Below are 144,179 nucleotides of genomic sequence, written 5' to 3'. Positions count from 1 at the left end.
CGCCATCCTTTTTTTTCACAAAAAAGAAACTCGAAGAGACGGGTGAAATGGATGGCTGAATGAACCCCTGATGCAGGGATTCAGAGACATATGTGTCCCTAGCCTCCGTCTCCGCTTGCGACAGGGGATACACGTGACTCTTGGGATATGCAGCGTCTACCAGGAGATCTATCGCACAATCCCCCCGTCGATGGGGTGGTAATTGAGTCGCCTTCTTTTTACAGAAGGCGAGAGCCAAATCGGCATATTCGGGGGGAATGCGCACGGTGGAGACCTGGTCTGGACTTTCCACCGTAGTAGCACCAACGGAAACCCCTAAACACCTACCTGAGCATTCTCGCGACCACCCCGTGAGAGCCCTCTGTGGCCAAGAAACAGTGGGGTTATGACAAACTAACCAGGGTAGGCCTAGCACCACAGAATACGCAGGAGAATCAATAAGGAAAAGACTAATCTTCTCCTTGTGAACCTCCTGCGTTATCATACACAACGGTGCCGTTACCTCCCTGATAAACCCTGACCCTAGTGGTCGACTATCTAAGGCAAGAATAGGGAAAGTCATATCCACAGGAACAATAGGGATCCCTAAACTATGAGCTAGACTTTTATTAATGAAATTCCCAGCCGCATCTGAATCTACTAGCGCCTTATACTGGGAATGCAGTGAAAAATCAGGAATAATATAATAATAATATATGCCATTTAGCAGACGCTTTTATCCAAAGCGACTTACAGTCATGTGTGCATACATTCTACGTATGGGTGGTCCCGGAATTGAACCCACTACCCTGGCGTTACAAGCGCCATGCTCTACCAACTGAGCTACAGAAGGACCACAAGGAAAAGAGACAGAGACAAACATTAGTGCAGCAGAGGGCTCTGGATGAGAATGGTGCCTACTCACCTGGGGTGACGCCAGAATGCCCTGCCTGCCCTCTCTATTCCCAGAGGAACCAACCCGGCACCGACCAGCAGTGTGCGGGGACCCCTCCGTTCTCCCTGCGCACCATCCCTCCCAATTCCATAGGTTCGGGAGAGAGGGTGCGGGAGGATGGAACAACCAGACCCCGATCTAGACGTCCACGAGTAGCCAGCATGTTGTCCAGCTTGATGGACATGTCCACCAGCTGGCCGAAGGTGAGGGTGGTGTCTCTACAGGCCAGCTCCCGACGGACGTCCTCGCGTAGACTACAACGTTAATGGTCGATCAGGGCCCTGTCGCTCCATCCAGCGCCGGCAGCCAAGGTCCTAAACTCCAAAGCAAAATCCTGTGCACTCCTCGTCTCCTGCCTCAGATGATAGAGAAGCTCACCCGCTGCTTTGCCTTCGGGTGGGTGATCGAATACTATCCGGAATTGGCGGGTGAACTCCTCAAAATGGTCCAGCGCCGCATCCTCCCTACTACACACAGCGCTGGCCCATTCCAGGGCTCTCCCGGTGAGGCATGAGACGAGGGCGTAACTCTTCTCACGGTCAGATGGTACTGGGGAGGCCGTGGCTAGATACAAGTTCAGTTTAAGGAGGAAACCCTGGCAGCCGGCAGTATCTCCGCTGTATCCCGTAGGTAGGAATAAATGGATCCTCGATTCCGGAGAGGAAAAAACGTTCACGGGAGATTCCGGTTGAGGTTGAGGTGGTGGTGGCGCTGGAGAAACTCCCCGTCTCTCCCAGTGATCCATTTTCATGATAATTTGATCCATGACGGAGCTGATAACGTCAAGCTCCCTCGCTTGTTCCTGAACGCGTTCCTCCAGCTCCATGGGCATAGTGTCCTCTCCTGCTGACTTCATATATAGGGTCAGAGATTCTGTCATGCATAGGTGTAATAGGTGGCAGGGAAGTCAGGCGCAGGAGAGTCAAATGGAGTGTAAAATGGAGTCTTTTAATAAAGTCCACGGAGTATGCTCCATAACACTAAACGTACATAAACAAACATGGGTACGAGGACCCGACGCTCACCTAATACAACAACCACACTACACTGACAATAAAACAATCTCTGACAAAGACATGAGGGGAAACAGAGGGTTAAATACACAACAGGTAATGAATGGGATAGAAAATGGTGGAACAAACTCCCTCACGACAACAGACAATCACCACCTTCCGAGGGGAAACAGGATAGGGTTAAATAATCCTTCTCACCCCCCTTCTCCCCCCACCCCAAAAAAAAAAAAAAAATTTAGATGCAGTGGCTGTTCCACTGGATGTCAATGCATGCACCAATTTGGATAGAAAACAAATGTAAAATGTAAATGTAAAACAGGTGTGTGGGAAAACAAGACAAAACCAATGGAAAATGAAAAAAAGGATCAATGATGGCTAGAAGACCGGTGACGTCGAACACCGAGCACTGCCCGAACAAGGAGAGGCAACAACTTCGGCAGAAGTCGTGACACTGTGTCTGTGTGTGCGGGTGTGTGCGTGTTCATGGGGATTTGAATTCCACCAGCACTGAACGGTATTTCCTCATTTGATGTAACTTCTCTGGATGCTGCGGACACCATAAAACAGGGTCTCTCTTGGGGCAGTTATAGGACTGTGTGAAGTCAGGCCAGGCTTTTGAAAGCTTTTGCGTGTGGTCAACACTAAATAAAGCTCTATAGAGGCCAGCCTTTCATGCTAACATCAGGGTCAGGTCTCAAAGCACCCTTTGATGTGGTACCCCCTCAGGTGAAGGGCATTTAAAGTGAGGCAGTGGCCCAGTACACACTCAATTTGTACAACTGATGTACAACTCATTTGACAAAACAGACAACGCACAATGATTGTGTAAAAAATATTTCTGAAGACAAACTCTGTTGCACCACCAAAATATCAGTTGTATCACAACCATTGTATAAAATGTGTTTACCTGTGCCAGTGTGGCTGGATACATTTTTTGTCAGTTTGTGTGGGTGTGCGGGAGAGCACTTTTGGAAATGTTTGTGTGTGTGTGCATAAATGCATGAGATTCCACTTGCTCATCCACACATTACTCTGATAATGGGAGTCTTCAAAAACCTGTTTCTCAAGCCTCAATGGACCCCATTTTGGTCAATGTTGGAAATATGTGTTGATTTTCTCTTTCTACTACGTTCTCTTACTCTTTCTCAACCATGACTGGGGAAAAGCTCAATGTTGAATGAAACAGGACTTTCAGATAGGTACAGTATAGGAAACAAAGGTATAACAAAACAAAAAAATGAGAAAAAAACCTAACCTTTTTAGAATGTATTGCCATAGTAACGTACTTTACTCAAAAAACTGGAGCAATACATTTCTAACAGTTATCTATCAAAGACACTGGTCCTGTCACAGTGAAAGCAATTTACAAGAGAGTTCAAGAGATGATATTGGGATGCAACTTGTCAAAACTTGTCTTTCAGCAGGTGTTTGAAATTGTGTTTTGTTATTTGAGCAGACTATGTTAACACTTCTTCAGGATTGGTGGGTCCCCTATGGGATGGTTGAGCTAACGAGGGGCTAATGTGATTAGCATGAGGTTGTAAGTAACAAGAACATTTTCCAGGACATAGACATATCTGACATTGTCAGAAAGCTGAAATTATTGTTAATATAACTGCACTGTCCAATTTACAGTAGCTATTACAGTGAAAGAATACCATGCTATTGTTTGAGGAGAGTGCACAGTTTTGAACATGAAAAGTTGTTAATAAATAAATTAGGCACATTTGGGCAGTCTTGATACAACATTTTGGTTCATGGGATCAGATTAAAACGTTGCACGTACACTGCTTCCATCTAGTGGCCAATGTCTAAATTGCACCTGGGCTGGAATAATACATTATGGCCATTCTTTTCAAATCAAATCAAATCAAATGTATTTATATAGCCCTTCGTACATCAGCTGATATCTCAAAGTGCTGTACAGAAACCTAGCCTAAAACCCCAAACTGCAAGCAATGCAGTTGTAGAAGCACGGTGGCTAGGAGAAATTCCCTAGAAAGGCCAAAACCTAGGAAGAAACCTAGAGAGGAACCAGGCTATGTGGGGTGGCCAGTCCTCTTCTGGCTGTGCCGGGTGGAGATTATAACAGAACATGGCCAAGATGTTCAAATGTTCATAAATGACCAGCATGGTCAAATAATAATAATCACAGGCAGAACAGTTGAAACTGGAGCAGCAGCACGGCCAGGTGGACTGGGGACAGCAAGGAGTCATCATGTCAGGTAGTCCTGAGGCATGGTACTAGGGCTCAGGTCCTCCGAGAGAGAGAAAGAAAGAGAGGGCATACTTAAATTCACACAGGACAATGGATAGGACAGGAGAAGTACTCCAGATATAACAAACTGACCCTAGCATAAACTACTGCAGCATAAATACTGGCGGCTGAGACAGATGATTGTACAATACTGGAGGCATTTCAAAGATGATTGTACAACAACAAAAAAAAAAATAATCTTTGTATTATCTTTTACCATATCTAATGTGTTATATTCTCCTACATTTATTTAACATTTACACAAACTGCAATGTGTTTCCTTTCAAATTGTACCAAGACAATGCATATCCTTGTTTCAAGGCCTGAGCTGCAGGCTGATATATTTGGGTATGTCATTTTATGCGAAAATTGGATAAAAGGGGCCGATCCTTAATAGGTTTAAGGTGATGATTTGTTTCTCCAACATAACATTTAAAGAATAAATACGTTCTGTCAGAGCACATGGCATCTTATCATTAGGTTTATATTTGCCATACTCTTACACCTGTCAAATCTTCCAGAGTAGATGCAGGGGTAATCCACATAAGGATTTCAATATCTACAGTATATATATAGCATGATGTCAAAAATGCAACATAGTCTTAAGTATGAACCTTTTTTCCCCATTACCATCCCCATTACCTTTACAAACAGTAAATAGTATGTATTTTTCTATAATGTTACACAAACAAAACACGTTTGGAATAGATGCATAGTGTCCATTAGTCTCCTGCCTCCATCCCCATGTGTTATGTCTGTGGGCCGCTCCAGGGTGCATTACTAACGTCAGATCCAGCACTCCAAGCAAATGGACTCTCACTCTCCCAATCAGCCTAACGAGACAGACATTTATCTCTCTCCTGGCCCTGATGCACTCTCAGGTGTACCCCACTCTCCTTTTCTATATAAATTGTTCTCTTCTCCCTTCTTCTCTCATTTCTGTAAATATTCCTACCTTTCTCTCTCTCTCTCTCTCTCTCTCTCTCTCTCTCTCTCTCTCGCTATCTCTTCTGTTTAGATGTCCTCCTCTCTCTCTCTCCTTCTCCCTCTCTTTTGCTGAAAATGTTTGTTCTTCTCTCTCCTTCTCCCTCTATCTTTCTAAGGGTCTTGATTCAATATGTATTGCTCAAGTTCAGCGCTATAGCGTGATATAATTTTGAAGGGAATGTTCCCGGGTTCGCAGAGGCTGATTGACGATAAATACTACATATGTCGGCTAAGACGGAATTTATCTTTAAATATAGTGCTGAACCTCAGCAAAACGAATTGAATTGAGCCCTTAATGTCCCCCACCTGCACCTCTCTCTCTCTCTCTCTACACTTGAATTTTTAAAAGCTGGATTTTATGGCAGTAATGTTGTGTAATAGTCGTAAAAGGCTGACGTGGACACACACTTTAACAATGTTCCAATTTGGAGAGACTGAAACACTTGACTATATTCATGCTTCAGGGAAATAAAAGTATGTTACACTAGGCTAATGGCTCATGGCTTGAACACACCTCTAGAGTTATGTAAAGTATATCTCAATATACACACCTGTCAGCTCGGTGAAGTGACGTGGTTTGGAGAAAAGGAAGCAGGAGAACAAGAGGTACTGTACATTAGATGCTAAAAAGGTTTGTTATCCTCTCTGGGATATGTGGACCTGGCCAAAAGCCAGTGAAAATGCAGAGCGCCAAATTCAAATAAATTACTATAAAAATCAAACTTTCATGAAATCACACATGCAAGATAGCAAATTAAAGCTACACTTGTTGTAAATCCAGCCAACATGTCAAATATCAACCAATTTCTAAAGACTGTTGACATCCAGTGGAAGTGGTGGGAACTGGAATAAGGTCCCTTAGAAATCTGGATACCCAATGAAAACTCATTAAAAAGAGAGTGACCTCAAAAGCAAAAATATGAATGGTTTGTCCTCTGGGTTTCGCCTGCCAAATAAGTTCTGTTATACTCATAGACATGATTCAAACCGTTTTAGAAACTTCAGAGTGTTTTCTATCCAAATATACTAATATGCATATCTTATCCTCTGGGGATGAGTAGCAGGCGGTTGATTTTGGACATGCTTTTCATCCAAAATTCCAAATGCTGCCCCCTATCCTAGAGAAGGATTACCAACATATTGCATCTGAAACAGTTTTCAAAGTTGGAAATAGGGCCAGGGGTGATAAGGGATGGAAGAACAACAACTGAGCTTAGGGACCTACATCAAAGGAAGGGACAGAAAATACACAATTATTTCAAACTGAGTGGTATCAACAGAATGACTGGCTCTTTATCTGCGGTGCTAGCAGCCGACTCTACTGCTTCCCCTGTCTGCTGTTCCCCACCAGCGACAATGTGTGGACAATAACCTGTTACTGCGATTTGAACAACTTGCTTATAGCACTCATGAAGCATGAGAAATCTATGTCTCACAGCCAAAGGCAGATAACGCTTAAGACATTTGGCAGCTCACAGATAGATCTGGCATTGAATGAACATCTTGCACAATGCAAAGTTGAAAGAGATCGAAGACATTTTAAAACACCTCGTTAATTAATGCTACCGAGGTAAACATGAGTTGGCATTTTGTGGCAACGATGAGATTGCCAGCTCATCAAACACGCCCAGGTGCAACTACAGTGAGTGAACAAAACATTATGAACACCTGCTCTTTCCATGACAACAGCTGACCAGGTGAATCCAGGTGAAAGATATGATCCCTTATTGATCATTGTAGATGAAGGGGATGAGACAGGTTAAAGAAGCATTTGTAAGATTTAAGACAATCGAGACATGAATTGTGTATGTCTGCCATTTCAAGGGTGAATGGGTAAGACAAAGTATTTAAGTACCATTGAACAAGGGTCTGGCAGTAGGTGCCAGGCGCAGCGGTTTGTGTCACGAACTGGAACGCTGGAAAGTTGTTCTTAATGTTTTGTACACTCAGTGTATGTGGAAGAATTACACACCTTTGCCGATAAAAAAATGAACAATTAGCAACCCATTTAGATAACGCCACCGTGTTTTCATTTTGCTCATGGCCTACGATGGAATGTTCAATGAAACTGATGAGCTTTTTTTGTGTTCTGCAGAACTAACTGATGTATATGGGTTTATGTTGTACTAGTATTATCGACACAAAGAAAGCACTGAAATGGCAGCAGCAGTACTTTTATAGTTTATATGAGCGATTTAAGCAGAAATACAATGAACTGGGCCTGGCAGAGAGCAAAGCTCGTAGTAAACAGATGATCAGAGTAGAGAGGGGGAGAATCTATTAAAGCATAATGGACAATATCAATGTTCAGATGAGAGCCAGGTTTGACTACATTGGTTAACTGAATGTCACAAAAGTTTGACTCCTGAAAACGAGAACCTGTCAAAATACACAGAGTACATCGATTTTGTTAGGTTTCAGGCTGATCTTGTCAGATTGTACAGTTCACAAATGGTACAAGAGTATCACCTGGACAGCTCCTCGGCTTTTTGATCCAGCATGACCTGACACACACTGTCCCCGAGGCTACAAAGTCACTGCAGTTGGTCCTCAGTATACCAGAGGTCATTTTCTGCGTTGAAACGAATATAAACTTATAGTCAAAACCGGACCTATCAAGGACGACTCTCATCCCATGCCATTCTCTCCATTGAGACCGAGAGAATTCTAAAATTGACAGACAACAAGGAGGAATTTTACAGCTCAGTAATTGATGTTTTTACCCCGAGGGATAAACGGATGGACTTCGTTTACAAGTAAACGTAAGTGCAAGCAAGTGTTCATCTGCGGTAGAGCAATCTACTATTATTACACAACAAATCTATTTTGTAAGTATACAGTATCAGTAAAAAGTTAGGACACACCCACTTATTACAGGGTTTTTCTTTATTTGTGGTATTCTCTACTTAGTAGAATAATAGTGAAGACACCAAAACTATGAAATAACACATATGGAGTCATGTAGTAACCAAAAAAGGGTTAAACAAATCAAAATATATTGTTTATTTGAGATTCGTCAATGTAGCCACCCTTTGCCTTGATGACAGCTTCGCACACTCTTGGCATTCTCTCAAAAAGCTTAATGAGGTAGTCACCTGGAATGCATGTCAATTAACCTCTAGCGACGAGCAATCCCGTATACAGGAGCGTAATCATAGCCTCAAGCGCATTACCTTAACGCAACTTTTCCTATTCATGAAAATCGCAAATGAAATGAAATAAATATATTCAAACACAAGCTTAGCCTTTTGCTAACAACACTGTCATCTCAGATTTTCAAAATATGTGTTACAGCCAACGCTAGACAAGCATTTGTGTAAGTTTATCATGGCATAATGCTATGCTAGGCTCTGCTGGCAGCAGGCAACATTTTCACAAAAATAAGAAAAGCAACCAAATTAAATCATTTACCTTTGAAGAACTTCAGATGCTTTCACTCAGGGACTCCCAGTTAGATAGCAAATGTTCCTTTTTTAATAATATTTTTGTAGGCGAAAAACATCTCGTTTGTTCATCAGTTTTGGCTGAGAAATCGACCGAAAAATACTTCAATAACGACAAACTCTTTTCAAAATTAACTCCATAATATCGGCAGAAACACGGCAAACGTTGTTTAGGATCCATCCTCAAGGTCTTTTTAACATATGTATTCGATAGTATATCCGTCGAGGTAGTTGGTTTCTCATAAGAAATCATTGGAAAAATGGCTACCTCAGTATTTTATGCAAGGTTTTCTCCGGGAGACACCATGCGACCACTAGCCCTATATGGTCTCTTACAGCCATTCTCCAATGGAAATGCCTAAAAAGACGTCACAATGCTGCAGACACCTTGGGGAAAACGTGGAAAACGTAAGCTGACTCCTAGCTCCTTCACAGCCATATAAGGAGTCATTGGCATGAGGCGGTTTCAAAAACTGCGGCACTTCCTGATTGGATTTTTATCTGGGTTTGCCTGTAACATCAGTTCTGTGGCACTCACAGACGATATCTTTGCAGTTTTGGAAACGTCAGAGTGTTTTCTTTCCAAAGCTGTCAATTATATGCATAGTCGAGCATCCTTTCGTGACAAAATATCTTGTTTAAAACGGGAACGTTTTTCATCCAAAAATTAAAAGAGCGCCCCCTATGTCCAACTAGTTGTGTCTTGTTAAAAGTTAAATGTTGTGATTTCTTTCCTTCTTAATGCGTTTGAGCCAATCAGTTGTATTGTGACAAGGTAGGGGTAGTATACAGAAGATGGCCTTATTTGGTAAAAAACTAAGTCCATATTTTGGCAAGAACAGCTTAAACTATCATTCGTTTTTCAACAGGACAATGGCCCAACACACTTCCAGGCTGTGTAAGGGCTATTTGACCAAGAAGGAGAGTGATGGAGTGCTGCATCAGATGACCTGGCCTCCACAATCACCTGATCTCAACCCAATTGATATGGTTTGGGATGGGTTTGATGGCAGAGTGAAGGAAAGCAGCCAACAATTGCTCAGCATATGTGGGAACTCTTACAAGACTTTTGGAAAAACATTCCAGGTGAAGCTGGTTGAGTGAATGCCAAGAGTGTCCAAACCTGTCATCAAGGCAAAGGGTGTGTGCTTTGAAGAATTTGTTTTACACTTTTCCGGTTACTATATGATTCCACATGTGTAATTTTATAGTTCTGATGTCTTCGCTATTATTCTACAATGTAGAAAATAGTAAAAAGAAAGAAGAACACTTGAATGAGTAGGTGTGTCCAAACATTTGAATGGTACTGTATATCAATCAGTAGCGCTGACTACTTGGCATTTTGTGTGTGTAGCGTTGTCTACAAGTAGGCCTAATCTCTGGCACTTTGGATGTTGTCTGTGGTGCTGAAAGTTGTCTGTTCATGCAGGGCAATTGCGTGGGGCACAGGCTATTATGGCCTGTGTGAATGTGTGTTTAAGTGCCAACCAACCTGCAAGTGTTTGATGTTTGGTTGTGGTTAGATCTCACCTCCCTCCCTGCATTCCCTCTGCAAGGTAAGGCTTTGGCGCTGAGATCATATCCTGTGTGACACATCTGGCCACCAGTGGCCTGTGTTAACGGCCATAGAATAATGGGACATGGGACAATAATGGGCCTTGTCTTGGCTGCGGGGGGATCGTGCCTGGGGACATCAGCATGAAATTTGGCAGAGTGATGGAACCTATTACCCAAACCATTACAAGTGTTTCTCTCACCCTAGGGATCATGGGACACAATTGATATTGTTAGAAGGTGTCTTCGAGTTTTGTATCTGCTCGTTAATCATTCATATTTGTCAGAGCCAAATGTACTGTAACTCCACATTAACATTTTGGTCAATTAGCAGCTTTCTTTTATACAGAGCAATTTACAGTCAGTGCAGGTAAGACATCCACATATCTCTCCCTCCTGACTTGTCACTTATCCATATACGTTACTGATGCATGCAGTATTACCTTCATGCTTTCGCAGTGTTTCTTTGTTCTCGTTGAACATGCCCTCAGGTTAGAACAATGCAGTTCCTTATGCTTTGGCTGTGTTCTGTTTTATGTTACCTCATGGTATAGCTCTGTATTCAAATATTGACACAGTACACTCGCCCAGCATTGTCCTCCACATAACTATAGGTTACATGAGCATCATTTGTGTATATAGTTCTGTTATAATATTTGAACACTGGAGAGGACTCTCTTTACATGTTACTGGCACTCCTGACGGCATAACATTTTCAGACATGTTTGCTAAGCTCTGAGACAATGTCAATATAAATTATGTGTTACCCTTGGTGTAATTTGATTGCAATGCCAACTCAAATTATAATGTTGAGCAACCTAATTTTGTTTTGTCAGGAGTACAACTTTGACCACGTTTAAAGCTTAGGATTCAAAACATTTTTCTAATTTTCTTACATTCATTCATTTTTAATGCTTTTCCATAACCTCGGTTAACACAGAAGTAAAGTCTTGCAATATTGGTCAGAGTTTCGATAAACTTCTGGGTCCATACAGTACGTGTTATGATAAGAAATAGAATGAGGCTCGGAACTAGAACAAAGAGCTCCGCCCTGTCTCTTTGCAAGGTTAGATTTGTCTGTGGGCCAAATGTTCCCTCCCCTTCTGAAATTCGAAAGATATTATGTGAAATATGTGATTTGTCCAAATAACCAGCACCAGAACTAATGCTGCTCAATTTAATGCATCCTGTTGTATCATGTCAGATCTACGGTACCATTTATGTCTACGTAGTCTGTGCATGAGAGATTATCTTTAACATAATGAGATAATGAAAACGTAATTTTATTATTCAAAATGGCTAATTGCCGTCTTCTGGCAAATTAATTTAGAGGATTAAAATAAAAATATTTCAGAAAGAATTAAGCCCAATATTTATTAATTTAGGGGTCGTTCTTGAATTGCGGTGGCATTTAAACTTGCATTTTACTTTCTTTCCCAAAATGTATTATACAGTGCCTTCAGAAAGCAGTCACACTCCGTAATCTTTTCCACATTTTGTTGTGTTACAAAGTGGGATTAAAATGTATTTAATTGTCATTGTTGGTCAACGATCTACACTAAATACTCTGTAATGTCAAACTGGAAGAAGAATTCTAGCATTTATTACAACTTTATGAAAACAAAACACTAATGTATCTTGATTCGATAAGTATTCACCACCCTGAGACAATACATGTTACAGTAGAACATTTTTACACAATTACAGTGTTTTGGATTAAGCTTTGCACACCTGGTTTGTGCAATATTTGCTGATTATTATTTTATTAAATTCTTCAAACTTTGTCAAGTTGGTTGTTAATCATTGCTAAAAAGCCATTTTCAAGTATTGCCAAAACTGTAACGAGGCCACTCATGAACATTCAATGTAGAAAATTGTGAAAATAAAGAACAACCCTTGAATGAGTAGGTGTGTCCAAACTTTTGAATGGTACTGTATATTATTATAATTGTTTATACACACTGCTCAAAAAAATAAAGGGAACACAAATAAAACATCCTAGTGTGTGAATGAATGAAATCTTATCTTAAACTATTTTGTTACAATATAATTTGTTTGGTTATATTGTACAACTTTTGGCATTCAAAATAATATATACAGTATATTTCTGTTGATCTACTCAAGACATCTCGACACATGACCATCGTGAAAAGCCAATTTGCTAGCCCTCAGTGTTTTCTGCAGTGCATACACATATATATGTTACAGTATGAATGACTGACAAGTGTTTTCTTATTAAATAATAGTTTAATAATATGAACTGTATTATTTGTATTTGTTATTTTTTGTGTGTTTTTACATGGTGCCAATGTCCAAGGACAGCATTACAGCACAATTCAAGAATAACCCAAAGATATATATATATTTAGACTTTGTCTTCTTTAGTTGCTAAGGAACTAAATTAAATGGACCTTTATTCGAAGAAAAAAGTATTAAATGGATTTAATCTAACCTCAGGAAAAGTTAATCTGTCAATCTTGTGGGTAAGCAACTCATCTTGACTCGACATGCTAATTACTTGGCCTCGGCTAAGTGTGGGAACTGAATGCAAGATTTTTGGCTTCATCTTCTGTGACAGCTTGTAGAAGATATCACATACAGTGCCTTGCGAAAGTATTCGGCCCCCTTGAACTTTGCGACCTTTTGCCACATTTCAGGCTTCAAACATAAAGATATAAAACTGTATTTTTTTGTGAAGAATCAACAACAAGTGGGACACAATCATGAAGTGGAACAACATTTTTGGATATTTCAAACTTTTTAACAAATCAAAAACTGAAAAATTGGGCGTGCAAAATTATTCAGCCCCTTAAGTTAATACTTTGTAGCGCCACCTTTTGCTGTGATTACAGCTGTAAGTCGCTTGGGGTATGTCTCTATCAGTTTTGCACATCGAGAGACTGAAATTTTTCCCATTCCTCCTTGCCAAACAGCTCGAGCTCAGTGAGGTTGGATGGAGAGCATTTGTGAACAGCAGTTTTCAGTTGTTTCCACAGATTCTCGATTGGATTTAGGTCTGGACTTTGACTTGGCCATTCTAACACCTGGATATGTTTATTTTTGAACCATTCCATTGTAGATTTTGCTTTATGTTTTGGATCATTGTCTTGTTGGAAGACAAATCTCCGTCCCAGTCTCAGGTCTTTTGCAGACTTCATCAGGTTTTCTTCCAGAATGGTCCTGTATTTGGCTCCATTCATCTTCCCATCAATTTTAACCATCTTCCCTATCCCTGCTGAAGAAAAGCAGGCCCAAACCATGATGCTGCCACCACCATGTTTGACAGTGGGGATGGTGTGTTCAGGGTGATGAGCTGTGTTGCTTTTATGCCAAACATAACGTTTTGCATTGTTGCCAAAAAGTTCAATTTTGGTTTCATCTGACCAGAGCACCTTCTTCCACATGTTTGGTGTGTCTCCCAGGTGGCTTGTGGCAAACTTAAACAACAATTTTTATGGATATCTTTAAGAAATGGCTTTCTTATTGCCACTCTTCAATAAAGGCCAGATTTGTGCAATATATGACTGATTGTTGTCCTATGGACAGAGTCTCCCACCTCAGCTGTAGATCTCTGCAGTTCATCCAGAGTGATCATGGGCCTCTTGGCTGCATCTCTGATCAGTCTTCTCCTTGTATGAGCTGAAAGTTTAGAGGGACGGCCCGGTCTTGGTAGATTTGCAGTGGTCTGATACTCCATCCATTTCAATATTCAATATTAGTGCTCGTTGGGATGTTTAAAGCTTGGGATTTTTTTTGTATCCAAACCAGGACCTGCCTGGTGTGTTCCTTGTTCTTCATGATGCTCTCTGCGCTTTTAACGGACCTCTGAGACTATCACAGTGCAGGTGCATTTATACGGATACTTGATTACATTTACATTTACATTTAAGTCATTTAGCAGACGCTCTTATCCAGAGCGACTTACAAATTGGTGCATACACCTTATGACATCCAGTGGAACAGCCACTTGCATCTAAATCTTTTTTTTTTTTTTTGGGGAAGGGGGTGAGAAGGATTACTTACCCTTACTTACCCTATCCTAGGTATTCCTTGAAGAGGTGGGGTTTCAGGTGTCTCCGGAAGGTGGTGATTGACTCCGCTGTCCTGGCGTCGTGAGGGAGTTTGTTCCACCATTGGGGGGCCAGAGCAGCGAACAGTTTTGACTGGGCTGAGCGGGAACTGTACTTCCTCAGTGGTAGGGAGGCGAGCAGGCCAGAGGTGGATGAACGCAGTGCCCTTGTTTGGGTGTAGGGCCTGATCAGAGCCTGGAGGTACTGAGGTGCCGTTCGCCTCACAGCTCCGTGGCAAGCACCATGGTCTTGTAGCGGATGCGAGCTTCAACTGGAAGCCAGTGGAGAGAGCGGAGGAGCGGGGTGACGTGAGAGAACTTGGGAAGGTTGAACACCAGACGGGCTGCGGCGTTCTGGATGAGTTGTAGGGGTTTAATGGCACAGGCAGGGAGCCCAGCCATCAGCGAGTTGCAGTAATCAAGACGGGAGATGACAAGTGCCTGGATTAGGACCTGCGCCGCTTCCTGTGTGAGGCAGGGTCGTACTCTGCGGATGTTGTAGAGCATGAACCTACAGGAACGGGACACCGCCTTGATGTTAGTTGAGAACGTCAGGGTGTTGTCCAGGATCACGCCAAGGTTCTTAGCGCTCTGGGAGGAGGACACAATGGAGTTGTCAACCGTGATGGCGAGATCATGGAACGGGCAGTCCTTCCCGGGAGGAAGAGGAGCTCCGTCTTGCTGAGGTTCAGCTTGAGGTGGTGATCCGTCATCCACACTGATATGTCTGCCAGACACACAGGTGGATTGTATTTATCATCATTAGTCAATTAGGTCAACATTGGATCATTCAGACATCCTCACTGAACTTCTGGAGAGAGTTTGCTGCACTGAAAGTACGGGCAGTTTTTGATTTGTTAAAAGTTTGAAATATCCAATAAATGTCCTTCCACTTCATGATTGTGTCCCACTTGTTGTTGATTCTTCACAAAAAAATAAAGTTTTATATCTTTATGTTTGAAGCCTGAAATGTGGCAAAAGTTCGCAATGTTCAAAGGGGCTGAATACTTTCGCAAGGCACCGTATTTGGCCAGTTTTGCAGGGTTCTTTTCCTGTCCCCAAAGTTACAGACCGGCAGTTTGCAAAGCATGTCAAATCGTGGGCCATTACCACAGTTTTGCTGGTTATTTTCCTTTTCCGAAGCATTAGTGCTTTTAAGGATCCCTCCAGCTTCTCCCACTCTGATTTAACACCAATTTGTCTTTACCCCCACTCATTTCCAGCTTTAGAATGTTTTACTTTAGGAGTGCCACATGGAAATAGCCAACAAGCAGAAGAGACTTGGGTGGCAGGGTAGCCTAGTGGTCAGAGCGTAGGACTAGTAACCAGAAGGTTGCAGGTTCAAATCCCCTGATAAGGTACACAGCTGTTGTTCTGCCCCTGTACAGGCAGTTAACCCACTGTTCCTAGGCTGTCATTAAAAATAAGAATTTGTTCTTAACTGACTTGCCTAGTTAAATAAAGGTAAAATAAATGAATAACAACAAGTGTTAAGATACCTTTAGTTGGTGTCATCCTTGGATCATGTTTATAGTGCCAGGCTCCATAGGAACAGATGGCACAAGGATACCCTGTATAGGGGAAATACTTTTTGGGGATCTAAAACAGATTTAGTTTGCCTAAAACGTGTATGTATGATATCTGCTAGACATCACCTTGTTAATGTACTTATTATTATCCTCCATCTTTTCTCTTGTTGTGTTTTAAGGAGAACACTGGGATCATTGGATCATCTTTACATCAAATCAAATCACATTTTATTGGTCACATACACATGGCTAGCAGATGTTAATGCGAGTGTAGTGAAATGCTTGTGCTTCTAGTTCCGACAGTGCAGTAATATCTTACAAGTAATCTTACAATTCCACAACAACCACCTAATACACATAAATCTGAAGGGATGGAATAAGAATATGTATATATGAATACATGGATGAGCAATGACCGAATGGCATATGCAAGATGCAATAATGGTATAAAAGTATATGAAAACGAGATGAGTATGAAAGATATGTAAACATTATTAAAGTGGCATTATTAAAGTGACTAGTGATCCATTTATTAAAGTGGCCAGTGATTCTGAGCCTGTATGTAGGCAGCAGCCTCTCTGTGTTAGTGATGGCTGTTAAACAGTCTGATGGCCTTGAGATAGAAGCTGTTTTTCAGTCTCTCGGTCCCAGCTTTGATGCACCTTTACTGACCTCGTATTCTGGATAGTAGCGGGGTGAATAAGCAGTGGCTCGGGTGGTTGTTGTCCTTGATGATCTTTTTGGCCTTGCTGTGACATCGGGTGCTGTAGGTGTCCTGGAGGACAGGTAGTTTGCCCCTGGTGATGCGTTTTGCAGACCGCACCACCCTCTGGAGAGCCCTGTCATTGTGGGCCGTGCATTTGCCATACCAGGCAGTGATACAACCTGACAACGATGCTCTCAATTGTGCATCTGTAAAATTTAGTGAGAGTTTTAGGTGACAAGCCAAATTTCTTCAGCCTCCTGAGTTTGAAGAGACGCTATTGCGTCTTCTTCACCACACTGTCTGTGTGGGTGGACCATTTCAGTTTGACCGTGATGTGTACACTAAGGACGTTGTTGATGTTGATTGAGAGGTTGTTTTCCTGACACCACACTCCAAGTGCCCTCACCCCCTCCCTGTAGGCTGTCTCGTCGTTGTTGGTAATCAATCCCACTACTGTTGTGTCATCTGCAAACTTGATGATTGAGTTGGAGGCGTGCATGCCACTCAGTCATGGGTGAACAGGGAGTACAGGAGGGGGCTGAGCATGCGCTCTTGTGGGGCCTCAGTGTTGAGGATCAGCAAAGTGGAGATTCCTACATTCCTACATCCTACATTCCTATAATTCCTACGTTGTTTTCTACATTCACCACGGCCTGTCAGAATGTCCAGGACCCAATTGCACAGGGCGGGTTTGAGAACCAGGGCCTCAAGCTTAAAGATGAGTTTGGAGGGTACTATGGTGTTGAATGCTGAGCTGTAGTCAAATAACAGCATTCTTACATAGGTATTCCTCTTGTCCAGATGGGAGAGGGCAGTGTGCAGTGTGATGGCATTTGCATCGTCTGTTGACCTTTTGAGGTGGTATGCAAATTAAAGTGGGTCTAGGGTGGCAGGTAAGGTGACAGAGTGAGTGCTACGGGGCAATAGTCATTTAGTTCAGTTGTCTTTGCCTTCTTGGGTACAGGGACAATGGTGGCCATCTTGAAGTATGTGGGGACAGCAGACTGGGATATGAAGAGATTCAATATGTCCGTAAACACACCAGCCAGCTGGTCTGCGCATGCTCTGAGGACGCGGCTAGGGATGCCGTCTGGGCCGATAGCCTTATTAGGATTAACACGTTTAAATGTCTTACTCACACTGGCCACGGAGAAGGATAGAGGGGACCCACAGTCCTTGGTAGGGGGCCGCATTGGTGGCACTGTATTATCCTCAAAGCGGGAAAATAATGTGTTGAGTTGGTCTGGAAGCAAGACGTCCCTGGTTTTCTTTTTGTAGTCCGTGATTGCCTTTAGACACTGCGACATACGTCTCGTGTCTAAGCCGTTGAATTGCAACTCCACTTGTTTGATTGCCTTGCTGAGGGAATAACTACACTGTTTGTATTCGGCCATATTCCCAGTCATCTTTCCATGGTTAAATGCGGTGGTTCGCTCTTTCAGTTTTGAGCGAATGCCGCCATCTATCCACGGTGTCACGCCCTCGCCTTAGTTATCTTTGTTTTCTTTACTATTTTGGTTAGGCCAGGGTGTGACATGGGTGATTTATTGTGTTTCGTCTTGGGGTTGTGTTCAGTTTAGTTGTCTAGGTAAGTCTATGGTTGCCTAGAGTGGGTCTCAATCAGAGGCAGGTGTTTATCGTTGTCTCTGATTGGGAACCATATTTAAGCAGCCGTATTCTTTGGGTATTTTGTGGGTGATTGTTTCCTGTGTCAGTTTTGTGTCACACGGGACTGTTTCGGGTTTTCACGTTTCTTGTTTTGTAGTTGTGTTCATGTCAAGATGTTCTTATTAAAAGAACCAAGGCCACTTACCATGCCGCATATTGGTCCTCCGATCCTTCTCGCCTCTCCTTTTCAGATGAAGAGGAGGAAAACCGTGACACACGGTTTCGTGTTAGGGTAGGTTTTAATAGTAACAGTGGGTACAACATCTCCAATGCACTTCCTTATAAACTCACCGAATCAGCGTATAAATAAATGTTATTCTCTGAGGCTGCCCGGAACACTTTCTAGTGTGCGTGATCAAATCAATCTTGAGGTGTTATAGGAGGTGTTATAGCAACTTATCATAAAAGGATACCTAAGGGGAAATTGTGATAATTGTGATAATTTTGAGTGTGGGTTCCATAGCAGCTAGACTTCAACCGTGTTAACATACCCCTGTTAAAAAAAAGTATGTTTTGTTTTAAAAAAGTACTGTCATTAGCCATAGAATTAGACAATACATGTTAAGTTGTGATAATGACAGATATCGTTTGGCGATGTGATAAAGTGCTGTATGTTGTACTCACTGATTGAATGATTGTCTTTTGAAATAATAATCTCAATTATCTTCCTGAAAATGTATTACTAACGTATTGCCAGGTGTATGGAGAAAAAACTGTTTGCAGAAAACGAACTCCGGTACACTGGCAATATTGATGTTCCACAGATTAACTTGATATTTGTTCACGTCTTTGTAAAACCCAGATGAAGGTCTAGCGACTGAAAATTTGATGAAAAAGAGCCATTTAATTTGTGGAGCTTTCAAACACCAGTGTGCAGGAGTGTTCTTTTCTATTCAATTATCTTCCAACAAGGAATAAAAAGGAGTAAAATGTGAAAATGTTACTGATCAGTATAGGCACCATGGCACTCACTTTAAAGCAATGTTTGTATTACTTCAAAACCTTTTTCAGTTACATTTACATTTACATTTAAGTCATTTAGCAGACGCTCTTATCCAGAGCGACTTACAAATTGGTGCATACACCTTATGACATCCAGTGGAACAGCCACTTGCATCTAAATCTTTTTTTTTTTTTTTTTTGGGGGTGAGAAGGATTACTTACCCTTACTTACCCTATCCTAGGTATTCCTTGAAGAGGTGGGGTTTCAGGTGTCTCCGGAAGGTGGTGATTGACTCCGCTGTCCTGGCGTCGTGAGGAGTTTGTTCCACCATTGGGGGCCAGAGCAGCGGACAGTTTTGACTGGGCTGAGCGGGAACTGTACTTCCTCAGTGGTTGGGAGGCGAGCAGGCCAGAGGTGGATGAACGCAGTGCCCTTGTTTGGGTGTAGGGCCTGATCAGAGCCTGGAGGTACTGAGGTGCCGTTCCCCTCACAGCTCCGTAGGCAAGCACCATGGTCTTGTAGCGGATGCGAGCTTCAACTGGAAGCCAGTGGAGAGAGCGGAGGAGCGGGGTGACGTGAGAGAACTTGGGAAGGTTGAACACCAGACGGGCTGCGGCGTTCTGGATGAGTTGTAGGGGTTTAATGGCACAGGCAGGGAGCCCAGCCATCAGCGAGTTGCAGTAATCAAGACGGGAGATGACAAGTGCCTGGATTAGGACCTGCGCCGCTTCCTGTGTGAGGCAGGGTCGTACTCTGCGGATGTTGTAGAGCATGAACCTACAGGAACGGGACACCGCCTTGATGTTAGTTGAGAACGTCAGGGTGTTGTCCAGGATCACGCCAAGGTTCTTAGCGCTCTGGGAGGAGGACACAATGGAGTTGTCAACCGTGATGGCGAGATCATGGAACGGGCAGTCCTTCCCGGGAGGAAGAGGAGCTCCGTCTTGCTGAGGTTCAGCTTGAGGTGGTGATCCGTCATCCACACTGATATGTCTGCCAGACATGCAGAGATGCGATTCGCCACCTGGTCATCAGAAGGGGAAAGGAGAAGATTAATTGTGTGTCGTCTGCATAGCAATGATAGGAGAGACCATGTGAGGTTATGACAGAACCAAGTGACTTGGTGTATAGCGAGAATAAGAGAGGGCCTAGAACAGAGCCCTGGGGACACCAGTGGTGAGAGCGCGTGGTGAGGAGACAGATTCTCGCCACGCCACCTGGTAGGAGCGACCTGTCAGGTAGGACGCAATCCAAGCGTGGGCCGCGCCGGAGATGCCCAACTCGGAGAGGGTGGAGAGGAGGATCTGATGGTTCACAGTATCGAAGGCAGCCGATAGGTCTAGAAGGATGAGAGCAGAGGAGAGAGAGTTAGCTTTAGCAGTGCGGAGCGCCTCCGTGATACAGAGAAGAGCAGTCTCAGTTGAATGACTAGTCTTGAAACCTGACTGATTTGGATCAAGAAGGTCATTCTGAGAGAGATAGCGGTAGAGCTGGCCAAGGACGGCACGCTCAAGAGTTTTGGAGAGAAAAGAGAGAAGGGATACTGGTCTGTAGTTGTTGACATCGGAGGGATCGAGTGTAGGTTTTTTCAGAAGGGGTGCAACTCTCGCTCTCTTGAAGACGGGAGGGACGTAGCCAGCGGTCAGGGATGAGTTGATGAGCGAGGTGAGGTAAGGGAGAAGGTCTCCGGAAATGGTCTGGAGAAGAGAGGAGGGGATAGGGTCAAGCGGGCAGGTTGTTGGGCGGCCGGCCGTCACAAGACGAGAGATTTCATCTGGAGAGAGAGGGAGAAAGAGGTCAGAGCATAGGGTAGGGCAGTGTGAGCAGAACCAGCGGTGTCGTTTGACTTAGCAAACGAGGATCGGATGTCGTCGACCTTCTTTTCAAAATGGTTGACGAAGTCATCTGCAGAGAGGGGAGGAGGGGGGAGGATTCAGGAGGGAGGAGAAGGTGGCAAAGAGCTTCCTAGGGTTAGAGGCAGATGCTTGGAATTTAGAATGGTAGAAAGTGGCTTTAGCAGCAGAGACAGAGGAGGAAAATGTAGAGAGGAGGGAGTGAAAGGATGCCAGGTCCGCAGGGAGGCGAGTTTTCCTCCATTTCCGCTCGGCTGCCCGGAGCCCTGTTCTGTGAGCTCGCAAGGAGTCGTCGAGCCACGGAGCGGGAGGGGAGGAGCGAGCCGGCCTGGAGGATAGGGGACATAGGGAGTCAAAGGATGCAGTAAGGGAGGAGAGGAGGGTTGAGGAGGCAGAATCAGGAGATAGGTTGGAGAAAGTTTGAGCAGAGGGAAGAGATGATAGGATGGAAGAGGAGAGAGTAGCGGGGGAGAGAGAGCGAAGGTTGGGACGGCGCGATACCATCCGAGTAGGGGCAGTGTGGGAATTGTTGGATGAGAGCGAGAGGGAAAAGGATACAAGGTAGTGGTCGGAGACTTGGAGGGGAGTTGCAATGAGGTTAGTGGAAGAACAGCATCTAGTAAAGATGAGGTCAAGCGTATTGCCTGCCTTGTGAGTAGGGGGGGAAGGTGAGAGGGTGAGGTCAAAAGAGGAGAGGAGTGGAAAGAAGGAGGCAGAGAGGAATGAGTCAAAGGTAGACGTGGGGAGGTTAAAGTCGCCCAGAACTGTGAGAGGTGAGCCGTCCTCAGGAAAGGAGCTTATCAAGGCATCAAGCTCATTGATGAACTCTCCGAGGGAACCTGGAGGGCGATAAATGATAAGGATGTTAAGCTTGAAAGGGCTGGTAACTGTGACAGCATGGAATTCAAAGGAGGCGATAGACAGATGGGTAAGGGAGAAAGAGAGAAAGACCACTTGGGAGAGATGAGGATCCCGGTGCCACCACCCCGCTGACCAGAAGCTCTCGGGGTGTGCGAGAACACGTGGGCGGACGAGGAGAGAGCAGTAGGAGTAGCAGTGTTATCTGTGGTGATCCATGTTTCCGTCAGTGCCAAGAAGTCAAGGGACTGGAGGGAGGCATAGGCTGAGATGAACTCTGCCTTGTTGGCCGCAGATCGGCAGTTCCAGAGGCTACCGGAGACCTGGAACTCCACGTGGGTCGTACGCGCTGGGACCACCAGATTAGGGTGGTCGCGGCCACGCGGTGTGGAGCGTTTGTATGGTCTGTGCAGAGAGGAGAGAACAGGGATAGACAGACACATAGTTGACAGGCTACAGAAAAGGCTACGCTAATGCAAGGAGATTGGAATGACAAGTGGACTACACGTCTCGAATGTTCAGAAAGTTAAGCTTACGTAGCAAGAGTCTTATTGACTAAAAAGTTCTCCAATAAACTGTGCAAAAATAAATACTGTATATATTTTTCCTGCAATCAGGAGAGATCACATTAAACCAACTTACTCTACAGAGATGACTAAATAAGTCCCAGACTGAATGAATTACCATGATTGTATCCCAAATGGCAGCCTATTCTTTGAGGTGTACTACTTTTGACAATGTTCATGAGGAGGGCACTACATAGGGTGATATTTCAGACGCACACCATGTCTTCTCAAACCCTGCAAATGTCCAAATGACCTTTGTCTTGTTGCCATTCGGTTCCATTCGTTTGAGTGTAAAGGTGCTTTTCTCTGGAAACATATTTTGTCATTGTCACTGTTTGACCTATACTGGCCATTGTGGCCAACAATAAAACAATCATTTATTATGCATCTTCTGCGTCACCTTCTGGAGAAATGACCCATTTGTTGTTATTTGTCCGTCCTCTGAATATGTAACAATTCAGGTGTCTCAACTCATTGTTTCACAATGGGATTTGAAAATGACAAATAAGGCATTCCATTTAAAGAGGCAATCTGGGGTTGGTACATTCTTCTATGGACCTTTAAGTTAATTGTGACAAGTGGCAACTTTGTATTTGTTTGAACACCAGATTGCTCTTTTAATAGCTTATATGGCATGAATCAAAGAAACCGCGTGAACAGGGCGAGCTTTGAGAAAAACAATGAGCACCTTGCTATGGCTCTGATCACAACATTCTGGTGTACAATTATTATTATACCAGTGTCCATTTGTGTCTGTATCCTTTTTGCCCCTGTGTATAATAATGCTTTGTTTATTTGTCACTCTAGGATGGCTAGTCAGTTACGATGGAAGAACATATCATTGAAAATAAGATGACAAGAACGTTTTGGCTTCTGATGTGAAATGAACAAGTTGTCATGCTGTCAAAAACCTAGTTTAGTAAAAGAAAATACGATAACTATTACAACAAGTCTTCAGTGTGTAAATTGTCATTTTAAGGCCGTTTTCTTCTGTTTCGTGCCTACTGAACATACTCATCTAAAGTGTGGGCTATTTATGCTTTGTATTTATACTTTGTAAATGTTTTGAGTGACCAGTGTAATTACTCACAAAAAAGGATGAACATGCCATTGGTAGACATTCCAGCAGTACCTGATGCTCCTTAAGGTTTCAAAATAGTCTAGATATGAACGGTAAAAGAATAAGCACACAACACAGGATGCTAAAATAAACACATCAAACATTTTATTTACAAAAACGTTTGCAACTGAAATGTTTTGCTCATGTCGTCAACCTCACGAAGACAAAATAATTATAAAACATACAACTAGTTACATTACTACTGATATTGGATTGAAGTTGAAAATCATCCATGTGTGATTGCAGTTGGAAATGTTACATGTATAACCTTTATTTGCTTCCAGTGCATCAGTCTTTTAACCACACACTTCAGTTGAGAGTTTCCTTTTGCAAGGGTGGAATCTTCGCAAAACGGAACTTTCCAATTTCTAACATGTATGGACCCAGAACTTCATCACGCAGCTGACCAAATTACGCAATATTTTAGTTCTGGGTTAATCAAGGTTAGACTGCTCCAAGGAGTGACTGCAATCCAAACTTTAGTTTTGGTATAAAAGTCACTGCCAGGAAATGCTTTATGTTAGTATTGTCACGCCTTGGTCTTAGTATTTTGTGTTTTCTTTATTATTTGGTCAGGCCAGGGTGTGACATGGGTTTATGTTGTTGTATTTCGTATTGGGGTTTTGTATTATTGGGATTGCGGTTGAGTAGGGGTGTTGTATGGGCTTGGCTGCCTCAGGCGGTTCTCAATCAGAGTCAGGTGATTCTCGTTGTCTCTGATTGGGAACCGTATTTAGGTAGCCTGGTTTCGCTTTGTATTTCGTGGGTGAGTGTTCCTGTCTCTGTGTAGTTTCACCAGATAGGCTGTATTAGGTTTCACGTTCCGTTTGTTGTTTTCATATTTGTATAGTTTTCATGTGTCACTTTCTTAATTAAAGTCATGAGTAACCACTACGCTGCATTTCGGTCCGACTCTCTTTCTACAAACGAAGAACGCCGTTATGTTAACAGGCAGCAGCGAAAGGAGGAAGTTATGGACAGCAGAGGCATGGAGTATACGACGTGGGAAGAAATAGACAGGTGGGCGGCCGACCCAGAGAGAGTGCAGGAGCCCGTCTGGGATTCGCTGGAACAGTGCGAAGAGGGCTATAGGCGAATGGAATCGAAAAGAAAGAGACGGTGGCGCAGAGCGAAACCCGAAAGTCACCCCCAAATATTTATTGGGGGGGGGGCTCAGGGAGAGAGTAGCAGAGTCAGGAGTCAGACCTGAGCCTACTCTTCCTGTTAATTGTGAAGAGCAGCTGCAGTGGGAGAGGCTGCACCACCTGGAGAAATGGACATGGGAGGAAGAACAGGACGGTAAAGGACCCTGGGCTCAGCCTGGAGAATATCGCCGCCCCAGGGAAGAACTGGAGGCGGCGAAAGCTGAGAGGCGCAGATATGAGGAGGCAGCACGGCGTAGCGGATGGAAGCCTGAGAACCAGCCCCAAAAATGTCTTGGGGGGGGGCTCAGGGAGAGTATGGCTGAGTCAGGAGATAGACCTGAGCCAACTCTCCTTGTTTATCGTGAGGAGCCAAGGAGGAGACCAGAACCAGAGCCGGTGTTAGAGGTGAGCGAAGCAGAGACTGTGAAGGAGTTAATGGGGAAAGTGGAGGAGAGAGTAATGAGGGAGTTGCTAGTATGGTGCTATAGATACGATATTCGTCCGACTCGTGTCGGGGATTTAATGGCACCTGGGTCAGCGCTCCATACTCGCCTGAGGTGCGTGTTAGTCGGCTGGTGAAAAATGTGCCAGCCTCACGCACTAAGCCTCCTGTGCACATCCCTAGCCTTGCACGTCCTGTGCCAACACTGCTCTCAAGATCTCCAGTACGCTTTCACGGTCTAGCCCATCCTGTGCCACCTCCACACTCCAGTCCTCCGGTAGCAGCTCCACGCACCAGGCTGCCTGTGCGTGTCCTCGATCCAGTACCACCAGTTCCAGCACCACACACCAGGCCTTCAGTGCGCCTCGCCTGTTCAGCGCAGCCAGCGCTTTTCTCCTCTCCTGCGCTGCTGGAGTCTCCCGCCTGTTTAGCGCAGCCAGAGCCGCCAGTCTGCCCAGCACCACCAGTCTGCCCAGAGTCGCCAGTCTGCCCAGCGCCGCCAGTCTGCCCAGCGCCGCCAGTCTACCCAGCGCCGCCAGTCTGCCCAGGGCCGCCAGTCTGCCCAGCGCCGCCAGTCTTCTGCCCAGCGCCGCCTGTCTGCCCAGCGCCGCCAGTCTGCCCAGCGTCGCCAGTCTGTCAGGATCAGTTAGAGCCACCAGTCAGCCTGGATCCACCAGTCTGCCAGGATCCGCCAGAAGTGCCAGTTAGCCATGATCTTCTAGATCTGCCAGTCAACCAGATTCTTCCAGATCTGCCAGTCAACCGTTCTCTTCCAGATCTGCCAGTCAATTTGATAGATTATTAACGTTTACTAATACCTAAAGTTGGATTACAAAAGTAGTTTGAAGTGTTTTGTCAAAGTTTATAGGCAACTTTTTTTATTTAAAAAAATTACGTTGCGTTTTGAAACTGTTTTTTCCTGGATCACACAGTCTTCATAAATGGACATTTTGGGTATATCGATTTAATCGAAAAAAAAGACCCAATAGTGATGTTTATGGGACATATAGGAGTGCCAACAAAGAAGCTCGTCAAAGGTAATGAATGTTTTATATTTTATTTCTGCGTTTTGTGTAGCGCCGGCTATGCTAATTATTTTGTTTACGTCCCCTTCAGGTATTTCGGGGTGTTGCATGCTATCAGATAATAGCTTCTCATGCTTTCGCCGAAAAGCATTTTAAAAATCTGACTTGTTGGCTAGATTCACAACGGGTGTAGCTTTAATTGAGTACCTTGCATGTGTTTTAATGAAAGTTTGAGTTTTAACGAGTGCTATTAGCATTTGGCGTGGCGCATTTGCATTTCCTGTTGGTGAGATGGGACGCCTGCGTGTCGGGTGGCACCAAGAGGTTAAAAGGTGTTTATACAGTTGACGTCGGAAGTTTACATACACTTAGGTTGGAGTCATTAAAACTTGTTTTCAATCAATCCACAAATTTCTTGTTAACAAACTATAGTTTTGGCAAGTCGGTTAGGACATCTACCTTGTGCTAGACACAAGTCATTATTCCAACAATTGTTTTCTGACAGATTATTTCACTTATAATTCACTGCATCACAATTCCAGTGGGTCAGAAGTTTACATACACTAAGTTGACTGTGCCTTTAAACAGCTTGGAAAAATCCAGAAAATTATGTCATGGCTTTAGAAGCTTCTGATAGGCTAATTGACATCATTTGCATCAATTGGAGCTGTACCTGTGCATGTATTTCAAGTCCTACCTTCAAATTGTGTGCCTCTTTGCTTGACATCATGGGAAACTCAAAAGAAATCAGCCAAGACCTCAGAAAGAAATCCGGAGCGGATCCTCTGTTTTGCCCACCACCCAGGACAATGGATCGGATCCCATCTGGCGAACCAAAACAATGACGCCTTAAAAGGGGCAGACGAAGCAGTCTTGTGGTCAGGCTCCAGAGACGGGCACATCGCGCTCCGCTCCCGAGCATACTACTCGCCAATGTCCAGTCTCTTGACAACAAGGTTGATGAAATCCGAGCAAGGGTAGCATTCCAGAGAGACATAAGAGACTGCAACGTTCTTTGCTTCACGGAAACATGGCTATCGGAGTCGGTACAGCCAGCTGGTTTCTTCACGCACCGCGCCGACAGAAACAAGCATCTCTCTGGTAAGAAGAAGGGCGGGGGTGTATGCCTTATTATTAACGAGACGTGGTGTGATCATAACAGCATACAGGATCTCAAGTCCTCACAATCAAATGTCGACCGCATTATCTACTTGTCATTAAGCTCGAGACCCTGGGTCTCAACCCCGCCCTGTGCAACTGGGTCCTGGACTTCCTGACGGGCCGACCCCAGGTGGTGAGGGTAGGTAAAAACATTTCCACCCCGCTGATCCTTGTGGGGCCCCACAGGGGTGCGTTCTGAGCCCTCTCCTGTACTCCCTGTTCACCCACGACTGCGTGGCCATGCACGCCTCCAACTCAATCAACAAGTTTGCAGACGACACCACAGAGGTAGGCACCAACAACGACGAGAGGGCCTACAGGGAGGAGGTGAGCGCCCTCGGAGTACGGTGTCAGGAAAACAATCTCCCACTCAACGTCAACAAAACAAAGGAGATGATCGTGGACTTCAGGAAACAGCAGACGGAGCACCCCCCTATCCACATCGACGGGACTGGAGTGGAGAGGGTTGTAAGTGTTATGTTCGTTGGCGTCAGGAGGCTGAAGAAATTTGGCTTGTCACCAAAAGCACTACAGATGTACAATCGAGAGCATCCTGTCGGGCTGTATCACCACCTGGTACGGCAACTGCTACGCCAACAACCGTAAGACTCTCCAGAGGGTAGTGAGGTCTGCACAACACATCACCGGTGGCAGACTACCTATCCTCCAGGACACCTACACCACCAGATGTCACAGGAAGGCCATAAAGATCATCAAGGACAACAACCACCCGAGCCACTGCCTGTTCACCCCGCTATCATCCAGAAGGCGAGGTCAGTACAGGTGCATGAAAGCAGGGACCGAGAGACTGAAAAACAGTTTCTATCTCAAGGCCATCAGACTGTTTAACAGTCACCACTAACATTGAGTGGGTGCTGCCAACATACTGACTCAACTCCAGCCACTTTAGTAATGGAAAAATTGATGTAAAAAATGTATCACTAGCCACTTTAAACAATGCTACTTAATATAATGTTTACATACCCTACATTACTCATATGTATATACTGTACTCGATACCATCTATTGCATCTTGCCTATGCCTTTCTGTACCATCACTCATTCATATATTTTTATGTACATACCCTCTGCAGCCAGGGAGTCCTCAATGTATGACTAGGTGAAGGCCTAGGTCTCCTGACCCGACAAGGAATAAAGCCGCCCCCGAGGTGATGTAGTGCCCAGGAGAAGATCGATGGTGCAGTCATAGGGCCGAAGCGGAGGACGGGACTTGGCACAGGCCTTGCTGAAAACCTCCCGGAGATACTGGTACTCCCTGGGAATGGCAGAGAGGTACAGGGCTTTTCCCAAGCCCGCAGGAAGACCTCCCAGGGCAAGTTGCACCGACTTCAGGCAATGAACATGGCATAACGGCCTCCAACCCTTGATCGAACCCAGAGTCCAGTCAACAAGAGGATTGTGTCTCTGGAGCCATGAAAACCCCAACGCCACGGGTAGCTGTGGGGATTCGATAAGTAGAAACTGGATCGATCCACTGTGGTTGCCTGACACTCGCAGGTTGATAGGAACTGTGTTGTGGGTGACTCTGTCAATTGAATGCCCATCCAGCGCTCTGATGTCCATGAGAATGGAGAGGGGTTGAGTGAGGATTCCCAGCTCAGTCACCGGGGTATCGTCAATAAACCTCTCGTCGGCCCCAGAGTCAATGAGTACCCGGAGAGATTTGGACCGGTCAACCCACAGCAGGATGGCATTGAGAGGGGTTTTCAGTAAGGGGAGACTGGACATTTTCCGTAATGCCCATCAGCATAGTCACACCTCCTACTGAGCCGGGTCTTTTTACAGGACAGGTAGAAATATAATGTCCTGTAGTCCCACAATACAGACAGCTGTTGGTGTTCAGTCTGTGTAACTGATCGTCAGGAGACAATCTAGCTCTTCCAAGTTGCATTGGCTCCAGAGGAGGCGAGTCATCAGACCTCAGTGATTCCCGTGGTAACTCGGGTAACCTCGGATTCTCTCGGCAATGTAGATGCTGATATTATATTTCCAGGATTCCTCAGAGGCAAGGTGGGATCCATGGATGAGCGAGGGGGAGTGGGAACAGACCTCCTCTCCCTCCTACGTTCCTGTTGCCTGTAGTTGATGAGCTCTCAGCCCGGGAGCTGCCCATCGATCTCGACTCTCTCATCGCCTCGACCATCCGGATCGATGGGCAGCTCCCGGGCTGAGAGCTCATCTTTCACATCCTCCGATAAACCATGAAGGAATGTGTCGAACAGGGCTTCAGGGGTTCCAGGCATTCTCGGCGGCCAACATGCGGAAATCGACCGCATAGTATGCCACACTACGGGAGTATTGGCGTAGCAGCTTCCGAGCAGCCTCTCTCTCTGACAATGGAGAATCAAACACTTTCTTCACCTCCACCATAAACTCCTCTAGACTGAAACACATGGTGGCTTGTTGCTACCAGGGTGCTGTAGCCCAGGCGAGAGCCCTCCTGGACACCAGAGTTATAAGGTACGCTACCTTTGAGCGGTCTCAATCAGGAAAAGAAGAGGTCTGTAGCTCAAAGATCAGGGAGCACTGGGAGAGAAACGCCTGACAGTTCCCTGAATCTCCTGTGAAGCATTCCGAAGAAGGTGAGCGGGGTTCTCGGAAAGCCGGGGTGGGCTGGGGGGGACGCGCTGCTGACAGCAGGGTTACTGAGAGGCTGGGAGGTTACGGTAGAGGCTTGCTGTCTAATAGACAATCCGCGGACTTGCTCCAGCAATGTATGGAAAGCACGGTCGTAGCGTTCCGCCAAGGTCTGGAATCCTTTCAAAAGACATCGAAATAACTCCTCGTGTCTACCAATGGTGGCTCCTTGGGAGGAGACGGCATTGCGGAGCTGGTTCGAGTCTGCTGGGTCAGTCATGGCCAGTTCGTACTATCATGACTCAGTATAAGACCCAGATGCGGACAGTTCGAATCATAGATGTTAATTGACCAAACAAGGGGCAGGTAAATGACAGGTCAAGGGCAGGCAGAGGTCCGTTATCCAGTGCTGTTACATTCTGACCTTAGTTCTTTTGTTATGTCTTTGTTTTTAGTATGGTCAGGGCGTGAGTAGGGTGGGTTGTCTATGTTCATTTTTCTATGTGGTGTTTTTGTGTTTGGCCTGGTATGGTTCTCAATCAGAGGCAGGTGTCGTTAATCATACTTAGGTAGCCTTTTCCCACCTGTGTTTCGTGGGTGATTATTTTCTGTTCAGTGTTTTTTCAGCACCATACAGGACTGTTCGTTTGTCATTTTATTGTTTCGTTTCAGTGTTCAATTATTTTATTTAACAATATGGACACTTACCATGCTGTGCATTTGGTCCTCCTCTTCTTCCGCCACAGACGAGCGTTACAAGCGCAGAGTCAGTAAAGTACAGAATGGCAGGCAGAGGTTGGTAATCCAGGGCAGTGTCAGACAGGTACAGAAAGGCAGGCAGGCTCAGGGTTAGGGCAGACAGAGTGGTCAAAACTGGTAAAAAATAGAAAAACAAGGGATAGAGAGAAACAGGAATACGGGAAAATCATGCTGGTAGTCTTGACGAGACAAGACAAACTGGCAACAGACAAACAGAAAACACAGGTGTAAATGCTAATGGGATAATGGGGAAAATGGGGGACACCTGGCAGGGGGTGGAGACAAGCACAAGACGTGAAACAGATCAGGGTGTGACAGTAGCAAATAGTGTAGCACTGTAATAGAAGAGAGTAAGGAGTGTGCTTCTGCCTACATTGACAGGATTACTCAGTTAACAGTAATGCTGGAAGGAGAGAATAATATGTTTGCCTTTCTCAAGGATGAGACATCCTGCATAGACAACGATTAGTGTTGACACACGCCCTAAGGCCTTAGAAACTGACTGTTTCAATCATTGCCCCAAGGCCTATAGCTATAGCTTATAATGAGAATTGTCAATGCTCTGGATTCAGAGCTTACTCCAGTGGTAAAGACTGACAAATAAGTGGTACTTTATGGTGTTTGACACCTGGCGGTGTTTAAATATCTCTCTTACATGTGGATGTCTACTAGGGTGTCTTCTAAGGGGGCCCTAAAGTGGCTTTTACCGATTTTGCGACTTTGCACACACAGTTCCTACAGGCTTTTTTATGCATGTGATGTACACGAAGCATTTGACCACAGGGTGCAGGTGAAACAACATGGTGGTGAAAATGTTCTTCAAATTCATGTCTGATAGTGTCGAATTGTATACGTAGCAATCTGTAGTCTTTGTACCACGTTGTTTCGATGCACCCGCTGTTGCCAAATCCTCCTTCATTCAGTAGAAAAACAATGTTTTCAGGCAGTAAAGTCTTTCATTCCTTTCAAATAGGCTGGCTGTTTTCTTAAAAGATCTAACTTAATTCTTCCATCCAGAAACTATGCACACGTCAGTTCATCTCGCGGTCTCCTGGTGACTCCTGTTGTGTACTCTAGAGGAATTTGACTTTGAGTCAAGCAAACAGCACAGTCTCTGCCACAGGCTTTTGCATATCTGTCTTCTTGTTCTGCCTTAGCCAATAAATAGATTTCAGTAAACATACCTGAATGTCATGTTCAAATGTTGAACAGGGATAACATCATTATCAGTCTCATCACATTGTAGATGGATAGTACAGACAAATACCTGTATACACAGTCATGCACGCGTGCATATATGAAGAAGATAACATTTGGTTTAATTCCGCTTTTTACTTAGATTCAATCTTATTTTTTGTCTTCAATCAGATTAAATAAATGTTTCATTACAGACCCAGAGGGCACTATAAAATATTTACAGACTGTATTCATTCATGTTTCGTTGCTCAGGGAAGCTTCTAATGGAATTCTTTTTTCAGAAATTGGCTTACTGTTTGCTTCATATGTGTACACATAAAGAGTTTCAAAAGGTATTGCAAAAATAAAAAATAAGGAGTGCATAAAAGCACGTGAGCTTTTCATAGAAAGGAAATTGCTGCGAGCAGATCACCCACTCAATAATAAACCAAGGATATGCACATCTTCAGCAGCTCCTGTGTAAGCACACAGTAGCAGCATCATAGCCTATGATGTCAGAGAAGTGAACTTATTACTTCGTCAAAGATGGCTACCTAGTGAGTTTGTTTTTGCTGTTTTCGGACAGGTCCTTCTTATAAAGGGAGTTGTTTAATTTCAATGGGATGACTTGTGAATAAAAGGGTGCTTTATAAATAAATAACAACGTAGAATTACCTGTGCAAGTGCCTTTCTTATCCTCCAATCTCAGACAAGGAAAGAAAAGCTTAATTGTCTGAGCTTTCTTGATCACAATGCTCTGGTCCTCTGAGAAGAAAAAGAGTGTAATAGGGTGCAGTCATAGTACTGTATCTCTGGCCCTCTCACTACATTCCTGTCATGGAAATACTCCTTTGGTATAAAAGATTTCCCAGAAGTGCCATTACTGTACTTGTGCTTATTCGTTTGAGGGGAAAGAACTACTTCAACAACGGTATTTTTCTCAATTCATCTCTGCACCACTTCACATCACTTCCTTTGCCCAATTCAGGAAGTGTTTGGTTTGTATTTGATTGTCCTCCTTTTATTCCAATCCTCTACTTTTCTAACGAATATAAGTTTCACAAGGAGCGACAGTCTGCATTTCTCCGTAATTTTTGCACCAGAGCGTGAAAGCCTATGGTCTGTGAACCAAACGGGTAGAATGAATTAAACATTTTTGTGGGGAAAATGCTTTTAACTAACACTTCCCTAAACCTTCTTACCTCTCTGAACATTGTCAATGTATGTACAAGTTTGAGGTATCGGTGGCTGTTTTTGCTTAATTTGCATCAGCCTGCAATACACAAACCATACCTCATATTCACAGGCAATTTCACAGTTGGAGTATTTCTTAAGATGTTTTAATCATTTTGGTCGCATTTTTTTGCAGCTTTCGTATACTTTAATTATCTAATGCAAGTATTTGTCTCCAGTTCCGGCAATCCTGTACCTGCACCCTTGCTTCTTTCTACAGGCATACCGAAATCACAATATGACATGGTTTTGCTGTAATAGGGGCAGACAATAAAAGCTGTAAGACTTGTGGATAGCAAACAGTACAGTGCTTCCGCAGTGACGCCTAGGTTGCTATGAGAAGTGCAAATGTGTTTTTTTTTACCTGCATTCTCAGTGGGGCATCATTAAGCTATTTCCTGCGCATGCCTTCATGTGTGTGCTGAAAATGGGTGTCATTGTGGGTGTCTTACAACAAAAGAATTAGCTCTTATCAAGAGCGACTGCCCCTAAAAGCCAACCAATCCCTTTGAAAGGAATGTCAAAATGTATTACAAAGTGTAAATAGGATCATTTTGGTCATAAAGTCAGTCTCGTCAGAAATGAAGTGACCTCAGCGTGTCACAACGAGTGAATTAAGGTTGGGTTTGTATTACAAGTATGTCAACAAATCATGCCCCCTTTTGCCAAGCTCATGCGCGCAGTCTACTTAGTGACACCCACAGAACACAACTGTCAAGAGATTATACAGATATTAGCATTGTACCTCATATTGCGGGACTCTGAAACCACTGTGAAATGAGCCACATTTGGCTTACCAGTCAACCTACTATGTGTAGCTTATTGGACATTCATATTGCATTGTACAGCCTTACCCGTGGATTGTGTCTCAATGAAATGGGGTCGTCAAATTCCCGAAAAAAGCGCTGTGATGATAATATGTATATAAACTCTTCGCAGTTTTGTTCTGTGAGTGTCGTTAAGTAGTCTGATAGTCCATTTCGTTGATCCACAATATAGGTAAGGCTGTAGAGTGAACTATAAGTATGCCCCCAAATGCAATTCTGAAGTCTAATACATCCACAGTGCGATTTAGACATTATTTTTCTTTTGTCCAAATATGGTATGATTCCACAATTTGTATCCATTTACCTGCTCCTGTACTCCTTGTTTATCCACGACTGCGTGGTCAGGCACAACTCCAACACCATCATTACATTTGTAGATGACACAGCAGTGGTATGTCTGATCACCGATGACGATGAGACAGCCTATAGGGAGGAGGTCAGTGACCTGGCATTGTGGTGCCAGGACAACAACCTCTCCCTCAACGTCAGCAAGACAAAGGAACTGATCCTGGAACTGACCACAAGAGACGGAAGGCCGAGCATGCCTTCATTCACATCGATGGGGTTGTAGTGGAGCAGGTCGAGAGAGAAGTTCCTCAGTGTCCACATCCCTAAGGATGTATCATGGTCCAAACACACCAACACAGTCATAAAGAGGGCGTGATGACAGAGACAGCTTCGTCAACATGACAGGAAATGTGAAAAGTTGTATAAAAAAAATGCCTGGCTTGATAAACTAGTAGGCTAATTCTTCAGCAAAGCAGATACAATTACTAGAGGTATTTTGGTTGTGAAGTGCATTAGCAAAAAGCTTTTTCCTTTCTTTAGAACAAAACGCAATTTACCACTTGGCTGTCTATTATATCACCCTGTCTGTCACAGGCCCCGAGGTCAACAACCACTTCATACGATTGCCTGCTGCAGTTGTTCGACAGTTTGCAGTCGAACATGCAGCGTAGACCAGCAAGGGGGCCTTCACCAGCAGCATGCAGACATGGCCTTGCTATGAGCATTCCTAGGAATGGAACAGTCAGACACATGTTGGCAAGTATCCAGCCAGCAACCTACACCTCTCAGCGGCAACAGCTTTCATAGGCGCATCATTTGTACAAATACAGAAGGTAACCCACATCATTGCTTTGATATATTTGATAACCCAATTGTGAAACATTAGTTATGTAAACTGACATTTGTTGCTTATTTTCTACTTCTTAGATTTATATCAGTGGAGGCTCCTCAGAGGAGGAAGGGGAGGACAATCCTCCTAAGTAAATTTCATAAAAATATATATTTTTAAACATTTTAAAAGTTATCCTTTTTAGATAAAACTATACTAAATATAATCACATCACCAAATAACTGCTTAAAACACACTATTTTGCAAAGAACGTGTACAGTAGCCTCAACATCACTCTGTAAGGTAGCACCATAGCGTAGCTGGAGGACAGCTAGCTTTCGTCCTCCTCTGGGTACATTGACTCATGGTTCTCACCCCCTTCCATAGACTTACGAAGTAATTCTGACAACTTACGGAAGACGTCCTGCAAGAGTATTAGGATCAGAGTATGAATCTAGTACTGAAAGCATAAACTACAGATAGATAGCACTGCAGTGTATAACATGTGGTGAGTAGTTGACTCAAAGAGAATGAATGACAAGTAAGAAAGAAATAGAGAAAGAGAGAGATTGATATTTTTTTCAGTTTCACTTACTTAGCTAGCAAATGCAGCTGTCTAGTTTAGCCTACTGAAACACCCTGCTCAAACAGAGGGATGCTATGTTAGCTAGCTGGCTATGACTTTCCAACTCAACACTGGAACTCTTCCAAGTCAATATAAGCTTTTTTGGTATCTTTTTTATTGTTTATTTTTTATTTCACCTTTATTTAACAGGTAGGCTAGTTGAGAATAAGTTCTCATTTGCAACTGCGACCTGGCCAAGATAAAGCATAGCAGTGTGAACAGACAACACAGAGTTACACATGGAGTAAACAATTAATTAAAGTCAATAACACAGTAGAAAAAAGGGGAGTCTATATACATTGTGTGCAAAAGGCATGAGGAGGTAGGCGAATAATTACAATTTTGCAGATTAACACTGGAGTGATAAATGATCAGATGGTCATGTACAGGTAGAGATATTGGTGTGCAAAAGAGCAGAAAAGTACATAAATAAAAACAGTATGGGGATGAAGAGCCAGTGGGTCTGGCGACGAATATGTAGCGAGGGCCAGCCGACTCGAGCATACAGGTCGCAGTGGTGGGTGGTATAAGGTGCTTTAGTGACAAAACGGATGGCACTGTGATAAACTGCATCCAGTTTGCTGAGTAGAGTGTTGGAAGCAATTTTGTAGATGACATCGCCGAAGTCGAGGATCGGTAGGATAGTCAGTTTTACTCAGGTAAGTTTGGCGGCGTGAGTGAAGGAGGCTTTGTTGCGGAATAGAAAGCCGACTCTAGATTTGATTTTCGATTGGAGATGTTTGATATGAGTCTGGAAGGAGAGTTTGCAGTCTAGCCAGACACCTAGGTACTTATAGATGTCCACATATTCAAGGTCGGAACCATCCAGGGTGGTGATGCTGGTCAGGCGTGCGGGTGCAGGCAGCGAACGGTTGAAAAGCATGCATTTGGTTTTACTAGCGTTTAAGAGCAGTTGGAGGCCACGGAAGGAGTGTTGTATGGCATTGAAGCTCGTTTGGAGGTTAGATAGCACAGTGTCCAAGGACGGGCCGGAAGTATATAGAATGGTGTTGTCTGCGTAGAGGTGGATCAGGGAATCGCCCGCAGCAAGAGCAACATCATTGATATATACAGAGAAAAGAGTCGGCCCGAGGATTGAACCCTGTGGCACCCCAATAGAGACTGCCAGAGGACCGGACAGTATTACTAATTTATTGCCACTGAGGCCCGCCTGTGTAAGTGCTTAATAATGTTATTTCATGATTGTAGCGGGTTTACTAATGTGTTAGTTCTATTAGCAATGCTGACTATGATGTTACTTTAGGTAATATGTTGACAATTATGTAGGCTGTTTGTAGAGGTTTGGCTTGGAAAGGTTTTTTGCCTGGTCACATGCAGCTGATTTGTTGTGCATTGAAGTCCACAAGCGAAGGGAAGAGAAGGAATACAATATGGCTGTTATGAGAGTGAACTCTGCTTACGCGTGATCAGGGGTGTATTCATTCCGCCAATTATTTTGAAAAAGTTTCTTAAACGGAAGCAAACGCAACAAAACATGGATAAACATACCTGCATTTGTACAATAGAAACTCTCTTTTGCAACTGTTGGACTAAGGATTACACCCTATATCAGTTAGATGCAGGCACTCTTGTGAATGTCACCTCAAATTTCTCTCTTGACCTGTTTGCACCTACATTGTAAACTTTCTTTCATAGGCTAGGTTATAGCAACCTCATGACATGTAAAGGGAACATTAGAGTGTCATGTAGTAGCCTATAACTATAACTGTTACATTGAACTGGGTGAATTGAATATGAATGACAGTCATCAAATATGCTGTAACAGAAATAAGGCCATGCTCATGAGGAGAAGAAAAAAATAAATAAACGGCACTGACCACCATTGATGCATCTAATGTCCAGGGCATAACCTAGCCTGATGTAACCAGCCTGATCACTGTGTTCATCATTATTTTTCACACATTTTATGATATCTGAAGCAAAATAGAAAGGTGGACGCAGCGAATGGATAGAATGTCTCTGAATGGAGAGAAAGCTGGTACTCAGCACAACAATTTTCCTAGAAACAACATTTCCTTGTATTGTCTTATTTTAAATTATTGAATTGAATGGCATAGGTCAATATGGGGAAGGAGAAACAATGTGTATTCTGCACAGGGATCAGGGAACTCCTGTTGTATACTGGGTAGAGCTGCTGCTTTCAAGCAGCGGAACTCTAACCCGGACACATATAAGAAATCCCGCTATGCCCTCTGACGAACCATCAAAAAGCAAAAGTGTCAATACAGGACTAAGATTCAATCGTACTACACCGGCTCCTACGTTCGTCAGATGTGGCAGGGCTTGCAAACTATTATAGACTACAAAAGGGAAGCACAGCCACGAGCTGCCCAGTGGCACAAGCCTACCAGACAAGCTAAATTACATTGATGCTCGCTTCAAGGAAAGCAACACTGAAGCATGCATGAGAGCATCAGCTGTTCCGGATGACTGTGTGATCACGCTCTCTGTAGCCGAGTAAGCTCTTTAAACGGGTCAACATTCACAAGGCTGCGGGGCCAGACGGATTACCAGGACGTGTACTCCGAGCATGTTCTGACCAACTGGCAAGTATCTTCACTGACATTTTCAACCTGTTCCTGACTGAGTCTGTAACACCAACATGTTTCAAGCAGACCACCGTAGTCCTTGTGCCCAAGAACACTAAGGCAACCTGCCTAAATTACATACGTCTGTACCAATGAAGTGCTTTGAAAGGCAGGTCATGGCTCACATCTTAAATAAGCATACCCCTTTCAAAAAATGAAGAACTAAGAACAGATATAGCCCTTGGTTCACTCCAGACTTGACTGCTCTTGACGAGCACAAAAACACCCTGTGGCATACCGCATTAGCATCGAATAGTCCCCGCGATATGCAACTTTTCAGGGAAGTCAGGAACCAATACACACAGTCAGTTAGGATTACAAAGGATAGCTTTTTCAAACAGAAATTTGCGTCCTGCAGCACTAATTCCCAAAAGTTTTGGGACACTGTAAATTCCATAGAAAATAAGAGTACTGTGCAGCCATCTTCATCGACCTGGCCAAGGCATTCGACTCTGTCAATCACCGTATTCTTATCGGCAAACTCAACAGCCGTGGTTTCTCTAATGACTGCCTCGCCGGGTTCTCTAACTACTTCTCAGATAGAGTTCAGTGTGTCAAATCGGAGGGCCTGTTGTCCGGACCTCTGGTAGGCACTTTGAGGGTGCCACAGTGTTAAATTCTCGGTCAGACTCTTTTCTTTGTATATATCAATGATGTCGCTCTTGCTGTGGGTAATTCTTTGATCCACCTCTACGCAGACGACACCATTCTGTATACATCTGGCCCCTCTTTGGACACTGTGTTAACAGACCTCCAAACGAGCTTCAACGCCATACAACACTCCTTCCGTGGCCTCCAACTGTTCTTAAATGCAAGTAAAACTAAATGCATGCTCTTCAACCGATCGCTACCCGCACCCGCCCGCCGGACTAGCCACACTACTCTGGACAGTTCTGACCTAGAATATGTGGACAACTATACATACCTAGGTGTCTGGCTAGACTGTAAACTCTCCTTCCAGACTCACATTATGCATCTCCAATCCAAAGTTAATTCTAGAATCGGCTTCCTATTTCGCAACAAATGCTGCCATACATACCCTTGTAAAACTGACTATACTACTGATCCTTGACTTCAGCGATGTCATTTACAAAATAACCTGCAACACTCTACTCAGCAAGTTGGATGCAGTCTATCATAGTGCCATCCGTGTTGTCACCAAAGCCCCATATACTACCTCTGTGACCTGCATGCTCTTTTGGCTGGTCCTCGCTACATATTCCTCGCCAAACCCACTGGCTCCAGGTCATCTATAAGTCTTTGCTAGGTAAAGCTCCGTCTTATCTCAGCTCAATGATCACCATAGCAACACCCACCCATAGCATGCACTCCAGCAGGTATATTTCACTGGTCATCCCCAAAGCCCCTCCACTTTTGGCTGCCTTTCCTTCCAGTTCTCTGCTGCCAATGAACGAATTGCAAAAATCACTGAATTTGGAGACTTATATCTCCCTCACTAACTTTAAGTGTCAGCTGTCAGAGCAGCTTACCGATCAATGTAGCTGTACACAGCCCATCTGTAAATAGCCCATGCAACCAACTACCTACCTCATTCCCATATTTGTTTTTTGTTTTCTGCTCTTCTGCACACCAGTATTTCTCCTTACAAATCTGCACATATATCACTCCAGTGTAAATTTCTGAATTGTAATTACTTTGCAAGTATTGGCCTATTTATTGCCTTTACCTCCCTACTTCATTTGCACACACTCTTTACAGTTTTTCTATTGTGTTATTGACTATACGCTTGTTTATCCCATGTGTATGTCACGTTCTGACCTTTATTTCCTTTGTTTTGTCATTATTTAGTATGGTCAGGGCGTGAGATGGGGTGGACAGTCTATGTTTGTTTTTCTATGATTTTGGGATTGCTATGTTTCGGCCTAGTATGGTTCTCAATCAGAGGCAGGTGTCATTAGTTGTCTCTGATTGAGAATCATACTTAGGTAGCCTGGGTTTCACTGTTTGTTTGTGGGTGATTGTTTCCGTGTCTGTGTTTTTCACCACACGGTACTGTTTTGGTTTTCGTTAGTTTCACGTTTATTGTTTTTGTATTAGTTGTGTTCATGTTGAGTATTTCTTATTAAAAGAACCTTGGACACTTACCACGCCGCATATTGGTCCTCCGATCATTCTCGCCTCTCCTCCTCAGACGAAGAGGGGGAGGAAAACTGTTACAGTGTAACTGTCACGACTTCCACCAAAGTCGGCTCCTACCCTTGTTCTGGCAGTGTTCAGCGATCGTAGTCACCAGCTTTCTAGCCATCGCCGCTCCATTTTTGAGATTTCTATTTGTTTTGTCTTGTTTCCGTACACACCTGGTTTTCATTATCTAATCATACTGCATGTATTTAGTCCTCTGTTCCCCTCCATGTATTTGTATGTAATTGTCTATTGTTATGTGGATATGTTCACGCGCTATACTTTTTTTTTGCACTGCATTGCTTTATCTTGGCCATGTTGCAGTTATAAAAGAGTAATTGTTCTCAACTGGCCTACCTGGTTAAATAAAGGTGAAACAAAAAATACAAAATATATAAAACATCAACACCATTATCCTAGAAGACCTAGACCCACTCCAATTTGCATACCACCCCAACAGATCCACAGATGATGCAATCTCTATTGCACTCCACACAGCCCTTTCCCACGTGGGCAAAAGGAACACCTACGTGAGAATGCTATTTACTGACTACAGCATTCAACACCATAGTGCCCTCAAAGCTCATCACTAAGCTAAGGACCCTGGGACTAAACACCTACCTCTGCAACAGGATCATGGACTTCCTGATGTGCCGCCTCCAGCTGGTAAGTGTAGGTAACAACACATCTGCCACGCTGATCCTCAACACAGCGGCCCCTCAGGGTTGTGTGCTCAGCCCACTCCTGTACTCCCTGTTCACCCACGACTGCATGGCCAGTCAAGACTCCAACACCATCATTAAGTTTGCCGACGACACAACAGTGGTAGGCCTGATCACAGACAACGATGAGACAGCCTATAGGGAGGAGGTAAGAGACCTGGCCATGTGGTGCCAGGATAACAAACTCTCCCTCAACGTGATCAAGGCAAAGGAGATGATTGTGGACTAAGGGAAAAGGAAGACCGAGCACTCCCCCATTCTCATCGACTGTGTTGTACTGGAGCATGTTGAGAGCTTGAAGTTCCTTGGTGTCCATATTACTAACAAACTATCATGGTCCAAACACACCAAGACAGTCGTGAAGAGGGCACGGCAAAGCCTATTCCCCTCAGGAGACTGAAAACATTTGGCATGGGTCCTCGGATCCTCAAAAAGTTCAACAGCTCTGCACCACCAAGAGCATCCTGACTGGTTGCATCACTGCCTGATATGGCAACTGCTCAGCCTCCGACCGCAAGGTATTACAGAGGGCAGTGCGTACGGCCCCAGTACATCACTGGGGCCAAGCTTCCTGCCATCCAGGATCTCTATACTAGGTGGTGTCAGAGGAAGGCCCTAAACATTGTCAAAGACTCCAGCCACCATAGTCATAGACTGTTCACAGCGAGCGGTACCGGCAAGTCTAAGTCCAAAAGGTTGCTTAACAGCTTCTATCCCCCCGCCATAAGAGTCCTGAACAGCTCATCCATTGGCTACCCAGACTGTTTGCATTGTGTCACCCCCCCCCCCCCTGCGCTTTCACGCTGCTGCTACTCTCTGTTTAGTAAATATGCAGTCACTTTAACTCTACCTATGTGTACACTACCGTTCATAAGTTTGGGGTTACTTAGAAATGTCCTTGTTTTCCATGAAAACATACATGAAATGAGTTGCAAAATGAATAGTGAATATAGTCAATAAATTGACAAGGTTATAAATAATGATTTTAATTGAAATAATAGTGTCCTTTGCTTTCGTCAAAGATTCCTACATTTGCAGCAATTACAGCCTTGCAGACCTTTGGCACTCTAGTTGACAATTTGTTGAGGTAATATGAAGATATTTCACCCCATGTTTCCTGAAGCACCTCTCACAAGTTGGATTGGCTTACGTGCCATACAGTCAAACTGCTCCCACAACAGCTCAATAGTGTTGAGATCCGGTGACTGTGCTGGCCACTCCATTATAGATAGAACACCAGCTGACTGCTTCTATCCCAAAATACATTTGAAGTCGGATGTTTACATACACCTTAGCCATATACATTTAAACTCAGTTTTCACAATTCCTGACATTTAATCCTAATAAAAACTTCCCTGTCTTGGGTCAGTTAGGATCACCACTTTATTTTAAGAATGTGAAATATCAGAATAATAGTGGATAGAATGATTTATTTCAGCTTTTATTTCTTTCATCACATTCCCAGTGGGTCAGAAGTTTACATACACTCAATTAGTATTTGGTAGCAATTCCTTTAAATTGTTTATCTTGAGTCAAATGTTTTTGGTAGCCTTCCACAAGCTTCCCACAATAAATTGGGTGAATTTAGGCCCATTCCTCCTGACAGAGCTGGTGTAATTGAGTCAGGTTTGTAGGCCTTCTTGCTCGCACATGCTTTTTCAGTCCTGCCCACAAATATTTTATAGGATTGAGGTCAGGGCTTTGTGATGGCCACTCCAATACCTTGACTTTGTTGTCTTTAAGCCATTTTGCCACCACTTTGGAAATATGCTTGGGGTCATTGTCGATTTGGAAGACCCATTTGGCTGTATGGTGTAAGGTGTATGTAAACTTCCGACTTCAAATGTAGGTACAGGCACGTATAGAAAATCCAGATCAAAGGATGCAAGCTGGTCTCACAACGTGACTCCATGGTTTTTCTGCTCTGCATGTCCGTTCTAAAGATACACAATCAGGCCCTCTGCCTTGTGACAAACTTACCATCTATTTTTGTGAAATGATCAAAATGCAAAGTATGCCAGAAGAGCTGATGAGGAAGGTTTTTCAATGAATAATTTTTCCATGAATTTGGAAAAATCCTCACTGGAAAAGATGGGCTATTTTCCATTCAATTTAATATCAATTTACTATCTGAATTTACAGATTTTGACCCCAACCCTGATACCCAAACTGTATGGAATATGGAAAATCTTAATTCAGCCAAAGGCAGGCCAAACAGACCATGACGTGAACATCCTCTCGACGTGTTCAGGCAAATTTCTTTGGGGAACACATTTTCTTTGGCATTTCAGAATTTCAGGGAAAGTGGAGGGGGTTGACAGAAAGGGTCATGTCTAGATGGGATACAGCTTATGTCAAATTAACGCTGCTGGTAAGTTCTGCAAACCTGCTACGAAAGGTCAATTTTTATATAAGCTGTACTGCATCTAGACGAAACAGACGTAAAGTTGGGGCATAGAAAAATTGCAGACACAGGGATCAAACCCCCAGGGTTGAGAGCATTACCACTCGACCAGACTCTGGCACAACATTTCAGGACTTTGAATGATCTTGACTAACCAACACCCTGTGACATTTCCATTTGACACATGGAGGATCTAAATGACGTTATATTGAATTTTAAGGGACTGTACATGACATAAATCATTGAGTCAGGAAAATCTGGAATACTGAAGGATCTATAGGTCTGAGCCAATAAACAGCCTAATGTCCTCAGATGCTACATTAGTGTGGTGGTGGAATGAAGCATGTCTATCTCCTTAGTTCTCACCATAATAACACTGTGTCTGAATGTCACCATGATTTCACATTGAAGAGAGATAATGGTTCCTAAGCAACACGTAGGTTTAATATAATACACCCGTTAACCCTCAAGACTGAGGCTTTGCGATTCTGACTCCATAAATGTGAGTCTAATTAAATTCGGCATTAGACTTAAAGGAAAACGCCACTCAAAAACAATATTTGGGTATTTGTTTCATTAGTCCACTGTTGATATATTTTGCGCTAAAGCAATCAAGTTTTCAAGATATAGAACTTTCAATATACATAAAGTGTGATACATTTTGGGTTTTGCAAAACCTTTAACTGACATGCTGACCACACCGCTCACGTCATGTGCGCGTCAACGAGAGTCTGCGTAGCCAGGCACTAAAATAGAACCTGGTTCTATTTGTGACGCTTAATGCGCTGCAAGTCCCGCCTCTACCATCTCCTCATTGATTTTTAGGAGCATATTGAAAGATGAACTGAGGTCCACACTCCAGTCCAGGTGGTAATGCACCTTAAAGTTGGTTGCCAACTGCCATATAAAGTCCCAAAAAGAAGAAGAAGCCTGAAGGAGGAGAGAATACTAGAAAACAAACTTTTACCCTTTTATCTGTGGATTAATTGTCGGAGTAGAGGACCTTGTGCATTTCAGGTAAAATAACAACCCAATGTTAATATACCAGGACAAATTAGCTAGCAACTGCAAGCTAGCTAGCTAAATTGACATAAATGTTTCATGCTTTTCGACCTGCCCCCAAATTAATATAGTTGGTTCATAGTTTGTTTTGATATTTCAACCTGTGTGTCCTGATCACGTCTGGTGTGTGGGGACAAAATCAATATATGCGCGTGTGGTCTGGTCAGCATGTTAGCGTGAAGATGAAGATGTGTGGATGATTAAAGGGCATGAATTCCCTTTGGTAACCCCTCGTTTGAGTGACAGCATGTAGTTTTTGGGTTGCTGCAGCTGTAGGTTGGGGTGAAGACACAAGAGGTGATTAGGTGTTACACACACACGCACACACACACACACACACACACGTTTTCCCCCTCCAAATCCTCCATGCAGTAACTCCCTCTGGCCGCCACCCCTCTTCTATTCACCTCTCAGGTAATCAGCCAAGGCCTCCTCTGTCTGGGCACCCTTTCCAGGCTGGAAACAAGGCGGCTCCATTACTAGCCTACTAGGGGGCAGTGGACAGCATGAGTGGCATTGATGAAAGGACTGTATGTGTGTGCCTGCTTGCATGTGTGGGTCTTTGAAAAAAAGGTACACTCTAAGAAAAATAGGTGCTATTTAGAACTGAAAACAGTTCTTCAGCTGTCCCCCATAGGAGAACCCTTTGAAGAACCCTTTTTGGTTCCAGATTAACCCTTTTCGCTTCCATGTACAACCTTAGAGAACCCAAAAGGGTTCTAGCTGAAACAATAAAGGGTCCTACCTGAACCCAAAAAAGGTTCTCCTATGGGGACAGGCGAAGAACCTTTTGGGTTACCACACCATCGGAACCTTTCCAGTTGAATAAGGTTCCTCTAGGAACCCCTATGAAAAGAGTATTCAAGGAACCCCTGAGTAATGGTTCAAACACAAATCTTTATGTGATGGGAGGACTTCAATTTTGAACCATTTTAATAATATATTTTAGAGGCGGCACACTATCAGATTGGAGGTGTGGCTTATTGGAGGCGCAGCTTTCAGATAGTTATTTTTTGTCACTCGTTAGCATTAATGTCATTCCTGTTCATCATTTTAAGTGTGTACACTGAAAATTGACATGGAATATTTATGCATATTACATATTCTAATATAATATTACCAGTGCTGATTACACACAGTAATAAAGTGGTAACTTTCCAACGTTAGGATTTGCATTTGCTCTTCAGGAACTCAAACATCCCTGTTAGCCTCATTGAGGCTACAACCTTAACATTAAGATCTAAGAGCCGGTTCTTGTAGATTAACTTTGGGAGCCGGCTCGAATATCAGAAGAGCCAAATCTATCTATAAAAACATTTTTTTTTAAATAAAGATATGAATAATGAAAAGATTTCAATGAATAGAATTAACTAATTCAAAGAACGAATAAAGAAATAAAATGATATAGGCCTAAATGCTCAAGCGCACACATTCATTCTGACTGTCTGCTCAGACAAACAGCCTCACCTGTTGTTCATGTCAACCAGACATGCAGTGTCAACCAATGAACTAAAGATGCGTGAGGGAGGCCCGAGCCAACTCACTCACAGTCACACACTTAGCAGCCGAGGAGAGATAGGAAGGACAGCTGTGAAAACAACTGCTGGAAAATGCATCGGAAGCACAGTAGCATTTGGATGCATTTTAATAAGGTAGACAATGTTAGAGCACAGTGTAGAATTTGCCAAAACAAAATCTCATATAAAGCTATTTCTACACACAACGTACACCGGAATATGCTAACTGTGCACCCAACTGTGAAGCTAGCTGTAGGGGGAGCTTCGAGAAACTAGCGGGCCTGCTAGTGATAGTGGGGGCGCAAGCACCGCCACACGTGGAGATGTCAGTCAAGTAGGCCTACTCCGCGACCCACAGCAACGCAGTCTTCTATGGACCAGTTTATGCCAAAGTCTTTGTCTAGCAAAACAAGGCCAAATTGATATTGCATTGGCTAAAATGATTGCCACTGACTTCCAGCAATTTTCTATCGTGGAGGACAGAGGTTTTAGAAATTATAGCAATAGTCTAAATCCAATGTTTACAATTCCAAGCAGGAATAACCTCTTCAAAATCACTTCTTCCACAACTGTATGAAAGCACACAGGTGGGAAAGAGTCCAAAAAGCTACTTCAGTTTGCTGTACCACTGACTGCTGGACATCAAGGGTAACCATTACATGTCGGTTACATGTCACTTCATTGAAGATTCTTTGATGTCTAGCTGTCTTCTGGACTATTTTGGGTTCAGCGACAGACACAACTCAGAGAACTTGGAAGAGGAACTGTTGAGAGTGGCCACAGAATGGCAAGTAGATGGAAAAGTGGTATGTTGTGTTAGCAACAATGCAGCTAACATAACCAAAGCCATGAACATTTTTAAATGGACCTATCATCCATGTCTTGCCCACACAATCAACCTGATTGTAAGAGATGCTCTGAAGGTGATGAAGCCCACTGTGGACAAAGTGAAAGCAGCTGTGGAATATTTCCACAGGAGCACAGTAGGTCCTGAAAAACTAAAGTCTACACAATGCCAGATGAAGATGCTTGAGCTGAGGCTTAAACAAGACTGCACTACAAGGTGGAATTCAACATTTTATATGTTGAAGCAGTTTCTTGAGTCAAAGAATGCCATCATCTCTACCCTGGTCATTGTCAATGCACCTGTTGATGCTCTGACCCAAGTGGAATGGGAGGTGGTTGAGGAGGTGTGCAGAGTCCTGGAACCCTTTGAGCAGGTCACTGTGGAGATCAGCGGAGAGAGGAACAGTAAGCGGTTATTACTATATTATTACTTAAACCAGTATTATATATGTATATGAGCAGTAGATGAGAATGTAGTATCAGTAGACAAAACATGAACCTGAACTAATGTTCTCTCTTTTCAGCTATGTGACAGCCTCAAATATGATACTCCCGTGTAAGGGTTTGCAGCGAGCCGCCAGAGAGAAGGAGAGAAGGCCACAGGACATAGTTGACAGAGTTGATGGACACCCTTTGTTCATCAATGGACAGAAAGTTCCACAGAATGGAATTTAATGATGTGCTATCAGTAAGCATTCACACCCCTGAGTCAATACTTTGTAGAAGCTCCTTTTGGCAGCAATTACAGCTGTGAGTCTTTCTGGGTAAGTCTCTAAAATCTCTCCAAACCTGCATCAATCTGTCAAATTGGTTGTTGATAATTTCTAGAGAATCATTTTCGGGTTTTGCCATAAATTTAAATTAGATTTAAGATAAAACTTTAACTCGGCCTCTCAGGGAAACTCACTGTCTTCTTGTTAAGCAACTCTAATGTAGATTTGGCCTAGTGTTTTGGGTTATTGTCCTGCTGAAAGGTTAATTATTCTCCCATTTTCTGGTGGAAGCAGACTGAACCAGGTTTTTCTCTGGTATTTTGCCTGTGCTTAAATCCATTTGATTGAATATGTCCGTAAACACACCGGCCAGCTGGTCTGTGCATGCTCTGAGGGCGCGGCTGAGGATGCCGTCTGCTGCAGTGAAGGAGAGTCCGCATGTTTTAGTTGCGGGCCGTGTCAGTGGCACTGTATTGTCCTCAAAGCGGGCAAAAAAGTTATTTAGTCTGCCTGGGAGCAAGACATCCTGGTCCGTGGCTGGGCTGGTTTTCTTTTTGTAATCCGTGATTGACTGTAGACCCTGCCACATACCTCTTGTGTCTGAGCCGTTGAATTGAGATTCTACTTTGTCTCTATACTGACGCTTAGCTTGTTTGATTGCCTTGAGGAGGGAATAGTTACACTGTTTGTATTCGTATTCGTCATGTTTCCGGTCACCTTGCCCTGATTAAAAGCAGTGGTTCGGGCTTTCAGTTTCACGAGAATGCTGCCATCAATCCACGGTTTCTGGTTTGGGAATGTTTTAATCGTTGCTATGGGAACGACATGTGTTATGATGAATTATTTCTCTCACACACACACACACTCTTTCACAAACCGACTGACGCACAAATGCACAGACAAACATATGCTCACATACACAGAACGCAAACTCATATGGATGAACGCACATACACAAACACCCACGCTCACGCTCACACACCCACACACCCACCCACACACACACACACACACACACACACACACACACACACACACACACACACACACACACACGCTAACAGCATGTTTGGATTTCTCATTGATTTTCATACAGCACCCGTGGAGCAAATCTTTGAAACCAAATATTCTGGGAACCAACACTGTATACCAGGGTTGAGAGCATCATTGTCCCTTGCAATACCTTGAAGTTAACAGTCTGCCCTGGAGAGAGAGAGACATTGTGTTCTACACTAATACACACGACTCATCCCTCAGGCACAGGGTGTATGGTGATAAGAGACTGGAGAGGGGATGCGGTAAGAATACAGTGTTGGCATTGGCAGCACAGCACAGCATGGCAGCAGTTGCGGTGGAATATATTGGCACCCATGCATAGAGCGAGGAAGATAAAACGTATGGATCGCTTAGCGCAGGAATTTTGCTGATATTGTTCATTACAATAAGAAGCCTATACTAGAGAAATGTGAAGATTGAAATGGAATACGTTTTCTAATATGGGGGATTGTTAATGGGCTACAACCATCAATACTCGTAGTAGTTTAATGAACAAATAATGAAATCAAACTGTACAGCACATTAATGTTCTAAATGTATTGTTCTATTTATCGTTATCGCATCAATTCAGGCAATTTTTTGTGATATGGATTTTTGTCCATTTCGCCCAGCACTTTTCTTAAATAATTCACAATTTCTGCTGATTTCATGATGCCTTGTACACATTCAAGGCCCCCCACTACCAGGGGCAGAAAAGCAACCCCACAACGTTATCGAACCTCCCCCATGTTTGATTGTAGGGAGGGTCTTCTTTTCTCTGACTGCTTGACCTACGACCAAATGAAGTATTCAATGAAAATAACCCTCCTTACAATCATACATAGGGACATCATAAAATCAGTAGCTTATCAAGGTGTTTCGGAGTGCAATGGTCAACCCAGTGTCCCAAAACTGGGTCTCCGTTAAAGGTTGTTGGTTTTTGGACTGTTCTGGAGTGGCCAGCGACAGAGGAGGCATCTCAGAAGAGGAAGGGGAGGACCATCCAACTCAGTGAATTTCATAAAAATAAAAATAGTGAATCATTAAAAAATGTATCCTCTTTAGATAAACATTTACTAAATATACTATTAATATGTCCCCAAATAGCTGATTCAAACACAATGAAGGTCTACAGTAGCCTACACATCAGTGTAGGGTAGAACCATGGTGTGTCAGGCGTGCGCACTGGCGGTGCAAAAGTCAGGAGTAGGAGAGCAAAGATTGTGTTAAAACGGCGCAGTTTAATGATAACAATCACCCTGAACAATAACAATATATACAATGGGACAAAACCCCAGACATAATGGGCACAAGCACTTACAATAAACAATACCGGACAAGGACATGTGGGGAACAGAGGGTTAAATACACAACATGTAATTGATGGAATTGAAACCAGGTGTGTGGGAAGACAAGACAAAACAAATGGAAAATGAAAGGTGGCTCGGCAATGGCTAGAAGACCAGTGACGTCAACCGCCGTACGTCGCCTGAACAAGGAGAGGGAGCGACTTCGGAGGAAGTCGTGACATGGTGTAGATGGAGGACAGCTATTTTCTGTCCTCCTCTGGGTGCATTGACTTCAATACAAAACCTAGTAGGCTCATGGTTCTCACCTACTTCCATACACTTACATACTAATTATGACGACTTCTGGAGGACGTCCTCGAACCTATCAAAGCACTTGCAGCATGAACAGACATGTTGTCTCTCCAATCAAAGGATCAATCATTGAATCTAGTACTGAAGGAATAAGCTACAGCTAGCTACTGTAGTACTGCAGTGCATAAAATGTGGTGAGTAGTTGACACAAAGAGAGAGAAAGACAATAGTTGAATAGTTTTGAACAAATACATTTCTTCAAAAATTAAGGAGAACCAGCAGAGAGAGGGAGACCGAGAGATATGCTGTTGTATTTATTTTTTCAGTTTCACTTACTCTAGCCAATGCAGATAATTTAGCCTACACCTGCATTGCTTGCTGTTTGGGGTTTTAGGCTGGGTTTCTGTACAGCACTTTGAGATATCAGCTGATGTACGAAGGGCTATATAAATACATTTGATTTGATTTGAACAACCTGACTCAAATAGAGAGGAATTCCATTTTTGTTACCTAGCTGGCTGAGGCTATCCAACACTCCAACGCTTCCAATTCAAGGTAAGCTTTTGGTTTTATTATTCTTTTGTCACCCGGGCCCGCCGGTGTAACTGCTAAACTGCTTGCTGTACATTACTCCATCATAGTACACATGGATTGGATTGTGGGTTTACTAACGCGTTTGTTCTAGTAGCTATATTGACTATGACGTTAGCTAAAATGGATTACAGTTCATCGAATTACAGTTCATAGATGGAAATCAGTCAAATTAAATAAATTCATTTGACTCTAATCTATGGATTGCACATTATTTGGGAGCCAGCTTCACCCAATGAGGAGTCAGTTCCAGCCAATCAGAATGAGTTTTTCCCACAAAAGCGCTTTATTAAATACATACATACTCCATGGTCACATGTGGTCTATGGTTGTGAGGCAGTTTGGATGTACTGCCAAATTCTCAAATTCTTTCACGCTCCCTCAAAGCTTGAGATATATGTGGCATTCTGTTGTGTGACAAAACTGCACATTTTAGAGTGGCCTTTTATTGTCCCGGGCACAAGTTGCACCTGTGTAATGACCATGTTGTATAATCAGATTATTGATATGCCCCACCTACCACACCTGTTGGATAGATTATATTGGCAAAGGAGAAATTCTCACAAAAACAGTGTTAGTAGAAATAGAAATAAGCTTTTTGTCCATCTGGAACACTTCTGGGATCTTTTATTTCAGCTCAATAAAAATGGGACCAACACTTTACATGTTGTGTTTATATTTTTTGATCAACATAGAAGCCTATACCTATCGATGTGACCTTGTGCTAGGTGAATGGAATATGAATGACGGTTATCCAATATACTGTAATAGAAATAAGGCCATGCTCATAATAGTACACAGCTGCTAAAAGGAAGCATCCCAGATCACCTGACGTGACTAAGTCCTGGATTCAATCAGATTGAGCGTTAACCAGCATTGGCCGACATCCGCATAGCAGTGTTGGACGTGTAACTGCGGTATGAACTGTCATATCGGTGAGTGGCTGCTCTTCTGTGTCACAAACAACTCCCTTCCTTATTATCAATACCGTGGTTAGAAGTTCAAAACGGCGCTAGAAAGTGTAGGCTCTCAAATGTCTAACCAGGGATGTTAGGCTAATGCATGTTTTCATGTTCATTTGGATGGAGGATTTTATGCCTATCAGTCTAATTTGAGTGTTTGAGCTTGGATGTGGTTTCGTTGCATCCAACACAATGAGCCACTATGCGGATGTCAATCTGGTTGAAATTTGCCCTACATCCTTGCTCTGTTAGCCCTACGGGTACAATCTTAGTTGTATTCACATACACATGAAGTGCCCATAAGTGGAGAGAAAGGTTTATGCAGAGAAAAGAATACCTGAGCAGAAATAACTACGGTTGCATCCAAAAAGGCACCCTATTCTATATTTACTGAACTATGTAGAGAATAGGGTGCCATTTTGGATGCAGACAATAACCCTTTTTATACCTGGCACTAAATCACGTGTCCTGATCTTATCCACATTCTGATTGTTCCCACATTTTTTAAAAATGTGCCTGACTACCTCCGGAAGATCATCTGGTAAGGAAGATCTAATTACAATCAGATGAAAATGTGTCTTTTAATTGTCTACATTTGTTAAAAATGTGGGTACAATCAGAATGTGAAATGAGATCAGTACAAAGGACACATGGTTAGAACTAGGTATAAACGGGATTTCAGCCTATCAACAGTCACACAATTATTAATGGACATGAAATGGAACTGTTACACTCCCATTGGCTAGTCAATGCATCTACAGGTGTTAAAGTAAAAAAAAGCTGGCAAAAGATAGCACTGACAGAATGCAAACACAATGTTAGCAGTGTAACTTCACCATAGATGGGGGCAGCAACTGACATCAGACCAATACTTTTACACAGCACTGTTCTGCCTAACAACACCTTTGGTTTCACACTCAGTGGTGCTGATGTGACTCATTAGTGTTATAGTGTTACCGATTAGATAACTTACACCTAGAGATGACTCTCCATACAGAAGGCATAATATTATAATGGTTAACATACATTACATTACTACATTGGGATTGACGGGTAGCCTAGAGCAGTGGTTTCCAACTGAATTTTGCTCTGCCCAGAGTCCCCATGAAATACCACCTCATGTACATTTTACCAGCAAGCTTATGGTCTCATGAGTACTCTCATGTTCCCCCTGTGGATAGGCTAAGTTCCCCCACTGGGCCTAGTACCCCTGCTTGAGAAGCACTGGCCTACAGGTTACGCAAATCCCACGTCTGAAACGGAAAAATCTGGTCAGGAGTGGGCTGGCAACTGGAGGGTTGCTGACATCAGCATCTTAGGTGCCATCTCCTGCTGTTGTACCCCTGAACAAGGCACGTAGCCCTTAAACCTCTAAACTGTTTATACATATAACTGCTAAGCATAAACAACATATTATGATTAGCAAATGCTACCAGGGATATAAAATCCCTGGGAATACATTGTCAGACAATGAGCCTATACTTTTAGGACCACTTACATCAGCACCATTATCCCGGAAACACTAGGTCCACTCCAATTCGCATACCACCCCAACAGATCCACAGATGACGCAATCTCAATCGCACTCCACACTGACCTTTCCCACCTGGACAAAAGGAACACCTATGTGAGAATGCTGTTCACTGACTACAGCTCAGCGTTCAATACCATAATATCCACAAAGCTCATCACTAAGCTCAGGACCCTGGGACTAAACACATCCTGGACTTCCTGACGGGCCGCCCCCAGGTGGTAAGGGTAGGCAACAACACATCTGCCACGCTGATCCTCTACACGGGGGCCCCTCAGGGGTGCGTACTTAGTCCCCTCCTGTATTCCCTGCTCACCCGCGTTGCCAACCATGACTCCAACACTATCATTAAGTTTGCTGACGACACAACAGTGGTAGGCCTGATAACCAACAACGATGAGACAGACTATTGGGAGGAGTTCAGAGACCTGGCAGTGTGGTGCCAGGACAACAACCTCTCCCTGAATGTGAACAAGACAAAGGAGATGAGCATGGACTTCCTGTAGGAAAAGGAGGGCCTTGGAGCGGGTTGAGAGTTTCAAGTTCCTTGGTGTCCACATTACCAACAAACTATCATGGTCCAAACACACCAAGACAGTCGTGAAGAGGGCACGACAACACCTTTTTCCCCTCAGGAGACTTAAAAGATTTGGCATGTGTCCCCACATCCTCAAAAATTTCTATAGCATCACCATCGAGAGCATCCTGACCGGTTACATGGAAACTGCTCTGCATCTGACCATAAAGCTCTACAGAGTAGTGCGTACGGCCCAGTACATCACTGGGGACAAGCTTCCTGCCATCCAGGACTTATATACTAGGCGGTGTCAGAGGAAGGCCCAAACAATTGTCAGACTCCAGTCACCCAAGTCATAGACTGTTCTCTCTGCTACCGCACGGCAAGCTGTACCGGAGCGTCAAAGTCTAGGTCCAAAGGGCTCTTGAACAGCTTCTACCCCCAAGTCATAAGACTGCTGAACAATTAATCAAATGGCCACCCGGACTATTTACATTGCCCCCGCCCCACCCTTTGATTTTACTCTGCTGCTACTCACTGTTATATAATTTGATTTGATGTCCACACTGGATAAAGCTCTGGCTATATAGTGGCTATGTATTGACATCTTGTGGTGCAGGAGAGCATTACTGCTTACTACATGTGGGTATCGGTATGTGTACTACAAAGTTATGACTCTGGAGTAACACTCCTCTAGTGGCTTCACACCTGCAATGCCAGTGAGGATATTGTGGCGGTATTTTTCCTAGGACACGTTTACAAATATTGGCTGCATTCTACGCTAACAACATTGCAGGTGCCTGCCAGATCTCACAATGGCTGGATAAGTGTTTAACATTTCAGCTAATCACATCATATGATTTAGGAATCTGATCGATTGGTTGATGCTTTGCAAGATCTGCAATGTAGTCGGCCTGGAACCGATGGGCACGTCCGAGCTGATCACTTTTTGTCAAGTCAAAGGTCACACTTTTCAAAGTGTTTTGCTTTCTGGGGATAAAAATTGTCTGACTTGCATCTACATGTCGACTGCATGAACTTTACAAAAATCATGAAGTTTTGACTGCATATGACTGCACGTTTCTGCAGTTGATTTTCATCAACTCCATCCATGTATTGTGGGAGGCTCAATTGTCAACTAATCATTCCGGTGTTTTTGTTCTACCCATGCGAACGTGGCCAAAGACGTGACTGAGAGAAACTCATTTATCACCATTCATGTGTATAATACAGTGAAGAAATAAATGTAATTGAGGCTCACTCTCACTAAATGATTGTGCTGTGCATTCAGAAAGTATTCAGACCCCTTGACTTTGTCCACATTTTGTTACATTTCAGCCTTATTCTAAAATGGATTTAATCATTTTCCCCCCTAATCAATCTACACACAATACCCCATAATGATGACGTGAAAACAGGTTAATTTAATTTAATTAATTTTTTTAAATAAAACAGAAATACCTTATTTACTTAAGTATTCAGACCCTTTGCTATGAGACTCGAAAGGAAGCTCAGGTGCATCCTGTTTCCATTGATCGTCCATGAGATGTTTCTACAACTTGATTGGAGTCCACCAGTGGTAAATTCAATTGATTGGAACATGATTTGGAAAGGCACACACCTATCTATATAAGGTCCCACAGTTGACAGTGCATGTCAGAGCAAAAACCAAGCCATGAGGTCAACGGAATTCGGATCTATAGGGGGAGCCTGGGCAACTGAAATGTCTGACCTTTTTCAACAGTCTGACTGGGAACATGTGTCCTAAAAACAAATTAAGGGAGACATAGATATGATTACAAACAACCGTTGATGCAATATGAAAATAAATGGGTGGAGGAGATTAATCATAAACCCTAATTGAGAACCTTTTGTTTGATTAAGGGTGAATTTGTGTGTGAGAGATATATTAAGTATAACCTACCTAAAAGCAAGAGATCACAGGTAAGATCAGGGATATTGCCTGTGCATATTGTTTTTTTGTCCATTGTGTATTTCCATTTGCAGAATATTTAGATAAAGCCTAGAATAAAAGACAAATGGCTACCTATAATTCCATGATAAAAATATTTAGCTTCTATGTAGTACATTTTTATTTATTTTTATTTTACCTTTATTTAACCAGGCAAATTTAACCAAACACGTCAACAATCTGAGGTCCAGATTTCCTACATTTTTGCACTGGACTGATGCCTTTTTTTTTTTTATCAAAAGGGGATTAAACAATGAAGACCAAATCAAAGAGGCCAAATAAAGAGAAAGAATAAAGCATATAAAGTATAAATGAATGAAGACTGTTTCATGTTTTAGCTGAATTGTTTAGGTTTTATGCCTTTCTGAAAAAAAGCTGCAAAATGTTGCACCTGGCGCAGATGGAGAGTAAAACTGGCCCTGAAAGTTTACTTGTTCACCAAAAAAGTGCCACTTTTTTGCTATTGTTTGCATCCCAGATTGCCCACTTACCACATAATGTTGGCCAAATTCAATTGGTCTGTGTCACGAATCCCGCTTCCTGAGTCTGTGTTTGCCTGTGTTTCTGTCCTGGAGTGTGTTTCCGGTGTCCTGGAACGCACCCTGTCTGGTTGCCGGGCGAATTAGCTTGTTGGGAGATCGATGTTCACCCGCACCTGTATCCCATCAGTAATCTGCACACCTGTCCTGATCATCACCTTTCCCCTTCAAAAGCTCTGACCTGACATCCATTCCCTGCCGGATCGTTAGCCATGAACAGTATGTTGTGCCCACGAACCAGCCTCCAGTTTATAGAGTATGTTTTGTTTTATTGTTTTGTACGTCTTGCTTGCCTTTAACTTACCGCCGTTTGTTTTGTCTACAGCCATTCACCCGGGACCCATACCCCATCCCTGTCTGCTCGTCGCCAGTGTGTTGTTATCCATTGGATCAGCCTATCCACTCCCATCAACCCACCTCCGCCGCCCGCTCCTCCACCCGGAACTATCTACCTCCACATTCTCATTGATTAATAAATACTCACCGTCTTTATACTCACCTTGTCCTGGTCTGCTTCTGGGTCCAATTCTGGTAAACCTTGACAGTCTGGCTATAGGCCTACAGTCAGGTAACCGTTGTCAGTGGTACAACATAAAATACAATCCAAAAGAAAGCAGACAACAATCATATTTAACATCATTTTTATTTTATTTTGAACAAAATTTTAATAAATGTTTCTGCATTTCTCTTACGTTCAAAAAAGATGACTTTCGAGACGCATTATAAATTATTTCATCAAACTCTTCTGTAGAAAAAGAAAAGATAATTGCAAACTAAAGCATCTATCTTATGATAATATGACAATAGTAAGATAAATAAGGTATCTGTGTTCATTTTTTTTTTTTTTTTTTTTACAATTTTCATCATAATTCCCACCTTTTTCTTCATTATTTTCCTTGCACACACCTATCACACCTTTTCCCAATCCTCTCTCCTACTGATCTGACTTACAATGCTGTAGTTCTTAACAAGGTCCAACTTCAAACGAAGTACAACATTAAAAGGCTTTATAAAGCATGCATAAAGTCTTCATAAGCACTACATACTGCAGATGCTTATAAAGCCTTTAAAGGTTGTCGTTTGTTTGAAGGGAGACCATTAACAAAAAACGCAACCAAAAACAAACACAAGAAGCTTTCCCTAAAAAGAAAAACTGAAAAATCTTGAATATCTCACTTCTCTAGGACATATTTACACCAGTTAACACTCCAGTTGTTCAACTGGAGTACAATGCATTTGGCATAACATGTCATTCAACCATTGTGCAGACAAACTCTCTGTTGAATCACAAAAACATCCGTTGTATCACAACCATTGTGCCAAATGTGTTGTACATCAGTTGTGCAACTTGAGTGCTGTATATATGGGGCCAGACAGGGGTAGGACATCTGCATAGATCCACAAAATTCAGATCATGAATGTTTGGGGGAGTTTGTTGAAGGTTATTTCTACAGAGAGGCGGTTACATCCGCTGCTGTCTTTTGGGGGAATAAAGTAAACGTGAGGGAAACAATAAAGTCATGTTGTTGAGTGATGGTTACAAAGAACAGCTCACCTCGATGAGTGTCTGTGAGAAAATCAACTGTTACGAGAACCTAAGGGGGAAACAGTATAATGTGAAAAGGCTAAAGCACATAGCCTTTCAGGGTGAAGTTTTCCCTAGATAAAGATTTAGGATCAGTTTCCCTACCCAAATTCTAACACCTAACCATTAGTGGGTAAAATGCTAAACTGACCCAAGATCAGCGTATTGAAGAAACTTCACCCTAATCCTCAGATTGACTTCTTCATGCCTGAGTACGGTTGACTTCAGAGTTATTCTGGCAGTACTGATTATATGTACGCGTCGAAAAAACAAAGTTGCCATTATATGCACTACTCAGTTGAATGGAAAGGATAAGACAGGGATGTCAAGGTCAAAGGTGAAAGCATAAGGAGCCTATCAGATGTCTTCCCCTACATGCCATATCAATGAGTACCAGTTAGCAGCAGTCACACCAACGGAAGTAAATACAGTATGTAGAGCCAGCCCTTGAATTCTCCTTACACAAATGCCTACTAGCTAAGGCCTTAGCTCTGTGTAAAGATACAAGGTAAATATCTTGGTCACGATGATAATAAGGTCAAATAGAGACAAAGAGGAGAGGGTATGTATGATCCATCCTGGGTTCAAATTGTGTCCGTTTTCTGTCAAATGTGTTGAGCATTTGATTGAGCTTGTCTGGAGATGCCACATGGGCAGGGTTTTCATTTATACTTTTGGGACAATCCCATTGGGTACATTGCGCCAGGCAAACTCAATCGAGTGCAGCTAAAATATTTCAAAGAGAACAAATACTATTTGAACCCAGGTCTGGGTATGGTTGATCTTTTCAATGCTACTCGACGAGCACTTTCACATGTAAAAACAACTCAGTAAGAGATATATTTTGTTTCGATGTGTTCCTGTGTCTCCCCTTGTGACACCTGTCCCACTGTGTGAAGAGAACTGGCTGTAATGTACTGGTATGACGTACCAGAGACTTATATTGAGAAATATATGAGTCAAATATAAAAGCCAGACGTACAGTTCTAGGACGTACTGCTTTAGAAAAACAGAGTCTATCTAAGCCAACAGATGACTTGATTTGAGGTAAATTGAGCTTTGTTGATCTGACGTCCCCTTTGGGCCCAACACATGGACACAGTATAATGAGAGAGAAACGTATTGGCTCAAATAATATGAACTCCGACGTACACTGAAGCCAATTGGTGGGACAGTTTTGAATCCAAGTGACAAGACCTCCACTGCTACCCTATTCACACTACTGAGCCAAGCTAAGATGAGCAGAGCTGTACTGTACTGTACTGCACTGGCCTGGTTACACATTCAGCATATTTGCTGGAACCATGCAACCGTGTAAAGAAAATAATCCAAGCGAGCACAATACGGTTCAGGTCGGCAAAATAGTGCAAAAAGGCATACTACACCTGCTCTTCACTGGCTCTGGATTAGAGTTATATGTACTGCCATGAGTACCCTGTTATGACTGATATTTTCAATGTACCCACCAGGACAGGCGGGGATCTATACGTGTTTGCTCTTTCTGTTTGTGAGTGTTTGAGTTAAGAATATTGTTAGCATATCCACTGTCTGTTACCTCAAAAGAAGCTAAAGGTTACTGGTGATGAGAGGGGTGGATAGAAATACACAGGTTGGTGATACCTTTTTCAATATTCTCTGCCTCTTATATGTTCTAAGAAAACCAATTCACATTCCAATAAACTCCACAAACAACTGAACAAGGAGGAGAGAGAAAATGATATTGTACATTCTGATGAAACAAGAGACAGAAAAGGTGAACTCAGGTTTAGATTGACACGGTGATATGATATTGATCCTTTGGTCTGAGGTGTGTTGGTTCCGCCCATGTCGTCGCCTCTCCACATGACTACAATTACCAGCATCCTTTGCTCCTGGTAAATTGCTCTCACTTCCTGTGGCCCAATGAGGCTTTGACAGCACATACCAGGGACCTTCCAGGGTTCTCTCTGAACAGAGACGCAGCAGCCAGAACTGGTCAGAACCGGTTTTTCAACTCACTCACCCAGATAAAACCCTGACGTTTTTTTGCAATTTTTATCCATTATTCCTCACTGGAGGAACTTTCCTCCAGGGGGAAAATGGCCGCCACACCGACTACCCCAGTGGAATTGTGGGATGCGGTGGTGATGGTGACGACAGTGTGCAGGAGAACAAAGACCAGCAGGCACAGCTTCAGCCGGCCGCTGCTGCTGCACAGTCTGGTGGGTGTGGCGGCCGAGGTGATTGATGTCGACACCCCCTGTTGGTGATGGCAGGAGGGTGTTGGAGTCCTTTTCAGTGTCCCACGGGAGCGGTTGTCCGGTTTAGAGTCCCACCGGACGTCGCAGCACTCTGCCTGGCTGTTGGGCTGCCCATGGCTCCCCAGTAGCCCTGTGGGGGATGAAGAGAGTAGTGGGTAAACACTGATATAAGCCATAAATGCAAATGTCACTGTGCATCCCTCTCATGCATCCCTGTGTGTCTGTATCATCCATGCCTCTGTCTGATGATGATGACAAACTAAATTTCCCCAATACCAATAAAGTGTATTAATTCATTCAGATGACCCACAATAAGCTAAATAAACGACCCCGCCTAGTTCCAGCCTTACTAGCAGTGTGCTAACGCAGTGTTTTGTTGAAATGTATCACCAAAAAAAGACATATTACCATGTGCATAAGAGCATAAATACCAGTCAGTATGCACGATTAAACCATAGTCTTCATACGACTCAACTATCAGTATCATTATGTCATCATGTTGTATCATAACCTAACAATAATGACCCTATACTGAACTCAAAATGAAAAAAAGTCACATTTAGTACCGACCCCATACTGCAGCACAGTAAATATAATCTACACCGTTGCCCACCAGAACACCTACAGCACCTGATGTCACTGGAAGGCCAAAAAGATCATCAAGGACAACAACCACCCGAGCCACTGCCTGTTCACCCCGCTTACCATCCAGAAGGCGAGGTCAGTACAGGTTCATCACAGCAGGGACCGAGAGACTGAAAAATAGCTTCTATCTCAAGGCCATCAGACTGTTAAACAGCCGTCATTAACACAGAGAGGCTGCTGCCAACATACAGACCTGAAATCATTGGCCACTTTAATAAATAGATCACTACTCACTTTAATAATGTTCATATATCTTGCATTACTCATCCCATCTGTTTCATCTTGCCTATGGCACTCAGTAATCACTCATCCATATATTTTTTTTAGTTGTTCAACCAGGCAAGTCAGTTAAGAACAAAGTCATATCTACAATGACAGACTACCCCAGACAACACTGGGCCAATTGTGTACCACCCTATGGGACTCCCAATCAAAGCTGGGTGTGATGCAGCCTGGATTTGAACCAGGCACTGTAGAGATGCTTCTTGCACTGCAATGCAGTGCCTTAGACCACTGCACCACTCAGGAACCCCAAAATGTGTATATTCATATATATATATATATATATATATATACGTATTCTTATTCCATCCGTTACTTAGATTTGTGTGTATTAGGTAGTTGTTGTGGAATTGTTAGATTACTTGTTAGATTTTACCGCACAGTCAAAACTAGAAGAACAAGCATTTCGCTACACTCGCAATAACATCTGCTAACCGTGTGTATGAGACCAATGAAATGTGGTTTGATTTGATGTCACGCCTTGTGTAATCTCTTTTCAAAGCAACTGCCAGTTCACACTAAAGGAAGACATCAAATGAGCGGCAGAAAAACAGGGATCTCAAAAGGCAAAAGCCTACCATTTAATCGCTGATGCACAAGTAATTAAAAAAAAATCAAAGGCTATTCTAATTACGGTATTGAAATACTGGAAACTTTGAGGGCTGGGGGAAGAAATGACAGAGCACCCCACTGAGATCAAATCAGGACAGGGTAGGTCATGTTATTCTGGTTCTGCTCTGATCCTTGTGGAGTATTGAAATACTACCCTGTAGCTGTACCCCATCACAGTGATATCTCAGCTATACACTTTACACTTAGAGGGAAGTGTCATTGATTTTACTATCACTGCCTTATGTGGCAGCTAGATGTCACCAGTGACAAGTACTATAATTCATTATTGGCTATGTTCCCAGAGTTCAAAACCATACAACTTTATCGATACCACTGAAAAGTAATAATTCAAGGCATCATCAGGGGCACAAGAGCACTATTACATATATCCTCCAACATACAATTCCATCCAAATTCCATCTAAATTCCTAAATTGAGTACATGGCAAAATTAATTTACCCAAACCAATCTATCCTAGATCTATGGCGCATCTCAGCTAAACAGCATAGCCCTAGAGTGGATATACGCCCACCTGTATAAGCTGTGGCTACAAATCACACTTGATTGATTGATTGATTGACTGACTGATTGATCAGTCCACACCACCACACCCACCTGTACATATGAAGCTGGGGCTTCCTCCATGGATGAGATCATCGTTGTCCGGCAGTATGAAGGGACACCTCTGCTGAACCTCCAAGCAGTACTGGAGACACGGTACTGTCCTCCCACAATGCCTCTGTGTGGTGGGGAAATACTGTGCACACAGCCACGGTTTGTAGGCAACCTTAGAGGTAGAAGATAGAGCATGTTAGTTAAACCAAATGAAAGCCATATGTAAATGCAAACAACTTAAAGGGGAAGTTCAGTTTTAGCCATCATAAATAAGCAAACTATTACTTTGACATCAAGACTAAGCGAAGTCTGTTCAATAGCAAAGGTCTCAGTGGTCTGTATGGCTCTGAATGTTAGTAAATAACATCCATCCCATCTTCAAAACGAGAGATTTTTCAGTACACCTGTTTCCAGAAAATACTATAGGCATTATTCAGAAACAGAGATTCAACCATTTCTCACAGATCTTGCAAAATCCCATTCGATGTGATTCAGCCTTATAAGTTGATATGTGTGAGAGATACATGACTATAAAATACAACCAGATGCCAATCACCATTTGTCAATGTAAACCACCCATGACATGTGACTAAATCATATTTGTTGTGATTAGGAATGCTTTGATTAAATTAAAGTATCTCGAGGAGAATAAGGATTTGTGGCAGTCTGCCCTAGCTGAGGCAAGTTTCCTCTCATACTACAGTACTTGTACTTATGTCCTGCCTTTTATACTTATAGTACTTTGATACTTTCCTGATACGTAAAAGGAGTATATGAAAACAATATGAAAAGAATAGCAGAAGGTATAGAATTGCAAAATTCCAGTAATTTTCCCATAATCCTGGTTGGGAGGAAATAAACAGGAAGTAGCCTATGGCAATCCTCCAGCCGGGACTTCTGGAAAACTGGGACATTTTTGGTAAGTTACTGGAATTTTGAAAAGGATTTTGAATTCAATGGCTCTACTAATTACTGTTTAGTCTATTGTATTTGGAATCACCTGGGCCTGTACTGGCCCTGTATTCATAAAGCTTTCAGTACTTCAGCACTCCTGAGGCAGCAAGTACATTGGGCCAGTAACCGAAAGCTCGCTGGATCAAATCCCTGAGCTGACAAAGTAAAAATCGGTTATTTTCAACCTAGGCCTTCATTGTAAATACAAATGTGTTCTCAATTGACTTGCCTAGTTAAAAAAAAGGTTAAAATAAAACTCCTACTCTTGCTACTATGACCTATATACAACCAGCAGAGGGGAATGTCTTCTCCTAATTCATCCTCAGGATAAGGTTCTCTAATACCCAGCCAAGCCCCATAACGTATGACATTTACCTTAGTACATACATTTTCATATTGGTAGTCCCAGTGGGAATCAAACCCACAACCCTGGCGTTACAAGTACCATTCACTATAACTGAGCCACACAATACCATTCATAGTGGTGCTACTGCCAATGTACTGTACAATTGACTCTGCCCTTACACAAATCGATGGCCCCCATCCCCCAGTGCAATCTCCCTTTCTCCCAGTAGACGACACTACCTTCACACAAAAATGCATAATGTACCTATCAGGGTTTGACTGTTAAAAACAAAAAAATGAAATCACATACACATTTATGTTATTGCGTGTGTAGCGAAATGCTTGTGTTCCTAGTTCAAACAGTGCAGTAGTATCTAACAATTCACAGCAATACACAAACATCTAAAAGTATCACATCAAGCCGTGGTTAGGAGTCCCATATGGCAGTCCCATATGGCATCGCACGACCGGCCCAGCGTCATCTGGGTTTGGCCGGGGTAGGCCGTCATTGTAAATAAGAATTTGTTCTTAACTGACTTGCCTCGTTGAATAAAGTTGACATTTTAAAAAATCTCATTAAAAAAGAATGGAATTAAAAAATATATAATTATTAGGAAGAGGATTGTTGGAGTGGCATTGACTAAAATACAGTAGAACAAAGTATATACATATTAAATTAGCAAAGCAGTATGTAAAGTCCAAGATAAGCTCCTTCGCTTTGTTGACGTTGAGGGAGAGGTTATTTTCCTGGCACCACTCCGCCAGGGCCCTCACCTCCTCCCTGTGGGCTGTCTCGTCATTGTTGGTAATCAGACTGTTTAGTTAGTGGTTCAACGGATCAGTCTATCTAGGCCCACACAATAGTAAAGGTCAGGGGATCAGAGCTGGCAAAGCTTCCTAGAGTTGTAGTGTAAATTAGTCTTAGAGCATGCTAAACAGCGATAATGATGATATCGACCCGAATGGCCCGTGTTATTGGCTGAGAGCCAAGGTCAGAATTTAAGTGTCACTTTTTCCAATGGCTTCAGCATGGCCATGCTCCAATCCGAGGAGCATCAATAAAGAGTGAAAAAAGGCAAGTGATTAACAACTGGTGCAATAATATTGGTCATGTTCAGGAGTGTGCAAAACACTAAATGTTGCAGGTAGAAATGCCACGAATAAAGCAGATATTATTCCTTACCCTACAAATACTGTATGAGAGGCATGTCAGTTCTCATGCAGTGCTGAATGCCACCCTGGAGTAACCTGAACACAACTTTACCGAAGAAGAAAACATAATCACTCATTCTCCATCTGGGACGCAAACCATACACCACTCTTTTACATTACCAAACACAGGGGTTTTTGAGCACATGCACACAGGCATCGACCCACCCACGCACTCTCTCACACACACACAGACACACACTCACTCACTCATCTGTTCACACACCCTCATCTGTTCACAAACACCCTCAGGAACACGGTTAGATAAAGCTATGTCTGTATAAACTGTGAATAAATATACATCAGCTTTCCCAAGGACATCACTGTTTCAGCACCATGGACAGCATCTATCAGGTTACATCAGCCTTCCACCAGTGACTGCAAAGCGGCATTGTCCATTTCAGCACCATCTTCAGCTTCGACCAGGCCTCCCACAAAACTGTCTGTAGACCTCATAGAAATAGTATCTGTGCCATTATGGCATCTGTGACATCATGGGCAGCGCCATTGTGGCTATTTTCATTTGAAGGTAGTCCATTTATTTATTATTTTGTGTTTGAAAAAAGCATAAAGCTAATATTGGTGATTCACAGGAGCCTACAGTGTGTCATTCAATTATTGTGGCCATTTGATGGTGGTCCTTTGTAGCCCGTTAGGTGGAGCATGGTGCTTGCAATGCCAGGATAGTGGGTTTGATTCCTGGGACCAACAATATGTCAAATGTATACACACATGACTATAAGTCGCTTTGGATAAAAGTGTCTGCTAAATGCCATGTATTCTTATATTATGATGGTAAAATAGCTTAAAGCCATACGCTTTAGTCACGCAGCCGCCATTTTGAAACAAAAGCGAGGTGGGAAATCCTAGGCGGGAACCCCGGAAGTCATAACAACAATTGTATGGACTTCTAGTTTTTCAAGTTTGAAGTTTTAATGTCACGTGCACATAGTTTACAACTGTTGCCGGCTATAACATTGACTTATTTTGATAAATGGCAGATGAAGACAGACTGCCCAAGGCAGTCTAACTAAAAGGTTACAGTAACTGGATCGAGGGTTACATTAACGATGTACAAGGTAAGATTGTATGTACGTGTTTTTGCGGCCAGTTTGTTGCTAGCTCGGTAGCTAGCTATCTTTCTATAGCTACCGTAACGTTGTAGGTTGAAAAAGGTGTAACGTTTATATTTTAACATCACTTCATTGACAATATTACAGAATACTTTCAGCTATTGCTACTTACAACCATTGTAGCTAAGTAGTTAATGTTCCCTGTTGTTGTTGTTGTGCTTGTCATCTTGACTCGTCCAATGGTTTCACAGTCAGGAGGAGTCAGGCAGGTGCGAAAAAATGAGCTTTACATAATTCAGATAGTTTGCTGGTCAGTTAGGTCAGTGGGGGTGTCAATTGAGTATGGCGATTTCTTCTTGCAAATTAAGAAAGTGTGGTAGTATGCATTCTAGTCGTGCGCTGGGATGCCATGAACCACGGAATCCACATATAGAAGGTACTGCGTGTGTGTAAAAACCTACCCAATTCCCATTTTCATTTAAATCCAGAAAAATGCAATATTAAATCATCAATATCCATTCTGCCATGCTCAAAATGTCGCTGAAAATGACACCAACTTTATATTCAGCCTGTTTCAGTTCCAACCCGATTTCAAATCTGCTTGCTAAACACGCTGCTGAAATGCAAATGGTTTATGGATCTTCAATTAGATTTAGTAGACCCAAATTGAATCATTTTGGCCCTACCAGTTACAATGAAAAACATTTTTTTATAAACCTATCACTACTGAAAACCCTGAAATCTATTCAATAATCAAACACGTTGTTTTCAATTTCAGGTAAGTAGCCTTTTCTGCATTGTTCTGCTTTTGGTTTCTGCTTTGTTATAGCATACGTTAATGCATTATAAAATTGTATGGGTAATCCATATCATTATATGTTCTTATTTGTGTGTCCCTTATGGTGTATTAAAATAAATATTAGGTTGTCTTGTCTAACCCAACTCTGTTTTTACTTTGTTTCCAGGTAGAGTTCTCTCCTGAAAGTCCATTCATCATGGAAACTAAGTTGAACTGGAAAGCGGGCCAGGGACAGTGCAACCATGCCATCGGTTTACTGTACACCGTGGCGCATTACATTAAAATGGGCTACCCGTCTTTTCCACCAACAGAGAGCAAATCGTCCTTGCCTCAAACATGGCACGTTCCCACACATATGTCAGGTCTGCAGTCAAAACCTCTTAATACAGTCCAAATATTGAACATTAAGCCACCAAAGAAAGACATTGCACCTGCCAACAAGATCCGGAGGACTTGTGAGTGGATTGTGCCAAACCTCTATTGTCCAGTCCCTACACCATTGCCCAGTAAAGAGTTTGCAAGAAACGTCCTGCAAAACCTTGCAGCAATTCGAAGCAACTGCCAGATGGAAACCTTGCTGGCCTCAAACTCAGAGCAATAGTATGTGTCTTCTAAGTATGGTGAGCTGCCCTTTGGATCCGGTCTGTTTTGCTGGATGCAAGTACCTGACCAATAGAGAAGATGGAACCAATTGTATTCATCACATGCTTTGTAACAACAGGTGTAGACAATGCAGAGAGAAAGAAAATAAATAAATAATAGACAAGTAATAACACATAGTAATAAAAGTAATAATAAATACACAATAATTAGTTATAACTTGGCTATATACATGGGATACCAGTACTGAGTCAATGTGCAGGGGAACGTGTTAATTGAGGTAGATACTGTCTATAACTAGGAATAAAGTGACTAAGCAACAGTAAAAAAGTTAGTGCAGAAAGGGTCAATGCAGATAGTCCAGGCAGCTTTTTGGTAAACCAAATGGCCTGTTAATCCGTCTGGCTCTGCGGCCTTGTGAATGTTAACCTGTTTAATGGTCTTACTCACATAGGCTACAGAGAGCGTGATCGCACAGTTGTCCAGAACACCTGGTGCTCTCATGCATGGTTTAGTGTTGCTTGCATCGAAGCGAGCTTAGAAGGCATCTAGCTCATCTGGGCAGATCGTTGTTGGGTTTTCCATTGTAATCTGTGATTGTTTGCAAGCCCTGCCACATCCAACAAGAGTCAGAGCCAGTATAGTAGGATTTGATCTTAGTCCTGTATTGAGGCTTTGCCTGGTTGATGGCTCATCAGAGGTTGTAGCGGGATTTCTTATAAATGTCGGGATTTTGTGTCCTGCTTCTTGAAAGCGACAGCTCTAGCCTTTAGCTCAGTGCAGATGTTTCCTGTAATCCATGGCTTCTGGTTGGGATATGTATGTACGGTCACTGTGGGGACATTGTTGTTGATGCACTTATTAATGAAGCCAGTGTCTGATGTGGTAAACTCCTTTTAAAAAAAAGGTAGGGGAGTGGATCAGAAAACCAGTCATCAACTGGAGTGACCACCAATTGCCTCATGCAGTGCAACACATCTCCTTTGCATAGAGTTGATCAGGCTGTTGATTGTGGTCTGTGGAATGTTGTCCCACTGCTCGTCAATGACTATGTGAAGTTGCTGGATATTAGCGGGAACTGGATCATGCTGTTGTACATGTAGATCCAGAGCATCTCGTACATGCTCAATGGGTGACATATATGGTGAGAGTGCAGGCATTGAAGAACGTGGGACATTTTCAGTTTCTAGGAATTGTGTACAGATCCTTGCTACATGGGGCCATGCATTATCATACTGAAACTTGAGGTGATGGCGGCGGAGGAATGGCACGAGAATAGGCCTCAGGATCTCGTCATGGTATCTATGTGCATTCAAATTGCCATCAATAAAATGCAATTGTGTTCATTGTCCAAAGCTTATGCCTGCCTATACCATAACCCCACAACCACCACGGGCACTCTGTTCATGATGTTGACATCAGCAAACATCTCGCCCGGTACAGTTAATACCGTGATTCATCCATGAAGAGCACACTTCTCCAGCGTGCCAGTGGCCATCGAAGGTGACAATTTGCCCACTGAAGTCGCTTACGACGCCGAATTGCAGTCAGGTCAAGACCCCAGTGAGGACAACAAGCACACAGAAGACCTAAGATGGTTTCTGATGGGTTCTTGTGCAGAAATTCTTTGTTTGTGCAAATCCAAAGTTTCATCAGCTGTCTGGGTGGCTGGTCTCAGATGATCCTGCAGTTGAAGAAGCCAGATTTGGAGGTCCTGGGCTGGCGTGGTTACACATGATGTGCGGTTGGGACATACTGCCAAATTCTCTCAAACAAGTAGAGAAATTAACATTCAGTTATCTGGCAACAGCTCTGGTGGATATTCCTGCAGTCAGCATGACAATTGTACATTACCTCAAAACTTCATCTGTGGCATTGTGTTGTATGACAAAACTGCACATTTCAGAGTGGCCTTTAATTGTCCCCAACTGTCACGACTCCCGCCGAAGTTGGCTCCTCTCCTTGTTCGGGCGGCGCTCGGCGGTCAACGTCACCGGTTTTCGAGCCATCGCCGCTCCACCTTCCATTTTCCATTTGTTTTATCTTGTTTTCCAGCACACCTGGTTTACAGCCCCTCATCATGTGTATATTTTCCTCTGTTCCCCCATATCTGTGTGTTTAATTGTTCGTTACGTTTATTGTGTGACGCGTCAGGCTGTTTTTTTCCAGATATTGTTTTGAACCCGTGGTATTGTATTGTTGTACATTATTTTGTGTGACCAGTGCGCTATTCGCTTTTGCTTTTGGCTGGAGTGCTGTGACGCTGTTGCGTCCGACTGATTTGCTTCTGCCAATTAAAGTGTGCCTGTTCATTCATCTCTGCTCTCCTGCACCTGACTCCAGTTGACCAGTTGCGCACACAGTCTGACACCAACACAAGATGCACCTGTGTAATGATAATTCTGTTTAATCAGCTTCTTGATATGCCACACCTGTCAGGTGGATGGATTATCTTGGCAACGGATAAATGTTCACTAACAGGTATGTAAACAAATTTTTGCACATCATTTGAGAGAAATAAGCTTTTTGTGAGTATGGACAATTCCTTGGATGTTTTATTTCAGCTCATGAAACATGGGACCGACACTTTATATGTTGCGTTTATATTTTTGTTCAACGCATATTTCCTGAGCTTTCTTATATCTGCAAGATATAGGACAGAAACTTCAAAACCTTTTTCCTTATTTATTTTTTGACTGTCTTTTTTGCCATTTATGAATGTACCATTTATGAATGCTTTTGGGGGGGTAAATTCAATATTTTGTCAATTTTTTATATATATATATTTTTGGGTCCTAACATTTTAAATCAAACAGCTGAGTAGCTGAACGATGGGACTAAAAACAAAACAAAACGAATGTAAAATGTTCTGTGTCCGTAAAATGTATATAGTATGTATAAGCTGGAAGTAGAAGCCTAAGTGTTGTTTTCCAATAGGTTACTCAAATTAGGGGAAGGGTGGTAGAGTTTAAAATTATATATATATATATACACTGCTCAAAAAAATAAAGGGAACACTAAAATAACACATCCTAGATCTGAATGAATGAAATATTCTTATTGAATACTTTTTTCTTTACATAGTTGAATGTGCTGACAACAAAATCACACAAAATTGATGGAAATCAAATTTATCAACCCATGGAGGTCTGGATTTGGAGTCACACTCAAAATTAAAGTGGAAAACCACACTACAGGCTGATCCAACTTTGATGTAATGTCCTTAAAACAAGTCAAAATTAGGCTCAGAAGTGTGAGTGGCCTCCACGTGCCTGTATGACCTCCCTACAATGCCTGGGCATGCTCCTGATGAGGTGGCGGATGGTCTCCTGAGGGATCTCCTCCCAGACTTGGACTAAAGCATTCGCCAACTCCTGGACAGTCTGTGGTGCCACTCCACACCATGACTGACCCACCGCCAAACCGGTCATGCTGGAGGATGTTGCAGGCAGCAGAACGTTCTCCACGGTGTCTCCAGACTCTGTCACGTCTGTCACATGTGCTCAGTGTGAACCTGCTTTCATCTGTGAAGTGCACAGGGCGCCAGTGGCGAATTTGCCAATCTTGGTGTTCTCTGGCAAATGACAAACGTCCTGCACGGTGTTGGGCTGTAAGCACAACCCCCAACTGTGGACGTCGGGCCCTCATACCATCCTCATGGAGTCTGTTTCTGACCGTTTGAACAGACACATGCACATTTGTGGCCTGCTGGAGGTCATTTTGCAGGGCTCTGGCAGTGCTCCTCCTTGCACAAAGGCGGAGGTAGCGGTCCTGCTGCTGGGTTGTTGCCCTCCTACAGCCTCCTCCACGTCTCCTGATGTACTGGCCTGTCTCCTGGTAGCGCCTCCATGCTCTGGACACTACGCTGACAGACACAGCAAACCTTGCCACAGCTCGCATTGATGTGCCATCCTGGATGAGCTGCACTACCTGAGCCACGTGTGTGGGTTGTAGACTCCGCCTCATGCTACCACTAGAGTGAAAGCACCGCCAGCATTCAAAAGTGACCAAAACATCAGCCAGGAAGCATGGGAACTGAGAAGTGGTCTGTGGTCACCACCTGCAGAATCACTCCTTTATTGGGGGTGTCTTGCTAATTGCCTATAATTTCCACCTGATGTCTATTCCATTTGCACAACAGCATGTGAAATTTATTGTCAATCAGTGTTGCTTCCTAAGTGGACAGTTTGATTCCCTTTATTTTTTGAGTAGTGTATATTTATATTACAGTACCAGTCAAAAGTTTGGACACACCTACTCATTAAAGGGTTTTTCTTTATTTTACTATTTTCTACAATATAGAATAATAGTTAAGACATAAAAACTGTGAAATATTACAATTGGAATCATGTAGTAACCAGAAAAGTGTTAAACAAATCTAAATATATATATCTATATATTTGAGATTCTTCAAAGTAGCCACCATTTGCCTTGATGACAGCTTTGCACGCTCTTGGCATTCTCTCAAAAGCAAATTAGTGAGGAATGCACTTCAATTAACAGGTGTGCCTTGTTAAAAGTTCATTGTAAAATGTATTTCCTTCTTAATGTGTTTGAGCCAATAGGTTCTGTTGTGACAAAGTAAGGGGGGTAAGGGGGGTAAAAACCATCAAGCCCTATCAGGAAACTGGCTCTCATGAGGACCGCCACAGGAAAGGAAGACCCAGAGTTACCTCTGCTGCAGAGGATAAGTTCATTAGATTTCCCAGCCTCAGTTAATTGTAGCTCAAATAAATGCTTCACCGAGTTCAAGTAACAGACACATCTCAACATCAATTGTTCAGAGGAGATTGCATGAATCAGGCCTTCATGGTCGAATTACTGTGAAGAAACCACAACTAAAGAACACCAATAATAAGAAGAGACTTGCTTGTGCCAAGAAACACAAGCAATGGACATTAGACCGGCGGAAATCTGTCCTTTGGTCTGATGAGTCCAAATTTGCCAATCACTGCCTTTGTGAGACACAGAGTAGGTGAGCGGATGATCTCTACGTTGTTCTCACCGTGAAGCATGGAGGATGAGGTGTGGTGGTGATGGTGACACTGTCAGTGATTTATTTAGAATTCAAGGCACACGTAACCAGCATGGCTAACACAGCATTCTGCAGCGATAAACCATCCCATCTGGTTTGGGCTAAGTGGGACTATCATTTGTTTTTCAACAGGACAATGACCCAAACACACCTCCAGTGTCTGTAAGGGCTATTTGACCAAGAAGGAGAGTGATGGAGTGCTGCATCAGACGACCTGACCTCCACAATCACCTGACCTCAACCAAATTGAGATGGTTTGGGATGAGTTCGACCGCAAAGTGAAGGAAAAGCAGCCGTCATATGTGGGAACTATTTCAAGGCTGTTGGAAAAGCATTCCAAGTGACTACCTCATGAAGCTGGTTGACAGAATGCAAAGCTGTCAACAAGGCAAACATATTTTGATTTGTTTAACACTTTTTGGTTACTACATGATTACATATGTGTTATTACATCGTTTTGATGTCTTCACTATTATTCTACAATGTAGAAAATAGTAAAAATAAAGAAAAACCCTTGAATGACTAGGTGTGTCTAAACTTTTGACTGGTATGTCTATTTACCTCAAAAATATATGGGGGATTGAAAATTATGCAGACAATTACATTGATAGAAGCCACAATCTATCTTTAAAGCTTTCTAACCCCTAAACATAAAAAAGCAAATATTTGTCTTACTTTTTAACTCTGCACTGTTGGGAATGGGCTCGTAACTAAGCATTTCACTGTGAAGTCTGCGCCTGCTGTAATTCGGTGCATATTACCAATACAATTTGATTTGATTTTGAGTATAGTCATGAAACTTGCACTTGAGATCGTGTCTGCAGTCAGATACATTGCCATTGGGAGAAATTACTGGCTTCCGGATCAATGCTCTTTCAAGGATCTCACTGCTGCTTTTTGCACTTGTCCAGGATCAGTTACAGCACCAGAAATAGCACAGACATTAGGTCAAGCTGTTCCAGCACAACAAAAATAACATCTTGACCCGACTAGAAACAACTTTGGATCTGAAGTGGGTGGATTGTTGACCCGAGTCAAAACATAGGTTGTGTGTGCATCTTTCTTTCATAAAGCCCTCATCTTACTTTCATAAAGCCATCATCTTACTCAGTAGGTGATACACTAGGCTAGGCTAGATTAGGCTACCGTCCTTACAGATCAGTGGATACAGTAGTCAGGGGTTTTCCTAATGGCACCATATGGACTGCTCCCTATATAGTGCACTATTTTTGGGCCCAGGTCAAAATATATATATAGGAAATAGGGAGCCATATTGAGAAGCACTATGTGATTATGAAATCTCTGCTTCTTTCACTGTAGTCACCCAATGCTAGGATGGCAAGAGGTAAGGTTCAAAATGGCCACAAATGTGCAACGAGTTGCTCTTTATGTGGTCCTTTACATGTGCGATGTGTCAACAACAGAAAAAAGGTACATTTACGATGAAAAATGTTTCAAACCTGTAAGCTCTATCTGCGCAAATACCTTTTAACTTGCTGCTATACGGTTCGGCGACATGCTTATTGAGTCATGAAAGAGGAAGACTTCACAAAACAGTTATGAAATCTGGGACTTGGAAAAATACAAATGATCTCAAAGCTATACATTTTGCAGAGAGAACCTTATGTCCTTGATAATTCGTATAATAGGTTTTGGTCCTCTTTTTCTTTTTACTTCAAATTGTTTTTCACCGCGTTTTCAGAAGGATGGCCATAACGTAAGCTCTTTATGGTAAAAACTAATAAATACAAGTGCCTTAGAGCATGTTTAAGGCCCTTGGGAGAGGCATTGCTTTTTTGTCTTGTCCTATGTATATCAATACCAAATCCTCCATGGAGGTTTAACGAGCAAGTAGTTTACTGTCTTTGTGTGACAGAGACCAGAAAAATGTGTCAGTTTACTAATCCAGTGCTAAGCTTTAGCAATGTTGCTACTTATCCATAGGATATAATCTATTTGTCATTTTCGGTAACTATCGCTTTAACAAATGTGTGATGAACATGAATTCATATATTTGATGTGATTAGAAAGAAGGCAGGGTATTCTCTTTATTTCATCATTAAATGTCTTTACTTTTCCAAATTAACTTAAAAAAAAAGAACCTTAAGGTTGAACCCAGATTTACATTTCAGGGATTGAAGAGGGGGTCTGCACGTGACTTGAGTTTTCCTATGGATTTGAACCAGGGACTTTATCAACGCATCTTGCACTGCCTTAGACCGCTGCGGCACTCGGGAGCCCATTTCAAAATGGGTTACGAAACGAGAATTCACAAAAAAATACAGTTCTGAGACCTGGGACGTGAAAACGTTGATGCTCAATATCTCAGAACTATACTTTGCGCAGATAGAACCTTATATTCCCAAGGTCTCGCAGTGTGAAAGACAACACCTCGGTCATGTTCCCAGCATAGAAATACATGGGTGGATACCCATGAGAGTGCAGTCAAATTGCCATGGAGTGAGGGGATTTCCCCATACAATTATATTTATATGGTTCCCATTCATTAATGTGGACAAATAACTCTTGTCGGTGCACCTGTGTGTGTGCTTGATTGTATAATGGAATGAATAGCCTAGTGCCTTCAATGGGTTTCAGTATCGTTTCAAGCGACCTTTTCCATGCATTGATGACCATCACCAATACACATTCTGACCAATCAGGATCCAGATGGGATTAGTCACTATATCCACTGCTTTAACGGCCAGAGAGAGGGAGAGAAAGAAAGGAGAGAGTGAGGGGGGTTAAGACATGGCCAGTGTAGCACCTCCACTATGTTTAATGCCTTGCAAGGGAAGTTCCTCTTTTAAGCTATGCACACACGCACACAAACTGATAGGTTATACACTGCATTTGGAAAGTATTCAGACCCCTTGTCTTTTCCCACATTTTGTTGCTGTACAGCCTTATCCTAAAATTGATTCGTGTTTTTCCCTCATCCGTTTACACACAATGCCCAATAATGACAAAACAAAAACAGGATTTTTGATTTTTTTGCTCATTTATTCAATGTAAAAAAAAAAAAAACGTATCGCAATTACCTAAGTATTCAGACCCTTTACGCATTGCTTTGTTGAAGCACCTTTGGCAGCAATTACAGCCTTGAGTCTTCTTGGGTATGACTCTACAAGCTTGGCACACCCGTATTGGGGGAATTTCTCACATTCTCCTCTGCAGATCCTCTCAAGCTGTGTCAGGTTGGATGGGAAGTGTTGCTGCACAGCATATTTCTGGTCTCCAAAGATGATAGATCAGGTTCAAGTTTGGGCTCTGGATGGGCCACTCAAGGAAATTGAGTCCTGAAGCCACTCCTGCATTGTCTTGGCTATGTGCTTATAGTTGTTGTCCTGTTGGAAGGTGAACCTTCACCCCAGTCTGAGGTCTCGAGCGCTCGGGAGCAAATTTTCATCAAGGATTTCTCTAAACCTTTCTCCTTTCAAATATGCCTCAATCTTGACGAGTCACCCAGTCCCTGCCACTGAAAAATATCCCCACAGCATGATACTGCCACCACCATGCTTCACCGCAAGGATGGTGCCAGGTTTCCTCCAGAAGTGACGCTTGGCATTCAGGCCAAATAGTTCAATTTTAGTTTCATCAGATCAGATAATCTTGTTTGTCATGGTCTGAGAGTCTTTAGGTGCCTTTTGGCAAACTCCAAGCAGGCTGTCATGTGCCTTTTACTGAGGAGTGATTTTGTCTGGCCACTAACATAAAGGCCTGATTGGTGGAATGCTGCAGAGATGGTTGTCCTTCTGGAAGGTTCTCGCATCTCTGCAGAGGAACTCTAGAGCTTTGTCAGAGTTAGCATTGGGTTCTTGGTCACCTCCCTGACCAAGGCCCTTCTAACCTCGATTTCTCAGTTTGGCTGGGAGGCCAGCTCGAGGAAGAGTCTTGGTGGTTCCAAACATCTTCCATTTAAGAATGATAGAGGCCAATGTGTTCTTGGAGAACTTCAATGCTGCAGAAATGTTTTGGTACCCTTCCCCAGATCTGTTCCTCAACACAACCCTGTCTCGGTGCTCTACGAACAATTCCTTTGACCTCATGGCTTGGTTTTTGCTCTGACATGCACTGTCAACTGTGGGACCTTATATAGACAGGTGTGTGCCTTTCCAAATCATGTCAAATTGATCATGTCATCAATTTAATTTACCACAGGTGGACTCCAATCAAGTTGTGGAAACATCTCAAGGATGATCATAGGATGTCCCCGAGGTCAATTTCAAGTCTCACAACAAAGGGTCTGAATACTTACGTTAATAAGATGCTTCTGTTTTTTATTTGTAATACATTTGGCAACATCTAAAATACAGTTTTTGCTTTGTCACTACGTGGTATTGTGTGGAGATTGCCGAGGATTGTTCTTTATTTAATCAATTTTAGAATAAGGCTGTAATGTCGCAAAATGTGGAAAATGTCAAGGGGTCTGAATAGATTTCGATGGCACGGTATATACAACACTATTTGGACACCCCTTCAAACAAGTGGATTTGACCATTTCTGCCACACCCGTTCCTGACAGGAGTATAAATTCGAGCACACAACCATGCAATCTCCATAGTCCAACATTGGCAGTAGAATAACCTTACTGAAGAGCTCAGTGACTTTCAACGTGGCTACCTTTCCAACAAGTGATTTCATCAAATTTCTGCCCTGCTAGAGCTTCCCCGGTTAATGTAATAGCTGATATTTTGAAGTGGAAATGTTTAGGAGCAACAGCGGCTCAGCCGTCTGTTCTCGATAGTCTGAGGGACTGATCTGGGTTTCACGGAGGACAGGAGAACGCTAACTGCCCAAATGCATAGTGCCAACTAAAGTTTGGTGGAGGAGGAATAGTGGTCTGGGACTGTTTTTCAAATCAAATCCAATTTTATTGGTCACATACACATGGTTAGCAGATGTTAATGCGAGTTTAGCGAGACGTTTGTGCTTATAATTCTGACTGTGCAGTAATATCTAACAAGTAATCAAATAATTCCCCAACAACTACCTAATACTCACAAATCTATAAGGGGTGAATGAGAATATGTACGGATGAGCGATTAGCGAGCGGGATAGGCACGGTGCAATAGATGACATAGAATACAGTATATACATTTGATATGAGTAATGTAAGATATGTAAACATTATTACAGTGGCATTATTAAAGTGGCATTGTTTAAAGTGACTAGTCATCCATTTGTTAAAGGGGCTAGAGATTGGGTCTCAATGTAGGCAGCAGCCTCTCTGAGTTAGTGATTGCTGTGGAGCAGCCTGATGGCCTTGAGATAGAAGCTGTTCTTCAGTCTCTCGGTCCCAGCTTTGATGCACCTGTACTGACCTCGCCTCCTAGATGGTAGCGGTGTGAACAGGCAGTGGCTCGGGTGGTTGTTGTCCTTGATGATCTTTTTGGCCTTCCTGTGACATCGGGTGCTATAGGTGCCTTGGAGGGCAGGTAGTTTTCCCCCGGTGATGCGTTGTGCAGACCGCACCACCCTCTGGAGAGCCTTGCGGTTGAGGGTGGTGCAGTTGCCGTACCATGCTGTGATACAGCCCGACAGGATGCTCTCGATTGTGCATCTGTAAAAGTTAGTAAGGGTTTTGGGTGACAAGCCACATTTCTTCACCACACTGTCTGTGTGGGTGGACCATTTCAGTGCGTCTGTGATGTGTACGCAGAGGAACTTAAAACTTTCCACCTTCTCCAGTGCTGTCCCTTCAATGTGGATAGGGGGGTGTTGCCTCTGCTGTTTGTGAAGTCCACGATCATCTCTTTTGTTTTGTTGGCGTTGAGTGGGAGGTTGTTTTCCTGACACTACACTCAGAGTGCCCTCACCTCCTCCCTATAGGCTGTCTTGTCGTTGTTGGTAATCAAGCCCACGACTGTTGTGTCGTCTGCAAACTTGACGACTGAGTTGGAGGTGTGCATGGCCATGCAGTCGTGGATGAACAGGGAGTACAGGAGTGGGCTGAGCACGCACCCTTGTGGAGCCCCAGTGTTCAGGGTCAACTAAGTGGAAATGTTGTTTCCTACCTTCACCACCTGGGGGCGGCCCGTCAGAAAGTCCAGGACCCAAAAGCATAGGGCGGGGTTGAGACCCAGGGCCTCAAGCTTGATGATGAGCTTGGAGGGTACTATGGTGTTGAATGCTGAGCTGTAGTCAATTAACAGCATTCTTGCATACAGTATACAAACACATACACAGATATTGAGTTGTACCCCCCCCTCCTCACCCTTTTTTTTCATCAAAAGTGTTCCACAGGGATGCTGGCCCATGTTGACGCCAATGCTTCCCACAGTCATGTCAAGTTGGCTGGATGTCCTTTGGGTGGTGGACTGTTCTTGATACACATGGGTAACTGTTGAGTGTGGACGACCCAGCAGAGTTGCAGTTCGTGACACAAACCGGTGAGCCTGGCACCAACTACCATATCCCATTCAAAGGCATTAAAATATGTTTTCTTGCCCATTCACCCTCTGAACGGCACGCATACACAATTATCCATGTGTCAAAAGTATCAAGGCTTCAAATGTAAATAAAATAATTACGCACAAGTAATTATTTATCACGAGGGCCATAAACAATAACTAGTAATGCTACATACTCCAAGAAAGGTTAAAATCTCACCTTTCTGGTAAAGATAGTTATAAATTGCTAAGGTGTCGTCACTTTTGAGGACAGAAGCTGAAGTACAGTAGACAGTACAAATATACAAATATGAAAATGTTTGTTTTTCTGTATGATGTATTTCCTTTTCAACAAAACTATGTAAGGCTTTAAATGACTTCTATTTTTCGAAATATTTGTATAATCAATAACTATAAGATTTCACCTTCCTTATAACTGTAAAATACATATGTGTATATTTAGTTACAGAATTTTTATTTTTTTTTTTAAAGGTCTCTCTTGATCAACACCCATCGATGTGAATGTCTCACAGAGCTGCAACTTGGCTTCTTGAACTCATTAGGAACTTGCCTTTCATCTCATATTAATTATTGTCCATCTCTGACAAAACAGAAAGTTTATGTGCTTATTTTTTTATGTATTAATTATTTTTTGAATACTGGCTATAAATTGATCTCTGAATGTGGTACTGCGATGAAGCCACTCTCTCCTGCTGGGTTGTGATGTATGGATTCCAGGCATATGTGTTGTTAGTGGCTGTGAAGTAGGAGTTGATGGACATTCAGAAGAGCAAATTATATGGTAGAAGAGACATCCCAGCTTCAAGTGGTGTCAAATTTCGAAAACAGATTGACTTATAAATTCAAATGTAGGTCAAAACCGGTACCAGAACAGCGCAGGTCCCATAAACCATGGGATTTACATCAAAGAGGTTAAAAATCCTTCCTTAACCTGTCCTCTCCTTCATCTACAGTAATTGGAGTGGATTTAACAAGTGACATCAATAAGGGATCATAGCTTTCACCTGGATTCACCTGGTCGGTTTATGTCATTAAATTCAGTGTACTTACACACAACACGTGATTGTAAAGTGATGTTTAAACTCAAACTCTATCCTACAGGCAACCCATTGTGTTGATAAAGCAGTTTGATCAATGAAGAACACACACAGGACACAAACACTATACACAATAGTAGACACGAGTGTTTTTGGAGATTACATTCTATTTTACTACTCCACACATTTGCATTTAGATTATAAAGAAGAACTGATGACAAAGAAGAACTCTCTCCATCCTCCTCTCCCTCTCGCGTGCATGCCTTCCTCTTCCTTTCTGCCTGGACCTAACGTGTATCCCCTGAGATCCTTTCACATGCAACGCTGGTCTCCTGTTCTGTTCTCTGCACGGGGGTAAGAGAGGAAGAGCGCACAGCACATCAGGGGGAGGGAATGGAGAGTTGCTCACTGACATCTATCGTGTGAATGCCACGAATACTATTGAGGAATACACTACACACACACAATGTCAATGTAACATGTTGGTCCTCGTCTTTTGACTAAAAGTGTCTGAAGAGAGGACAATTACTACACAACAGAGTCTGGCTTTATAACCTTGGTAATTATGATTTGCTAGGCGGATATGCATGGCTAAGCTATGCACTATAGGCCTAGGTGTAAGAACATGTTGACGTGAAATCCTACAAAAACGTGTAAAACAAGCTAGAGAATACAGGCAGTGATGCAGAATCCAATAAGGCGAATAGATGACCCAATGACGCAAGAGATATTGCATAAGTTTGATGTGGAAGCTAACGCTGTCATTTGCTAAATAACACTAGTGCAAAGTGACTGTTGCAAGGCACTGGCTAATGCTATGCTAACTGTGGCATGAAGTTTAGCTCTGGGTAGGTTGGCTGAGTTGGTGTTCACAGTTCAGCATGTAAAAGGACTGAGCTAGTTTTTGTAGAAATTAGGCTCAAATCTGTTGCCTGATATAAATAAAAAATGAGTCAAAAGCTGTGATCTGCTATACCGTACATCATCGCCATTCCCCATTCCCCATCCTAACATCACAGTGTAATGAACTCGAGGGGAGACAGAGAGCTGGTTTGAAGCGCAGAGCACAGCAGGTGTTTATTGCAAAGGACCACATGAGGAGGCAGGTAGCTGGGTCCAGGAGCAGGCAGAAGGTCATACACAGGAGGAGGCAGGTAGCTGGGTCCAGGAGCAGGCAGAAGGTCATACACAGGGGGTCCAAAAGGCCAACAGTACACACAGGGAAAAGGCTAGTAACGTAGTCCGGGAGATCGGGCAATAGACAGACAACAGGAAAATCGATAGGCTAAAGTACAGGTAGGGAATAGGCTAAAGGCGTCGTTAGTGAGGCAGGCAAAAGCTATCATACACGGGAGGCGTACATCACGGGACCACCAACGCTCCGAAAGACATGTGCCACAAACAAACAATACCTCACAGTGATGTGGTGCAAAGAACTGAACTAAATGGTGTGATAATGACATACAGGTGTGTGAAAAGGTGATTAGAATTCAGGTGATTGGGATCTGGATGGTGAGTTGCGTTCAGGGGATGGTAGGTGTTTGAGAGTGTGAGCCGGAAAGTGGTTGGAAAGTGAGCTGCATTCAGGGGATCTATGTGTTTAAGGGTGTGGGTTGGAAGCAGGCGTTACACACAGTAACATGCAATCCCAATTGAATCCATATCCCTATATCCCCTAACCATGTGTGTAGATATGTGAGGACTGGATAGACATATGGTGGAAAGTCTACACCTGTTGTATTCGGTGCGTGTGACAAATAACATTTGATTTGAAAACATACTTAACCTAACCTATCGATCGCAAGGTGGAGCTACTTCCATATTGCCTATACCCACACAATCCTCTCAAATTTACACCACTGCCTAGGAGATAGCGGCTGATTTTGATTTGGGCAGAAGGGGTAGTTTCATGCCTTGGCAGCACAGCACGTATGTTTGTAATTATCTCTCCAGCAAGCTGAGGCATATACTTCATGGTGGCAAGTCAATTTTTTCCCCCAAATAAGGCACAACTGAATCAAATGAGTTTCACTTCAGTCTGAGGCTGTGGGGTGGTGTAGCAAAGCAAATCCTATCCCCCTTATTTGGGGAAGCAGCCAAAATTCCCTGCCACCTGCTGCTAGCCTTAAATCTGTCGGCTCCTTCGTGGTAATGCCACCCGCCACAAACAAACAAAAAGCATAAAATACAAATCACATTGTCGGTTATTGTCAGGATGATTTTCATTATGGCGCAGAGTCATGAAGTGCCTCTCTCCCCTCCGTTAGCTTGACCTGTCCTTGTGCACATCCTGCCCTGCTCATGCTCCCTTCCCCCATCTCTTCAGTCTACATATCCTGGAAGCCCACTGGAGCTTTCACTGGAGGAAAGATGTGGAGCATCACAAATGACACACTGTTCTCTACAGATGTAGGATCTTAATTCTATCACTCTTTGTTGCTGAGAAATTTCCTGCACAACACGAAATGCAAACGTGTAGTGCATTCGAGGTTTAAAAAGGCTTCTTGAAGTTTGTAATTTTCACTTTAAAATGTGACTTGATTTGCCATAACAAAAAAATATATCAACCCCTACAACAAATGTCCATTAATTATCATCCACTTAATTATTCACATTTCCTGTTGCTGCAGTATTTGTTTCCTGCTGTAGAAAACTGGTTCAAATTAAGATCATACATCTGTATATAATGCACTGAGCCCTGGTCCAAAGTAGTACACTAATTTCAAGTTCAAGTCCTCTGAATGAGGTATAAATTATGTGACAAATAGGCTTACAGTGCCTTCAGAAAGTATTCATACCCCTTGACTTATTTCACATTTCGTTGTGTTACAACCTGAATTCAATATGGATTTAATATATTTTTTTCTCACACATCTACACACAATATCCCATATGGACAAAGCAAAAATGTGTTTTTGGAATTTTTTGCAAATGTATTGAAAATGAAATACAGAAATCTAATTAACATACTGTAAGTATTCACACTCTTGAATCAAGACTTTGTAGAAACACTTTGGGCAGTGATTACATCACAACTGGATTTCGCAACATTTGCCCATTATTCTTTTAAAAATTCTTCAAGCTCTGTCAAATTGGTTGTTGATCATTGCAAAACAACCATTTTCAGGCCTTGCCATAGATTTTAAAGTAGATTTAAGTTGAAACTGTAAATTGGCCACTCAGAAACATTCATTGGTCTTCTTGGTAAGCAAGTCCAGTGTAGATTTGGCCTTGTGTCTAAGGTTATTGTCTTGCTGAAAGGTGAATTAATCTCACATTGTCTGGTGGAAAGCACACTGAACCAGGTTATCCTCCATCTCTGTAGTGACTGGGTGTATTGATGCACCCTCCAAAGTGTAATTAATAACGTCACCATGTTCAAATGAATATTCAGTCTATTTTTTTATTTGTATCCATCTACGAATAGGTGCCCTTCTTGGAAAACCTCTTTGGTCTTTGTGGTTGAATCTGTGTTTGAAATTTTAAATAAAATATTTTTATTTAGCCTTTTTTTAAACACTTATGCCAGTTGAGAACAAGTTATTTTGCAACTGCAACCTGGCCAAGATAAAGCAAAGCAGTGAGACACAAACAACACAGAGTTACATATGGGTTAAACATATGTACAGTCAATAACACAATAGAAAAGTATATATACAGTGTGTGCAAATGTAGTAAGATTAGGGAGGTAATGGAATAAATAGGCCATAGTGGTGAAATAATGACAATTTAGCAATTATACACTGGAGTGATAGATGTGCAGAAAATGAATGTGCAAGTAGAGATACTGGGGTGCAAAGGAGTAAAAAATGTAATAACAATATGGGGATGAGCTTGTTGGGTGGGCTAATTATAGATGGGCTGAGTACAGGTGCAATGATCGGTAAGCTGCTCTTACAGCTGATGCTTAAAGTCAGTGAGGGAGATATAAGACTCCAGCATAAGTGATTTTTGCAATTCGTTCCAGTAATTGGCAGCAGAGAACTGGAACGAAAGGCGGCCAAAGGAGGAGTTGGCTTTGGGGATGACCAGTGAAATATACCTGCTGGAGCGCATGCTACTGGTGCTGCTATGGTGACCAGTGAGCTGAGATAAGGCGGGGCTTTACCTAGCAAAGACTTACAAATGACCTGGAGCCAGTGGGTTTGGCGACGAATATGTAGTGAGGGCCAGCCAACGAGAGCATTCAGTGGTGGACAGTATATGGGGCTTTGTTGACAAAACGGGTGGCACTGTGATAGACTACATCCAATTTGCTGAGTAGAGTGTTGAAGACTATTTTGTAAATGACATCGCAGAAGTAAAGGATCGGAAGGATAGTCAGTTTTACGAGGGTATGTTTGGTAGCATGAGTGAAGGATGCTTTGTTGCTAAATAGGAAGCCGATTCTAGATTTAATTTTGGATTGGAGATTAATGTGAGTCTGGAAGGAGAGTTTACAGTTTAACCAAAGATCTAGGTATTTGTAGGTGCCCACATATTCTAAATCAGAACCGTCCAGAGTAGTGATGCTAGACGGGCGGGCGAGAGCGGGCAGCGATCGGTTGACGAGAGTGCATTTAGTTTTACTTGCATTTAAGAGCAGTTGGAGGCCACGGAAGGAGTGTTTTACGGCATTGAACCTCATCTGGTGGTTTGTTAACACAGTGTCCAAAGAAGGGCCAGAAGTATACAGAATGGTGCCGTCTGCGTTGAGGTGGATCAGAGAATCACCAGCAGCAAGAGTGACATCATTTATGTATACAGAGAAAAGAGTCGGCCCGAGAATTGAAACCTGTGGCAATCCCATAGAGACTGCCAGCGGTCCAGAAAACAGGCCCTCGGCTTTGACACACTGAACTCTATCTGAGAAGTAGTTAGTGAACCAGGTGAGGCAGTTATTTGAGAAACCAAGGCTGTTGAGTCTGCCGATAAGAATGCGATGATTCACAGAGTCGAAAGCTTTGGCCAGGTCGATGAAGATGGCTGCACCGCAATGTCTTTTATCGATGGCGGTTATGATATCGTTTCGGACCTTGAGCGTGGCTGAGGTGTACCCATGACCAGCTCTGACACCAGATTGCATAGCAGAAAAGGTACGGTGGGATTCTAAATGGTCGGTGATCTGCTTGTTAACTTGGCTTTCGAAGACTTTAGAAAGGCAGGGTAGGATAGATATAGGTCTGTAACAATTTGGGTCTCGAGTGTATCCCCTTTGAAGTGGGGGATGACCGCGGCAGCTTTCCAATCTTTGGGGACCTCTGACGGTACAAAAGAGGTAGAACAGGCCGGTAATAGGGGCTGCAACAATTGCAGCGGATAATTTTAGAAAGAGAGGGTCCAGATTGTCTAGCCCAGCTGATTTGTAGGGGTCCAGATTTTGTAGCTCTTTCAGAACATCAGCTATCTGGATTTGGGTGAAGGAGAAATGGCAGAAACTTTGGGCAAGTTGCTGTGGGGGGCGCAGAGCTGTTGACCGGGGTAGGGGTAGCCAGGTGGAAAGCATGGCCAGGCGTAGAACAATATTTATTCAAATTCTCGATTATCGTAGATTTATTGACGGTGACAGTGTTTCCTAGCCTCAGTGCAGTGGGCAGCTGGTAGGAGGTGCTCTTATTCTCATGGCCTTTACAGTGTCCCAGAACTTTTTGGAGTTTGTGCTACAGGATGCAAATGTCTGTTTGAAAAATCTAGCCTTTGCTTTCCTAACTGCCTCTATATATTGGTTCCTAACTTCCCTGAAAAGTTGCATATCGCGGGGGCTATTCGATGCTAATGCAGGATGCTTTTGTGCTGGTCAAGGGCAGTGAAGTCTGGAGTGAACCAAGGGCTATATATGTTCTTAGTTCTACATTTTTTGAATGGGGCATGCTTATTTAAGATGGTGAGGAAAGCACTTTTAAAGAATAACCAGGCATCCTGTACTGACGGAATGAGGTCCTACCCAGGCCAGGTCGATTAGAAAGGACTGCTCGCTGAAGTGTTTTAGGGTGCGTTTGTCAGTGATGAGGGGTGGTCGTCTGACCGCGGACCCATTACGGACGCAGGCAATGAGACTGTGATCGCTGAGACCCTGGTTGAAGACAGCAGAGGTGTATTTGGAGGGCAGGTTGGTCAGGATGATATCTATGAGGGTGGGTGCCTATCCTTCCGGATTTAGGGTTGTACCTGGTAGGTTCCATGATAATTTGTGTGAGATTGAGGGCATCTAGCTTAGATTGTAGGACGGCCGGGGTGTTAAGCATATCCCAGTTTAGGTCACCTAACAGTACAAACTCTGAAGATAAATAGGGGTCAATTCATTCACATATGGTGTCCAGGGCACTGCTGGGGGCTGAGGGGGGTCTATAACAAGCGGCAACGGTGAGAGACTTATTTCTGGAAAGGTGGATTTTAAAAGTAGAAGCTCGAACTGTTTGGGCTCGAACTGTTTGGGACCTGGATAGCAATGACATAACTCTGCAGGCTATCGCTGCAGTAGATTGCAACTCCACCCCCTTTGGCAGTTCTATCTTGTAATGCACTGCTTGATTGAGGGACCTTACAGATAATTGTATGTGTGGGGTACAGGTTGTCTGTCAAGCCCTGACTGTAGAGAGTGTTTTATGTCTCTATTTTGGAATGGTCAGGGTGTGATTTGGGTGGGCAGTCTATGTTCTATGATTTTCTATTTCTCTGTGTTTGGCCAGGTGTGGTTCTCAATCAGAGGCAGCTGTCTATCATTGTCTCTGATTGAGAACCATACTTCGGTACCCTTTTCCCCCCACCTGTTTTGTGGGAAGTTAACTTTGACTTTGTTCAGGGCACATAGCCCAAAGCTTCACGGTTTGGTTTTGTTCGTTGTTTTGTCGGCGTCGTTTTTAATAAAGAGAAAATGTACCATGCTGCACCTTGGTCCAGTCGTTCAGCCAGCCGTGACATAGTCATTCAAAAATCATGTGAAACACTATTATTGCATACAAAGAGCAGAGTCCATGCAACTTATTATGTGACTTGTTAAGAAAATGTTCACTCCTGAACGTATTATGGCCATAACAAAAGTTTTGAATACTTATTGACTCAAGACATTTGAGCTTTCCATTTTTTAAATTAATTTGTAAAAAATGTGAAAAACATAATTCCACTTCGACATTATGGGGTATTGTGTGTAGGTCAGTGTCAAACAATCTAATTTTAATCAATTGTAAATTCAGGCAGTAACACAAGAAAATGTGGGGAAAAAGTCAAGAGGTTTGAATACTTTCTGAAGGCACTGTATGTTGAAAAGCCAAGGCAATAGAGAAAACAACACATTTCGTCTTTGTAGGTGAGTAGTGTGTGTGTGTGTGTGTGTGTGTGTGTGTGTGTGTGTGTGTGTGTGTGTGTGTGTGTGTGTGTGTGTGTGTGTGTGTGTGTGTGTGTGTGTGTGTGTGTGTGTGTGTGTGTGTGTGTGTGTGTGTGTGTGTGTGCGCATCCAAGCTGTGTCTATGACTGACTGTGTTGTGTGTCTTGTGTCTGTGTGCAGAAAGAGAAATGTGTCCGAGGGTTAATTGAGTTATGTGTATGGCTGCAGGAAGCAGACCTCTCAGACAGATTAGATCAGTCAGTGTAAATGTGCCGGCTTTCTCTCTTATTACAGGGAACATGCGCGAGCACACACACACATACCAGGCCGAATACATTGCAGACATTACATTGCGTCAGCCATCGGTTGTCACATCGTCGGCGCAGTCGGGCATCAGATGGCTATATTATTTGATTTTAAACACATATGTAGACATTGTGAGATTTGGCATGCGTCTGCAATGTAGTTAGCCTGGAACATGGCCTTCATAACTAAATTCAGCATTACATCATGAAGTGAGAATGAAAGAGTGAAGATATACACCCTGCAACCATACACATCTGTGGAGGGATGAATCTACTAGGAAAACTGAGATCATGATGCCAGTAAGTCATATTGTTATTTTGCTGAAGTCTCTTGACTGCTGCCTTTTGGGAATAAGTCTCTCTTGTAATAAAATGTAGCTTTAATCTCAAAGGAATCCAGCTGTAAAAACTATTTTAAAAATCAAAATGAAAAACAGTCCATTGAACAGAGCATCATCAGTTGAGCAACTCTTCTCTGGAAAAGAACAACTTGACATTCCTCCTCTCTTCCATAAAGAAATGGGAAATCCCTCTCTTTTTTTTTTGATCTCCTTTTAAAAATCCTTCTCTTCCAAACAAAACACAGGTCTCCACTCCATCAGCGCACACGGCCAAGAGAGTTAGGTCCTTTTCCTACAGAGAACCACACTTCAAAAGAAGCCTGCTGACTTTGAGTGACAGCTCCTAGAGCTGAGGTGCCTTGACCGCCACCGTCTCTTCAAAAGCAACCTCTTTCCACATCCTGTTTAACACTCTCATTCAGCCTCTCATTCAGCCTCAACTCCTTTCACATACCTGTTGTCTGCCTGACTGGCGGAAAAGAAATGAAAGGAAGACAGGAAATGTGGCAGTCAGCAAAACAAATTGTGCAGGGAACATTGTGAAATGCAGTTGGTTGAATACACCAAAAGGCACATACTGTATGGGTGTGATTACAACCATGTGAAAACATGTCATTTTTTTGCAAAGAAATAGCATCCTTCTGCAACCAGACCGTGTCACAATAGACGTCAACAAGATGTCATTGCAAACACTTTTGCTCCCTGGTTTACAGTTTTTTTTATTGCTTTGGTGCTATGTGGTATGTGGTGAATTTTATAAAATCTTAGTACAAAACTCCAAACTGGTAACACCGCCGGTCTTACATTCAAAACCTTTCATTGTGCAATCATTTTGTTTGGAGACATCTTTCCCTACACAATCATTGATCCAAAATATAAGTTTACTGTGAAATATAATGAAAACATTGGTTTAAATCACCAAAACACATCATAATGATACATTCTCAATTGAGCTCTTTTAACCAGTTAAACCATTAGCAAAAACATGAAAGACAGTCCTACGTGTTTCAAAATTGCCCTTTTATAAGTGCTGAAAGTTTTATGCTACAGTACTGTAAATCACAGGACATTGCACTGTTTCACATTAGGCACTACCAATCAATATTGACTGAACATCTAATTTTCATATTTTTTATCCCATGTGTGGTCGAAGGTGTGGTCATTGGATACCTCTTCCACAATCATGTATTGTTTTTTATAGTATTGTACTTATGTATTGTAATGGTCCTTTGTGGCTCAGTTGTTACGTACATGGCTCTAGCAACACCATGGATGTTGATTCCCAATGGGGTGAAAATGTATGGACTTACTGTTGTCACTTTGTTGCCACCCTGTCTATGTGTGCGTGTAGGGCCACCCCGTCTATGACCATTGCCAAAGGTATATGGCACACACCCACAGGCGGCGCTCCTAGTGGCCGGAGACTTTAATGCAGGGAAACTTAAATCACCAAATTTATATCAACATGTTAAATGTGCAACCAGAGGGATTCTAGATCACCTGTACTCCACACATAGAGACGCGTACAAAGCTCTCCCTCGCCCCTCCATTTGGTAAATCCGACCACAACTCTATCCTCCTGATTCCTGCTTACAAGCAAAAATTAAAGCAGGAAGCACCAGTGACTCGGTCTATAACAAAATGGTCAGATGAAGCAGATGCTAAACTACAGGACTGCTTTGCTATCACAGACTGGAACATGTTCCGGGATTCTTCCGATGGCATTGAGGAGTACACCACATCAGTCACTGGCTTTATGAACAAGTGCTTCGAGGACGTCATCCCCACAGTGACTGTACGTACATACCCCAACCAGAAGCCATGGATTACAGGTAACATTTGCACTGAGCTAAAGGGTAGAGCTGTCGCTTTCGAGGTGTGGGACTCTAACCCGGAAGCTTACAAGAAATCCTGCTATGCCCTGCGACAAACCATCAAACAGGCAAAGTGTCAAAACAGGGCTAAGATTGAATCATACTACACCGGCTCCGACTCTCGTCTTATGTGGCAGGGCATGCAAACTATTACAGACTGCAAAGGGAAGCACAGCCGTGAGCTGCCCAGTGACACGAGCCTACCAGACGAGATAAATCACTTCTATGCTTGCTTCGAGGCAAGCAACACTGAGGCATGCATGAGAGCTGTTTGATCACTGTTGATCAGCTGTTTGACGACTGTGTGATCACGCTCTCCGTAGCCGACTTGAGTAAGACCTTTAATTTTGACTAGGGGGCAGTATTTTAATTTTTGGGATAAAAACGTTCCCGTAGTAAACAGGATATTTTGTCAGGACAAGATGCTAGAATATGCATATAATTGACAGCTTAGGATAGAAAACACTCTAAAGTTTCCAAAACTGTAAAAATATTGTCTGTGAGTATAACAGAACTGATGTTGCAGGCGAAAGCCTGAGAAAAATCCAATCCGGAAGTGCCTTGTGTTTTGAAAGCGCTGCGTTCCAATGCATCCCTATTGAGCAGTGAATGGGCTATCAACCAGATTACTCTTTCTCGTATTCCCGAAGGTGTCTACAACATTGTGACGTAGTTTTACGCATTTATGTTGAAGAATACCCGTAGGCGGCTACATTGCGCAAGTGGTCACCTGATGGCTCCCAGGGTGACTCTCGCGTAAAATACAGAGGTAGCCATTACTCCAATTGGTTCTACTGAAAAACGAATTGTCCCGATGGATATATCATCGAATAGATATTTGAAAAACACCTTGAGGATGGATTATAAATAACGTTTGCCATGTTTCTGTCAATATTATGTAGCTAATTTGGAATATTCTTCGCCGTTAGCGTGACTGCAATTTCCGGGAGATTTCTCAGCCAAACGTGAAGAACAAACGGAGCTATTTCGCCTACAAAAATAATATTTTTGGAAAAAAGGAACCTTTGCTATCTAACTGGGAGTCTCGTGAGTGAAAACATCCAAAGCTCAAAGGTAAACTATTTAATTTGATTGCTTTTCTGATTTCCGTGACCAAGTTACCTGCTGCTAGCTGGACAAAATGCTATGCTAGGCTATCGATAAACTTACACAAATGCTTGTCTAGCTTTGGCTGTAAAGCATATTTTGAAAATCTGAGATGCCAGGGTGATTAACAAAATGCTAAGCTGTGTCTCAATATATTTAATTTGTGATTTTCATGAATAGGAATATTTTCTAGGAATATTTATGTCCGTTGCGTTATGCTAATTAGTGTCAGATGATGACAACGGTCCCGTTCACGGGATGGGGTGTCACTAGAGGTAAAACAGATCAACATACACAAGGCTGCGGAGCCAGATGGATTACCAGGACGTGTGCTCCAGGCATGTGCTGATCATTTTCAACATGTCCCTGATTGAGTCTGTAAAACCAACATGTTTCAAGCAGACTAGCATAGTCCCTGTGCCCAAGAACACAAAGGCAACCTGCCTAAATGACTACAGACCCGTACTACTCACGTCCGTAGCCATGCAGTGCTTTGAAAGGTTGTTAATGGCTCACATCTACACCATTATCCCAGAAACGCTAGACCCACTCGAATTTGCATACCACTCAAACGGATCCACAGATGATGCAATCTCTATTGCACTCCACACTGCCCTTTCCCACCTGGACAAAAGGAACACTTATGTGAGAATGCTATTCATTGACTACAGCTCAGCTTTCAACACAATAGTACCCTCAAAGCTCATCACTAAGCTAAGGATCCTGGGGCTAAACACATCCCTCTGCAACTGGATCCTGGACTTCCTGACGGGCCGCCCCCAGGTGATGAGGGTAGGTAGCAACACATCTGCCATGCTGATCCTCAACACTGGGGCCCCACAGGGATGCGTGCTCAGTCCCCTCCTGTACTCCCTGTTCACCTACAACTGCTTGGCCAGGCACGACTCCAACACCATCATTAAGTTTGCAGACGACAACAACGAGACAGCCTATAGGGAGGAGGTCAGAGACCTGGCCTGGTGGTGCCAGAATAACAACCTATTCCTCAACGTAACCAAGACTAAGGAGATGATTGTGGACTACAGGAAAAGGAGGACCGGAAACGCCCCCATTCTCATCGACGGGCTGTAGTGGAGTAGGTTGAGAGCTTCAAGTTCCTTGGTGTCCACATCAACAACAAACTAGAATGGTCCAAACACCAAGACAGTCGCGAAGAGGACACGACAAAGCCTATTCCCCCTCAGGAAACTAAAAAAATTTGGCATGGGTCCTGAGATCCTCAAAGGGTTCTACAGCTGCAACATCGAGAGCATCCTGACTGGTTGCATCACTGCCTGGTACGGCAATTGCTCGGCCTCTGACCGCAAGGCACTACAGAGGCTAGTGGGTACGGCCCAGTACATCACTGGGGCTAAACTGCCTGCTATCCAGGACCTCTACACCAGGCGGTGTCAGAGGAAGGCCCTAAAAATTGTCAAAGACCCCAGCCACCCCAGTCATAGACTGTTCTCTCTACTACCGCATGAGAAGCGGTACCCCTCTTTTACTATACTGCTACTCTCTGTTCATCATATATGCATAGTTACTTTAACCATATCTACATGTACATACTACCTCAATCAGCCTGACTAACCGGTGTCTGTATATAGCCTTGCTACTGTATATAGCCTGTCTTTTTAATGTTGTTTTATTTCTTTACTTACCTATTGTTCACCTAACACCTTTTTTGCACTATTGGTTAGAGCCTGTAAGTAAGCATTTCACTGTAAGGTCTACACATCTTGTATTCGGCGCACGTGACAAATAAACTTTGATTTGATTTGAAACGCTAATCTTGGGTCAGTTTTTTTTTCTCCCACACTAATGGTTAAGGTTAGGATTGGGGGAATGGGAGCTGATTTGACTTCAGCAGTGCCAAAAGTCTTATATCACAACAACCCAAGAGTGGTGCTCAGAGCTGAGGGAGACAGCCAGAAGGCCAAGCCCCTACTGTAGATCACAAGACTGTCAAGTCGCCAGTCCTCTGTTGACTTTTCAGATTTGTTCATAAAACCCATTCAACAGCCAGAGAGCATCTCAATTGCCGAGCAGAGAGAGAGAGAGAGTGTGTGTGGGGGGCTATTCTCACGTTGACCTTTTAGCAGGAGTCTTATATTTGGGGCGGCAGGGTAGCTTAGTGGTTAGAGCGTTGGACTAGTAACCGGAAGGTTGCAAGTTCAAACCCCTGAGCTGACAAGGTACAAATCTGTCGTTCTGCCCCTGAACAAGCAGTTAACCCACTGTTCCCAGGCCGTCATTGAAAATAAGATTTTTTTCTTAACTGACTTGCCTGGTTAAATAAAGGTAAAATAAAAAATAAATATTTATCTTTTTGAGCTGTATGGGCTGTTATCTCCATATAAACTGTTTAAAAGCCATAGTGCCAAGTCAAACACAGCATATACTGTATGTTCTAACAGGTAGGCAATGACACTCCATGCTGCAAGTACAGGCAGCTGGCTGGTAAGGTCAATTAAATATTTTCCCTTAACACATATCTCTGTTGCCACCCTGTATGCAGTAGTCAAAATGTGTCTCAACTGAATTCACCACGCTAAGAATAGCAGCCCTCTCCCTTTCACATCCATTTCCCACTTGCTCCTCGCAGTCACAGACTACAGACATGTCACGACTTTGCACAATGACTCTCCAGCACTTACCGTAAATGGTCAATCTGGGATTCAAACAACAACAAAGTGCACCCCCCCACATTTTTGGCAAACAGATTGCCCATTTAACTCTTTCAAACAGCCCATCTCATGTCTGTTTTGAGAGATGGCATCCTGAGTGAGCTTGCTATTCATCCACCAGAGCGCTGCATTTAATCGGTCAGCCATTCACTCCAGAGCCCAAAATGCTTGGTCTACTGCCATAATTACAGAATTGCAATTCTTTGTCTATTGCCATACTTACAATGTTCCTCAACTAGTCATTCAAAACAACACCGTGTCTTAAAGTTTCTGCAACGTTTTCCTCATCCGGAACTCAGTCCAGACTAACAACCATGCCGTTTATTGCCTCCAGTCTACAATGATAGCATGGTTGCATCCCAAATGGCAACCTATTCCCTTTGGTGCACCACCGTATGGCCCTGGTCAAAAATAGTGCACTATGTAGGGAATTGGGTGACATTTGAGACGCAACCTATGACTCTGAGGACAAGTGGAGATTCCTCCCATGAAGAGATTTTATTTATTTTCTATTTTATTCTGTGTCTGAGCATTTTACAGCTATCAATGAAGTGCAGAAGATGTCGAATCTGATGCGCAAATGCACATAGCTTTCTGTGAGCATGAGTCAGGCAACTGTCCAATATGATGTAGGCTTCAATACGAAGGACTCTAGGCTACTTTAGAGCTGGACGCAGTATTGTACTGTGGCATCCAACCAAAGTGCCAGTAGGTATTTAATTCAACTGGCCGGTGTGTATTCCTTTTTTTGAGGGCAGGACAACTGTGAAATTGGTCAAATGTACTGTGTATACTTCCGTTGTACAAATGTGTTTACACTTCAAGGATATTTGTACAAGATTTGTCTTTAATTACCAGAGGTGGTGAGGAAGATCTCATCATAATCAGATCAAATGAGTCTTTTGATTGCCTACACCTGTTGACAAATGTGGGCACAATCAGAATGTGGACAATATCAGGACAACGGACACATATTCAAACCAGGTATAAACGGGGCTCTAGACAGGCCAACACAAACACACACCACTCTCTGCCTGTAAGCAAGGCGAATGAGAGGGGAGAGAGCTGGGACATCGAGCACAAGAGCAGACTGTTTGTACAGCTATATAGGCTCAGAAGGTAGAGGAGACCCGGGTTTGAAACCCAGTTGCTCACTTTGGTGCCGTGACCCTGATGGGTCTTTGCAAAGGAGGTCAAAGGCAGGTAAAGTATAACAGCGGTTGAACCACGCTCACTTGAGGAGTACCCTTTCTTGAGACCTGAAGAATCACATTAACTCCCTGAGCTAATGTCTAGGCTTTAGCTCCGTGGGCTTAAACTGTTTCGTTGCACACAGGAAACCTTGGTTTGAAACAGTCAGTAACATATGCATGTGTGTCTGTGTGGGGTTGCGTTCGTCTCTCAACGGGGCACGGGGGGCGCCCCAGTGAGTGAGCGACAGTCGAGGCCTCCCTGTTGGGTCTCTGTAGAGCCTGCAGGTGACCAACATCACAAAACAAACACAGCAACAACCCCCCGGTCCTACACACAAACACACACACACCATGTGCCTAGACAGCCAGACCTGCAATCTGCAGAGTAGAGAGGCTAATGTCACCAGATATGCGAAATGCTTAAGGTCTTCAACATACCGACCGATGAAACACCTCAAATACAGCACCTAGGTGGTAATAGCCACAATCCGTATCTATGCGGTGTCTATGCGGTGTCTATGCGGTGTCTATGCGGTGTCTATGCGGTGTCTATGCGGTGTCTATGCGATTCTTATTATTCAACCCTCTTATTGTAACTAAGCACTGATTATGACTCCTAATACAAGAGCCGGAATGCTTGAAAAAAAATAATAAACAGGATTGTAAAATACAGATGGGTTGTTTACCTTACCCTCCAGTAAATGTCTGAACACAAAACCATTTTATTAACTGCTGGACTGTATAATATGACTTCCCTGTTCTCCCTCCATTCCCATTTATCCATATTGGAAGCAGGATTGAATTGTGTCTGTGTTCCAGGTTGTTCATTGCAGCACTGGTTTTCGTTCTAGGCTGCCAGGCTCGCTGTGTGGGTCAAAGCCTTGCCAAGGTCAATGTCCTCAAGCACTGCAGAGAGGCATCACAGCAGGGTCATGAGTGGGGGGTGTGTGAGAAACGCTTGCACAAACACAAGCATAACAAAGACATACACGCACACACATGTATGAATGCATGAGTGGGGTGTGTGAGACACATACACACACACACACACACGGATGGACGCACTCGATCGAGGGAAGGTCAGTTGTGAAAGCTCCTCTAATGGTGGAGCAGCATAAACAAACATCATAAACAGATTATCACACACTATCAAAATTCAGTGTCATGTATGTCACACAGGCTTCTTATTGCCACAGACAGTGAGATGGAGAGGAAACGGTGCTGTGAGCGAGTCCAGCGTGAGTAGCGTCCCTCTGTGCTCGGCTAATTCACCCTTCCATTGCACGACGGCAGGAGCTCTCAACGACAGTCGTCTTCGCCTCCCTACCGGCTGATCGGTTGATCAGCTGAACCAAGCCGCAGAGATTACGTGTGAAAGGTCCCGCTGGGCTGATAAGACCAACAATGGATGAGAAAGACACACGCCTCTTTTCTTTTCCGCTTTAAGGCAGAAACCTAATATTAGCACTACTCTTAGCAAGAACGCCTGGCGCGGGTGTCAAGAGACCTGCAGGTCTCATATACAGTAAACATACACAAGCCCAAATACTGATCCTAGATTAGCACTCCTATTCTGAGACGCTTTGTGCATACAGGTCTTGATCCTTCACATTACATACAAAGAGCTATAGGGCAAAAAGACCCTAGACGACTATTTTACAGAATTACACACAGGACACCAGCCACAGCTAGGTAACACACACACACACACACACACACACACACACACACACACACACACACACACACACACAGTTTTCAAACTGCAGACAGTGAAGCAGAGGTCCGAGGAGTCATTGATATCTGCTGACGTAAAAAAGGGCTTTATAAATATACATTTGATTGATCGATTGATTTATTGGAAAGGATCCGATTTCAAGGCATTGGAGGTACGTCACATGGTCCTCCTACACTGTTTGATGCTCTGCATTAGGCCGCAATGATCAAGGGTACTGCAGGTGTTTCATGTCAATCTCAGAGGTGGACTCAAAGTAGGCCTTTAGGTAGGTCTCAGTACAGCAGTTTTAAGACCTTGACCAACTAGTCTTAATAAGAGTTATTTTGGAACCCATTAGCTGACAAACCCATCTATACCAACAAAGGCTAAATGTTGTTGTGTGACATTTGCACGGCAATCTATGGTGATTTACAGGATGAATCCTGGTCTTGATGTTACAGTTTAACACCATCGTTCAAACTCCTAAAGCTATATTGTTCAATAAATACCGAACAGTGTGCTGGAATTAGTTCAATGACAATGAACTGAACGTATGCTGTTACTTAGACACATTCCCATGTCTTAACTAGCAGCACACGCAGTAGATCATTTAAATGTGAGGGAATATTCCTTTGGACCATTGGCGGGCTTACAGGCTCCCTCCCTTAGACTTTAGGCTGCAAAAGTCTTCATAGGAAGTATCGTATCAGTCCTCCTGATGTCACTTCCTATTTTATTATCTGTCCCGGGAAGCTCATGCGATAAGTTGCCTACAACAGAGTGTAACATTCAAATTGTTGACGATAGAAACATAATGCCGAGGAAAAACAGACTTATTGCACTCTACATGATTGCCTGTGTCCCATGTGTGCATGTGCCTGGCCCAACACAAGAAGACGCTAGAGCGCAATGAGCCAACCAAACCATCCCCTAACCTGGGCGACACTGGGCCAATTGTGCACCGCCCTATGGGACTCCTGGTCACAGCCTGGGATCGAACCTGGGTCTGTAGTGATGCCTCAAGCATTGTGAAGCAGTGCCTTAGACAGCTGCGCCACTCAGGAGGCCTCTATAGGACATGACTTTTATCAGGGTCCATGTAGACTAAGAAAGAAATGAAACAATTGAAATGTTTTTACAGAGTAACAGTTCATATAAGGAAAAAAATACATTTGTATTCATTAATTAGGCCCTAACCTATGGATTTCACATGAATGAGCAGGGGTGCAGTCATGGGTGGGCCTTGTGCATATGGAACAGCTCTGTTTTTTGTTTTATTTCAGCTCATGAAACATGAGACCAACACTTCACATGTTGCGTTTATATTTTTGTTCAGAATATATCTATTCCTGTACTCGCTACAGTTCAGTTAAAAACTGTTCATAAATAAATCCAGATGAGTATAGCTGATAGTCAGGTGGCATGCAGCTTCACAGTGCTCAGTACAATGGTGTGTCTTCTACAGATTCACCATTGAGAGCATCCTGCAGGAATGTATCACAGCCTGGTACGGCAACTGCACCCTCGCAACGCTCCAGAGGGTGGTGCGGTCAGTCCAACGCATCACCAAGGCACACTGCCTGTCCTCCAGGACATCTACAACACCTGGTGTTACAGGAAGGCCAAGATGAGTATCAAGGATCCCAGCCACCCGAGCCACGGCCTGTTCACCCCGCTACCATCTAGAAGGCGGAGACAGTACAGGTGCATCAAAACTGGGACAAAGAGACTAAAAAATAGCTTTCATCTCCAGATTATCAGACTGTTAAATAGTCACCACTAGCTAGCCTCCGCCCAGTACCCTGCCCTCAATTGTAGTAACTGTTACCAGCCAGCTACTAGCGGTACTTAACCCTGCACCTTAGAGGCTTCTGCCCTGTGTATATATTCATTGAACACTGGTCACATTAATAATGTTTACATACTGTTTTACCCACTTCATATGAACAGTATATACTGTGTTATAAACTGGGTGGATCAATACCTGAATGCTGAATGGAGGAAAGCCGTGGTACTGTATATAGTGAATATCAGATCACAAACCACGGGTATGACAAAAATATATATTTTTTGTGTTCTAATTACATTGATAACCAGTTTGTAATAGCAATAAGGCACATTTGGGGTTTGTGGTTTATGGCCAATATACCACAGGTAAGGACTGTATACAGGCACTCCACGTTGTGTCGTGCTTAAGAACAGACCTTAGCCGTGGTATGTACAGTGCATTTGGAAAGTATTCAGACCCCTTGACCTTTCCCACATTTTGTTACGTTATACTGTAGCCTTATTCTAAAACGTATTAAATAGTTTTTTTTCTCTCATCTATCTAAACACAATACCCATAATTTACAAAGCAAAAACAAAAATGTATTAAACATTTAAAACGTTTTTAGAACACCTACGCATTCACTGTTTATTTCAATATTTTGTACTATTTTCTACATTGTAGAATAATAGTGAAGACATCAAAACTATGAAATAACACATATGGAATCATGTAGTAACAAAAAAAGTATGAGAGATTCTTTAAATAGCCACCCTTTGTCTTGATGACAGCTTTGCACACTTTTGGCATTCTCTCAACCAGCTTCATGAGGTAGTCACCTGGAATGCATTTCAATGTGCCTTCTTAAAAGTTCATTTGTGGAATTTCTTTCCTTCTGAATGCATTTGAGCCAATCAGTTGTGTTGTGACAAGGTAGGAAGATATACAGAAGATAGGGTTAGGGGACCCTAACCCATTTGGTAAAAGATCCCGTCCATGTAATGGCAAGAACAGCTCAAATGAGCAAAGATAAATGACAGTCCATCATTACTTTAAGACATGAAGATCAGTCTATACGGAACATGTCAATAACTTTTCAAGTAACAGACACACACAACATCAACTGTTCAGAGGAGACTGTGTGAATCAGGCCTTCATGGTCAAATTGCTGCAAAGAAACCACTACTAAAAGGTCACCAATAAGAAGAAGAGACCTGCTTGGGCCAAGAAACATGAACAATGGACATTATACCGGTGCAAATGTGTCCTTTGGTCTGGATTCCAAATTGGAGATTTTTGGTTCCAACCGCCGTGTCTTTGTGAGATGATCTCTGCATGTGTATTTCCCACTAGAAAACATGGAGGAGAGGTGTTATGGTGTGGGGGTGCTTTGGTGGTGACATGGTCTGTGAATTAATTAGAATTCAAGGCACACTTTACCAGCATGGCTACTGCAGCGATACACCATCCCATCTGGTTTGGGCTTAGTGGGACTATCATTGGTTTTAAACAGGACAATAATTCAACACACCTCCAGGCTGTGTAAGGGCTATTTCACCAAGAAGGAGTGATGGAGTGCTGCATCAGATGACCTGGCCTCCACAATCACCCAACCTAAACCAAATTGAGATGGTTTGGGATGAGTCACACCTGTATTTGGGGAGTTTCTCCCATTCATCTCTGCAAATCCTCTCAAGCTCTGTCAGGTTGGTTGGGAATCGTCACTGCTCAGATATTTTCAGGTCTCTCCAGAGATGTTCGATCGGGCTCTGGCTGGGCCATCCAAGGACATTCAGAGACTTGCCCCGAAGCCACTCCTGCATTGTCTTGGCAGTGTGCTTAGGGTCGTTGTCCTGTTGGAAGGTGAATCATCGCTCCAGTCTGAGGTCCTGAGCGCTCGGGAGCAGGTTTTCATCAAGGAACTCTCTGTACTTTGCTCCGTTCATCTTTCCTTCTATTCTGACTAGTCTCCCAGTCTCTGCCGCTGAAAAACTGCTGCCACCATCAAGCTTCACTGTAGGGATGGTGCCAGGTTTCCTCCAGACCTGACACTTGGCATTCAGGCCAAAGAGTTCAATCTTGGTTTCATCAGACCAGAGCATCTTGTTTTTCATGGTCTGAGAGTCCTTTAGGTGCCTTTTGGCAAACTCCAAGCGGGCTGTCATGTGCCTTTTACTGAGGAGTGGCTTTCATCTGGCCACTCTACCATAAAGGCCTGATTTGATTGGTGAAGTGCTGCAGAGATGGTTGTCCTTCTGGAAGGTTCTCCCATCTCTACAGAGGAACTCTGGAGCTCTTTCAGTGACCATTGTGTTCTTGGTCAACTCCCTAACCAAGGCCATTATCCTCCAATTGCTCAGTTTTGCTGGGCGGCCAGCTCTAGGAAGACTCTTGGTGGTTCCAAACTTCTTCCATTTAAGAATGATGGAGGCAACTGTTCTTGGGGACCTTCAATGCTGCAGAAATGTTTTGGTACCCCCCCCCCTCAAGAATGGTCCACCAACCAAATGACATCCAGCCAACTTGACACAACCTTGGAAAGCATTGGAGTCAACATGGGCCAGAATTTCTGTGGTACGCTTTCCAAATCTTGTAGAGTCCGAATGAATTGAGGCTGCTCTGAGCGCAAAAGGGGAGTGGGAGTGCAAATCAATATTAGGAGGGTGTTCCTAATATTTGGTGTACTCAGTGTATATTTATATTATGGGATTCTGATTTTGCTCATTCTAATATTTCTATATTTCTTCATTCCTTTCTTAATTTGCCTGTATTATTTTAGATTGTTAGGTAATAATGTTTCGAACATTAGCTCGAACTATAGAAATCTGGAGCGTATGAGGCCATTATGCAGAATTAAATTGAACACCTCAGTGTAGGTTAGTATCTGCTCTCTGGTAGGGATGAGTTAGTTTGTGTCCCAAATGGCACCCAATTATTTACATAGTGCATTACTTTTGACCAGAACTTTTTGGGTCATGGTCAAAAATAGTCCACTATATAGGGAATAAGGTTCTATTTGGGATGCAGCCTTAGAGTGCACTCTTGGCTAAGCCTCATGCATCCCATCAGGATGATTAAAATGGTCAGGATGATGACATGGCTAAGCCAGCCTGCTAAATGAATTGAATATGTCAGTGGAGTGAGGGACTTGACTGTTGATAGAGAGATAGAGGCATAGTTGATATCAAGATGCAAGTGGAGGGAGGGGATACTTTCATCAACACACATACACACACTCTACACATACATACATATTTACACACACATACATATATACACACACATACATATATACACACACACACACACACACAGACACGTTCCTCCTTTAAAAGTTGCAGCGTACTGCGGCGCAGCTTGCATGGTGCCGCAGAATTCTATGGCACGTTATTTAAGTGTGAACCACTGGAACCATTAATGCTAGTTAGTGCTAGTTCGACCACCAGAGGGCATATTTGAGAAGCATTTGGTAGCTTTCAATAGTGGCTGTACTAGAGAATGCGGGCACACGGGAGACCTGGGTTCAATTTCCTGATGGGGAGGAAGGAGTAGGCTGTCCTTGTAAATAACAATTTGTTCTTAACTGATTCCATATGTGTTTTTTCATAGTTGTGATGTCTTCACTATTATTCTACAATGTAGAAAATGATAAAAATAAAGAAAAATCCTGGAATGAGTAGGTGTGTCCAAACTTTTGACTGGTACTTGCTTAATTCATTTGATTAATATGATGGTGTTTCTCTTCCAAGGGAAACAACAAACCCTCTGGGTTTCCATTAGGATGGAACAGAAAATATGGCACTGTAAAACGTGATGGTCGGGAGTACAGTACTGGGCTATTTAGCTAAAGAATCCAGTGCGAGAGACCGAGGTTCAATTCTCAGACAGGGAGGAAGGAGGCTTATAAGGCTGTCCTTGTAATTAAGAATTTGTTGTTAACTGACTTTCCTAGTTAAATAAAGGTTACACTAAGATCCTAATTTTATAATATATGTTTATAATGAATGCATAAATATGCCATTATTACTTACAGTGTTTTTGTTTGAATGTGCAGACTTGCACTAAGAATAGAACAGAGGGAACGTTTCCCTAGGCAGCGCCATTATTAGTGCAATGCCCTTCAAATGTTGCCAGTGTGGCGGGGTGGGGGTCCACCCCCTCCCCCTTCCTCCTCCTCCCTTTCCCATGGGCTAGTTTGGTCTTCTGTGTGCGGCTCTATGGCCCATCCCGTGCCCCCTGCCCTCATGCCTTGAACCTCGCGCACTTTCAGTGGATACAGCTGGGGAACTGCTAGGCAGTTCCATTGTGTGCCACGTTGGAGCCATGACCAATATGACCAATATACAGTGCCTTGCGAAAGTATTCGGCCCCCTTGAACTTTGTGACCTTTTGCCACATTTCAGGCTTCAAACATAAAGATATAAAACTGTATTTTTTTGTGAAGAATCAACAACAAGTGGGACATAATCATGAAGTGGAACGACATTTATTGGATATTTCAAACTTTTTAACAAATCAAAAACTGAAAAATTGGGCGTGCAAAATAAGTAAAATAATCTGTCTGTAAATATTTGTTGGATAAATTTGTGTCATGCACAAAGTAGATGTCCTAAACGACTTGCCAAAACTATAGTTTGTTAACAAGAAATTTGTGCTGGTATGAAAAATGAGTTTTAATGACAACCTAAGTATACGTAAACTTCCGACTTCAACTGTATATATATATATATACAGTGGGAGAACAAGTATTTGATACACTGCCGATTTTGCAGGTTTTCCTACTTACAAAGCATGTAGAGGTCTGTAATTTATTTTATTTTATCATAGGTACTCTTCAACTGTGAGATACGGAATCTAAAACAAAAATCCAGAAAATCACATTGTATAATTTTTAAGTAATTAATCAGCAATTTATTGCATGACATAAGTATTTGATCACTTACCAACCAGTAAGAATTCCGGCATCCTGACCAACCTACTCCTCTCTGTTAGATCTGAATGACCACCAAAGACTCCAGATGTCATAGACTGTCTCCTCTGCTAACCTGCCTAAATGACACTGACAGACCTGTTAGTTTTTCTTTAAAAAAGCCCTCCTGTTCTCCACTCATTACCTGTATTAACTGTACCTGTTTGAACTCCTTACCTGTATAAAAGACACCTGTCCACACACTCAATCGAACAGACTCCAACCTCTCCACAATGGCCAAGACCAGACAGCTGTGTAAGGACATCAGGGATACAATTGTAGACCTGCACAAGGCTGGGATGGGCTACAGGACAATGGGCAAGCAGCTTGGTGAGAAGGCAACAACTGTTGGCGCAATTATTAGAAAATGGAAGAAGTTCAAGATGACGGTCAATCACCCTCGGTCTGGGGCTCCATGCAAGACCTCACCTCATGGGGCGTCCATGATCATGAGGAAGGTGAGGGATCAGCCCAGAACTACACGGCAGGACCTGGTCAATGACCTGAAGAGAGCTGGGACCACAGTCTCAAAGAAAACCATTAGTAACACACTACGCCGTCATGGATTAAAATCCTGCAGCGCACGCAAGGTCCCCCTGCTCAAGCCAGCGCATGCCCAGGCCCGTCTGAAGTTTGCCAATGACCATCTGGGTGATCCAGAGGAGGAATGGGAAAAGGTCATGTGGTCTGATGAGACAAAAATAGAGCTTTTTGTTCTTAACTCCACTTGCCGTGTTTGGAGGAAGAAGAAGGATGAATACAACCCCAAGAACACCATCCCAACCGTGAAGCATGGAGGTGGAAACATCATTCTTTGGGGATGCTGTTCTGCAAAGGGGACAAGATGACTGCACCGTATTGAGGGGAGGATGGATGGGGCCATGTATCTTGGTCAACAACCTTGTTTCCTCAGTAAGAGTATTGAAGATGGGTCGTGGCTGGGTCTTCCAGCATGACAACGACCAGAAACACACAGCCAAGGCAACTAAGGAGTGGCTCCGTAAGAAGCATCTCAAGGTCCTGGAGTGGTCTAGCAAGTCTCCAGACCTGAACCCAGTAGAAAATATTTGGAGGGAGCTGAAAGTCCGTATTGCCCAGTGACAGCCCCGAAACCTGAAGGATCTGGAGAAGGTCTGTATGGAGGAGTGGGCCAAAATCCCTGCTGCAGTGCGTGCAAACCTGGTCAATAACTACAGGAAACGTATGATCTCTGTAATTGCAAACAAAGGTTTCAATACCAAATATTAAGTTCTGCTTTTCTGATGTATCAAATACTTATTGCATGCAATAAAATGCTAATTGATTTTCTGGATTTTTGTTTTAGATTACGTCTCTCACAGTTGAAGTGTACCTATGATAAAAATGACATATTACATGCTTTGTAAGTAGGAAAACCTGCAAAATCGGCAGTGTATCAAATACTTGTTCTCCCCACATAACATGTGGTTGTAAAGGTGTATTTAAACTCAAATCCTTTCACACACACATGCAACACAGCATCTACAGCAGTTTGATCAATGAAGAAACATAGAAAGACAATGAGAATGAGAAAGACTGAGAATATATGCCTTCGCTTAGTAATAGCCTCCAGTGTATTATTGAGCATACAGGCAAATCTACACAACTGCATGACTTTCGGTCATTAATAGCCCAATGCTGACCACTGTCCCACGTTTAATGACCTTTGTTACACAATTATTAGAACGGTTAAAAGGCATAAGATTTATATAACAACCATTGCCACTGACTTATAGTTTTGCCCCAAGATCTGACCTGCTGACCTGCTTATACTTAACATTAGTTTGTCTCTCTCATGCAGGGTGACGAGTCACTCTCTGGACCCATATACACTCAGGCTGTATAACTGATGTACAACACATTTGACAGAATGGTTGTGATACGACACATTTTTGAATGCCTTTCAGTTAATACAACATTGAAGTAACAAGACAATAAACTGACATTTTTGTGATAAAACAGAAAGTTTGTCTATCACAAACGTATTGTATTGTACATCAGTTTTGTACATGGCCTCTCACAGGGATCATGTTTCAAGAGATCCAAAATAGACACAACACCTAAGTGTCAACAGTATGACTGTACCAACCCGAAGAGTGGTGTATCAATACACCAAGTCACTATAGAGCTACAGGCATCCTTCCTGACTCAGTTTCCAGAGAGGGAGGAAACCGCACAGGGATTTCACCATGAGGAGAATGGTGACTTTAAAACAGTTACAGAGTTTAATGGCTGTGATAGGGGGAAATTGACGATGAATCAACAACATTGTATTTACTCCACAATACTAACATAACATGGAAACATGACCATTTGATGTTAATCGTCCTATAACTCGGATCTTTTTTTGCGACTGATTGAATTGAGCCATATTGTAATGAATCATGCCAGCCCACAGCCCGTGTACTTAAAATCCAGGGAAATCTAAGGTTAACTATTGTTTTCTGGGTTTGCTTGAGGGATTCTGGTTGTATGATTTGTACATTTTTTCCACATGGGTTTAACAATATTGGAAACTCACTTCGCCTTCACAAGTCAGGTGCTTTTAAATACATGGACAGATAAGGAAAGGCCTTACGACAGACTAGCGTCCTGTCCAGGGCAGGGGTGTACATGTACGTCAAGCTGCCTCATGTTACAGAAACAGTAGATAGGCTCCTGCCCTTATTGGCCGTTCTGACTCAGGCAATGCTATTTAAACATCTGGAAAATGATTGAGGATCCGGAATGCAGCCAAAATATCCTCTCCCCAAAAGCTTCAAGTTTGTACCTGAAACTAATTAACACCGGACATGGTCAGCCCTTGAGAACAATACACAAAAGGTACGTGATTGGATCAGACAACCAGTCAATATCTGGTGTGACCACGATTTATCTCATGCAGCGCGACACATCTCCTTCGCATAGAGTTGACCGGATTTTGATTGTGGCCTTTGGAATGATGGCCCACTCCTCTTCGATGGCTATGTGAAATTGCTGGATATTGGCGGGAACTGGAACATGCTGTTGTACACATTGATCAAGAGCATCCCAAACATGCTCAATGGGTGACATGTCTGGTGAGTATGCAGACCATGGAAGAACTGGGACATTTTCAGCCTCCGTGAATTGGGTACAGAACCTTGCAACGTGGGGCCGTGCATGATCATGCTGAAACATGAGATGATAGCGGTGGATGAATAGCATGACAATAGGCCTCAGGATCTCAGACAATGCTATTTACACATCTGTAAAATGATTGAGGATTCGGAACGGAGCCAAAATATCCTCTCTCCAAAAGCTTCAGGTGTGTACCTGAAACAAATTAACACCGAACATGGTCAGCCCTTGAGAACAATGCAGGTAGGGGAGTGGATCAGACAACCAGGTGGATCAGACAGCCAGTCAACCACGATTTACCTCGTACAGTGCGACACATCTCCTTCGCATAGAGTTGATCAGGATGTTTATAGTTGATCAGGATGTTGATTGAGTCCTTTGGAATGATGTCCCACTCCTCTTCGCGGAATTGCTTGATATGGGCGGTAACTGGAAAATGCTGTTGCTGTGCTTTCAAATTGCCATCGATAAAATGCAATTTTGTTTGTTGTCCATAGCTTATGCCTGCCCATACCTTAACCCCACTGCCAACATGGGGCACTCTGTTCACAACGTTGACAACAGCAAACCGATCACCCACACGATTCCATACACACTGTCTGCCATCTGCCCAGTACAGTAGAAACCGGGATTCATCCACGAAGAGCACACTTCTCCAGTGTGCCAGTGTCCATCCAAGGTAAGCATTTGCCCACTGAAGTCAAGTAGGACGCCAAACTGGAGCCAAGTCAAGACCCTGGTGAGGACGACGAGAAACGCAGATGAGCTTCCCTGAGACGATTTCTTTGGTTGTGCAAGCCCAGTTTCATCAGCTGTCCAGGTGGCTGGTCTCAGACAATCCTGCAGATTAAGAAGCCAGATGTGGAGGTCCTGGGCTGGCGTGGTTACAGTTGGTCTGCAGTTGTGAGGCCATTTGGACGTACTGCCAAATTCTCTAAAATGACAATGGAGGCAGCTTATAGTACAGAAATGAGCATTCAATTCTCAGGCAACAGCTCTGGTGGACATTCCTGCTGTCAGCATGCCAATTGCACACTCCCTCAAAACTTGAGACATCTGTGGCATTGTGTTGTGTGACAAAACTGCACATTTTAGAGGGACCTTTAATTGTCCCCATCACAAGTTGTAATAATTATGCTGTTTAATCAGCTTCTTAATATGTCACACATGTGAGGTGGAAGGATTATCTTGGCAAAAAGAGAAATGCTCACAAACAGGGATGTAAACAAATTTGTGCAAAACATTTGAGAGAAATATGCTTTTTGTGCATATGGGATCTTTTATTTCAGCTCGTGAAACATGGGACCAACACTTTCATGTTGCGTTTATATTTTTGTTCATTGTAGATCGACTCAGGGTTTTCTAAAGCTAACCAGCTACAGTTAGCTTCACATTCAAGCTCTGGCTTCATTTGTTCTGCTATGGTGGATATTGCTCGTCCGCCTGCCACTAAGTCTTGCGGGCTTGTAACTGTGCGTGCTTTTCGCACATGGCTAGTTAAATGCCAAACTCTTGATTGAGACAATGCTAAAACATCGATCCATGGGCGAGTCAGTGCCACCTTTTCATTTGTGCCAAAATCAAAATGAAAGAAATGTTATTTAGCAAATAATTCAGCAAGCTATAGTGTGAAATAGGCTTTTAGAAGTGATGTCTTTATTACTTATCATTAATGCTGACTTTGGTGTGCTCATCAATCCCACTTCTGTTGATAAAATAATTGTATTAAGTTGTATCAAATTTTCTGACGTTTAAAATGCTTTTTGTCATCACTGAATTTGTAATGTGATGTATTTAACATTTTTAAAAATTAAACACAAATAAACATTTGATTCATAAAATACTGGCTCTGTCATCTTTCACAAATGAAGGGGATGATGATGCAATCTTCGCAAGAGGGAGGAAATCTAATTTCATTGGTCCTCAACTTGTGGCCCAGCAGTAACAGTGCGTGGGTAAAATCACTGGGGAAGTCAATCAAGAAAAAAAGCCTAATAACAACCTGTGTGTTGTGATAATTGTGTTGTTTGCTTTATAACCTGTTAGTTCATATGCCTTGACAGTGTGATCTGTATTCAACCATATATTTGTTTCATTACAAAACCGGGAAACAACATCTGTCCCGTGAAGTTCACAAAACATATGGGGAACAATGTATGGATTTATGGTTTGGAGAATTAAATAAAACCACAAGTCCAAATCCCTATCTCCATCCATTGCTAATTTAGGAAAGGGGCGGTTTTAGCTACCTACCTAGCCCCGGGTGGACAACAACACAACAAGATGCAACAATTGAAAAATAATTCTGTCAATGTTGCCGTTTGCCTTGTGATGTGATTAGTCTGAAGCCAAATTCAAACTGGCTTCCCTTGATACTTTGTTTTGGTGCAATAGTAGCATTCACAGCTGAGCTTGCTCAGTTTAGCTCAAAGCTGGTTGGCTATTATGTTATATTTGTTTCTATCAAAGGAGGCCAAATGCTAGTTGGCTTTCCTTGCATTCAATGGTATGGGCGGCAAGAATGTCATACTCTTTCTGACCAGAAAGCATCAGATAGATACACTACACATACCGAGATACGGGGCTACTGTTTAGGTCGCTCTGATTCTTTCTAGGGCGAGATATATTCAGCCTCTTGCGAACTGAAAGAAAGTTATGAAACACAGAGTTGAAAGATAAATTAATTAATTTTTTTAATGTTTTTTTTTTCATGGTCTATTTTTGGGAGAAGCCTGGCTTCCTTTGGCAGCCATGAATACATGTCAAATTTAATTCAGGGTAAGTGGAGTTAGACGTGAGTTAGCCTGCCCTAAAGCAGGGTAGGTATGAAGGATTCGTTGCCTGGCGAAAAGGTTTGCCACTTTTGTATGACCAGTTACCCTGAGTTGAACTCAGAGTTGGCCAAAGTTACCTCGCTACCACCTAAAATCTGTTTCGTAGGATACCCATTGCTCAATTACCCAACAACCCAACTATAAGTGACCCAACTGGCTGGGTCAAAATAACCCAACGTGTGTTCTGTCCAATATTTACCCAAATTGGGTTGTTTTTAACCCAGTATTTTTTTGAGTGAACCAGAGAGAGAGAGAGAGAAAGTGGGAGCAAAGAAAGAGAGACTAAGAGAGAGAGCTCTGTGCTCCTCCCACCAGGCCCTAGAAGATGATAGCATTGGTGCTAATGAGAGATACAAAGGCCCCTGTTCACACCTGTGAAACAGAGACCCCTCCATGTTCCTTCATGAACATAATTAGAAATGTCGCGCAACGCTAACTAGCATTTGAATTTTCTCTCTCTCACTCTTTCTCGCTCCCCCTCTCACTGCTAATACTCACTCATAATGTCCAGGCCCTCCAACATGCAGATACAATTTCATGAGGAGCAGACAGATAGAACCCCCCCCCACCCACCCTCACACACACACACACACACACACACAGAGTCACACACACTTGCTCACACACACACAATATACACACACACACACACACATCATGAACAATATACACACACACACACATCATGAACATGCACACACACAGTCATGAACATACACACAGACACACAGTCATGCCCACACAAACACACACAGTCATGAATACTCATAACGTTCCATTTATGTCCATTCATGATGTCGATATGTTTCATTAAACATAAAAAGGTTAATTATTTGCCATGTGTCTTACAAGCCTGGAAAGGGGGGTTCTACTAAGCTAATGTATGGAATTGTTTTAAGATGGTCTGACCATGGATCATTTAGCTACTGTATATGATTTTGAATTTTTGGAACGCTTTGGGTATCTTTTTTATTTTTTATTTGATAAAATATTGAATTTGGTCTTCACTACTGTAGCCCATAGAAACATACTGAATTACATATTCATAAATAGCAAAAAAAAGAACAGTAAAAAAAATACATAATAATGAATAAGGTTTTGAAGTGTCTGTCCTTTGTCGAGGAGATATAAGAAAGAGCAGGATTTTTTGGGGGGGTTTTTTGGACATATATTTAACCCCTTATTTTTGGTTGCACAAAGCTACATGCATACTTCCATTCATTTGTAAAGGTTACCTTCTTAAGAGTCCTGTGACACTTTTTGGGGTCGTAAGGCAAAAGGGAGAACACCATCATGTTCATGAGAGTCTCATATTTCTATAGAGTGGTCGTATTTCTATACCAAACCGTTGGGACGTTTACAGTCGTTTTCGTGAGAAGACCGATTTTCGGGATGTCTCATAGTCTGACAAACACCGCTGTAGCTCGGCCACCTTCCACCGCAGATGCGAAAGGCCGACATAGACGGATGTGGTGGATTGAGATGGAACCTATGATCTGTGGTTTAAATTGACTGATTTTGAAGGGGATTTGTTTTATTATGTTACTTCGATTGTCACACAGGTCCGTCAAAAGACTCTTCATTATAAAAATGTTAAAAATCAATTGCTAACATGCATTGGTTAAAACTGAAGTCACATTGTCAAAACTCTTCACAACAGTCAGCGGAAACAGAAGTGTAATGTGGACCAAACTTTTGAATCATTTTTCATTTCTTTCACACAAAACGCATTCATTGACCACATTCTTCGAAATCCATTAACTATTTTCTCATTCATACTCCACCCCCTGCAAAACTATTTATTTGTAGCACATGTTTTTCAAATGCTAACGCACTGTTTCCAAAACTGTTAAAAACACATTAAAAACAGAATGATGGCAAATGTGCATTTCTCAGCTGAGTGTCCTGTTTTTAGTCTCGTTGCCAAACAGGGTACATACACAGCTATGCGTAATGTAATGTACTGTAAAACTGTATATTTACTCTATTTTGGAGAATAATGGAGATGGAAGCCAGGCAATCTGCACATACATTCATCTTTGTGGATGAAGCTGGATTCAACCTGGCAAAAAAAAACACTGCATGGGGAAAAAATGTGATTGGACAGAGAGCAACCGTAGATGTTCCAGGCCAGAGAGGAGCTAACATGTGTGCAGCACTGTCCAATGATGGTTTGCTGTTACACAAACCACTCATTGGCCCCTAAAATACAGAGAGGCTCATTTACTTTCGAGATGACCTGCATGATCGACTTGTGCCAGCGGAGGAGAGAGGGGCAAGAAACTCCCTACCATCATTGTTGTGTGGGATAATGTGGCATCCCACCACTCTGCTGCAGTCACAGACTGGTTTGCTGCACATCCCAGGATGTCAGTCCTATTCTTGCCTCCATACTCCCCCTTCCTAAACCCCATAGAGGAGTTTTTCTCTGTGTGGAGGTGGAAGGTTTATGACCACCATCCACATGACCAGATGTCCTTACTGGATGCCATGAATGCAGGGTGTGGAGACACTTCTCCTGAAGACTGCCAGGGTGTGGAGACACTTCTCCTGAAGACTGCCAGGGTGTGGAGACACTTCTCCTGAAGACTGCCAGGGTGTGGAGACACTTCTCCTGAAGACTGGCAGGGTGTGGAGACACTTCTCCTGAAGACTGGCAGGGTGTGGAGACACTTCTCCTGAAGACTGACAGGGTGTGGAGACACTTCTCCTGAAGACTGGCAGGGTGTGGAGACACTTCTCCTGAAGACTGGCAGGGTGTGGAGACACTTCTCCTGAAGACTGGCAGGGTGTGGAGACACTTCTCCTGAAGACTGGCAGGGTGTGGAGACACTTCTCCTGAAGACTGGCAGGGTGTGGAGACACTTCTCCTGAAGACTGGCAGGGTGTGGAGACACTTCTCCTGAAGACTGGCAGGGTGTGGAGACACTTCTCCTGAAGACTGGCAGGGTGTGGAGACACTTCTCCTGAAGACTGGCAGGGTGTGGAGACACTTCTCCTGAAGACTGGCAGGGTGTGGAGACACTTCTCCTGAAGACTGGCAGGGTGTGGAGACACTTCTCCTGAAGACTGGCAGGGTGTGGAGACACTTCTCCTGAAGACTGCCAGGGTGTGGAGACACTTCTCCTGAGGACTGGCAGGGTGTGGAGACACTTCTCCTGAAGACTGCCAGGGTGTGGAGACACTTATCCTGAAGACTGCCAGGGTGTGGAGACACTTCTCCTGAAGACTGCCAAAGGTTGGATTAGACATCCCAGAAGATACTTTCCAAGATGCATCGCCAGAGAAGACATGTGATGTTGATGAGAACTTGTGGCCAGATGCAGGAGAGGGAGAACTAGAACACCCACAGTACTTTACAGTATGGGTGGTTAGACTAGACTATGTTGTTGATGTAATTTTGTTTGCAATTATTATTGCAGCCCTGGAATTTCAGGAATTTGTTTGTTTAACTTTGTATTTTTCACAAGTAAATTACTATATGCAAAGATATAGAAAGAACTAAAGGCTACTGAAGCAAATTGATTCATTCTTGTACATATACTTTAGTACAGTCAATAAAGTGAAAAGGTGTTCATTCTTATTCTATCATGAAATACTTATTTATGTGAAAAAATCATTCAAACTTTAATGAAAAAAATTAATAATTTATGTAATGGTCCCTGTTGTTAGTGTTTTTTTTAGGTCAGTGTGTTATGGGTGACAATAAATGCTTTCTGAGTGAGAATTGTTGCCAGTGTTATGGTCGAACGAGCTTATTTTGAGACATGTATGAAGTGTTTTGGTGGTTTGAGTGAGTTTTGGAGGTGAGATTAACTGTTCGGCCAAGATGCATGTTGGCAATGCAGACTGTGTGAAGAGATTTTATAAAGTGGCTTCAGTATTGACCGATGCTTGTTAGCAATTGAACTGTACCGGTGAAACCCTGAAATACATTCACTCAGGTAGTTCATCTTTATGATTTACCATTCACAATGATGATGTGGTCCAAACCACTGAGTAACTTGAATTTCGGCATTACTTATTGTAACTTTACAATAACAATACTTACAGTAAAGCTATAATAAACCTTCAGAGGGAAGATATTCTAATGAATGGATGGATAGATGGATGGATGGGTGGATGGATGGACTGACTGATCATGTTTACTATCTTTCAAGAGGAAAATATGGCAACAGCTCACAAATTTCTTACACGACATACATTTATGTGATGTACAGTACCAGTCAAGAGTTTGGACACACCTACTCATTCAAGGTTTTTTTCCGTATTTTGACTATTTTCTACATTGTAGAATAGTAGTGAAGACATCGAAACTATGAAATAACATACATGGAATCATGTAGTAACCCCAAAAAATGTTAAACAAATCCAAATATATTTGATATTTGAGATTCTTTAAAGTAGCCACCCTTTGCCTTGATGACAGTTTTGCACAGCTCTTGGCATTATGTCAACCGGCTTCATGAAGGTAGTCACCTGGAATGCAATTCAATTAACAGGTGTGCCTTAAAAGTTCATTTGCGTTTGAGCCAATCAGTTGTGTTGTGACAAGGTAGGGGTGGTATACAGAAGATAGCCTATTTGGTAAAAGACCAAGTCCATATTATGGCAAGAAAAGCTCAAATAAGCAAAGAGAAACAACAGTCCATCATTACTTTAAGACATGAAAGTCAGTCAATGTGGAAAATGTCAAGAACTTTGAAAGTTTCAAGAACAGTCGCAAGAGCCATCAAGCGTTATGATGAAACTGGCTCTCATGAGGACCACCACAGGAATGGAAGACCCAGAGTTACCTCTGCTGCAGGGGATAAGTTCATTAAAGTAAACTGCACCTTAGAATACAGCCCAAATAAATGCTTCACAGAGTTCAAGTAACAGACACATCTCAACATCAACTGTTCAGAGGCGACTGTGTGAATCAGGCCTTCATGGTCGAATTGCTGGAATCAAACCACAACTATAGGGCACCAATAATAGGACCAGACTTGCTTGGGCCAAGAAACACAAACAATTGAAATCTGTCATTGGGTCTGATGAGTCCAAATTTGAGATTTTTGGTTCCAATCACTGTGTCTTTGTGAGTCGCAGAGTAAGTGAACGAATGATCTCCGCATTTGTGGTCCCCGCCGTGAAGCATGGAGGAGGATGTCTGATGGTGTGGGAGTGCTTTCCTGGTGACACTGTCTGCGATTTATTTGAATTCAAGGCACACTTAACCAGCATGGCTACCACAGCATTCTGCAGCGATACGCTATCCCATCTGGTTTGCACTAAGTCGGGCTATCACTTGTTTTTCAACAGGACAATGACCAAACCACACCTCCAGGCTGTGTAAGGGCTATTTGGAGAGTGATGAAGTGCTGCATCAGATGACCTGGCCTCCACAATCACCCAACCTCAACACGATTGAGATGGTTTGGGGTGAGTTGGACCGCAGAGTGTAGGAAAAGCAGCCAACAAGGGCTCAGCATATGTGGGAAATCCAAGACTGCTGGAAAAGCATTCCTCATGAAGCTGGTTGAGAGAATACCAAGAGTGTGCAAAACTATCATCAAGGCAAATGGTGGCTACTTTGAAGAATCTAAAAACTAAAATATATTTTGATTTGTTTAACACTTTGATGGTTACTACATGATTCCATATGTAATATTTCATAGTTTGTCATAGTCTTCACTAGTATTCTACAATGTAGAAAATAGTACCGATAAAGAAAAACCCTTTAATGAGTGTCTAATCATTTGACTGGCGTTTGGAAAGTTCTCAGACCACTAGACATTTTCCACATTTTGTTATGTTAAAGCCTTACTCTAAAATTGATTAAATTATTTGTTTTTCCCTTCACCAATCTACACGCAATACCCCATAATGACAAAGCAAACACAGGTTTTTAGAAATGTTGGAATACTTATTTACAGATCCTTTACTCAGTACTTTGTTGAAGCATCTTTGCCAGCAATTACAGCCATGAGTCCTTCTTGGGTATGATGCTACACGCTTGGCAAACATGTATTTAGGGTGTTTCTCTGATTCTTCTCTGCAGATCTTCTCAAGCTCTGTCAAGTTGGAAGGGGAGCATTGCTGCATGGCTATTTTCAGGTTTCTCCAGAGATGTATGATCGGGTTCAAGTCCGGGCTCTAGCTGGGTCACTCAAGGACATTCCGAGACTTGTCCCGTAGCCACTCCTGCATTGTCTTGGCAGTGTGCTTAGGGTCATTGTCCTGTTGGAAGTTGAACCTTCGCCCCAGCCTGAGGTCCTGAGTGCTCGGTAGCAGGTTTTCAACAAGGATCTCTCTGTACTTTGCTCCGTTCAGCTTTGCTTCAATCATGACTAGTCTCAAAGTCAATGCCGCTGAAAAACATCCCCACAGCATGATGCTGCCACCACCATGCTTCACCGTAGGGATGGTGCCAAGTTTCCTCCAGATGTGACGCTTGGCATTCATGCCAAAGTTTTCAATCTTGGTTTCATCAGACCAGAGAATCTTGTTTCTCATCTCCGAGAGTCTTTGGGTGCCTTTTTGTAAACTCCAAGCGAGCTGTCATGTGCCTTTTACTGAGGAGTGGCTTCCAACTGGCCACTCTACCATAAAAGCCTGATTGGTGGAGTGCTGCAGAGATGGTTGTTCTTCTGGAATATTCTCCCATCTCCACAGAGGAACTCTAGAGCTCTGTCAGAGTGACCATTATGTTCCTGGTCACCTGCATGACCAAGGTCCTTCTCTCTCGATTGGCTCAGATTAGCCGTCCGGCCAGCTCTAAGAAGAGTCTTGGTGTTTCCAAACTTTTTCTATTTAAGAATGGTAGAGGCCACTTTGTTCTTGGGGAACTTCAATGCTGCAGAACTGTTTTGGTACCCTTCCCCAGATCTGTCCCTCGACACAATCCTGTCTCGGAGCTCTACGCTCAATTCCTTTGACCTCATGACTTGTTTTTTTCTCTGACATGCACCGTCAACTGCGGGACCTTATATAGACTGGTGTTTGCCTTTCTAAATCATGTCCAATCAATTGAATTAGCCACAGTTGGACTCCAATCATGTTGTAGAAACATCTCAAGGATGATCAATGGAAAGAGGATGCTCCTGAGCTCAATTTCGCTTCTCATAGCAAATGGGCTGAATATCAAATAAAATAAATCAAATTGTATTTGTCACATTCGCCGACTACAACAGCTGTAGACCTTACAGTGAAATGCCTACTTACAAGCCCTTAACCAACCATGCAGTTCTGAAAAATAAGCGTTAAGTAAAAAAAAATTGATAAGTAAAATATGTAAAATAAAATTAACAAGTAATTAAAGAGCAGCAGTAAAATAACAATAGTGAGGCTATATACGGGGGTACCGGTACAGAGTCAATGTGCGGGGGCACCGGTTAGTCCAGGTAATTGAGCTAATATGTACATGTAGGTAGAATTAAAGTGACTATACATAGTTAATAAACAGAGAGTAGCAGCAGTGTAAAAGAGAGGGGGGGGGGGCAATACAAATAGTTTGGGTAGCCCTTCGATTAGCTATTCAGGAGTCTTGTGGCTTGGGGGTACAAGCTGTTAAGAAGCCTTTTGGACCTAAACTAGGCGCTCCGGTACCGCTTACCGAATACTTACGTAAATAAGGTATTTCTGTTTGAATGGGGGGGGTTGCAAAATGTTCTAACTTTCTAAAAACCTGTTCTAGCTTGGTAATTATGGGGTGTTGTGTGTAGATTACTGGGGGGAATTGTGTATTTAATCCATTATAGAATAAGGCTGTATCGAAAAAACAAAATTTGGAAAAAAGTCCAGGAGTAATGAATACTTTCCAAAGGCACTGAATACACACCTTATACAGTACACCACACTGACAATGAAGACACAGCTGACAACTTCGTTTAGTCCTTTTTGTTTCCTGTTGTAAATCCTACACAACCACACACACATATCCTGAGACATCATTCATTGCCTTTCACTATGTCACAGTATCTTTATCCGCCACCCTCGAAGGAGACACCTGTCACGTCCTCCTACTCCTTCTCCTCCTCCTGAGTTTCCCTCTCACTCATCACTTTTGGCTGTTCTCTCTCTCTCTCTCTCTCTCTCTCTCTCTCTCTCTCTCTCTCTCTCTCTCTCTCTCTCTCTCTCTCTCTCTCTCTCTCTCTCTCTAATATAATAATATATCTCACACACAAACACATTAATAATCTATATTTTTTCCCTCATAATCTATCTTTTTTCCTTGTTTCTGTGTATGTGTGTATAAAGAGAGGGAAAGGGAATGAGGGATCATTCCCTTTCCCTCTCTTTATACACACATACACAGGAACAAGGAAAAATGTATCTCGTCCCTCTTTCCTCCCTCATTCAGGAAAACAAGCATAATGTAGCTGTGATTGAATTGGGCTGTATCTCATTCAGGGATGGTGGGAGGAAAGGAGGGAGGGAGCGGTGGTGGGGTGGTGTACCCGCAGGGTGTACCCACAGCATGTAGTATAGCGCATCACACACACACACACACACACACACACAACAGTAGAGGAAAGGAGAGCCTTATCCTCCAAGGAGACAATCACACACAGCCACAATGCTGTTCCATCGGGAGGGGAGGGGTAAGGGAAGGCCAGAGTCACGGTGACTAGTGGCGGTGCCATGCTAGTGACATGCTAACTCAATCAGCGGCCAGTCGATTCAGGAGCCAGCCCTCAGCCCTGGGAACCGAACAGTAGCAACAGTGGCTTGCAAAAGTATTCATCCCCTTTGCATTTTTCCTATGTTGTTGCCTTACACCCTGGAATTAAAATGGATTTTTGGAGGGTTTGTATCATTTGATTTACAGAAAACTTGAGCGTGCATAGCTACCCCCCCCAATTAAAACAATGCATAGCTGAACACCGCAGCTCAATCAGGTGTAAGAACATTGACTATCCAGTAGCAGCTCACTTTGTTGAAGCTAACTATTACATCTCCTCCCTCAAATACACAGGCATTGAGCATGTTAACATTGAGGAGGAGAGGAGAGGAGGTAACATTGAGATCCTACAACTACAAAGGGAGGCTTATTGGATATCCTATTGACTCCTAGTAGTCTGAATATTGACTTTGATCTCAGGCCCTTGATCGCAGAACACGTTTTCCTTTATGAACAAGTCTTATAAATGGAAAAATAATTTTTCCAGCTTATTAACGTACACCTAATATGTTCCCCCTGTTGATGATGATCATTATATATTAAGGTTGAACCAATATTACATGTATCAAAAATTAAATACAAAATTATGTGAAATTGAATGAAACAATAATGTATGTTGATGCTAACATGATGTACAATATTCCATTATGTTTCTATATGATAACAATAGCACAATATATTTAATATGCCATTTGTGGATGTATTTCAAGGCTTATCTTCAAACTCAGTGCCTCTTTGCTTGACATCATGGGAAAATCAAAAGAAATCAGCCTCGACCTCAGAAAATAAATTGCAGACCTCCACAAGTCTGGTTCATCCTTGGGAGCAATTTCCAAACGCCTGAATGTACCACGTTCATCTGTACAAACAATAGTACGCAAGTATAAACACCATGGGACCACGCAGCCATCATACCGCTCAGGAAGGAGACGTGTTCTGTCTCCTAGAGATGAACGTACTTTGGAGAGAAAAGTGCAAATCAATCCCAGAACAACAGCAAAGGACCTTGTGAAGATGCTGGAGGAAACCGTTACAGAGAAGATCTTTGTTTGAACTATTTTGTACATCAGTTGTACAATTTGAGTGTGAACGGGGCCTATAAGAGTCAGTAGTCAACTTGATCTCATAGTTTCACTTCGGGATTTGACGTATTTGGATGAACGTCGTTTTTTGACCCATTAATTCCGCGTGGTTACAGGGTCAAAACAGAAACATCTCAAAGGGTTACGTTTAGGTATTAATTCAGAATGGTTAAGGTTAGGGCTATGGTTTGGTGAAAGTATCAAAGTAAATAATAAACAAAAAATAATTGAAGGGTTATTTTTATGGTGAGCGCTGAGGACGGCATATATCGAAGTCCTCGGGACCTTTTCAAATATCTGAAATTGTTGTGTGTTTCTAGTGACCAGTCTGCAATAGGAGCCATATACTGTGCCTTGAAAAAGTATTCACCCCCTTGGCGTTTTTCCTATTTTGTTGCATTACAACCTGTAATTTAAATACATTTTATTTGGATTTCCTGTAATAGACATACACAAAATAGACCAAATTGGTTTCAGTGAAATGAAATAATTACTTGTTGAACTTTTTTTTTTAAATGGAAAAGTGGTGCGTGCATATGTATTCACCCCCTTTGCTGTGAAGCCCCAAAGTAAGATCTGGTGCAACCAATTACCTTCAGAAGACACATAATTAGTTACATTGCACACAGGTGGACATTATTTAAGTGTCACATGATCTCAGTATATATACACCTGTTCTGAAAGGCCCCAGAGTCTGCAACATCACTAAGCAAGGGGCACTATGAAGACCAAGGAGCTTTCTAAAAAGGTCAGGGACAAAGTTGTGGAGAAGTACAGATCAGGGTTGGGTTATAAAAAAATATCCTCAACTTTGAGCATCCCACGGAGCACCATTAAATCCATTATTAAAAAATGGAAAGAATATGGCACCACAACAAACCTGCCAAGAGAGCCCACCAAAACTCACGGACCAGACAAGGATCTGCATTTTGCATCCTGTAGCACAAACTCAAAAAAGTTGTGACACTGTAAAGTCCATGGAGAATAACAGCACCTCCTCCCAGCTGCCCACTGCACCGAGGCTAGGAAACACTGTCACCACCGATAAATCTGCGATAATTGAGAATTTCAATAAGCATTTTTCTAAGGCTGGCTATGCTTTCCACCTGGCTACCCCTACCCCGGTCAACTGCCCGGCACCCTCCACAGCAACCCGCCCAAGCAAATCAAATCAAATTAAATGTATTTATATAGCCCTTCTTACATCAGCTGATATCTCAAAGTGCTGTACAGAAACCCAGCCTAAAACCCCAAACAGCAAGCAATGCAGGTGTAGAAGCACGGTGACTAGGAATAACTCCCTAGAAAGGCCAAAACCTAGGAAGAAACCTAGAGAGGAACCAGGCTATGTGGGGTGGCCAGTCCTCTTCTGGCTGTACCGGGTGGAGATTATGACAGAACATGGCCAATATGTTCAAATGTTCATAAATAATAAGGCAGAACAGTTGAAACTGGAGCAGCAGCACGGCTAGGTGGACTGGGGACAGCAATGAGTCATGTCAGGTAGTCCTGAGGCATGGTCCTAGGGCTCAGGTCCTCCGAGAGAGAGAAAGAAAAAGAAAAAGAGAGAGCACACTTAAATTCAGACAGGACACCGAATGGGACAGGAGAAGTACTCCAGATATAACAAACTGACCCTAGCCCCCCGACACATAAACTACTGCAGCATAAATACTGGAGACAGTAGCCCCCACCATTTCTCCTTCACCCAAATCCAGATAGCTGATGTTCTGAAAGAGCTGCAAAATCTGGACCCCTACAAAATAGCCAGACTAGACAATCTGAACCCTCTCTTGTTCTCAATTTTCCTACCTGGCTAAACAAAGGTGAAATAAAAAAATATTTAAAAAGGGAGGGCATTATAGAGGCAACAAAGAGACCAAAGATAACCCTGAAGGAGCTGCAAAGCTCCACAGCAGAGATTGGAGTATCTGTCCATAGGACCACTTTAAGCTGTACAATCCACAGAGATGGGCTTCGCGGAACAGTGGCCAGAAAATAATAAGCAAAAAAATGTTTCGCCAAAAGGCATGTGGGAGACTCCCCAAACATATGGAAGAAGGTCAGATGTGACTAAAATTGAGCTTGTTGGCCATTAAGGAAAACGCTATGTCTGGCGCAAACCCAACACTTCTCATCACCCCGAGAACAACATCCCCATAGTGAAGCATGATAGCGGCAGCATCATGCTGTGGGGATGTGTTTCATCGCCAGGGACTGGGAAACCGGTCAGAATTAAAGGAATGATGGATGGTGCTAAATACAAGGATTTTTTTAAGGGAAACCTGTTTGTCTTCCAGAGATTTGAGACTGGGATGGAGGTTCACCTTCCAGCAGGACAATGCATATTGCTAAAGCAACACTTGAGTGGTTTAAGGTGAAACATGTAAATGTCTTGGAATGGCCTAGTCAAAGCCCAGACCTCAATCCAATTGAAAATGTGTGGTATGACTTAAAGATTGCGGTACACCAGCAGAACCCATCCAACTTGAAGGAGCTGGAGCAGTTTTGCCTTGAAGAATGGGCAAAAATATCAGTGGCTAGATGTGCCAAGCTTCTAGAGACATACCCCAGGAGAAAGTATTAACTTGGAGGGTGAATAGTTATGCACGCTCAAGATGTCTGTTTCTTTGTTGTATTTCTTGTTTGTTTCACAACAAAAATTATTTTGCATCTTCAAAGTGGTAGACATGAGGGGTGTAAATGAAATGATACAAACCCCCCAAAAATCTATTTTAATTCCAGGAAGTGAGGCAACAAAATAGGAAAAATGCCAAAAGGGGTGAATACTTTTGCAAGTAGAAAGTGATGGGTTAGAAGAAGCCTATATCACCAATCCATAAAGTAAAATGTAACATTCATATATGGCCAGTTATGTAAACTTTAACACTGATTTATCCTGCAGTAGATGTCATTCAATTGGTAACATAGATGTTTGTCTTCTTCTAATGCCTCTAAAAGGGAAAGTAATCTAAAAGTAACGGAATGTAATCAGATTATGTTACTGAGTTTGAGTAATCCAAAAGTTACATTACTGATTACAATATCGGACAGGTAACTAGTAACTGTAATGGATTACATTTAGAAAGTAACCTACCCAACCCTGATTGTACATGACCTGTTTGTCTGACAAGGGGGGAATCTAGAGGGATCACTCACTCACGTGTGGTGAGGGAAGGATGATTCATAGTAATGGCTGATACCATTCCATTAATTCTGTTCCAGCCACTACTTAAACACACACATACACATGCACACACAGACACACACACCCACAAGCACCATGCTCTACCAACTGAGCCACAAGTATCTATGTCCAGATGTTTCCATACAACTCTCTGAAGAGTGACCTCTCTTTGGACCTGCCCCTTGTGACAGCAGTCAATTGGCCAACAGAACGCAATGCATCAGGCACGCTATATTGTGACACATAGCGACTCTAGCCTGGTCCCAGATCTATTTGCTCTATCTTGTCAACTCCTATTCTCATTGTCACACCAAACATTGACAATAGGAATTGGCAAGTCAGCACAAACAGATATAGGACCAGCCTGACATAGTGAATCTATGGCAAAAGCATGTAGTAAAGATAGAAACAACACAAAAATCACCCTATTCCCTACTTAGTGCACTACTTTTGAGGGCTCTGATCAAAAGCAGTGCACTATATATGGAATAGGATGCCATTTGGAATGCAAGCATGATTGTTGGGGTTGGAATAACTGTTCCAATACTGAAGCTCTGTAATACTTTACAGTAATTGGACAGTGAGATATATGCCGAAGTTAATAAAGTGTGTGTGACCGTGCTAACACCTCTGAGTTCATATACACACCACTGGGACAAGACTCCCTGTCCATGTCTCATCAATGAGAGAGAGGACAAACACACCCTTTACACTTTAAAACCGGATAAGTGCTGGCTACTCAAACATGTGCTATTTTTTAAATGGTGTGTTTTGTGTAACAATTTTTAAAACGTATTGTGTACATAATGTTGCTGCTACCGTCTCTTATGGCCGAAAATAACTTCTGGACATCAAAACAGCGATTACTCACCTTGGACTGGAAGAAACTTTTTCCTTTAACGAGTCCGATGAGAAGGATATCATGCTTTCACTGGAACCGGCCCAGGTACCTGCCTTTTGCGTGAAGAAAAGATGCAGGACAAGGCGCCGCAGATCGAGCTGCCTTCTGAGAATCCGTAGGCGAGTAAACTCCCACTGACATCTGTTTTTCTTGCTAACGTGCAATCATTGGAAAATAAAATTGATGACCTACGATTAAGATTATCCTACCAATGGGACATCAAAAACTGGTAAATCTTATCTTTCATATAGATGTGGCTGAACGACGATATGGACAATATAGAGCTAGCGGGATTTTCCATGCACCGGCAGAACAGAAACGCTACCTCTGGTAAGACGAGGGGTGGGGGTGTGTGTCTATTTGTCAATAACAGCTGGTGCGCGATGTCTAATATTAAAGAAGTCTCGAGGTATTGCTAGCCTGAGGTAAAGTAACTTTATGATGAGCTATAGACCACACTATATACCAAGAGAGTTCTCATCGTAGCCATCTATTTACCACCACAGAATGAATCTGGCACTAAGACTGCTCTCAACCAACTCTGTAAGGCCATAAGCAAAGAAGAAAATGCTCACCCAGAATCGGCACTCCTAGTGGAGGAAGGGGACTTTTATGCAGAAAAACTTAAATCAGTTTTACCAAATTTTTACCAGCATGTCACATGCAACCAGAGAAAACTAAATCCTAGACCACGTTTACTACACACACAGAGATGCACACAAAGCTCTCCCCCACCTTCCATTTGGCACATCTGACCATAATCATATCTTCCTGATTCCTGCTTACAAGCAAAAACTAAAGCAGGAAGTACCAGTGACTCGCTCAACACGGAAGTGGTCAGATGACGCGGATAATGGGCTACAGGACCATTTTGCTAGCACAGACAGGAATATGTTCCGGATTTCATCCAATGGCATTGGCTTCATCAATAACTGCATTGACGACGTTGTCCCCACAGTGACTGTGCGTACATATCTCAACCAGAAGCCATGGATTACAGGCAACATCCTCATCGAGCTAAAGGCTAGAGCTGCTGCTTTCAAGGAGCGAGAGACTAATCCGTACACTTATAAGAAATCCTACTATGCCCTCAGATGACCCATCAAACAAGCAAAGCATCAACACAGGATAAAGATTGAATCCTACTACAGCGGCTCTGACGCTCATCGCATGTGGCAGGGCTTGAAAACTATAACGGACTACAAAGGGAAACCCAGACGCGAGCTGCCCAGTGATGCAAGCCTACCAGCCTTTTATGCTCGCTTCGAGGCAAGCAACACTGAAGCATGCATGAGAGCACCAGCTGTTTTGGATGACTGTGTGATAACGCTTTCGGTAGCTGATGTGAACAAAATCTTTTAATAGGTCAACATTCACAAAACCGCTGGGTGAGACGGATTACCAGGACGTGTACTCAAAGCATGTGCGGACCAACTGTCAAGTAACTTCACTGACATTTTCAACCTGTCCCTGACCGAGTCTGTAATACCTACATGTTTCAAGCAGACCACCATAGTCCCTGTACCCAAGGAAGCAAAGGTAACCTGCCTACATGATTACCACCCCGTGGCACTCACATCAATAGCCATGAAGTGCTTTGATAGGCAGGTCATGGCTCACATCAACAGCATCCTCCCATCATTAAGTTTGCTGATGACACAACAGTGGTAGGCCTGATCACTGACAACTATGAGACGGCCTATAGGGAGGAGGTCAGAGAACTGGCAGTGTGATGCCAGGACAACAACCTCTCTCTCAGTGTGAGCAAGACAAAGGTGCTGATCGTGGACTACAGGAAAAGGTGGGCCCAACAGGCCCCCATTAACATCGACGGGGCTGTAGTGGAGTGGGTCGAGAGTTTCAAGTTCCTTGGTTTCCACATCCCCAATGAACTATCATGGTCCAAACATACCAAACCTTTCCCCCTCAGGAGACTGAAAATATTTGGCATGGGTCCCCAGATCATCAAAAGGTTCTACAGCTGCACCGTCGAGAGCATCCTGAACGGCTGCATCACCGCCTGGTATGGCAACTGCTCGGCATCTGACTATAAGGCGCTACAGAGGGTAGTGAGAACGGCCCGATACATCACTGGGGCCAAGCTTCCTGCCATCCAGGACCTATATAATAGGCGGTGTCAGAGCAAAGCCCATAAAATTGTCAGAGACTCCAGTTACCCAAGTTATGTTTTTTTCTGCTACCGCACGGCAAGCGGTACCAGAGCATCAAGTCTAGGACCAAATGACTCCTCAACAGCTTCTACCCCCAAGCCATAAGACATTTACATTTACATTTAAGTCATTTAGCAGACGCTCTTATCCAGAGCGACTTACAAATTGGACTGCTGAACAATGAATAAAATAGCCACAAGACAATTTACATTGAATATGCATATATAATAAACAGTGAGTAGCAGCAGTGGGGGGCACTGCTGCTACTCACTGTTTATTATCTATGCAAAGTCACTTCACCCCCACCTACATGTACATATTACCTCAACTAACTTGTACCCCACACACTAACTCGGTACCCTGCCCCCTGTTTATAGCCTCGATATTGTGTTACTTTTTATTATTACTTTTTATTTTAGTCTACTTGGTAAATATTTTCTTCTCTTCTTGAACTTTACTATTGGTGAAGGGCTTGTAAGTAAGCATTTCACAGTAATGTCTACACTTGTTGTAGTCGACAAATACAGTTTGATTTGATTTTGTCAATTTCCCAGTGTGCCTTGCCTTTTTTTTATCCATTTGTATAGTTTCCACCCATGACTGTATTTGTTAGTGACTGAGACATGGTTGTTGAATTCATCCATTTTCAGTCCTTTGGACTGAGTTCCTAGGTGAATATTATCATTGTAATTGAACCACTACATATATTAGAAGGCCTTATATAGTGGCCTGAAACTCATAGTTTACAAGTAGGGTTGCAAACTTTCGCAAACATTTTTCCAGTACTCTTCCAACCAGGATTTCTGGAAATCCTGGGAAATTTACTAGAATTTTGAAACACTAACTGTAAATGACATTATGCTGGTTGAGAATTGTTTTCACCCGCAACCTGCAATCATAATGACTGCTAGGATTAAGAACCATTTCCCTTATCGATGCAAAAATTCAATGATTGAATCAATCAATCAATGTACATGCATAAACACAGATATTAAAAACAATTCCAAAAAATCTACCTGCAGTAGAGTATGCTGGGAGAAAAAGTTAATTTGTTATCATACTGTATCTTTAAAAAACAAATATTGGTGTGACTTCTCATTTAGTTTTGAGTCAGTGCCATATTAACATTTTTAAGTGATAATGACTTTTCATTGCCTTTGAGTACAACTTACTAGATGTATTTGAGTTAAAAATGCTTTGGGGTTTAGAGTGATGTCCTCAACATCCATCATCTGCCTGTCAAAACCAGGGATGAAGGTGGTACTGGAGGAGCAGTTGAGACACCATGAGAGAGAAAAAGAGGATGAAATTCAAAATGTATTTTTTTTTACAAATTAACTGAAAATACTGATAAGAGAGACGTGGTCCTTCTGTAGCTCAGTTGGTAGAGCATGGCGCTTGTAACGCCAGGGTAGTGGGTTCGATCCCCGGGACCACCCATAACATGACTGTAAGTCGCTTTGGATAAAAGCGTCTGCTAAATGGCATATATTATTATATATTATAACTAATCTTAACCAACATTTGGTAGTGATGGAGATGTCCCTTGATAATTATCAAACAAATATGAGCATGTAGGCCAATGTTTTGGTTGTGTTACCTCATCATTGTCGAACCACAGTAAGCTCCACAAGGACGAAAGCATCCTGCCAAAAGTAACCTGCCAAAATCATCATAAAATAGTGTGGCTGTTACTGCATCCTCATCACAGTGATTCCTGGCCTATTGGTGGGAGGCTGGGAGCTGTCTTTTCAGCACCACACACACACACTATTATCATGACTCATATGTTGGGTTTACAGACACCTGTTTTCATAGAGCACTTCAGGTGAAACTGACCCAAGATCAGTGTCTAGGAGAAGCTCGATCCCACACTGTGCCCCCTGTGTGGCTTTGGATATCATGTAGGCTAGGCCTATCTAATCTACTGGTGCATCATCAGTATAAAGAGCATTACACTTCAACAGTCAACCAACAACACTATAGGCCTACTTTACGATTTCCACAACGCTGAATAAAACATTTTGAATCAATCTCCCTCTGTTGTGTTGATCTTTCACGTGAATGAATAACATGAGGTGCGCTACTGTAGCCTATGTGTGCATACAGAATCATAGTCATATTCAAGCAAATGCATTTATTTAATTGATGATTTATCATGATTTGTTTGTTTGTTGTCACTGACTGGTTCATGAATACTGACCGCCTGGCTGCCATTCGCTTGGAGCTCGCCTTTCTATAGATGGATCTCAGCACCATGGACAGCTCTCACACACGTCCATGGTGGCTGTCTGGCTGTCGACTATTAAAAAAAATAAGATTCAAACTAAACAACAATTCTATACTGAAACTCTAAAGGCACAGGAAATCTCACACCAAAAACCCTGAATGCACTATAAACGATGTTTTCCATCAGGCTACTCGTGAATGTTGCATACAATTACCGGATAGAGATGGCAAGGGCACACTGAAACATAGACCTCTAATTTTAATGGCTCTTGACCAACCAGTCGGTGAAGTGTAAAACAATACTACAGGTTCGGAGCTTCCTCCAGGCCACATAGTCATATTTGAGGTATAAATTATGTGATAAAAAGAGAGCAGCTGTCGTAATTCTGTGTCAACGCCATTGTCGAGATTACGACTGATAAGACTGCCCTGGGCTACATACAGCAGGCGAATAACGAGCTGTACCAAATGCGACGGGGGGAAAGGCCCTTCCAGCGGATTAGGAATGGAAGCCACCGGTGCCCTGTTAACGTTATTGAAATGTACTCAATGTGGAGTGGAGTGGCCATGGCGGAACACCTGGCACCAGTGGCCGCTCCACCGCATGCGCAGCTCAATACTGAAAAAAGACCACCACCTGCGTGTGGTGCGGTGCGGGATGATGCATGAATAGGAAAATAGTAGTAGCTATTGTAATCTTTGCCATATACTAGCCTAGCACAAAATAAAATATCGAAATCAATATTTTACAGAAAGAATTAACGTGTAAATCTGGCTGATATTTGCTTGGAAATAATAGCCTATTTCTAGTGAAATTATGGAGCCTGTGGAAGGAAAGTTAGGACACCTCATGGCCTTGCCCTTTTCCCATTCCACAACCGATTTAAAACTCCTCGATTGTGGAAAAAGCAACCAAAGACACACATGCAAGACCTTAGACTATAAGGCCATATGCTTCTCATCCTGTTTGAGCCTTCTGGTAAGAGAGCAGAGGATCTCCTTGAATCTGACATCCGTTACCATGACGATCGACGACTGTATGAGACCAAACTGCATCTATTTAGGCAAAACCAACAGATTGGGGGACGATCCCCGTCAGCCTACCTTACATTCATCCATGCATGTTCTCACTGAATATGCATCCGTTTCATATTTCTGAGTCATAAGCTCAAATTCCTCATATTTCTCCAGGGCGTGTTGGTCGTAGCGCTGGTACGCCTGGACGCACAGGCTGCACCTCGCCACATCTCCTTCAATAATCACGTCAAGACTGCAGTTCAAATTGTCCGGACTCGTAGACCCGTAAAACAAATCCAAAAGAGAATAAGAATTACAAAAGGAAAGGTACAAATCACTTATATTTACAGTCCGGGTCCCTTCTTTTCCCGAAAGGTCCTTGCACAAATGGTCGGCGTCATCAAAAGTAAAGCAGTTTTTAGATAAACTATCGCGATGGCAAGTTTCAAGTCGCCACAAAGGTTTGGTAGAATTCCCTACAAAAATAGCATATTCATTTTCTCGGAGGCTGCTGTGTGCTAAATGGAGGCTGGATGATGGGATGGGGTTTGCAGACGGGTAAACTCCCATGTCCGTCAATGCAAACTTATCACGGGTCCTTGTCAATTTCGCCTCGGCGCAGAACCATAAGTGATCAGAGAGCAGAATGGTTACAAACAAGAGTGAAGCCAAGGACAGTCGCCATCTCTGGGCCCGCTCTGAGTCGGTGAATGGCTTTTCGTTCTCGCGGGGTTCTAGCCAGATTTTGAAGCCGTCTTCTTGCTGCAGACACGTCCAAGCACCCCTGGTCATATTTTGGTAACGCGCTTCTTCACCGGCCGACTCCACCGTGGGGGTTTCTCTGCCACAACATGCATTGACTTGGGGTCTAATTTGCGTTTTTCGCCTCTTAAATGTTGTGTCGTGGGTGGTGCTGCTGCTTTACCTCCGCGATTATCTGTAATTCACATTCAATTAATGTGTTGGAGGAGATTAAGCCGTGATTTGATGGGGCCGCGTTCTCCATGGCTCTCCGATGAAGATGCTAGTTTTCTGTAGCAACATGTCTCGCTTCCCCCTCCTCTGCTCTAGCCTGCGCTCAGCACTGGTCCTTTGTGTAGACCCGTTTTACGGCAAGCTGCATTTACGTTCGCCTTGAATCCGCCGGTGGTGGCTCTCGGATGAGGGCTGGGTTCTATGTCAGCCCAGTGATTTTCGCTTACGTGTCTGCTAGTCGGCAAAGTGCCAGAGATGTTGTCTTTTGATGTCCACTGTCATCTTGGTCCTGGGTTAGTTGTCGCCATCGTGTTCTTCTTGGAACACTTTTTTGAGGTGCTGTGTCGTGCGCGACATCTTTAGAGTTGCGACCGTTCCATTCTGACGCACCTGAATGGTCTGTTTTCAGAAGGTGCAGGATCCGTAGGATCAGCTCAACAGGTAGCCTAATGGATGACAAAATAGAATATGAAATATTTAACCTCAGTCACAAAACGCAGCCATAGCGTTCGAGTGATAGCTGTCCATGATCCTGAAACCGGGAATGGTTTCATTTCTGTAAGCGTTCCCCCACTAATGGAGTTGAATGCAAAAAATCAAATTAACGATTCAAACTTTGCACCTGGTGTAAAGGCTTAGTTGATGTGACCCATAGGGGTTGATGTGTGATCTGTATGTAAAGCATGCATGCATTATTTTAGAAATATTACCGAATTATGGCCATGTAAATACCATCAAGGTCTAAAGAAAGAAAAATACACAGACTCCTTTCATTTGCTTTGTCATGTTCATCAGGTGCACCTCATTATACAATCATCATAAGAACATAACATTTAATCATGGCATAAAACATCCAGGGTGTTGTCATGTTCTCGCACAAAGATAGAACACAATCAATCATTCAGGGTGATATGGGTTCAGGATTGTATCCAAGGAAACTGATCATGTATTGTGTGGTTTGTTTGGCTGTGGACCTGCTTTTTCGGAGTGGCATAGTGTTTGTTTTTGTGTTGGTTTGTTTCTCTTTTATCCCACGGGCTTATCTTTCAGCAGTCCTTCAAAGACATCACTAGTGTAGCCTAAACACTACAATAAAACCAAATATACATTTGAAATACACCATAAAAAAATTAAAAGTTTTTCTTTCTCATTTACACAGTTAAATAACTGACACTCCAGAGTGGTGTAGGTTGCATAAAACGGGTGAATAACTAGATGAGCTTTGGTAAAGATTCCTGGAAACAAATCTCCTTCAACTAATTTCAGCACCAGGTGCTGTCCACCACAACGCACTCGCTCTCCTCTCTCCTGTAGAATACTTCTTAGTTCCTTCTCTATTCTCCACACAAATTACCCAGTTGACACAAAGTAAAGCATGAGAGAAGATCAGTGGAAAGAAACAACCTGTCATGCACCAATATCTCTTACCTGTACATGACCATCTGATCATTTATCACTCCAGTGTTAATCTGCTAAATTGTAATTATTCGCCTACCTCCTCATGCCTTTTTGCACACAATGTATATAGACTCCCCTTTTTTTCTACTGTGTTATTGACTTGTTAATTGTTTACTCCATGTGTAACCCTGTGTTGTCTGTTCACACTGCTATGCTTTATCTTGGCCAGGTCGCAGTTGCAAATGAGAACTTGTTCTCAACTAGCCTACCTGGTTAAATAAAGGTGAAATAAAATCAAATAAATAAATACAAATTTGGTAGTCTTCCGCATCACTTTGTGTCCTTGACATTGATGACTGCAATCTAAAGGTAATTTACCACAGACGAGAAACTGAACTGAGGTCAGAACAGTCCAGAACAGACTATGGAAGGTACACAGTACTACGTAAAGCCATGACTACATGGAACTCTATTCCACATCAAGTAATTGACGCAAGCAGTAAAATTATATATTTTTTAAAATATTTAAAAAACAGCGGGGAACAACGGGGACTGTGAAGAAACATTTGCACTTTTGACTTGCCTGTAGAAAAATGATTTTACAATCCAAAGCAAAGCTGAGCTATTAATTTATATCGCAAACCAGTTTTCCTAGTGGTGTTTTGACAAGGAAGTGAAAAACCAACACACTTTGATGGGAATGTCCCAAATTTTATTGGTCACATACACATGGTTAGCAGATGTTACTGAGAGTGTAGCGAAATGCTTGTGCTTCTAGTTTCGACTATGCAGTAAAATCTAACAAGTAATCTAACAAATTCACAACAACTACCGTATACACACAAATGTAAAGGGATGAATAAGAATATGTACAGTGGGGCAAAAAAAGTATTTAGTTAGCCACCAATTGTGCAAGTTCTCCCACTTAAAAAGATGAGAGGCCTGTAATTTTCATCATAGGTACACTTCAACTATTACAGACAAAATGAGAAAAGAAATCACGTTGTAGGATTTTTAATGAATATATTTGCAAATTATGGTGAAAAATAAGTATTTGGTCAATAACAAAAGTTTATCTCAATACTTTGTTATATACCCTTTGTTGGCAATGACAGAGGTCAAACGTTTTCTGTAAGTCTTCACAAGGTTTTCACACACTGTTGCTGGTATTTTGGACCATTCCTCCATGCAGATCTCCTCTAGAGCAGTGATGTTTTGGGGCTGTTGCTAGGCAACACAGACTTTCAACTCCCTCCAAAGATTTTCTATGGGGTTGAGATCTGGAGACTGGCTAGGCCACTCCAGGACCTTGAAATGCTTCTTACGAAGCCACTCCTTCGTTGCCCGTGCGGTGTGTTTGGGATCATTGTCATGCTGAAAGACCCAGCCACGTTTCATCTTCAATGCCCTTGTTGATGGAAGGAGGTTTTCACTCAAAATCTCACGATACATGGCCCCATTCATTCTTTCCTTTACATGGATCAGTCGTCCTGGTCCCTTTGCAGAAAAACAGCCCCATAGCATGATGTTTCCACCCACATGCTTCACAGTAGATATGGTGTTCTTTGGATGCAACTCAGCATTCTTTGTCCTCCAAACACGACGAGTTGAGTTTTTACCAAAAAGTTATATTTTGGTTTCATCTGACCATATGACATTCTCACAATCTTCTTCTGGATCATCCAAAAGCTCTCTAGCAAACTTCAGACGGGCCTGGACATGTACTGCAATTTATCTACAATCAAGCTGGCTGTGTTTGTGCAATATCCACATGTAGCTACACCTGTAGTTCTAGGATTTGTCCCTCAGGGAAGATCTAGCCAGCAGACATAAAGAATTACGAGACAAGACAAAACTAGCCAGTTATAGAATATCATGTTGACAGCTGAGCTGACTGAAGACTAGGCATTCAACTACCAGTTGTTGATATAGTTTCCATGGTAACATGTCTTTACATGATAATGCAAGCTCATGAAATTACATTCCAGACACTGGTACTTCTTGCTATCTTGGCATAACTGTGATTTGACAGCTGTAGCTATCCCCAAGCTAAGCTAGCTAGCTGCTGTCAAGTTGGCTAAAGGTCAGCTCAGGCTTTAGCCCACACATAGAACTCAATTAGCAGATCATCTTGAGATGGAGAGTCAGTCAGAATTCAGGAGGGGAGAAGTCCTCAACTTCAAAACTTCTCTTGGTAGCAAAGCTATCCTCGCTGTCACGAAGTTACTTACTCACTACTGCTCTTGTTTGTTTGCTGTGATTAAATGGCAAAGACACACCCAAGAAATACCCACATTAAACCACACCCCAAAGACAACTCTTGGTTGGGCTTCAGTAATGGCTGCTGCATTTCTTAATGAGCACCAGAAGAAACACATGCGGAATAGGTGAGTGCAGTCAAAGATTATTTATATACTGACAAGGTACATGTCTCTCCGCTCCAACAATGGGAGTCGTTGTCCACAAAGCAGCAAGACTACATCCCACCTATCCTTTCTTTGGATTGGTGGAAATATGTATTTATTGTAATCTCTTTTTGAATATTAGATTCGGGTTGTTGACGTCCACCGCCTGTATTCAATGGAGAGAGATTCTATGCTACAAGCCTCATTCAATGAATATGCAAAGCCATCTTGAGACAACTCCGATATAAAGTGTTTTTTCTCAAAGTTGTCCGGATGTCACGTGTCCTACTTACACTACCGTTCAAATGTTTGGGTTCACTAAGAAATGTCCTTGTGTTTGAAAGAAAAGCTATATTTTGGTCAATTAAAATAACTTCAAATTTATCAGAAATACAGTGTAGACATTGTTAATGTTGTAAATGACTATTGTAGCTGGAAACGGCAGATTTTTTAATGGAATATCTACATAGGCAAACAGAGGCCCATTATCAGCAACCATCACTCCTGTGTTCCAATTGCACGTTGTGTTAGATAATCCAAGTTTATAATTTTAAAAGGCTAATTGATCATTAGAAAACCCTTTCGCAATTATGTTAGCACAGCTGAAAACTGTTGTGCTGATTTAAAGAAGCTAGTTGAGTATTAGACTAGTTGAGTATATGGAGCATCAGCATTTGTGGGTTCGAGTACATGCTCAAAGTGGCCAGAAACAAAGAACTTTCTTCTGAAACTCATCATTCTATTCTTGTTCTGAGAAATGAAGGCTATTCTATGTGAGAAATTGAAGATTGCGTACAACGCCGTGTACTACTCCCTTCACAGAGTAGTGCAAACTGGCTCTAACCAGACTAGAAAGAGGAGTGGGAGGCCCCGGTGCACAACTGAGCAAGAGGACAAGTAAATTAGAGTGTCTAGTTTGAGAAACAGACGCCTCACAAGTCCTCAACTGGCAGATTCATTAAATAGTACCCACAAAACACCAGTCTCAACGTCAACAGTGAAGAGGCTACTCTGGGATGCTGACCTTCTAGGCAGAGTTCCTCTGTCCAGTATCTGTGCTCTTTTGTCCATCTTAATCTTTTATTTTTATTGGCCAGTCTGAGATATGGCTTTTTGTTTGCAACTCTGGGTAGAAGGCCAGCATCCCGCAGTCGCCTCTTCACTGTTGATGTTGAGACTGGTGGGATGAAACTTTAAGAATGCTAACATATTCCTTTAGGTGGTTTGACACTTTATTTCAGACAGTAATGACGTGGGGAGAAAGGCAAATGCTAGAAACAGTTGGAAACAGGGATTGATCCTGTTCTCAGGTGGAAAGTTGTATGTGCAGGGGTGTGTTACCACTACACCAAGGCTCTGCACAGGAAATAATAATAGTAATGGTTGATGGCAGTGGGTAACCAAATCATAGATTGCAGTCTCCTTGTCCATAGACTGCTTTCAAGGTAAGGACACAAACATTTTGTCATTTGGGTGAACTCTATCTTCAAAATAGGTCTCGAAGAAGGTCCCGCTTGCTCCCCAGGAGGGTTGGCCATCCCTGATCTATGTTTCCCAAGTGCTGGGTGTTTGAAAATGTTCTTGTTATAACAATACTTTCTCAAAATCACCCAACCTTCTAGAAAAACATAATAAATATCACTATTCAGGTGGTTTATGTCTATTAGTTGAAGATCCTTGCCATCATCTTACTCTAGATAGACAAAATATGTGTTTATGAGTTGTGAGTCCCCTTACCATCTCTGCCAAGCATGGACACAATACTAAAATGTGAAAAATTACATTTGATTCTTGGCGCATGAATTCTGTCCATGATTCTGTCCATGAATGGCTGCAATATTACATAGCTTCATATAATAAATTTTAAAAGACACAAGTAGGCATATCAGATTACACTGGCAAAGTTGGGAAGAAGTGGAATAATAAAATAAGTGTGAGGAATAACGGTAGTGTTCTTGATGACAAGCACACTAATTGCTGTTTATTTTAGACCAATGTTAATAATGAGAATTGTTCCACTGAAGTAAATGGACAATCAAATCTCCTCAAGACAAGATTACAGAAATCTGCCCCTACACCCTAACCAAATTATTTGTATTTTCATTGTCCCTCCTCTAGAATCAAATTTAAATGTTTCAGTTCACTATCTGTTTGACTAAATTATTTTCAAAGTTACAAATCAGGTCATTTAAGAACTACACTACTAAAACACACGTAACTAGCATGGCTACCACAGCATTCTGCAGCAATATTGCAATCAGATCTGCTTTGCGCTTAGTGGGACTATCATCTGTTTTTCAACAGGACAATGACCCAACACACCTCCAGGCTGCATAATATGACCTGGCCTCCACAATCACCCGACCTCAACCCAATTGAGATGGTTTGGGATGAGTTGGACCGGAAAAGCAGCCAACAAGTGCTCAGCATATGTGGGAACTCCTTCAAGACTGTTGGTAAAGTATTCCAGGTGAAGTTGGTTGAGAGAATGCCAAGAGTGTGCAAATTTCCCATCAAGGCAAAGGGTAGCTACTTTGAAGCATCTCAAATATAAAACATTTTGATTTGTTTAACACTTTTTTTGGTTACTACATGATTCCATATGTGTTATTTCGTAGTTTTGATGTCTTCACTATTATTTTTATAATGTAGAAAATAGTAAAATAAAGAAAAACCCTTCAGTGAGAAGGTGTGTCCAAATGTTTAACTGGTACTGTAAGTATTCAGACCCTTTGCTATGAGACGCATAAATGAGCTCAGGTGCATCCTGTTTCCATTGATCATCCTTGAGATGTTTCTACAGCGTGATTAGAGTCCACCTGTGGTAAATTCCATTGATTGGACATGATTTAGAAAGGCAAACACCAGTCTATATAAGGTCCCACAGTTGACTGTGCATGTCAGAGAAAAAAAACAAGTAATGAGGTCGAAGAAATTATCTGTAGAGCGCTGAGACAGGATTGTGTCGAGGCACAGATCTGGGGAAGGGTACCAAAATATTTCTGCAGCATTGAAGGTCCCCAAGAACACAGTGGCCTCCATCATTCTTAAATGGAAGAAGTTTGGAACCACCAAGACTCTTCCTAGAGCTGACCGTCCGGCCAAACTGAGCAATCGGGGGAGAAGGGCCTTGGTCAGGGAGGTGACCAAGAACCTGTTGGTCACTGACAGAGCTCTAGAGTTTCTCCACTTGGAATTTGCCAAAAGGCAGTTTAAGACTCTCAGACCATGAGAAACAAGATTTTCTGGTCAGATGATACCAAGATTTAACTATTTGGCCCAATGCCAAGCATCACATCTGGAGGAAACCTGGCACCAGCAAGACGGAGCTGCTCTTCCTCCCAGGGAAGGACTGCCCGTTCCATGATCTCGCCATCACGGTTGACAACTCCATTGTGTCCTCCTCCCAGAGCGCTAAGAACCTTGGCGTGATCCTGGACAACACCCTGTCGTTCTCAACTAACATCAAGGCAGTGGCCCGTTCCTGTAGGTTCATGCTCTACAACATCCGCAGAGTACGACCCTGCCTCACACAGGAAGCGGCGCAGGTCCTAATCCAGGCACTTGTCATCTCCCGTCTGGATTACTGCAACTCGCTGTTGGCTGGGCTCCTGCCTGTGCCATTAAACCCCTACAACTCATCCAGAACGCCGCAGCCCGTCTGGTGTTCAACCTTCCCAAGTTCTCTCACGTCACCCCGCTCCTCCGCTCTCTCCACTGGCTTCCAGTTGAAGCTCGCATCCGCTACAAGACCATGGTGCTTGCCTACGGAGCTGTGAGGGGAACGGCACCTCAGTACCTCCAGGCTCTGATCAGGCCCTACACCCAAACAAGGGCACTGCGTTCATCCACCTCTGGCCTGCTCGCCTCCCTACCACTGAGGAAGTACAGTTCCCGCTCAGCCCAGTCAAAACTGTTCGCTGCTCTGGCCCCCCCAATGGTGGAACACACTCCCTCACGACGCCAGGACAGCGGAGTCAATCACCACCTTCCGGAGACACCTGAAACCCCACCTCTTTAAGGAATACCTAGGATAGAATAAAGTAATCCTTCTCACCCCCTCGCCCCCCCCTTAAAAGATTTAGATGCACTATTGTAAAGTGGCTGTTCCACTGGATGTCATAAGGTGAATGCACCAATTTGTAAGTCGCTCTGGATAAGAGCGTCTGCTAAATGACTTAAATGTAAATGTAATCTCTACGGTGGAACATGGTGGTGGCAGCATCATGCTTGGGGATGTTTTTCAGCAGCAGGGAATGGGAGACTAGTCAGGATCAATGCAAAGATAAACAGAGCAAAGTACAGAGAGATCCTTGATGAAAACCTGCTCCAGAGCGCTCAGGACCTCAGACTGGGGTGGAGGTTCACCTTCCAACAGGACAACGACCCTAAGCACAGCCAAGACAAAGCAGGAGTGGATTCGGGACAAGTCTCTGAATGTCCTTGAGTGGCCCAGCCAGAGCTCGGACTTGAACCCGATCAAACATCTCTTGAGAGACCTGAAAATAGCTCATCCATAATATAGCCCATCCAACCTGACAGAGCTTGAGAGGATCTGCAGAGAATGGGATTATCTCCACAAATACAGGTGTCAAGCTTGTAGCATCATACCCAAGAAGACTCGATGCTGTAATCACTGCCAAAGGTGCTTCAACAAAGTACTGAATAACGGGTCTGAATACTTATGTACATGTAATACTTCATTATTTTTTGGGGGGGCTAAATTTTCTAAAACCTGTTTTTGCTTTGTCATTGTGGGGTATTGTGTGTCGATTGATGAGGGGGGAAAACGATTTAATCAATTTTAGAATAAGGCTGTAATGTAACAAAATGTGGAAAAAGTCAAGGGGTCTGAATACTTTCCGAAGACACTGTATGTGGCACTTATTCAAATAAAATGTTCCAACAAGTTTACAGTTTGCTGTCGATGTGGACCCCCCAATAAGACTCAATTTAATCCCACCACACTGTTTACTTGGTTGAGAAAAAAAAAAAGAAACACATGGCCTGCATCTCAAATGGAACCTTATTTCCTATATAGTGCACTACTTTTGACCAGAGCCTTCTGGGTCCTGGTCAAAAGTAGTGCACTTTATATGGAGTAGAGTGCCATTTGAGACGAATCCATACACTCAACAGGGACTGGTTGGGAAGGGAACAACAACAGACATTCAGTCCCACGGTACCTCTATGACCTTTTCTCAAGAGGGAACATCTTTGCAGAGAGCCCCAGGAGGATCCTGTTTTGGAGGACTCCTGTGGCTTGCCCATCTCTCTGACAGACACATCGTTCCCTTCTGGACCCATCAATAACCCCCCACGGCTCACTGATTCACTCTACTCAAAGCAGGGCCAGGGAGTGCACTCTTTCTCCTCTCACTCAACAGGCATGGCAACTAGAGGTGGATTGGAAGGTACAAACATGGAAAAAAAACAGCTTACCAGCAAAGACAGACAACCATTCTTGGCTTCGTTCAGGGTCATTTGGTTGCCTTACTAATGTGCTGTTTCATGTTATGTACTGTACCGATCAAAAGTTTGGACACACCTACTCATTCCAGGGTTTTTCTTACGTTTTAAAAACAAATTTCTACATTGTAGAATAATAGTGAAGACATCAAAACTATGAAATAACACATGGAATCGTGTACAATTTTTATTTCATTTTTTATAAATCAAAATATGTTAGATTTGAGATTCTTCAAAGTAGCCACCTTTTACCTAGATGACAGCTTTGCACACTCGTGGCATTCTCTCAACCAGCTTCCCCTGGAATGCTTTTCCAACAGTCTTGAAGGAGTTCCCACATATACTGAGCACTTGTTGGCTGCTTTTCCTTCACGCTGCGGTCCAACTCATCCCAAACTATTTAAATTGGGTTGAGGTCGGGTGATTGTGGAGGCCAGGTCATCTGATGCAGCACTCCATCACTCTCCTTCTTGGTCAAATAGCCCTTACACAGCCTGGAGGTGTGTTGGGTCATTCTCCTCATCAGACCAAAGGACAGATTTCCAACCGTCTAATGTCCATTTCTTGTTTGTCTTGGTCCAAGCAAGTCTGTTCTTCTTATTGGTATACTATAGTAGTGGTTTCTTTGCAGCAATTTGACCATAAAGGCTTGATTCACACGGTCTCCTCTGAACAGTTGATGTTGAGATGTGTCTGTTACGCATTTATTTGGGCTGCAATTTCTGAGGCTTGTAACTCTAATGAACTTATTCTCTGCAGCAGAGGTAACTCTGGTTCATTCTTTCCTGTGGCGGTCCTCCTGAGAGCCAGTTTCATCATAGCGCTTGATGGTTTTTGCGACTGCACTTGAAGAAACTTTCAAAGTTCTTGAAATTCTCTTGACTCACTACCCTTTATGTCTTAAAGTAATGATGGACTGTCATTTCTCTTTGCTTATTTGAGCTGTTCTTGCCATAATGTGAACTTGATATTTGACCAAATAGGGCTATCTTCTGTATACCACCCCTACCTTGTCACAACACAACTGATTGGTTGAAATCCATTAATTAAATCCATTAAGACGGAAACAAATTTCACAAATTAACTTTTAACAAGGCACACCTGTTAATTGAAATGCATTCCAGGTGACTACCTCATGAAGCTGGTTGAGAGAATGCCAAGAATGTGCAAAGCTGTCATCAAGGCAAAGGGTGGCTATGAAGAATATGAAATATAAAATATATTGTGATTTGTTTAACACTTTTTTGGTTACTACATGATTCCATGCGTTATTTCATAGTTTTGATGTCTTCACTATTATTCTATAATGTAGAAAACAGTACAAATAAATAAAAACCCTTGAATGAGTAGGTGTGTCCAAACGTTTGACTTTTACTGAACAAAAATATAAACAACAACATGTAAATGTAAAGTGTTGGTCCCATGTTTCATGAGCTGAAATAAAAGATCCCGGAAATGTTTCACACACACAAAAAACGTATTTCTTTAAAATGTTCTGCACAATTTTCTTTTCCATCTGTTAGTGAGCATTTCTCCTTGGCCAAGATAATCCAGCCACCTGACAGGTGTGGCATATCAAGACGCTGATTAAACAGCATGATCATTACACAGGTGCACCTTGTGCTGAGTACAATAAAAGACTGCTGTTTTGTCACGCAACACAATGCCACTGATGCTTCAAATGTTGATGGAGCGTGCTATTGGCATGCTGACTGCAGGAATGTACACCAGAGCTGTTGCCAAAGAATTTAATGGTAATTTTTCTACCATAACCCACCCTCATCGTCATTTAGGAGACTTTGTCAGTACGTCCAACCAGCCTCACAACCGCAGACCACGTGTTTGACATCATTTTGGTGAGCGGTTTGCTGATGTCAACTGTCAAAGTTGTGAACAGAGTGCTCCATGGTGGCGGTGGGGTTATGGTATGAGCAGGCATAAGCGATGGACAAAGAACACAATTGCATTTTATTGATGGCTATTTGGATGCAGAGATAAGGTGACGAGATCCTGAAGCCCATTCATCCACCCCATCACCTCATGCAAAATCCATAGATTAGGGCCTAATGAATTTATTTCAATTGACTCATTTTCTTATATGATATGTTACTACGTAAAATTGTAGAAATTGTTGTTTATATTTTTGTTCAGCATAGATGTAATTTAATTACCAACTCTGAAGAAGGCTTAAAGCTTAATAAAGCGCAGTGATAATAGGAAGAGCAGTGTGCAGGTTTCTTATTTTTTATCTCAAATTAACAGCTTTATAAAGTCACTTTTTCTTTCATTAAAGTCAGTTAATCTACTGAAGTTAACATTGCAACAACAGTTGAAATATTTCGATACCTGGACAATACATGAAGACAATCTTCTAATACCAATTCCCATATTTATTCAAAATATTTATTTCAGTTCCAAAACATGAGAATTGAAAAGATTAAAAGAAAAACATACAATATAATATAATTTGCATTAAATGAAACAAATAGTTTAGTGGATAGACCAGGGTTTCCCAACCTCAGCCTCGGGACCCCAAGGGTAAAACGTTTTGTTTTTTGCCCTAGCACTACACAGCTGATTCAAATAATCAACTAATCATCAAGCTGTGTATTGTTAAGGCAAAAACCAAAACGTTCACCCTTTGGTGTCTCGCTGACAGTTTGGGAAATTATGGGATAGACAGTCTCAACACAATAGTCTGCATTGGTAAGGACATTAAAATAGCTTACCTCAATTAAAGTAGATACACCATTACATATAGGCCTACACTATATCCATATTGAAATGTGTAGAAAAACACTGGATAACTTTACCCTCTGATTCAGAAAATCCTTTAAAACAAACATTTATTTACACTCTAAAATGGATTAAAACAAAATATTACAATCCCAGAGATATGTCAATCATAACGAAGCTTATTGTCCAGTGCTTGCATTACACTAGGTAGTCATTGTCATTACGCAAAAACCCTGCTTTGATAGATTCTGTTACCCATGACTCTCTAACAATCTTAAACTTTTTGGTAAAGAGTCGTCTGAGGGTTCTTAAAGCCAACACTCTTGTTTCCTCCACCACTATGACATGAGAGACCCCTTCCTCAAGCTTCTGCACTACTGTCCCTCCGTAGAAGCGGAATTCCAGAGCCCGCGTGTCCAGACAAGTTGCCGGTACGATGCTTTTAGGGTCTCCTATGTCTGCGTATCTGTCCATGTAGACCCTGAAAGGTCTGAACATGCTAGTGGGGAGGTCATCCCAGCTGAAGTGTTCCTCCAACTTAGCGATGCACTGTGCCGTCAAAGTGTCCACTCTACCAATCCGACCGAAGACTTCCCTCAGCTGCTGCTCGTCTGTGTCCACAAAGTAGCTGTCTCCGTAGCAGTCGTATTCCTTGGCAAAGTGCTCCTTGGTGGAGGGTGAAATGTGTATCATGTGACGTGGTTGCCATGGCACCACCTGCTTCCTGTCTAGGCACTCCAGCAGCCAGGCAGCCCACACTACGTCGTGCTGGTCTGAAGAGATCAGGTTCTTCACGCGCATGTTCTCCACAGCGGCGATCACACAGTAGGAGTCCGGTCCCGGGTTCTGGACTACAATACCGCCACATCGGGCCACTGCTTTCTCCAGCTCCGCCTTGGGGTGCGCCTCATTGCCATTCATAACGCAGAACTCCACGTCCTCGAACATGTCCGTCTCCTTGGTAACGCCAGATAGGTCCTGGGACTTGAAGTGATCGATGACGCCGACAGCTTTCTTGGGCTTGGCCGCTGCCGGCGACTTGCGCTTCTTCTTTTCAGGCTCGTCATTGTCATTGATGCGGAGGTGGCGCGAGAACAACTTCCCGGACGCCTTGTTGCGAAACTGATCGAGCTCAGCTAGGGTCATGCACTGGTGCCACTCTTTGTCCTCCCGGATCTTCTCGATCCTTGGGAAGCGTAGCGTGCAGTTGGTTTTGTACATCTCACTACTGACTATTTCTGCTGCCTTCACCTGGATGATGACCGAGTTGCACGGGTCAATGAAGACTTCCGGTCTCTCCATCCCACACAGAATAGAGGCCGGAGGGTCGTTCTTCCGGTAGACTTTCCAGTGCTTGGCCAGCTTCAACCCCAAGTCATACAGCTCCTTCATGGTGTAGCCGGAACCGATGCGACAGAGCGTGTGGAAAACAGAGGGTTTCTCTCCAGGCTTCGGAGCTTCGGCCACCGCGACGAGGAAATGAGACATCATGCCACCTCGCCTTCCTTTTCCCCAGTAGCCTCCGACAATCAACAGGTCGAGCTCATCCATCAAGCCATCAACGTACTCTGGCTTTATCTTGAGCCAGCCCTCACCTCGCTTATCGGGCTTGTAGACGGATGAGGGATCTTTCACCATGATGCCCTCTTCCCTGTTGTCAATGGCTTCGTTGAGGGCGTTTACCACCTCTTGCATAGTTTTGGCCTCCGTTTTCGGCACCACGTGTATCCTCCCTTTAACAGGAGTGAAGACAGTCTGAAGGTTGTCGTGGCGCACCTTCAACGTCTCGTTGCCAAACTTGTGGTCGTTCACAAGAAGTACATCGAAAACACAAAAGCACGTCTGCAGCTCAGAGTCATCCACTAGCCTCTTGATGTCAAACTTGCTTCCTTTTTGCATGAAGGTGTCGGTAGTGGGGTTGTACGCCATCATCTCCCCATCCAGGATGCATTTGACTACGTGGGGCTTGAAGACATTGTGGATGAAAGGCGTCAGGGAGCCCTCTAGCGGCGATGCACCAAACTGCTGGGTGTACTCGAAGGAGTTCCGTGTGAAGTACTTGTAGACGTCGCCATCCTTGTGCAGCTGGATGCGCTCTCCATCCAGCTTGGTCTCTATGAAGAAGGTGCTGTTGCCCATCTGCTTCTCCACCTGGCGCATGTTGGCCACAGCGGCCAGCATAGGTTTGAAGGCAAAGAAGAGGCCAATGGACACTTCGCTGAGGGACACAAAGGGGTCGTGGAGCTGCCGGCACACCTTGTTTAGGTCTGTGGTGACGTTGTAGAGCTCGGCCGCATCTAAGTGGAACACCTGGAGCACGGTCTCTTTGCTGACCCCCAGCTTCATGTCCTTCAGAATCATGCGGATAAGCCACTTCTGCTCCAGTGCCGTGCTCTGGGTGATAAGGTGCAGCAGGCTCTTCTTCACCAGGTCCTTCTGCTTACCAGCATTGTTGATGGCCACCGAGTCCAGAAAGTCGTTGACTTCTCTGATGGTGAGGTTTCCCTGGCTTGTGCAGCGTTTTTTTAACACAAAGTAGGTCATAAGAGCGAAGTCTCCCGCCTCCCCCTGAGATGTGGTGGGGGTGCGGTAATTCAACAGTTTGTTGGCTTCCGGTCCATTCTTGGGGAGACCCAAGACGTCTATGTAGAGCTTGGCTAACAGACTCTCTTTAATGCCATAGGCCACACGCTCCCTTTCGAACGAGGGGACTATGAGACGCATGGCCGGGTAGAAGGAGTCTGTGGTGGTAGGGTTGTCTTTGTGGAGGGCCGCATGGAACTTCCTCCAGGAGTCTATGAAGTCACGGAGAAACTTTGATTTGTCTGGTCGGAGTTTGGTCTTCTGTATTTTTTCAAGCGTGGTGCACAGGTGAAGAAATGGAACTTGAGCAGCGACAGAGCTCTGGGGA

At 43.0% G+C, this 144,179-nt stretch overlaps 2 protein-coding genes and 1 long non-coding RNA gene across 4 annotated transcripts in view; 1 reads left to right on the top strand and 2 right to left on the bottom strand.

Annotated features, from left to right (window-relative positions):
- Positions 1–57,183: 57,183 nt before the first annotated feature.
- On the bottom strand, positions 57,184–129,624 carry nalf1a (NALCN channel auxiliary factor 1a). 2 transcript variants are annotated; one of them, XM_035754918.2, is made up of 3 exons: positions 128,373–129,624; positions 62,351–62,522; positions 57,184–60,326 (listed from the first exon to the last, which is right to left on the bottom strand). In XM_035754918.2, the coding sequence occupies exons 1-3, from the start codon at positions 129,075–129,077 to the stop codon at positions 59,998–60,000; spliced, it is 1,206 nt and encodes a 401-aa protein (XP_035610811.1). In that variant the 5' UTR covers positions 129,078–129,624; the 3' UTR covers positions 57,184–59,997. The 2 variants fall into 2 exon arrangements, with proteins under 2 accessions (XP_035610811.1, XP_035610812.1); XM_035754919.2 differs by lacking the exon at positions 128,373–129,624 and adding an exon at positions 66,104–66,230.
- Positions 65,757–69,646, top strand: LOC127916647 (uncharacterized). The gene is made up of 2 exons (XR_008095422.1): positions 65,757–65,937; positions 66,897–69,646. It is a non-coding gene; the product is annotated as an uncharacterized LOC127916647 (long non-coding RNA).
- An 11,289-nt stretch (positions 129,625–140,913) lies between the features above and the next one.
- lig4 (ligase IV, DNA, ATP-dependent) overlaps positions 140,914–144,179 on the bottom strand; it is a 4,343-nt gene continuing 1,077 nt past the window's right edge. The window contains exon 3 of the mRNA XM_035754917.2: positions 140,914–144,179. This exon is cut by the window's right edge and continues 50 nt beyond it. Within this exon, the coding sequence (XP_035610810.1) occupies positions 141,467–144,179 (2,713 nt within the window). The 3' untranslated portion in view covers positions 140,914–141,466.

The sequence above is a fragment of the Oncorhynchus keta genome, chromosome 37 (assembly GCF_023373465.1).
Source record: "Oncorhynchus keta strain PuntledgeMale-10-30-2019 chromosome 37, Oket_V2, whole genome shotgun sequence".
NCBI classification, from domain to species: Eukaryota; Metazoa; Chordata; class Actinopteri; order Salmoniformes; family Salmonidae; genus Oncorhynchus; species Oncorhynchus keta.
This window is presented reverse-complemented; position numbering and strand designations above follow the sequence as displayed.

Excerpts from the sequence above, each read along its gene's own strand:
- nalf1a (XM_035754918.2), bottom strand. The coding sequence starts at position 129,077 with ATGACCAGGGGTGCTTGGACGTGTCTGCAGCAAGAAGACGGCTTCAAA. Across the intron at positions 62,523-128,372 it reads CATGCATGGATGAATGTAAG|GTTGCCTACAAACCGTGGCT; the intron begins GTAGGCTGACGG and ends TCTACCTCTAAG. Across the intron at positions 60,327-62,350 it reads CCCCAGCTTCATATGTACAG|GGCTACTGGGGAGCCATGGG; the intron begins GTGGGTGTGGTG and ends CATCCCCCACAG.